Source organism: Leuciscus leuciscus (assembly GCF_965113295.1).
Source record: "Leuciscus leuciscus genome assembly, chromosome: 16".
In the NCBI taxonomy this organism is placed as follows: Eukaryota; Metazoa; Chordata; class Actinopteri; order Cypriniformes; family Leuciscidae; genus Leuciscus; species Leuciscus leuciscus.
The window spans coordinates 23,842,531-23,973,615 of NC_138740.1; the positions used below are offsets into that span (position 1 = coordinate 23,842,531).

The following is a 131,085-nucleotide window of genomic DNA, read 5'->3' on the forward strand; positions in this document are numbered from 1 at the left end:
TCTTGAAAAAGAGCGTGCAGCTCTTTTAGAGAGGAAAAAGCTCAGCAGAGTGCTGAAGCACCCAGGGAGAAACACACTCACTGTCGGCAGATCACTGCACAAAACAGCAGCAGGCAATGCGATCTCGCTGGAACGCACCATCACACAAACACACTGAAGAGCCGCTCATCTCGTAGAATGAAGATGATTCAGAATGGCTTGTAGGAGTGAAGAGAACTCATATCTGCATGTTGCCGGCGTACTTCCTTATATACCCCCGGTGGGGGGCGGACCTACGCTATGCAAATTCCGCAGACCCATGGCATTTCATTGCCATTGGCTCGTTTTATATACTCGAAGGTGATAGGCTTTCTAAGTGAAACCCCATTCGTCGTCATCCGACGCAACTCGGAGTGACCATGAAAGGGAACAGTTAGTTCATGCGCTCATGACATCAAGGCTAGATTATTGTAATGCTCTAATGGGTGGTTGCCCTGTACGCATAATAAACAAACTACAGCTGGTCCAAAATACAGCAGCTAGAGTTCTTAGCAGAACCAGGAAGTATGACTATTAGTCCCGTTCTGTCAACACTGCATTGGCTCCCTATTAAACATCATAAACATTTTTAAATATTGCTGATTACTTACAAAGCACTAAATGGTTTAGCTCCGCAGTACTTGAGCAAGCTCTTAACGCAATATAGTCCTTCACGTCTATTGCGATCTCAAAATTCTGGCCAGTGGACAATACCTAGAATATCAAAATCGACTGCTGGTGGTAGATAACACCTGATGTACTCGTTACATCATAAGAAGAATGGCGTCTACGCTAATATTAGTCTCTCTGTTTATTCCGAGGTTTACCGTAGTCTGCCAGATCCAGGCCGTATCCAGATCTGCTGAAGGACCTGCGCCTGGACACGATGACAACGCAGCCATGAAGTGTCAACTAGTCTCTTACTTGTGAAGGCCTACTTCCCTTCCCTTTACCTCTGTACAGATAAAACGTTATCAAAATGATTCCAGTTCACATGGATACGCAGAAGCAACTAAAGATACTGTATTGTGAGGGCCAGACAGGTAATTTGGTGAGGTCAGTTGGTAAAGAAAGACTACGCACCTGCGCACATATATATTTAAATGTGCATACCTTTAGACTGAGCACGTAATATGCATGTGCAAGCTGTCACCGTTTTCACAGATTCACGTTTTTGAGGTTTGCACAGAGATGATAATGTTTTCAAAATTGTTCAAAACTTGCACCTTGGAACCTATTTCAAAGTTTGCATTCTCGAGCCACCAGGCGCTGTTGTCGTGCTAATGAAACAGCCAGAACACATTAAAAGTTTTCGGTTTTCGGTTAAAACACTGTCGTGTAGCACCCCTAAGATAATAACTATTGATCTTTGCAATGGAAGTGAATCAATCAAAACTAACGTTAGTGTGACAATAACTTTATTCTAGAGCTGCTGTAAACCCAAAATAATCTCTGTTACTTTAATTTCCTGTTATCACTGTAAAACTGCTTTGAAACAATCTACATTGTTAAAAGCCCTAAATAAATGAAGGTGATTTGACTTCACTTGACTTGACATGTCAACTGCGCTTCATTGCTTTATCATGGACAGAACATCCATCATTTAAAGGGTTAGTTCACCCAAAAATGAAAATTCTGTCAGTAATTACTCACCCTCATGTTGTTCCAATCATGTAAGACTTTCGTTCATCTTCGGATCACAAATTAAGATATTTTTGATTAAATCTGAGAGCTATCTCACTCCTCCATAGGCTTCCAGAGGGACCGAAACTCGCCGGCCCAGAAAGTCAGTGAAGAAAATGTTGAAATAGTCCAAGTGACTACAGTGGCTCTACATTAAGTTTATCATGCGACGACAATACTTTTTGTGCGAAAAAACAACAAAAATAACGACTTTATTCAACTATTAGTGTTCTTCAATGTGGGCCTCTGACGAGAGTTCACGGGAGCGCCACGACGCATGCGCGAGAACTGAGATTACGGCGTTCTTCTTCTACTACTACTTGTTACTGGCTGCTCACTCCTTAGGAGTATTATCGCCATCTACTGTACAAGATGACGTCCCGACATTGCCGGGAGCGCAAAACGGTCTGTTTACAAGCAGATGAAGACGCGCGCTGTATGTAAAACTGTATTCGTAAATATGTCAGCAGATTTCGATGTAGATGAAGATTTGATTTTTTTTTTAACCAACCATACTTATTTGAACCAGAATACACAGACATTGAACTACAAGAGATGGAAGATGCTGCAACACAACCGCAGTCTGCTTCTGAAAGACAGAGAGCATTGGACAGCTGATGGTGTAAATGTAATCAGTGCCAAGCGATGCCTAAATATTTTGGTAACCGACCCAATTCATACTTTTTTTTACCCTTTTGGACTAAAAAAGTCCCCTTTGGTTTTTCAGTTGATAAAAAAACGACTTGCCGGTTGTAAACTTGCGAAAGAATATAGGCTATATATAGACCGACCAACCGACCCCTTTTTTTTTTTTTTTTTTGCTGTTACGGCAAACCAAAATATCTCAGATTTAATCAAAAATATCTTAATTTGTGATCCGAAGATGAACGAAAGTCTTACATGATTGGAACAACATGAGGGTGAGTAATTACTGACAGAATTTTCATTTTTGGGTGAACTAACCCTTTAAGATGAACAACAAAATCTGATCTCAGGCTTCACATTTTCCACATTGGAAAATCTCATGAGCAAGACTGCTAAATGAAACTAGGATCCACTTGATCTTCATCATCACATTCTTAGCACAGCAGAAGTCTTCTCTTGCAAATGTTTTAACACTTTTTAATTAGTTTCACACATTTTTCACACCCTATGTCAAAACAGTTACCACAGATCTCATTGAAAGACCCTATTGGATTCACTGTGTTGAAAAAAATAAAAACTCTATTCACATCTCTAATGCACCTGTGTGAAACTCGTTTGCACAACTCTTCAATCAGCAATCAGTCCTCATCCATCCATAAAAGATGCCATCTCTGTGTTGCTATTTGCAAGCATGGATCAAAGAAGCCAAAGGGGGCTGCATGCGTGGTGAAGTTTCAAATGAAATTTGAGCAACAATTATTGACCATGTCATCAATCATGGCTTCTCCTTTAGAGAGGCTGGACAAAGGGTCTCATTCTGAATCGGAGCACTGTGGCATCTATTGTCAGGCTTTTCGGAATGAGAACAGGTAAGTGACAGTGTTACTGTCTACCACTGTATTTCAGCTTTACTGTTGCCCTGTTAACAGAACAAACTGTCTACAGTAATGCAGATGTTTCATCAATCCCATTTATGTGACTGTCATAATGTCAATTTTAACATGCTTTTTGCTTTTACTTTAAAGAATCCACACACTGGTGGCAGAGGAAAGATCTTTAGTGTTGAAGAGGAGTCTGCCATTGTACATATGGTTGTGGCAAACAATGATATCAGACTGCGTGAAATCCAGGCAGCAGTAATTGCAGATCAGGGAGCATTAAGAAATATAAACCGTGAGAGTTTGGCAACTATTGATAGTCATTTAACGAAACCATGTCAGAATGAAGCAGCTGTACAGAGTTCCATTCCAAAGAAACTCTGACATATTGCAATAACTTGTTTTACTATACAGTTACATGCGACTGGAATAATTTGCTCTATGAATGTGTTCTTTTTCTTATTGAATAAATGGAGCTTGAGCCTGAAGGGGCACATCACAAATTAATTTACTGTAAGTGGATGAAGCTGGCTTCAACCTCTGTAAGTGAGGAAAAGCGGGAGGAACATCATTGGGCAGAGGGCCACTGTTCCAGTGCCAGGTCAGAGGGGGGCCAATATCACCATGTGTTCTGCCATCTCTAATGATGGTGTCCTTTGCCACATACCAACTATTGGCCCATACAATACAGAACAGAGGTATTTCCTTTGGTGCATTGTAAGGCAAAACAATCAGTGCAATGTTGATGAGAACCTGTGGCATAATTGTCAGGAAGGAATGGGCTATATGTGAAGTTCTGAGTATTCATTTATTTTTATTTATTTTTAATTCTTTTTTTTATTGATATTTCCACCCATAAGTTTCCTTTAATTACTTTTTTCAGTATCCTGCATTTGAGTTTGAAAATGATTATATTTCATATTGATAGTTGTATTTAGTTGTCCATTGTGTAATGATTGATTGAAGGAATAAATTAATTTAACGAGGTTTTGGTCTTTGTTCATTCTCCATTCATGACTCCAGTGTCCGTCCCCGTCCAGAGTCCAGAGATATCTCCGTCCCCGTCTAGAGTCTAGAGGTGTCTCCGTCCAAAGGTGTCTCTGTCCTTGTCCAGAAGTGTCTCCGTCCCCGTCCAGATTCCAGAGGTGTCTCTGTCCCCATCCCCATCCAGAATCAAGAGCTGTCACCGTTCCCATCCGGAGTCCAGACGTGTATCCGTCCCCATCTAGAGTCCGGAGCTGTCTCCATCCCCGTCCAGAGATGTCTCCGTCAGAGGTGTCTCTGTCCCATCCAGAATCAAGAGATGTCTCCGTCCCCATCTGGAGTCTAGAGGTGTCTCCGTCACAGGTGTCTCCGTCCTTGTCCAGAGTCCAGAGGTGTCTCCATCCCTGTCCCCATCCAGAATCAAGAGGTGTCACCGTCCCCATCCGGAGTCCAGAGGTGTCTCCGTCCTCGTCCAGAGGTGTCTCTGTCCCATCCACGCCCAGAGATGTCTCCGTCCCCGTCCAGAGATGTCTCTGTCAGAGGTGTCTCCATCCCCATCCAGAGTTGTTCTCCATCCCCGTCCAGAGTCGTCTCCATCCCCGTCCAGACGTCAGAGGTGTCTCCGTCCCCGTCCAGTGGTGTCTCGGTCCCCGTCCAGTGGTGTCTCCTTCCCTGTCCAGAGGTGTCTCCGTCCTCGTCCAGAGTCGTCTCCATCCCCGTCCAGAAGTCAGAGGTGTCTCCATCCTCATCCAGAAGTATCTCCGTCCCCATCCAGAGGTGTCTCCGTCCCTGTCCCCATCCATTACATTTACATTTATTTATTTAGCAGACGCTTTTATCCAAAGCGACTTACACATGAGAACAAAAGAAACAGTTAAACTAACAGTAGGACAATAATATGCAAGTGCTATGACCCTTCTCAGTTTAATCTAACACAGTACATGTAATATTTTTTTATTAATTTTTTATATATTTTATCAATAGAATAGAAGAGAATGTGTTAGTATTACTGGATCAAGTGCTGCCGAAAAAGATGCGTCTTCAGCTTTTTCTTGAAATGGCTACGGACTCAGCAGCTCTGGTTGAGTTAGGCAGATCATTCCACCAGCAGGGAACAGTCATGGAAAAGATCTGAGAAAGACATTTTGTGCCTCTTTGAGATGGCACCACAAGACGACGTTCGCTTGCAGAGCGCAAGTTTCTGGATGGCACATAAGTCTGAAGTAATGAGTTTAGGTAAAAGGGAGCAGAGTCAGTGGTTGTTCTGTAGGCAAACGTCGTGACTTGAATTCGATGTGAGTGGCAACTGGCAACCAGTGCAATTTTGTGAGAAGAGGAGCGACGTGTGCTCTCTTTGGCTTGTTAAAGACCACTCTGGCTGCAGCATTCTGAATCAGTTGCAGAGGTTTGACCATGCAAGTTGGAAGACCAGCCAGGAGAGCATTACAATAGTCCAGTCTGGATAGAACAAGCGCTTGGACAAGGAGTTGTGTAGCATGCTCTGATAAGATGGGCCTGATCCTCCTAATGTTGTACAAGGCAAATCTGCAGAACCGGGCAGTTCTAGCTATATGGTCCTTGAAGTTCAGTTGATCATCAATTACAACTCCAAAGTTCCTGGCTGACCTTGATGGAGTTATGGATGACGAGCCTAGCTGAATGGTGAAGTTGTGATGGGTTGGCTGGGACCACAAGTAGCTCTGTCTTTGCAAGGTTTAGTTGAAGGTGGTGGTCCTTCATCCAGCCAGAAATGTCTTTCAGGCAGGCTGAGATGCGAGCAGCTACCGTCAGATCATCAGGCTGGAATGAGAGGTAGAGTTGTGTGTCATCAGCGTAGCAGTGATAGGAAAAGCCATGTTTCTGGATCACAGCTCCTAGTGATGTCATGTAGATGGAGAAGAGAAGTGGTCCAAGCACTGAGCCCTGAGGAACTCCAGTAGCTAGATGTTGGGTCTTAGACACCACACCCCTCCACGACACCCTAAAGGACCTACCTGAGAGGTAAGAACCATTGGAGTGCGGTTCCCGAGATGCCCTTCATCTTTAGGATTGACAGGAGGATCTGGTGGTTAACTGTATCAAGGGCAGCAGACAGATCCAGCAGGATGACAACTGAAGATTTGGAAGCTGCTCTTTTCAGTCTCAGAGCTTCAATTACTGAGAGCAGGGCAGTCTCAGTTGAATGTCCGCTTTTGAAACCAGACTGATTGTTGTCCAAGAGGTTGTTCTGTGTAAGGAAGGAAGAGATCTGGTTGAAAACAACTCGTTCAAGTGTTTTCTCAACGAATGGTGAAGGGATACCGGTCTGTAATTTTCCAGATGTGCTGGATTTAGAGTGGGTTTACCTGAGCCTGATTAAATGCTGTGGGAAAGGTACCAGTGTGAAGAGATGTGTTTATGATGTGCGTGAGTGTGGGTACAACTGAGGAAGAAATGGCTTGAAGTAGGTTAGTGGGAAAAGGATCAAGCAGACAGGTAGTAGGGCGATTGGAAAGGAGGAGTTTGAAGACTTCTGCCTCTGAAAGCAGAGAGAAGGAGGGTAGAATGTGTGTGTTAATTTGTCCCCATACAAAAATCATGGTGATTTGATGTGACCACAAGTAATTGATCAACAATGACAGCAATGTTCTAGCTTGAAAATATGACATCAAAAATGGCATGCATTCTCTTTGAACACAATTAGTCCTAACACCAATCAATTGCTCATTTCTTGTTGAGAATCATGTAATTGAGGCGTTAAGGATCACTGATGTGCCTATAAATAACTTTTGTGCTTCGGAAAAAAATAACCTTTTAGTGAGCAGTTCTTAAAAGAACCATTTTTGCTTTAGTGTGAAGAACATTTAAAAAATCTATAAGAACCTTTTGTGCAATGGAAAGGTTTATTTTTAAGAGTGTAGTGTATTATTCAGCTGTTTAAGAGGGAATTTCACTTTTGTCTCTTTATCATTCTAAAGCAAGTTTGTAAAGCATTTCTAAAGCATTCTAAGTCCAAATTTGTATATATATCCATGGAAAAATCATCTACTGGTCTTTACTTTTTTTAACACGTTTTTGCTCCTAAAACCTAAAGTGAAATGAGATCTCATTTAAATCCAGTTTCTCAGTTCTTTGTTAATATACTGTATGTGTTACAATCAGAGCCGATCAGCCCTATACGCACACTACGCAAAGTGCGTAGGGCCCCGCAAATTACTCAAGGCCCCGCCTCACCCTCGTGTCAAAGCGCGTCAATCAATGTTTACAATATCGATGAGAAAATGAAGCGGAACTATCCTTCTGGTCACGAAAAGAGAGAGAAAAAAACACCATAAGAGTTCATTGCAGGAACAGTTATCAGGCAGACTTGTGACTCTCCTCTCAAAGTTTGATGTCAGCAAAGAACAGTAGGCTAAAGTTAAGTTGATGTGAGTTGATTTATTATGTTTAATAAACGACAAAGGACAACGGTGTTTGTTTATAAACTGCAGCTCGGAAAAGATAACCGCGTCGCGCGTTAACATGCGATCATATCATATGCACGTGCATGAAATGAAACGCGCACTTTCCAGCAGAAACATCTGTTGTGAGTCGGGACCAGTACAATATGGGCGTGATGGCACTCCTCATTATAGTTTTAAAACAAGACGATGATTATCTAGTCGCTCAGTCAAGGTTTAGTTACAACTCTGCTCTAATGCAATATGGAAAGCAATGTATTGACATTGACTATTGATAGGCTCCATTGAATTTAAAATGTTGATTGGCTGGAGATTCTGGTCAATATGGATGCACATCCCTCAGTAAATAATAACCATCAAGAATCAAGAGTATCAAGAATTACTTTTATCATTTAAAACACAGTGACATGCTATGGCGCCATTTTAGCTTTTATTCATTCACAGGATAATTATGCATTTTTGATATCAATAATTAAATTTGTACTATTTAAAATGTGAATTCTTGATATTAAGAATGAACTTTTTACTTGTAACAATGTCTTCTGATATCAGGAATTACATTTTCACTACAACTAGTTAAAGGAGGGATTGTAGTGGGAACACCGGGTGTCAGGTGTGACTGTGTGGCAATGGCAAATGGTTCATGGCTCACGGGTCAGGTATGAGGGCCCCTAAACAGAATTTTGCTTAGGGCCCCAGGGAGGTCAGGATCGGCTCTGGTTACAATTACAATCCTGTTGTACATTGAATATAAAATCCATTTTACTACTTAAATAATCAACCCCCTTAAATATGAACTATAGCCTAAAATGTACACATTCTTTACCCCAAAAACACCTTTATAACAGAAACTCTTTTAAATACCAACATAATAGAAGATTAAGGGGCCATTCACACATAACACATTTCTTCCACTGCACTACTTTTACATTGTTTTTCAATGTAAACACACGATAGACGAACGTGTTTAACCGTTGTACTCGTGTCTTGCGTCTTTTGCAGCATCATGCATGATGCAGTTCTCAAGTTAAAACAAGTTCAACTTTTAAAAAAAGCATCTCCAGACCTTGTGTTTTTGTTCGCTCTAATGACCTGCATCTCGCATTTTTAAAAGATGTTTTATTAGCAAAGTTTGTAAGGAACACGTTCAAATGTAGCCAACGTAGCCAACTCACCTATGTTCCTCAACAGTTTTCAGCATCCCTCCACCACCCCGACTTCTCACTTTTTGCTTGTTCCTATCACAGCCAGGGATACGGGGGGTGTACTCTGGGTTCGGGTACTGTACTGTCCAGCACATCAAATACTCTTTTACTTTTAATCTGATTATTATTACTCGTGAATTGAAAAAAACATGTTCTGTGTGATTGGCCCAAACTAGTCTCCCCTTTTACTCGTTTAACACTTTATTTCAATATTTACTCTCCCTATCCAGCCCTGTGCAAATCACGATGGGAAGTGGGAATCCTGTTTTCTATATTTCATCGAGTTACTTCATTGAAACATGCTCTTAACAAAGAGTTAAGCCAAATAGTAACTTTTTCAAGTCTGTTTAACATGAATCTTTAACTCTTTTTTCCTTTATTGGCCAGACATTTGAGATGCATAGTATTCAAAATTTGGAGTGGGCCAATGGAGCGGGCTGCCTGCTTGGTGGCACGAAGAGCAAATCTGTGGTCATTTGCAGTAGGGAGACCACCTCAGGGGATAAACCCTCAGCCTGGTCTAGTCAGGTCTATGAGCAGGTCTGACTGGTAGGCTTGCAGACTGCTTTAGTGTGCAGAGCCCCACCAGACTGACCGGCCGCTGCATACTCTTTGCCTACAAGCCTATAGATGTTGTAAAACGTGAGCCTTCAGCGATGAGGATGTCCCCGGGGAGAGATAGCTTGCTAAATTCCCTTCTACCCGAGGTATCCTCCCATAATACTGCTCACACAGCCTCTCGACTGTCGAATAACTCAAAGTTGAAAGAACCATGCAAGCAGAGTATGATATCGCTCATCTAAGTGACCATCTGCGATCTCACGTTTCGGGAAGGGCCAGTTCAGACTTAGTCGGGCCTTGGCACGATTTATAAGTTCTAATAACTCATCGTATGCAGGGCTTTGATGAGTGGAGCAGGAGATCTTTTTGATATATTTGATCAGAACCAGAGGCGAGTGATTGTGAAGAAAGCCAGTCAGGAATGGAGCTTTCTAACTGAGCACTTGTCACTGTGCACGCATCCAACCACCTCAAGGACTGAATGTGTATGCACCGCTCCCAGACAGATAACACACAGCTCATGTCCATTACTTTTTTGAAATGCAGGTATTTTTCTTTTCTTTCACAAAGCACACACACAAGCAGCTTCCTGAGGACATCTGTGCAGATGCCCTTTTTACATGCTCAGGTGCACAGTCATTGCACAGCGTTGACAAATGATTGGCGTGACTACACATGTGCCTCAGACATAGGGTTCCACAAGGGCGCGCCCCAATAGTGTCAGCAACTGACGCAACATACTCAATGTCCCTTAATACTCCCTTAAAAAAGAACCAGATATTTTAAGAAAAGTAATGTACCTTGTATAATCAGTTTGCTCTGTCTGCTTGGCTCAATCTGCACAACTCAATCATCAGACAAACATAGACAAACCACCATCTTTTTCAGCCATACTGGTTTAAGGTCAGGGATATACTTTCACAAACATAACAAGTGGTTTGTCTCACAGCATTAGACACTGTTTACCAAGTATTAAACTGGCCTGAGAGGAGAATAAAGAGATCCAGAGGTCATTAACTATCATGAGTTTTATAATTGTCCCCCTTGGGCCATAATTTCTCTGACTAGTCCCAGATGTGAGAGCCATGTACAATCCACAGTCCTACTGATGACAGTCAGGCCACAATCTCTGACCATCCTCATTATAAGTTTTAGAAAATGTTGCTAATATTTAGCTAATTTTGTATTTAAGGGAGACATATGGTATTTTGCTTCACTTTTCCTTCACATTTCCTCTCAGAAAGTGAATTTTCTTCTCTAATTTCCTCTCAGAGACCAACACTGCAGAATCTGGCGTTAACCCTTTAATGCATGAATTATGATAACCTCAGTCAGGATTTTTTTCCTATGTGTTTTTATTGCTCTTAGGGCATGAAAAACAAGAATTGATTATTTATTTATTTTTTTTACACATTTTTCAAAGAGATCTTCAGATGTCCACTTGAGTGGACAGCATGCGGTTATGGTTTAAACTGAAGATATACTATATTAAATATAAGACAATAATCAAACAGATAAAGTATGTGAATTTAACAAACTAATCAATACAATTATATTAAATCATGTGAAAACTATAAAATATATACAAAAAATATAAATGCAAAATATTGCAAAGGCTTCATACAACTTCAAACAAGTTGCACTTCGCGTATCTTTGATATCAGAACATGAGGACGTGATTCCATCAGAATTTTCTACAGCCTGTCAAGGTACAACTGTGGAAACCACTCAGATGCTCCCTCCAGTGCACCAGAGTATGGAGATTTACCCTTATTAGCTGATAATTCTGATTATGTTCAAGATGGACATGCACATTTCTATCATAGCCCTCCTCTGAGAAAACCTAGCGATACGTTTTTTCAATCTCATCTGAAATGATCAGTGTTGGGGGTAACGCATTACAAGTAACATGCATTACCTAATCAGATTACTTTTTTGATGTTACAAGTAAAGTAATGTGTTACAAGTAACATGCATTACCTAATCAGATTACTTTTTGATCTAACAAGTAATTAGCTACAAGTAATGTGCATTACCTAATCAGATTACTTTTTGATGTAACGAGTAAAGAAACGCATTACAAGTAACATGCATTACGTAATCAGATTACTTTTTGATGTCATGAGTAAAGAAACGCATTACAATAATGCACATTACATAATCAGATTACTTTTTGATGTTATAAGTAAGGAAATGCATTACAAGTAACATGCATTACGTAATCAGATTACTTTTTGATATTATGAGTAAAGAAACGCATTACAAGTAACATGCATTACGTAATCAGATTACTATTTGATGTTATGAGTAAAAAAACGCATTACAATAACATGCATTACGAAATCAGATTACTTTTTGATCTAACAAGTAAAGTAATGCATTACAAGTGTCATACATTATGTAATCACATGACTTTTTTCGATGTCAATGAAAATTACATTCTAATAATACAAATGCATGTATTTACAGTAAAAAAAGTCACTGCAGATTAAGTTTTTTAAGTTTTAAGTTTCAAAAACAATATTCACATTATAATTATGAATTGTAGCTGAAATATAGCAATTGATGCATGACGTCCACTACAGTGGACATGTGATTAATCAGAGTTTTCTCTCAATCTAAAATCAAAACTTGGAAAATTTTACTGTGATTTGACTCATTAGATATTGCTTGATGCTGCAATATTTTTTTTACCTACAAGAGTCTCCTAGGACAGAAGGAATGGGTGGATATTCCGGAGCAACTTGGCATGTCTGACTGACCCTTGGCCATTTTGGTTTGTAGGGGGAAAAAATCGAAACACAAAGGCTTGCCACTTGGTTGCAATTTATAGGATGATGCACCAGGGTCCAATGAAGAGGCTGATGTGCAACTTTGCCATAAAAACCCGTGCAAATTCAAGAAAATGCTTTTTTAATAGCTGTCCACTGTAGTGACCACTATGTGTGAAAGGGTTAACCATATGCAGGTTTTCATTAAAAAAAACTTGATTTTCAATTGGGATTTTCCTAATTTACCTGGACAACAGTATATGAAATGGAGAGTAAATGGACACTTCTGCTGCTTTACAGGTACAAAGTCTGTAATGAAACTAAAATATAAAAAAGCAACAGTTCTCATTAAATTCTAAGACCAAATTTTCTGAGCTGTTATCCACATTCATTTCATAGTTCTATTATCTTATTACAATGTCAATAGTCAAAAAAATCTACTCAAGTAACCTTTATTTATGTAATGCTTTAAAATACAGATTGTTTCAAAGCAGCTTCAATGATAAACAGGAAAATAACAATCATGCAAACTTCATCAAAATGAGACCAATTCAAATATAGCAGCTCTACAGAAGACAATAGTGTCATTATTCAGCTTAAGTCAGTTTCAATCAGTTCAATGACAGACATTGTAAAATAAGTGAATAATGAAATAAAGTTTCTCTTCAGAAAACAGTGGTGTCATCATCCAGTCTTTTTTTATATATATATATGACTGTCCTTATACTTTAGTGTCAACTATATTGTGGACTCAGCAAAACTGGAAATCACTGTACATAGGCAAAAGTACTGAACCTATCAGAACTCAACAATTTCATCACACATTTGAAGTCACAGGCCCAGGTGGTAAGAAGTGAGGTCATGAATCCAGTTGAATGAAAACTGATGCTCTTCTGGCAGAGTGGCAGACACAGTCAGGCAGAGCACATGGTAGTGGCATATGTTACGGCTCATTAGGTATAATTACAGTATAAAAAAATCATTGCTGTGATATTTTCTCACACTGTAGGCTTTTCAATAAACCTTTGTGAACAGAAGCCATTAATTCTCACAATCAACAAAGAAAGTCTACCATAATAACATCAAGCTCTTTAGTTGGGGAGTTCCTTTTGTCCTGTCAAGTTCTGGTTTAAAGTCAATCATTTAAGTAATCGTAACACAAATGTTTGGAATTTGGATAATAATTTGATAAGCAGGACTTTGAAACGTGAATATTAATAGGATAATTGTTGGCTCAGGCCTAGATGCATGTAATCTTCAATGAATATTCTTGGAATAGCTGAAAAATATAAAAAAAACATTATGAAATATTATTAAAGACATACAGCTGAAATTAGGAAACAAGGCTAAAGAGGATTCCAATAGTTATTACAGAAATGTTGAATGCGTGTAATACAGTAGAAAATGACTTAATGGGCCCAATCTTGCACCCAGCGCAATTGACTTTGTACACCGACGCATGTATCATTCCTATTTTGCACCCGCGCAAAGCGCGCTTTTCCCTCCACAGACGCACGTCGGTTAACTAAGAAATACACTTGCGCTCCCAGGGGCAGTTCAGCGCAAAGAGGAGGCGTGTTCCGGCGCAAACGTTCCCTCATGCTATTTTGCACGTTTAGAAAACAATTCCGCCACTGACCGAAAAAAACTCGTTTAAAGTCAGTGGCGCGTTGCGCATGTTATTCATATGCAATTTTAAGAGCGCATGCTTGGCCATAATCAATGTAGCGTGTGCACAACGCGCATACACTTTGATTCTCTCATCTACACAGAAGCAGCAGTTTTCATTTTTGCAAATCATACATTATTACGATAGATAGATAGATAGATAGATAGATAGATAGATAGATAGATAGATAGATAGATAGATAGATAGATGGATAGATGGATAGATAGATATTTTAATATAAAAGCATACATCTAGCTTACACATTTACCCAAATTAAACAGAAGTTAATTTGGGTGTGTTTCTCCATCTCCAACGTCACTTCTCTGTGTTTTACGGCCCTGACGAGAACGTCGGTCTCCTCGGCTGTGAACCGCTCCTGGCGCGCGCCTGGCAAATCCGCCGTTATAATAGGAATCCGCTTTAGAACAAGCGCGCCTGCTCTTAAAGGGAATGTGAGATGACACCCTGATTGGTTTATTTCACGTTACGCCCAAACCACACCTATGAATAATGAAGGTACTTCAGACCAACCCCTTTTAGATTTGCGCCGGGCGCAAGAGTCATTTATCCCACCGGGAAAATAGCAACAGCGCCCAAGACTCGCCCACAAAGTTACTTGTGCTTGACACTTGCGTTTCAGATAGTTAAAATAGGGCCCCATGGCTGATTAAAGACTTGACTTAAAGACTTAAAATGGCCAGGAACATTTGCTAAAACATCTGTGGTCATGTTTAATGCCTTTGAGAAACCGAAGACGAATTTGAAACTAGATACACATGTTAATTAGGGGTCATTATTTCTCAAAACACAAATTCCCAGGGAGGCAATTTAAAGAAACCACTGATGAGTCTGAAGTACAAGGTCAACAAACTGTCACGGGTGGTTGCAGGAAGGCAGACAGAGACGAGAATATAATTCCAAGAACGAAGGTTTAATGTAATAACACAGAACAGGTAGCAACACACTAAATATAACAGAGATTGGACAAAGACTGACTGAACTTAAATACAAACACAGATGACACTGATTAACAGAACACAGGTGATACAGATGATGATCTACTAAACACAGGTGATACAGCTGAACTAAATGACAGTAACCATAGAAATGAAGGAGTGGCGGGAAAAGAACAAAGTAAAACAGGAACCAATCAAAACACAAACTTAAAGTCCAAACAAGCACTGACACGTGACAGTACTGCCCTTCCCAGTAGGCGCGTCCTCACACCGTATGTAACGAGCCCCACGTGATGGCACTCCACTCTGCGTTGTGTTGATGGACTCAATAAAGAAGCTTCAACCCTCTTGCTGTTAGCACGGTCTTTATTTTCTGCACAAATGAGAAATGTTGTTAACATGTATTTCGTGGCTCTCTTCAGCTAATAGCTTAGCACCATTTGATGGCTCGTCGAGCCACGAGATAACCTCCTCTCGGCTCAGCAGGAAGTGAACTGAGCAAACCGTTTTATATTTCAAAACGCATTGAGTTAACTTGCTTAGTATAAAGTTAACAAAAAACAAACATGTCAAAAATAATCACAAAAGTTGTACACAACATGACATAACATACCTGCACAAATGAGAAATGTTGTTAACATGTATTCCGTGGCTCTCTTCAGCTAATAGCTTAGCACCTGTTGGCAAATGGTGTAAATAAGCCACGCTAATACTATCTTCAAAAGTCAAGTCAAGTCAAGTCAAGTCAAGTTTATTTTTATAGCGCTTTTCACAATACAGATTGTATCAAAGCAGCTTCACAGTATTAAAATAAAATAATACAACAAATTTTGTTTCAAGAGGAATTTATTGATTGATAAAATTAAATTAAATATCCCCAAAATATCCCCAACTGAGCAAGCCAAAGGCAACAGTGGCAAGGAACCGAAAAACTCCATCAAGTGACCTAATGGTGTCCTAAAACTCCATCAGGTGACCTAATGGAGAAAAAAAAACCTTGGGAGAACCCAGGCTCAGTCGGGGGCCAGTTCTCCTCTGGCATTTATGAGCTAGAGGCCGGATTGTAGTTTGAACTGTAGGATTATATGAATGCCTGGTTGAAGAGATGCGACTTTAATCTAGTTTTAAACTGGGAGAGCGAGTCTGAGCAACGAACAGTATCAGGAAGACTATTCCAGAGTTTTGGAGCCAAATGTGAAAATGCTCTCCCTCCTTTGGTGGTTCTGGATATCCTAGGTATGCCTTGAATTTAGTGATCTTAAAGAGCATGATGGATTATAGGGCGATAGAAGATCCGTTAAATAGACTGGAGCTAAGCGGTTTAGGGCTTTATAAGTCAGTAGCAATACCTTATAATTAATACGGAACTTTATAGGTAACCAATGCAGTGATGATAAAATCTGTGTTATATGATCATATTTTCTTGATCTCGTAAGAACTCTAGCGGCGACATTTTGGACTAACTGTAGCTTGTTTATTGAGGATGCAGGACAACCAGCTAATAAATCATTACAGTAATCCAGTCTCGAGGTCATGAATGACTTTGATAAAAGTCACAAATATACATTTGTATAATCCCACATTGCAAAGTATGTTTAACAAACCAAGAAACAAATTAGTAGTGATGGGCAGATCGAGGCTTCGTGAAGCAATGAAACAGTTGAACCAAATGGGCCATATTGTTTCGAGGCTTCGAATCAATCCGACACCCGTCTCAACGGTGACACCTAGTGGTCACTTGCAGGTGTTGATCTGAAACAACCTTGACGAGCCATTAAAAAATGTGTTGTTTTTTTATTATTGTATTTTTCTAATATGTGAAGCTTGTAACCTATAGGCTCCTCACTGTGCATAATGTTATTTTGGTCCTGCAAAATGAATATTAATAAAAGAAATCAAGCCACAATGTCTCACTTTTTTAGAGATTTTTATTAAAAAATATTAATTTCTCTGCTGTGGAAGGACTTAGCCTACTTCTTTTTTTACAGATAATTTCTCCAGCCTTTGAAAAAATCCTCTCACAAGGGACACTTGTTGCTGGCATGCAAAGATATTTTTTAGCTAGGACATACAAATGAGGAAAGATTACTGCTCTCTCTTTCCAGTAAGTTAGTGGATCATGAGTTCTGGGCAAATTTCAAATTCTCCTCAAATGGCGCATCATGGATGATGTATTGTTGCAGTAGGCTAGCTGCCGATCACAAAACACACATCTCACTTTATTTGGGGTTTCTAAACGGAAATGCTCCCACTTCTGGGGAGCCTCCATTTTATCTATCTATCTATCCAAATCTATCTATCTATGTATCTATCTATATGAATCTATCTATGTATCTAGATATGTATCTATAATCTATCTATATACAGTATGTATCTATCTATAATCTATGTATTTATATATGTAGGCTATATATAATCTATATATGTATCTATCTATTAATCTAGCTGTCTATATATATTTATATCTATGTATCTATTAATGTGTCACTATATACATACTCTGTCTGTCTCTAGCCTATCAGTCAATGTGTTGTGTAAATTAAATGTAAGCCTAAATAGCCTATAACTAATCAATTCGCACTATGTCACTATATCACCAAAAATCCGCTATCTCAAAATCAAACTCCTCTCACAAAAACCCACGAGGTCAATATGCGTTGATTTCACTTTTATACAGATGTGCGATTGTGTGGTCTGTTCCCGACCGTGTCAATCAAACGCTGATTCGGCGGACCACACCTGATGAAACACATATGCTGCGTCCCAATTCGCATACTATCCGTCCTAAATAGTATGCGAAACTAGATTTAGTACGTCCCAAATCGTAGTATGTTGAAATGAGTATTCCAAAGATACCCGGATGGTCTACTATTTCCGGTTAGAATTCGAAGTGCAGATCAATCAGGGGGGTAATCGAGCTCTCGATTTCCGTACCACCCCCGGCGGCCGCCATTGGCTAACAAGCCTTCACCTGCTGTTAGCATCCCATTGACTCCCATTCATTTTGTCGTCACTTTGACAGCGAATAACTTTACATCTGAGGCGTTTAAAGACTCCATTTGTCCATTATTTATTTCTAAAGAAACACGACAATGTATAAAATGCTCCATTACCTTGTATCTTACGTTATGGCCCCGTAGAAGCAGTTTTTGTAAAAACAGGCTAACGATTGCGTCATAACCACGCGACTCTCTGGAAATTACCGTAGAGACAGGAGGAGAAGCTCGCAGTCAATCGGGGGGACGTGGAGGCATAAAGTCCGATAAAGTCAAGGGAGAAGCCCATAGAGAATCGTAAAGTTTCTCCTGCTCCTAGCTCATGGACAGCTCCTACTCACGCTCTCCGTCTCTGCAAGTTTCGGAAGGGAATGATTCAGATTTCTCTTGGCACAGCTCCTAGAAGACTTACAACTGTCAGACAGGCTGCTCACGTCACATCCACGTCGTCAAGCTCAGTTTGAGTCTGCGCAGTTCGCTCGGCAATCAGGAAATGAGTGGTTCTAATTTGCTTCACTTTTCTCCGTTGAAACCTATGGGGTCGCTGTGTCCAGTTTATATACTGTCTATGAGATCAATGCACACTCTGACGGCTAATATTGCCCACAACCCATTGCGTGCGGGAGGGAGGAGCTTTGCGCCGATGGTGGTGATCAAGGGGCAACATTCTGATCTGAAAAATGAAGCCTACCCGGAAGTGCGAAAAACTGCAATACATCGAAAATCCGCTAGGGGAAGGTCCCAAAAGGGAGCAAATGTCCATAGCCCCCATGTTAAAATGTCCGTTTTCACAGCATAAAATCATGTTTTTACAGGTTGGTCCCATGGACTTTTATTGGATTTTTCGATAGGTTCCGAGTGCCTGACAACGGCGAGGGTAGTGAATTTTTTTCTAACTCGTTAGTTTAGATAGTATTTAGATATAAAATGTATGACAATAAGGGCGTGGTTAACTTTGATTGACAGCTTGATTGACAGCTGAAAGGCAGAATGACAACATAAGAAGCGCCATTTTTTAATACAGTTGACATATAATACTACTGTTTCTGTATCATGAAATGTAGTTTTAAGAGTTTTTCAGGCGAGAATGTAGTTGTTTAAAGCTCAAATCTGTGGTTTATTTATAAAGATTTATGAAAATTGTATCCAGTTGTGAGATCCAGCGATGACCGGGCGCTCGGCGTTCATGTACCCCGCCTGGAACAGCCTTTCATCGGCTAGACGTTTTGAGGTTTGCCGCGGACTCTGACGTCTCTGTAGTGGTTAAACATGAGATATAATTCGTCTTGTCTATATCTAACGGGCGATTTTGGGTCTCGTGAATCTATAATTTGTTCCCTGGGCAATCGTTTTGGCTGAGGGGAAGTTTCATAACTTTATAAGCTATATTTAACTTGTACCGTTGTATGGTTAGACTAGATCGAGCGCATGACTTTTTATGTTTGACTGAATTGTTTGCTTTATTTGTATAGCTTCTTGTAACTTTACCTTTTACTTATACTTTTATAATAGCTAATATTGATAAAACTGAAATTTAACAAAAAGAGACTGGGTTGAGTTTTGTCATTTTAAATTTTAATACAACGAAGATGATCTGTAATGTTGTTTACTGCAACATCTGTTGTTTAGTACAAATGCACATATTGCCTGGACCATATTAAAATGTTTAATATTTTTATATTATATTTAAAACGAAAAGAGGCAGGTTTGTGTTTTATATTTCGTTTTGTTATAAATAGGCAAACGTTATGTGCAGTGAATATAATCAATACGCGTTGCCTGAACCACATTTGTGTGGCTATAATGTTTAAGATTTCTTTAAATGAAAACGAAAAGAGTTAGTATGGTGTTTTATAACATATTTCGTTGCCTAAAATATACACAGAGATAACCGGAGTAGCAGAGCGAGCTGAGTGACGCGCGCTGCGTCAGAAGGTGGGCGGGGTTAGGGTTTCCCAAGATTTTCCAAGATGGCGCCGCCCATACCCCCCATAAACGGCTTCAAACCCGTTCTTCAGAAAGTCTATGGGTGACGTCACAGACGCTTTGTCCATATTTTTTACAGTCTATGGTGGTGATGTAAAGGCAGTCGGATGCAGCAGCGGAGATGCGCCCTCAGTTTTTAAGTGTAAGAATTCAAATGTTTAACCCTAATTAAAGTTATATTTTATTGTCTCGTAATATTAATGGGTTTATGTTGTGCCAAAAAAGTACCGTGTTTATCTTGTAGGGTCCGATGAAGATACTGAGAGCCTCATTGCAGGCTACAAAACAATAAATAAAAAGGCTCTGTCATTCAAGTGTCTTTTTTATGTATTTCTTTTGATGTTTCTGTCTGACTTATTTGTAGTAATACTGTGGCTGTACAAATGTTAACTTTATCAGTCCAACCAAAGAAACATGGTTACTACTCTTTTACTATAGTAAAAGCATGGTTCATTTTCATCTGGGTATTTTTAAGTATTATACATAAGTATAAGATTAAGTATAAAATACGTTAAACAAAAGTTACACTATAAACTTTAAATATTTGAACTCAGAAAATAAGTAGCTTTCGTTACACACATTTGCACATGAACGTCAGAACCAGCAGCCTCACAAACGACCTGCGTTTGGTTGATCTACGACGACGCCCTGCTTCACTCCTACATTTGGTAAAACACATTGTAAATGTATTGTGGAAAAAAAGATGGGAATAGTAAATAAAATTATATTGGATATATAAGAATGAATGAAATGTCAAATGTTTTGTTAACAGTCGCGGTATGCGTAACTAGGCAACCACGTTCTCGTTTACGTTGCATGACGTAATCGAAGTATGTCCCAGAACGTGCATACTCTTTTGCTACACACTCAAAAGTATGTACTTTTTCATTACAAAAAAAGTACATACTTTTAGGTCGTAGTATAAGTAGGCGAATTGGGACTCAGCCATAGTGAAACACTTCGAGGCTTCGTTTGGCCATAGTCACGTGACATGGGTGTTTTGAATCACGCTTCGGATCAGTGTTTCGAAACATCTGCGCTCCGGGATCTCGCAAAGCTTCGGAACGACTGTTTCGCGTCAGCCATCCCTACAAATTAGATGCAAAACATATCAAATATCAGCAATACTACCATTTGATGGCTCGTCGAGCCACGAGATAACCTCCTCTCGGCTCAGCAGGAAGTGAACTGAGCAAGCCGAGCGGAGGGCGCCACAACAAGTATGTACTCTTAAAGCAACAGTGCACTTCAACAAATGTGCAACAAATCTTGGAAATCATATACATCTCAACTCAGAAAACAAAATATTCCATACAATTATATAAAATAAACAAGATTACATTTAAATTCAACAGAAAAAGGAGGATTTTGAGTGAAAATAACAACTAAAATAACCTTGTTACACGTAGATAGACCAACTGCGGAGGGAGGGGGATGAAGAGCAGGGGCACGTTCAAGTTCAAAACGGTGCGCAACGTTTTGCTACGGTTTCCGGGTTGAACGTCATGTTTCCTGGAAACGGCGTGCGAAGGGGTTTGAGATACATTTTCTCTTGTTTGGTGGGTGTGTCAGAACTGCAGTCCAATCAGCAGCAACATGTATATAAAGCACGCGGTATTAAAGTGAACTCGCACAATGGGTTCAAGGAAAGTAATTTACAAATGTGTTCGATGCAGCTCGGTATACGCAACAACTGAGGATATTAGAAGACATGTTTGTCGTAAGTTTTATTGTAAAAATATAGGATATCAACATAATGATGTAGTTGTTTGTATTTTTAGCTTCATTGCAAGTGTATGACATTTGTTATAGAAATAAACAATGGTAATTAAGTGCTTTTCCTAAAAATGAGAAAGAAAATACAGGGTATTAAAACAGTTTGAACTACAAATAAAGTCAGTATGTGAGGCTAAATGTGTTTTAGTCTGAATTAGGTAAGATGTGTGCTTCCATTTCAGATTCAGCAATCCCTTCACTCGATTGGGATGTTCTCTTTTGTTCTGGGCGGCAAGTGCAGTAACTGTAACATCGGGCATATTTTGTAGTATTAAACACATATTTATACCGACTTCATCAGGCTCCGAAAATTCTTCACAAAGAACACAAAGAATGGCCTTCTCAGCTGCCATAGTTGCAACTCTTGCATCATCAGTACAGTGTGTTCAACGCATCACTGTTTTTGTTTAAAAAACGTTGTGCAACGTTTTGTCGGGGCTGAACGCAGCCCAGGTGAAGGGCAGACTGAAGGCAGGAGGGACTAGGGCGGAGCAGGTTGTGCAGGCGGCCAGGTCGGAGGGAGGAGCCATGGTGGAGGCAGGGCAGGCGACTCCAGGGGGCCGACTGACGGAGGCGGAGCAGGTGGAAGAGGATACCTGGATGGAGCCGGAGAGCCAATGAGCCAAGGCGAAGCAGAGGATCTGGAGGTTCAGAAACAGGCTCAGGTTCTGGAATAGATTCAGGCTCGGGAACAGACTCAGGCTCAGGAACAGATTCAGGCTGTGACGTGGCGGCGGCCATCCTGGCTGAGGGCTCAGGCAGTGTGGCTTCGCCGGCCATCGTGGCTGAGGACTCAGGCGGCGGCCATCTTTGCCGAGGGCTTGGGCAGTGAGGCGGCGGCCATCTTGGCTGAGGGCTCGACAGGCATGACGTGAAGAAGCTCTGTGTAGCCTGTGGATTTGAGGTGCTATCTTTTCCCTCTCTCTTTTCCCTCTTTCTCCGCCTCTCGCTTACTTTCACTCTTCCCCGTATTGCTATGTCACCTAATGTGGGTGGGAGAGGTTGGCAATTAAGAGCAGGCAGGTGTATAGGCACCTGGGGTCCTCATGCCGGTAGCCATTCACTGTAGCTAGCTGCTAATGTGTTGGAGTGCAGCAGTGTTCCGAGGGTGCTGTTTGTAGCACAAGGTATGTCCAAACTATCTGTTGTTGTATGACTATAATGATTACTTGGGTTCAGTGCACTAAAGGAGGTTTGATTGTTTTCTTGATGGGCTAAGGTGTTACCGAGTGATTGTCAACGGCACTACTGTTTTGTGTGTACACGCGTTTGGAATGCCTAGAGTGACAAGCGTAGAGGAGGTACACTTTTATTCTATCTGTTTTAGCGTATCCCTGCTGGTATATTGCGTTAGTTGTAATAAGGCTCCGTTGTTATGTTTGCCAGCGTTCAGTGGCCCTGGTGGATGCGTGAAGCGCGGAAGACTGTCTACTCACCCAATCGTTAGACTGCAAAAAGGTATGTTATGGCTTTGATTATAATGTGTTTTGGTAAAAAGCAAAACGTGTAACAAAGTTATGTGCTTCATGGTCTTTGCTGAAAGAAGTAATGGTAGAGGGTTTTCCCTCAGTAAATCTACCGGCTCACGTCTGGTTAGGACCTAACAGTATTTAATTTATGGGTCTTGTGTTCGCCGTGTGTGTGCGTGCGTTTAGTAGCTATATGTAAATAGACTGACTGATTATGAATCTTAGGCGCACAGAGCACTCAACTGGGTCTCTTGTTTCTTTTTTTTTGTTTGTTTGTTTCTATAGAGGCTACAGCCAATCAGATTGTCGGCTGCTGTTCTCTTGAATGTGTTTGAATGTGTATGTATGTGCAGGTGCTGCTTTTTAGACACTTTTCCGTTTTGTTTATTGATTGATTCATTTCTTTTTTTCTTTTATTTTACCACTAGCCGGCGGGCTGTAAGAGATTTGTGTTAGTGAACTGATTGTGGCCACCGGCTAGCGGTTTTTTCTTTTTGTTTGTCTTCCTCTCTTCCCTATAAATAGCCTCAGTGTGGATTGGGCCCATAGGATAGATTAGCCCACCGGGTTCTAGTCTGGTTTCCTTAGTGTTTCACCCATCTGGAACCGATGTGTGCAGTGTAATGCTGTGAAGTGTGTATCTGTTGTAATAGCTCAAAGAGCAATGTTGCTGTGGTGTGTAAGCTGAGTTTGTAGTGTTTGTTCTACTCTAAAGTGGTGTGCCTTAGCTCACGTGTGGTATCGAAACCTAGGCCTGGTTAAGCTTATATTCTGGTGGCCCACCCAACTATGGCTTATCCCTATGTTAAATGATGGATTTGTGTGTTATTTATTGACAACCTAAAGCGACTCATTTTTAACTAAGATAAAATAAAGACTGTATCTTTTTACTTTGCTAAACCAAGCCTGTGCGTGCTTCTTTATAAAATAGAGTCCCCTTGCTTTCACCAGTCTTGTCCAAGGGGTGGCGTAGTCAGCACTGCCATCGCCCCACCAGGGGGCAACATCTGTAAGGGTGGTCTCGGCGGGACGAGACTCTGGAAGGGTGTCCCGGCGGCTGCTAGTGATGGTTGTTCTCTGGATTGGGACGCGACGCTCACCAGAGGTCGATGGCCTGGTGGAAATTGGCCCCGATCCAGAAAAGCAACTTGAGGGGTTTCATCGTCATGGGGGCTAGTGACAGCTCAATGAATAAAGTTCTCCATGAAGGAGAAAAACTCTGTGCTCTCTTGGACAATGGTGACAAATGTAGCCCTGTCGTCCATATGGGCTGGTCCGATCTTCTGTCACAGGTGGTTGCAGGAAGGCAGACAGAGACAAAGATATAATTTCAAGAATGAAGGTTTAATGTAATTAAACACAAAACAGCAGAACTAGTAGCAACACACTAAATATAACAGAGATTGGACAAAGACTGACTAATAGACGGAACTTAAATACAAACACAGATGACACTGATTAATTGAACACAGGTGATACAGATGTAGCACCCCCTACCCTTAGCCTTTAATAGGGCGGAGCACCCAGGTTCTAACAATGTCTCTCAACTTTATATTAAAGGACCCATGACATGCTACTTTTTGTAGGCTTTAATATAGGCCTTAGTGGTCCGTAGTACTGTATCTGAAATCTCTTTCCAAAAATTCAGCTTCGGTGCAGAATTATAGCCACTACAAGCCAGTCCCAGAATGAGCTTCCTTCAGACAGGCCGTTTCGGTGTCTGTAGCCTTAAATGATAATGAGGAGGAGAAAGGCGGCGCAAGGTGGAGGGTGGGTGTGGCCTTGACCATCTTGCGCAACGGTACCGTGGCGTGCATGTTTACGTTGGATATAGCAATGGCACGAAGACACGCAGTCTTTCAAGCATTTCATTTTGACCCAGAATCTGATCCGGATGGAGAAGCAACGGATGAAGAAGTTGCACCTCAGCGGCTCCAGCAGGACGTTTCCGAATGGTTAGTTTAAAATATTATGTCTGGATACGGTACTTTATTCGGATGGTTTACAGTTATTATCATGTAGCTAACGCTAACCTACTGTTGCCTTTTCATGAGAGATCTGTAATGTCTGTATTTATCTTATTACAATTACATCAAGCTCTGCGATCTTGAAATGTGGATATCGCACGCGCCATATAACCAACAGGAAAACGGTTATCCAAATAACAAAGAAGTGTTCAACACTCGCGTTACAGTGTGTGTATTCTAGGGCTGGTCCGAATACCATTTTTTGAGCTTCGAAGCTTCGGTAGTAATGAACATCGAATATTCGAAGCTTCGGAGAGAGGGTGCTGAAAATATTCTTCTCTCTAATAAAGGCAGGAATCTCGATGTGTCTGTATGTCCGTTTGCATTTTGATTACTTCGAGAACCGTTCATCCAATCGACTTCACAAGGGAGTGCAGTGTCTCGTTTGGTGCAACACGCGGATGAACACGCGAGAGGTGACACGCAACACATACAGAATAAGAAACTTTTAGTAAACTACAGCGAGCGGAAGCGGCGCGGGCAGGGCTTATATGCTCCGAGAACGGACACTATACTAGTGATATAAAAGGCACACACAGGTCTGTTAAATTAAGCAATACTTTTAAGGTAATCTAATATTTTTCTGACTAAGAAATTACTGACACAGTAAAGGGTAGATTTAAATAAAGAAAAACGAAATTTAAATAAAGAAAAACGAAATTTAAATAAAGAAACGAAATTTAAATAAAGAAAAAACGAAATTTAAATAAAGAAAAACGAAATTTAAATAAAGAAAAAACGAAATTTAAATAAAGAAAAACGAATTTTAAATAAAGTAAAACGTAATTTAAATAAAGAAAAACGAAATTTAAAGAAAAAACGAAATTTAAATAAAGAAAAACGAAATTAAGTTAAATTAAAAATGAGATTAATTTAGATTGATAATAACGGGTAAAAAGGCTAATACATTTTGTTTCTATTAGCCTATTCTATTTTCCAACGGGTAAAAAGGCTAATACATTTTGTTTCTATTAGCCTATTCCATTTTCCACAATGTCAAAGCAACGGAGCTTAACCCAAAACACAAGCTCAGGCATGAACTTCGGTCCATACAAACGTACGCCGCTGTTCTGCGCTCTAGCCAGAGAACACTCCCGTTGCTGGAACATAGACGTCGGTTCTATTTCTAGAATGCACGCGTTTTCCGCATGGCTCGAGCCGCGCCTGAGCCGCGTGTCTCATGCAGGCAGTGTGCAAACTCCAACCTGTTAACATGGGAGCCGAAATAAAAACGGACATGCCACGCAGCTGAGACGCTCACGCCATGCAGCCAGTGTGTCCGGCCTTATTCAAGCGCGAATGAGAACTGTTTCGTGGGGGATCCCAGGTGTGCAAAAAAAAAAAAAAAAAAAAAAAAAAAGAATATTCGAATGTCAAATTTTCAAATCGAATACCAACCCACAGAACGAATATTCGAATATTCGATTATTCGGGTACAGCCCTAGTGTATTCACACACATAAACTGCATAGCTGCATAGCTAATGTTACAGCCACATTCTAGTGTAACAATCTAGGTAACCATAAACAGTAAAGCAACACACTTATATCATTAGTTGACTTACTTGTCCGAGGTGTGTAGCTGAGCCAAAGAGAGTGATCCAGACTTTAGTTTCAGACGTTCAGCAAGCCCAGCTCTGTATTGACCCTTTGGTGTTCATTTGTACATCCAATTATTGAGCAATTGTTATGCTTCGCTCGCTCAAAAGCCATGATATCTCTCATGGACAAACTAAAATCGCGCGCGCGCGTTCCTACTTCCTAGCGCATTTTCTCATGGGCGAGAAATATTCTCTGGGCGGGCAAAGCAGAGAAAGGGGAGGTAACATTTCCTCCTTATGACGTCATAAGGAGGAGATTCAAGATCAGCGCGTATGAGCCTCCATTTTCTCAAAGGCAGAGAAAGATTGCAAAAGCTTGATTTACACCGATTGAAATTTCTAGAAACTTGGGGACCATATACAGGCTAGGGGAACTCATATTAATGTTAAAAAACCTCAGAAAGTGAAAATTTCATGTCATGGGACCTTTAATGTCTCTCCTATTACCCTAGTTGGCTACTGTAACCCAGATTAAATATATTTATACTCTTTTAATAATATTCTTATACCGAATGGATATTAAACTGAAGAGGAAAAAACCTCAATCCACACAAAAGGTAAATTTAAAGAGATTAACAATAGGATTTATTAAAACAAAAAGGGAAAAAAATAATAAAAGAAATGAATAGTGTATTAATAAACACTGGAATGGATTATCAAAAGTCAGAAATGTATATTACTTTTGATAAATAGCCTACCTCTTAATACCCATGAAGTGCTTTCCAGTATAGAAAACGACATTTAATACCCCAAAATGAATGCAGTAGCCTACACCGTAAATATTATTAAATCACCAATAGAAATATCAGTAGACACTGTATGAAACAACCCACCCCGTTGCAGGCCTGAAACGTTGCTGGGGAGCGTTGTGGCCTTGAAAACAGTAAATGGCCTCTTCACTCGAACGAGCCAAAATAAATCAACAGATCACCTGAACTCCTGATGAACGCAGATGAACTCCGCGATGTTCCTCCTTGGAAACGGCTGATCGTCCTGTAGACTCGGCCGATGCCGATAGCCTACACGTAAAACCCGCAAAAATCGGTGGATCACTAATTCCCATATTTGTTATTTTTACACTCACACAACCAAAGTCAAAGGGGTATGACAACACAACATACAACATTCAAAAACACTGGACAGAACGTTTTAGTACATTGTGTTTCAAAGCCATAGTTAGTTTAACCCTTTCGCATCGCACGTACGATCACACCGGTGTGAACAGTCTAGGCTGGTCCCTGGAGCGTATGATCACACTGGTGTGATTAAAACGGTCAGTGCATCACGTGATCAACTGCTAAATTCAAATGTGATTTGCGTTGGCTGGCACTGAGCCAGAGACAGGCGCGCTCAGAGCTGTCATATATCACAACTTTTCAGTGTTTTCAACCACATAATGTTTATTTAAGGTTTCAGACATATAAATTCACATTAGTACTAAAAAACAATACATTTAGAGTTTGTAAAATACACACTGATGTCTATGGAAGAGGCAATAATAATCCTTTCCATTATAATTAGACACGTTTTATTCATATCAGATACACACTATGTAAGTAACTTTAAAGTTTACTCTATTCTTCTCCCAGTTCACCAGCCACTTACTTTCATGAATTTCGGGAGAAGTGGATGAATTCACGTGTTGTAAATCCAACAGATCCGATTCTCTGAACTGCGGCACAAACTAACATGGCGGCGCTCATCGCGCATGCAGCTCAACTGTACGTGATCGTTATAAAGGTGTTTAAACAACAAAACACTCTTCCACTTGCATATGACAATCGGAATATCAGATATTTCATGTCATAGCTAACAAATTTGTGAATATTTTGAATAAAAAAGGAAAAAGATCATCATTCATTCAGCGGTTGTTGCTGCAGTTTGTCACGTGACAAGCAATGACGCGTCACCATGGAAACCATAAAGTGACACGTTCTAAATAACGGTCGCCTTGAAAAACTCACGCAGGGGGGTCAGCCAGAATATTTTAAACTTGTGAAAGGGTTAATAAACAGTTTACTATTTTATCTATTAAAAATCCACCACACACGTGCCACAAACTGAGCCCAATGGACAGTGCAAGAGACAAATATCACACTGTAAGGCCATAATGACCTCCCTAAAGAGGGTTGGTTATTGTAATACTATGCAAATAATGCATGCAAACATTGATGCAATCAAAACAAAATTATTTTTCACATTAGTTCATTATAAGATCTATAGCATGCATTTAGAAAATAGGAGAATTTTCATTTCATGTTAACTATTAAAATGGGCCAGCAAGGTTACCAGAATGTTCTCTTTCATCATCTCGTTTCGAGATCCACCTATGGGAAGGGCATCCGGTACCTGACCTCTGTAGAAGCATCCAATTGCACCAAGTCTGGTTAACAGACAGAAGCGCGCAGCCAATGCCCGGTAAGGCCACACCCCCTTACCTAAGGCATATAACCCCAATGCGCGCTCGTGTACCTCAGTTGTCATTCGCTTCTCGCGATCTCTGTATTACTCAGCTCAGTGAAAATTTGCACACTGCTCACCGCGTGTCTGCAGGAGGACATATCGACTCGATCAGCCTCCGCCGGACGTGACAGTCGTGTTTTCATCTGTTGCTGCGTTGCATTCGGAGCCGCCCGCGCTCTCTATCTCCGTTTTCCTCCAATAACGGCTGCCCGCCACGGATTTCTCCAGCTTTTTGCGGATATGTCGCTGTCCAAGCCTGCCGCCTCGTCGGGGGACTCCCTATCACGGGCCTGCCCGGCCGCGTGTGGAGCCCTTATTGCCGCGAAGGACCCTCACCAGCTGTGCGTGGTTTGCTTGGGTCCGAGGCATGCTCGCGAAGCCTTGGAGAATCCTGAGAATTGCAGCCTTTGTCTAAGGCTGCCGAGGAAGCTGCTGAAGCGCCGTTTCAAGGTAGCTGTGACACAGTGCACCGAGCTCTCCCTAACTTCGGACTCGGACGGAGGACACGGTGATGACGCGCTACCGGGGGCCTCCCGGGGCGCGACTCAGTTTGTTTGGGCTGACCAGCCCAATTCCGCCTTCCCCGAAGAGGACATCTTCGAGGGCGGCCTCACTCTCGTCCACGAACCGGCCGGTTCTGGCGAGGAGGATGATGCGGCTATCCTTGGGGTCTCCGAGGACGAGGAGGCCATCCCGCCCTCCGGTGTTCCCCAGGCTAGCACGGCCCACACGGCTTTACCACAAGCCGTTCTCCTGGAAGTGTGTGAGCGAGCGGCCGCTCGTCTCAACGTTGAGTGGCCAACTCCCCAGAACGTCACCGACCAGGAGAGGGACATTTATGATGGGAAAGTGCTGGGACCCCCTCCCGGCCCGAGGAAACAACTCTTCCCCATCCTCCCGGCGTGCGCTAAGCACATGAGAACGTACTGGAGCGACCCGCTCGACTTCAGACACGGTCTCTCGGGACTCGAGGCTAAGGATATGGCGGCTCACGGTATGGGCGACCCCCCCGCTGTCGAGCCGTCCATCGCCAGACACCTCAACCCCGCTCAGGGTGGGCTACTCGCCCCGCCTAAGCCGGTCCTGCCAAACAAGATGGACCGGTTTGCTGCTTCCATTCACCAAGCCACGTATAAATCATCGGCCGTGGCTGTCAGGGCGCTGAACGTTTCTTCCCTCCTCTCCGCCTACCAGGCGGAGATTCTCGAGGAACTAGGACAGCAGCTGGTGAAAGGAAATCCTTTGGATACCCTCTGGAAGGAAATCCTCACGGTGAACGACCTCGTTCTCCGTAACGCCTGGCAGGCCGTCCAAGCTTGCGGGCGCTCCATGGCGCTTTCCGTAGTGGGAGAGCGCGCGCTGTGGCTCAATCTGTCAGGACTCCCAGACAGCGAGAAGCGGCGCATCGCAGGCGCGCCGGTGGAGCCCGGCCGGGCTCTCTTCGGTCCCGCCGTCGCACTGATGCAACAACGGTGCGACGATAAGAAGAAAGAAGATGAGGCGTTTAAGCTGTGCCTTCCCAGGAAGGCTGCCCCACGCCAGGTGCCCCCTGCGCGTGTGCCTAACCCACCTGCCATAGGTCGACAGTTTGCTCAGGGCAAGGAAAAACCCCGCAGCATCCCTCCACCACGGCAGCAAGCCCCAGCGCCGGCCAAGCGCTGGGGAAAGTCTAATCCCCCCGCGGCCGCGGCCGGGAGACAGGCTAACCCCACTTCTACCGACTCGAAACGCAAGCGGCCTGCCTGACGTTCTACCGATGGGGGCTTCGAGTCTGCCGTCGCGGGTCACAAACCCGTTGGACTCCCCCCTTTGTTCAGGACCCCCGTCGAAAAGACCCAGGGGTGCCCTCGGCTCACCGCGCCGCGAGACTGCCCAGTTCGCGGGTGCAAGTGTGTGTTTTCCCCCCACGTTCAGGGGGCACTCTGTGAGGTTACGTTCATGTGTAGTGGCACCAAAGCACCACTCGCCCTCTGTTCCCCTCACGTTTTCAATAAAGGCTTCGGCCCAAGTGCATGTCCAGCACAAAACACACACAATTAAAAAAAACACGAATCACATAAATTCGTTTCGGAGGGAAATCCCCTCTCTGCAGAGAGATCCCATCTCATTGCAGAAAGAGGAAATTCCTCCGAATCCATGCATGCCGCCCCCAGTGTGCCCACTGGATGGCGGCATTGCATCATTGACAAACCAGCTGGACGCTCAAAGCTCCGCTCCAGCCCGAGCGGGGGCGCTCGCGAGCCACGAAGCGGCTTGGCAGGCCATTTCAGCTCCCGAGTGGGTGTTGCGTACCGTAACCAAGGGTTACAGGCTGCAGTTTGCAATGAGACCTCCACATTTCAACGGTGTTCTTTCTTCTCACACAGAGGAAAACGCCGCACACATTCTGAAAGGGGAAATCTCCTCTCTCCTAAGCAAGGGAGCGATTCAGAGGGTACCACCCAATCTGATAAACCAGGGTTTTTATTCCCGGTATTTTCTTGTTCCAAAGAAATGCGGCCCACCCCGCCCCATTTTGGATCTGCGAGTGTTGAACAAGCACTTGAGGAAATACAATTTCAGAATGTTGACACAAGGCTCTCTCGCCCGTGCCATAAAGCAGAACGACTGGTTCACATCAGTCGATCTGAGAGACGCTTTCTTTCACATAAGAATCTACCCCCCACACAGGAAGTATCTTCGTTTCGCCTACCAAGGCACATGTTACGAATTTACAGTTCTGCCGTTCGGGCTCAGTTTGAGTCCCCGAACGTTTTGTTTATGTGCGGAAGCGGGTTTGACGCCCCTGAGACTATCAGGGCTGAGAATTTTGACGTACATAGACGATTGGCTCATCATAGCCGAATCGAAGGAGAGTGTGTCGCGGGACACCACCCGGGTACTCGCGCACATCACATCCCTCGGTTTCAATGTGAATATGAGAAAGAGCAATCTGACTCCCAGTCAGAATGTCATTTTCCTGGGCTTGGAATTGAGTTCGGTCTCCATGCGAGCGCGTCTCTCTCAAGAGCGCGTTCGCTCTCTGATGGACTGTCTGTCTCGTTTCAGAGAAGGGGCGAGAGTACAATACCGTACATGCCTCAGGCTGCAGGGTCTCATGGCATCATCTATCCAGGTTGTGCCATTGGGTCTACTGAGAATGAGAGCGTTCACGAAATGGGTTTTGTCACTGCATTTCAGCCCGATTCACGATCTCTGCCGCTCAGTTACGGTGACGCGCGCCTGCTCGGCGGCCCTGCGTCATTGGGAGAGCGAGGGCTTTTACGCACGGGGAACCCCCCTCGGGACGGTTACGATGCGGAAAGTTGTGACGACAGATGCATCCTTAACAGGCTGGGGAGCCACCCAGGAAGGCAGAACGGTGAACGGTCTGTGGCCGAGCAGACTACGTTCAGCGCACATAAATTATTTAGAGCTCCTGACCATCTGGAAAGCTCTAAATCATTTTCTGCCTCGCCTGCAGGGACATCACGTTCTAGTACGGTGCAACAATACCACGGCAGTGGCTTATATCAACCGTCAGGGCGGCATGCGCTCGTCGAAACTCCACGCTCTAGCGTACAAGCTTTTGGTGTGGAGCAGACGGGTGTTTCTGTCATTACGCGCGACTCATGTTCCGGGCATTCTGAACAGAGGCGCGGATCTGCTATCGAGGGGAAACCCAATCTACGGGGATTGGCGTCTTCACCCGCAGATAGTGGAGATTTTATGGGCGAGATTCGGACAGGCAGCCGTAGATCTATTCGCCTCGCGCGAAAACCACCATTGTCCTATGTTCTTCTCGCTAAAGGACGTGGACGCGCCCCTCGGGGCGGACGCACTGGCCCACCCATGGCCCAAAGTGCTGCTGTATGCTTTTCCTCCTCTGTGCCTTATAATTCCTACACTGGCCAGGGTGAGGGAGCATGGCCTGTCTCTTATTCTGATAGCACCCAGGTGGCCCAAAGCCCCGTGGCTGGCAGAGATAATCCCTCTGTTATACGCCGAGCCATGGCGCCTCCCCCCTCGCACGGACCTGTTGTCCCAAGCCAACGGGGAGATTTACCACCCCCACCCGGACAGGGTGGCTCTCTGGGCCTGGCCCGTGAGAGGACGAACCTAAATGCACTGGGGCTCCCGCCGTGTGTAATTGCCACGATCCAGAATGCCAGGGCCGCGTCCACGTGATCCCTGTATGGTTGTAAGTGGCAAGTGTTCGAGGGGTGGTGTGATGGGCGTGGTCTCACATCTTATCAGTGCTCGGTGCCCGATATTTTGTGTTTCCTGCAGGACCTCATGGAAAAGGGCAGGTCCTTTTCCACTATTAAGGTCTATCTGGCTGCGATTTCAGCCTGCCATGTGGGTTTTGAGGGCTCGTCGGTTGGGCAGCACCCTCTAATCCGCAGGTTTATGAAGGGTGCACGCCGCTCTTTACCGGTCACCAGGAGAATTGTTCCGGAGTGGGACCTCTCCATGGTGCTGGAAGCGCTGTCTCTACATCCCTTTGAGCCGCTGGGGAGTATCTCCCTTAAGCTGCTGTCCCTCAAGACAGCTTTGCTCTTGGCCTTGGCATCTGCTAAACGGGTCAGTGAGCTACACGCACTCTCGGTTCATCCCTCGTGCGCCAAATTCTCCCTAAGTGGAGATAAGGTTTCCCTTAAGCCTAACCCGGCCTTCATGCCGAAATGCTTCCCTGCGTTCACGTCAGAGGTTTTGGAGCTGTCCGCTTTTCATCCTCCACCCTTTGCTTCCCCGGAGGATCAGAGGCTCAATGCTCTGTGTCCCGTCCGTGCTCTGCGAGCATATATGACCAGGACCAGTGCTTTCCGTAAGAGCGACCAGCTCTTTGTTTCATGGGCTCCTCCGCACAGGGGGAGTCCCATTTCGAAGCAACGCCTCTCACATTGGCTTGTGGATGCGATAACTATGGCGTATGAAGCGAAGGGAGTGCAGCCCCCAGAGGGCATCAGAGCTCATTCCACAAGAGGCGTAGCCACCTCTTGGGCTTTGTTCAGGGGAGTGTCACTGCAGGACGTCTGCTCCGCTGCCAGCTGGGCCTCTCCTCATACATTCGTGCGTTACTACCAGTTAGATGTCACTAGAACCTCGGTGGCACACTCGGTCCTAGGGGTAGGGTCCTCTTAACCCTTTCCCTCAAGCCCCGTTGGGTATCCAACAAGGAGTGAACGGGCGGGCCAGTCATGTTCATTCCAGTCACCAAACACTTGCATTCCTTCTTGGGTTAGCTTGTGCATTTGTAATGGGGGGCTATTTTCATGTATGTGTCTCATGCATGATGCATGCTCTGCTTGTCCACTGCAGTCAGCGTGGCGTTATGCTGGCAGGGTCATGTTTTTCTTTTAGGACGTGTCAGGCACCACCTCTCGGAGGTGACCGTCCTTCTCTGGTCTCAGAATTTCACTGTAGGTGTATTGGGCAATCGGGGAGCTGTCCAGGTCTCCCATAGGTGGATCTCGAAACGAGATGAAGAAAGAGAACAATAGGTTACTGTCGTAACCCCGGTTCTCTGAAACATCGAGTGGAGAGATCCACCAGCTTTGCCCCGCTTGCTGCACGAGAAGCGAATATACTTACTGAGGTACACGAGCGCGCATTGGGGTTATATGCCTTAGGTAAGGGGGTGTGGCCTTACCGGGCATTGGCTGCGCGCTTCTGTCTGTTAACCAGACTTGGTGCAATTGGATGCTTCTACAGAGGTCAGGTACCGGATGCCCTTCCCATAGGTGGATCTCTCCACTCGATGTTTCAGAGAACCGGGGTTACGACAGTAACCTATTGTTATGCATGCACCATGACATGTGAGTGGACAAACAAAAATGAATGTTGTGGTGTTTCCTAAATAATACAAAATACTCTAGGTGTAACCGATTATCTTTACATATTTTTTTTTAAAACATTGTGTTAAAATGTGAGTATCAAATGTGATACATCAGGCTTTTGAGGAATGTTTATTTGTACAATTCCTCAATCACCATTGTATAGCATATTATATGTTTTGCCCCCCCCCCCCCCCCCCAAAAAAAGGCCGTGCTTTGATCATAAAATTAAGCAATATCATCTTACTAAGATATTATTTGGAGATATAAAGTGACAAATGACATTTATATGCAAGTAGTCTCATATACTGTTATAAAGATCTCAGTGATTTACATTACAGAATTTCATCTTACTTTTTGTCATATAAATATCAGCAACTGCAAACTGGGGGGATGCCACTGGCAAAACCAACAATGCAGGTTTGAGAGGTTGCACCCTGACAAATCTCGCGAGAATCACAACTTGCTTTATGGCACGATGTCACATACATCAACAACATATGAAGCAGCCTCTATGGAAGACACTTCTAGTCGACGAAGAAAACGAAGAAAGCGCGGTAGGAAGAGTCAAAGAAAAGAAAACGACGGCTCTGCGTGAGTGGTATTTACGACAGTAACGTTAAATACAAGTACTCCACATAGTGTATCACTAGTGCATAGTGTGCCTTTAAAACAAGTCAAAAACTCAGATTTATACCTTTCCACAGCTAGGTAAAACACGACAAAATTCAGGCAGCAAGCGATGTGTCACAAATAATGTTACATTGTTTAACAGCACAAGGCTGTTTGCTCAATCACTATAGACCTTGTGTAGCCCCGCCCCATTTCAGCTCTGCGCTCATTGTGTTCTGTCTTCCGGTTTGTATTTCTACAGCATGAAGGTAAGATCTTACAGATTTATGAATGGACCGCTCGTTTTTAAATCTTCCCGGTCTACTGACATTTGTTCTGATATCCGCTTCAAACATTACAATGCTCATGTCATAATAACTTTCGTCAACTCTACAGTAAGTAAATCCACTTGCCCAGCTAATTACTCTTCGACAGCAATGCCATAGATAGGCAGACAATATAATTATAAAACATATATGGACCTTTTATATGAGAAATATCATCTTGCACGTAACATCTTAAAGCCATATATATATATATATATATATATATATATATATATATATATATATATATATATAATTTTTTATTTTTTTTACACATTTTTTATCTATGATAGGGCTTGGATAAAACGAAAAGCAGGAATCAACAATAGCAATAATTATACAGTGATTGCATGTAATTATACAGTTCAATATGTAATTTCAAACACAAAATTCTAAAGATGTCTTCGTGCTTTTCTCTGGCGCATAAGGTCTATAGCAAACAACACTGAGAACATAAAACAGAGCCTGCCCTTGTAGTTTCATTGATAGGCCTACAGGTCGCATGTAACAAGTCTCTATAGCCTATTTGTAGAAACGGCAACCTGGACGGAAACAAATTGGGATTAAGCAGAGGTGGAACAATCACAAAGGAAACTGACAACAAGTTTTTAAAACCCTGAGGCAGACTGCTAGTTCCAAACAACTCATATAGGGCATTAAAAAGTGACCACACCACATAATTCAAAAAAGCTACCAAATGTGGCAGACATGAGGTAATGAACTTCTTGTGGTTTTGGACAGAGTGTTTACAAGTGATCACTATTTTAATATATGACAAAAACACAAACCATACCAGAGCATTAACAGCAAACGTTAATATTCCATTGATCACAAACTGAGCAGTGTCCACCCTGCAGGCAAGTCTCTCCAAGACCCAGGTTTCACAGTACAGTTTATTTATCTGATTCATGCAGATCGGAAACCACTGATTACACACAAAAAAAACTAATATTTCGAAATAGGATTCAGTTTAACCGTAATTTATTACTTAATGCTCATCACATCATTCAAAAAGTTACTGATTTTGAAAACAAAACAAAAACAATAAGCAAATAAATATATGTATTGTTCTCAACGTAGGAGTTCAATATCAGTATTCACACAATCACAAAACAATACTCAAACAAAAACTGGGTAATACTGGTCACACTCTAACTGGGCGTCCACACTGGCAGATTCGAGTGTCCATATTCACGGCCAACTTTTCATATAAAGAAAAAAGAGAAAGAGCAAAAAACATATTGAATACACATATCGCGGGTGAAAAACTAAATGCAAATATATCAACGATCAACGATAATACATTCAACTTAAACAATCAAAAAGCATGGATATGCAGTAAACAAATATGCGGATGTGAATGGAATGCGTGTGTGTGTGTCTGAAACATAGACTGTAAAAAAAGATGGACGCCGCCACTTCGCTCTCTTCCATTGATGAGAACTGAAGCCGCCAGTGTCCCGAAATGGCGCTGACATATTGGAACTTGAGTCTGCGCAGTAGCGATCTCGGGACCAGACCTGCGCAGTAGTGAGCAGGAAGTAAAGCCGCAAAATCAACGCTCCGCCCTCACTCTCGCAGAATGCACTCAGGGAGAGTGCATTCTGCACACTTTTTAAAAAATGTATTGCAGTACGACAAGAGGCTTGTTAAAATAAAGTAAATACAATCTCCTCAGTCCTCTGAAGATCCCGAAAAAAATGTCCGTTGGTGCTTCAGTGACTACTTCACTCAGAGAACCTGTCAATCACAGCTGTCCATCATGACGTTACACCACCGCATCACGTAACTAACTAAAAACCAACTTATTTTTGAAACAGACACTTGAACTTACATCAGCATGATAAAAACGACAGCAAATGAAAGAAACCACCTTTGGAAAAAAGATATTTGAAGTGTATATAATTGTTTAGTTATAGATAACACGGGGAGGCGGGGCTTATGACCTATACTAGGACCAGTCACCAGGGGGCGATTGAGACGTTTTGGCTTCACTTTTCAGGGCTTGTGCAGCATGCTTGGTCTGAAAGCGTGTGAATGAGTGTCAAACACACTGACCAGTTTTGACAGACGGAATCGCAACAGGAGAGTGTGGTAGGACCTCGTCAGGCTCCCGGAGTGAAGTTAACCCCTTGTTTGTTGAGTGAACCGCTCACTTACAACAGCCGTTCTTTGAGGTGTGTCGCATTGGAATCCCCAGACTCCACGTCGCAACAGACAGTATGCGCAGGAAGCCTAAGTTCACACAACACAGGACATTGTCCACTCCACTCGGTAATCGCTAACTTCGCTCACTCTCACAGGTCAAACCAACATACCCAGGTGACGTGTCCTCTTTCCACCTGGTTAAATATACCTTGCCTTCATTTCCCTTTCCGCCGTTAATTAGCCTTAATTAGTCACTTCGCCCCTGTTAAAGTGAAAGTAAGACGTATAGCCGTGTAGTTTACTGCACTGTCACACGTTGACAAAAATAGTCAGAAAATATCCTGGGAGGGCAAAAGAGAATATAGTGATCCTGCTGGTGTTATTCAGAGCTGTGAGAGAGAACAAGGAGAAGGAGGAGACGTTGTCCATTCCACTTGACAAACTAATGCAGACCAGACAAAAATGCATAAACAAAAGCATCTTAGGAAAATTACAATCATAATCGATGCTTATTTTACACTTCTTCACATGCATTTTCTTTTTGTACACACACATTTTGGTCATACACATAACATATTTACAGTCAAATACTTCATCCAGCTAACTTCCGGTTTTGCCATGTTGTGGAGAGACGCGTGGTGTTAGTGCTCCGACTTAAATTTCAGATTTATTTCTTTTAACACTACATTTGGGGATTTTTCGCTCTTTTTGTGCTACTCTTGGTCTTGGTTAACGTTATCTGTTCCTGATGAGTAAAGGTACGCGAGCTGGTGGCAAAATGAACCCTCAAACCAAGGCGCCTAATTCTGGGCAGGAAAGCGGCAAGATGTCGGATGACGCCTCAAACCCACTAACGACTGACACACTGGTGAGCGAACTTGACAAACTAAGGAGAAACATGACTGGTGAACTCACTGCGCTGCTGAATTCGTCGTTGGAGTCCATTCACTCATCCATTGCTTCTATTGGATCTACCTTGGCGACGCAAGCGACTACCATCACTGATATGGAAACTAGTTTATCCGACCACAGCGACAGGATAACACATCTCGAACAGGAGGTCTCTAATCTTCAGTCGAAGTTGGTGTTGGCAACGGAGGAGAATGTTGCTTAAAGAGCTAACGTGTAAGATCTCGTTTCGCGGTCCAAATGGCAGAATATTCGTGTGGTTGGCCTTCCGGAGGATATTGAGGGAAAGGACGTCCGGCAGTTTATGACAGATTTATTCACCTCTTTCCTCCCCACTGGAGCTTGATAGAGCCCATCGGAGCTTAAGGCCCAAACCCCACCAAGGTCAAAATCCCCGTCCGATTATAGTGAAATTTCATCACTACATAGAGAAGGAGGCTGTGCTCAAATGGGCGAGATCGTCAAAAGAAATTATATTCAAGGGGCACAGAATCAAATTCTATGAGGACTTCTGCGTTTCGGTGGCTACTAGGAGAGCTTCGTTCAACAACATCAAAGGCCTGTTTTATAAACGCGGTGTTCATTTTGGCATGATCTACCCGGCCAGACTTCGTGTGTCATACAACAATACGGAGTACTATTTTGACTCTCCTGAGGCTGCAGAAAAATTCTACCACCAAAACTTTGCTGAGTAACTCTAAGGAGAGACCTCTCTGTCTCTCTGGGCCCTATTTTAATGATCTGAAACGCAAGTATCAAACGCGAAACGCAAGTAACTTTGTGGGCGGATATCGGGCGCTGTTGCTATTATACTGGCGAGATAAATGACTCTTGCGCCCAAAGCAAATCTAAAATGGGTTGGTCTGAAGTAGCTACATTACTCATAGGTGTGGTTTGGGCATAACGTGACATAAACCAATCAGAGCGTCATCTCGCATTCCCTTTAAAAGCAGGCGCGCTTGTTCCATTGCGGATTGCTATTATAACGGCGGATTTGCCAGGCACACGCCAGGAGCGGTTCACAGCCGAGGAGACTGATGTTCTCGTCAGGGCCGTAAAACACAGAGAAGTGACATTGTATGGGGATGTGAGAAACCCACCCAAATAAGCTTCGGTTAAACAGGCGTATAATAATTTTGGTAAATGTGTAAGCAAGATTTATGCCTATTTTTTCACATCTTCATGGACACCACAATGATTTCCCTCATGTGTAATATTTTTCCTTGTAATTATGTATGGTTTGCAAAAATGGCAACTGCTGCGTCTGTGTGTAGATGAGAGAAGCAAAGTGTATGCGCGTTGTGCACACGCTAGGCCTACATTATTGCCAAGCACGTGCCCTTAAAATAGTATCTGAACGCGCCACTGAAAACGCGCCACTGACTTTAGACTAGGTTTTTCCTGGTCAGTGGCGGAATTGTTTTCTGGAACTGCAAAATGGCACCAGGGAACGTTTGCGTCAGAACACGCCTCCTCTTTTCGCTGAACCGCCCCTGGGAGAGCAAGTTCATTCCCTAATTTACCGACATGTGTCTGTGGAGGGAAAAGTCCGCTGTGCGTCGGGTGCAAAATAGGAATGATACATGCGTCGGTGTACAAAGTCAAGGGGAGGGGGGGGGGGAGCTGAGTGTTTGACAGTCATAGATAGTCTAAATATTCACTAGACTCACCTCTTCCTTGTCAGATTTACAGCCACTAGCTTTGCTATGTGTACTCGGTTTGCACATTTGCTGAACTGCACCCAGTCTAGTCTTTATCAGGAGTGAATTGTCTTATTAGTGTGGTGAAGTACTCCTTTAAGCCTCAGTCCGCCCCATTTTTAGTTAGCGGCCTTATTTGGACTATATAAAGGGCATCCCCAGAGTGGTAGGATATTGCGTCATCTTTGCATTCATCTCGGTGTCCTGGTTGCCGGTGCTCGATTGCTCTGTGTGTGAGGTATGTGTTTGTTTGCCATAGTTATGGTTTGGCATCTAGATTGTGTGTTTACTGACTTTTCTGCGCAGCTGGTGTCTGTTTGGAGGTCTGGATTGTACTGCTGGAGGGTTTTCTCTGCACATTGCTGCTATAGTTTCAGGGTAGAGAAGAGAACCGATCGCACGTACAACCCGGCATGCTGTGAGTAACTGCCACTCTACCGCTCGGTGCGTGAGGTAGGTGTTTGTTTGCCATAGTGATGGTTTGGCGTCTAGATTGCGTGTTTACTGACTTTTCTACCCAGCTGGTGTTTGTTTGGAGGTACTGCTCGAGGGTTTTTTTTCCTCTACATCGCTGCTGTAGTTCCAGTTTATAAAAGAGTCGATCGCACGTATAACACAGCGTGCTGTGAGTGACTGCTGCTCTCCTGCGCGGTAGGTCTATTGTATTGTGTGGATGCGGGCACGGGACTGTATTTACTTTGTAAATGTATGATGCGTGAATTCCTCTGTATAGTGAATGGGATGAGGGAAGGGTCTGCCGGATATTTGAACAGAAGTCCTGCTGATCGGTATGTAAACCCACTCATGTCTTTATGTCCCCTTTAAAGTAAAAGTGTGGTTTTAATCCTGTTTCTTGTGTATTTTAGGCCATTAAAGTGGGCGTTTGATCGCAACGTGGTTTGGCCTCGACGCTGCTGTTTTGCTTCTAGTAGTTTTGTTTGCAGTTGTCTCGTTTTCATTTTGGTTTCCTTTGTTTGTTTCTATTTTGTTTTGTGGATAGCTGTTTTTGGACAACTGTTCTTGCGGGCAGCTGTGTGGTATACAGCTGGGCTGCGTACGGCTGCTTGTTTTTTTTGGTTTGTTTTCTTTTTTTTATTGTAATATTTGGTTTATGGTTTGATTTGGATATAATTGATTTATTTTGTTTTTGTGTTCTTAGCCTTTATTGTCGGTAAGCAACGGTACATTGGTTCTGTGCGTTTATTGGGCGTTAATTGCCCATTGCGGGCAATATTAACAATTAATGCTGCTTTCTTATAGGCTGTATTTATATTCTTTTGTTAATTAGTTTTCTCTTCTTTTTACAGGAGCAGGGGTGATCCAAAAGCGGGCAGGCTAGCCATCCTGTGCATGATGAACAGAAGTTCTCCTTTGAGTGTAAGTTTTGGGCACGGTGTATTCTTTGCAGGCTGATTCGAGGCCTACTGCTCAGCCTGCCCAGCTAATGGTGCACCCCAGCTCCGTCACGAGAGTTGACATATCTGTTTATTGATTGAACTGTGTTGCTCATATACAAAGTAGTGGCCTGGCCGTCCAGCCCCATTGTTTGACTGATTCTAATACCCTGTTTTAAATTATTTATGCCCATTAAATAAAGAATTGTATATATTTTCGTACATATTCACGTCTCAGTGTCTTGTGATTGTGGGAGGGAGAAACGAACTGGTGTGCCCTTTTTCTTAGGGGTATTTCCCCAGCTGGGTTAATGCTGGGGTGGCGTAGTCGTGATTCATTATAGTTCAGTATTTGAGAGCGTGCCCGTAACCATCTAAAGCTCCCCCATCGCCACATTAGTGTTAAATTCTTTATGTTTGTTGGAGTCAACTCCACTACATAATCGGTTGTGATAAAGTTTTTCTGGCCACTCGCCATGTCTAAGCGGACGAGTATCAGAAGGGATTTTCTTTTGCAATTTTTGAACATATTTGTGTTTTTGTTCTCTATGTTCTGGGTATTATTCGGGGGTTCTGTTTGATGGAGGATTATTTTGTCTTACTTGGTTTTTAACTTTGTTTCTCACACATGTTAACCTGATTGAGCTTAAAAAAGCATTGTTTTTGTTTTGGGTTTTTTCCTCCAATTTAGATCATTATGTTCTACTTCCCAGACAGCAACATAGTGTCGGCCCAGGTCCAGCCCACATCTGGTACACGTGGATTCCACACGGCCCAAACGTGGGCCATATCTGGATCGACACTACGTTGCAGTCTGGGTTGGCAATAAGCCCTCTGTTAATTCTAAGGGGGGAGGGGTTGGACACAATATTAGAATCATTACATGGAATGTACGTGGGTTGGGTGGCCAAATTAAACATTCCAGAGTTTTTTCTCATCTAAAAACACTGTCCTCTGATATTATGTTTCTCCAGGAGACACATTTGTGTACAGGTGATCACATCAGACTGCGTAAACAATGGGTTGGTCAAGTATTTCACTCTAGTTTTAATAGCAAATCCAGGGGTACTGCAATTCTGATACATAAAAGTGTCATGTTTCTAGCAGAGCAAGTACTTTCAGATCCTGAAGGACGCTTTGTAATTGTCAGTGGTATTTTTTTTCAGTCTCCAGAAGTGTTAGTAAATGTATATGCCCCAAATTGGGACAACCCTACTTTTATGTCTATGCTTTTCTCAAAAATCCCAAATCTTGACACTCATCACCTTATTTTTGGAGGGGACCTTAACTGTGTTGTCGATAATAATCTTGATAAATCTGTGACTAAATCATCTTCCCTTTCTGCTATGTCCAGTGGCCAGTTGCATAAACTGTTAAGACTAGTCTTACAAGTTAGTCATCCAATTGTATTCTTTAAAACTGTTAATAACTTTTTAAAGTCAGTAACAAAAACGTAGATTGGTCTAATTTGACACCGAACAGTAAGACTGATTACCCCTAACTAACTTCTAGTTGATCATACTAATTCTTAAGACACAGTCTTAACATAATGGCTATGTTTATGCAACTGACCCCAGGTCTCTAATTTCACTGACAAATCAAACAAGCTGTGTAGATCCCTGGTGCTTTTTTCATCCCTCTGATAAGGTATTTTCTTTTTTCTATAGTGTGCACCATGTTTACTTCCAGATTGATTATTTCTTCCTTGATAAAGCCCTACTACTTTCTTCGGTTATTTCTTCAGATTACTCTGCCATTGTTATTTCTGATCATGCCCCCGCATATGTTAGATATCTCCTTTTTGCCCGCTTTTAAGAGCCTAACAAAACAGAAACCGTGTCTGCTTCTCTTCTGTGGGAGACATTTAAAGCTTTTATTCGTGGTAGAATCATTTCCTTTAGTGCTCACTTAGCCAAGACTAGAAAATCTCAGCAACAACAGCTTATCCGTTCAATTTTAGAGGTGGATAGCCAGTATTCCAGCGATCCCAAACCCGATCTTAAGTTGAAACGTTTGAAGTTACAAACTGAATTTGATTTGCTTTCAACAAATAAAGCAGAATATTTGCTTAAAAGAACTAGAGGCACCTATTATGAACAGGCCGTCTTCTTGCTTCCCAGCTTAAACATCAGTCTGCATCCCGCTATATCGCGCAGATTTATGATAACCATTCTGATAAGCTCATTACTGACCCTCAAAAAATTAACTCTGTCTTTTCCTTCTTTTACTCCAGGCTTTATACTTCTCAACCTCCTTCTAATGCTTCCTTAATGGAGTCTTTCCTACATCATTTAAAAATACCCACTATTAATACATTATCAGAGGAGACATTAGATGTACCTCTCAGGTTAGATGAAATCACCACTTGCATTGGTCTCATGCAGTGTAACAAGGCTCCGGGGCCTGATGGCTTCCCCTTAGACTTTTATAAGAAATTTTCAGCGCAGTTAGCCCCCTTATTGTTTGATATGTATAAGGAGCCATTTGAGCAGGGTTTTCTCCCAGCCTCATTAAATCAAGCATCTATCTCCCTTTTATAAAAAAATAAATAAAGACCCAACTTTATGTAGTAGCTATAGACCTATTATTTTATTGAATACTGACATAAAATTTCTAAAAGCACCCTGCTTTTTCATTTTTCTCCAGCAGGGTTTCAATATTTAGGGGTAAACATTTCACACTCTTTCAGTTCTCTCCCTAAAAATAACTTCACGAATTTGGTTGGTCAAATTAAACTTGACTTAAACCGATGGGACAGCCTGCCCCTTTCTCTTGTAGGGAGAGTGGAGAGCATTAAAATGAATGTTTTGCTTCGTCTTTTATTTCTCTTCCAGACTCTCCCTCTTTTTCTACCTAAATCTTTTTTTAAATGTCTAGATAAAATCATCTACTCATTTATCTGGGCTGGTAAGATTCCTAAAGTGAATAAAACTATTCTTCAACTAAACAAACGAGATGGAGGTCTAGCTCTGACAATGACAAGGCAGAGCAGGCAGCACTGTGCAGCAGCGAGTTATTCAGACCAATCAGGATAAATGCCCAACTTCAATAGTAATTTATTCCTATGCTGAGTCGTCAGCCTCTCTCCCTCATCCTGCACCGTGTGAACACAGGCAGGTTAGAGAGTTATGGTTATCGAGGCGCTTAAAAAAAAAAAAAAAAAATTCAGATTCTGTATTCAGATTTCAGAATGAGCGAATTGCAGAATTCAGATTGCAGTAGGCCTATATGTTGAGGTGTCTTGTTGTCTGTCCATTGATCTGTTCACTAATGAAGACGAACATAACTTACTCACACTTTTTATAAACAGGGAAAATTCCCAACTTTAATTAAATAATCATTTAAATGTAGGACTTTTGAGATTAAAGAATGCATAGGGAGACTCGTTTGGTAATGTTATCTCATTCAAATCAGATGATTTCCTAGTAATTCAATATAATGTGTGGTAATACCAATATGGCAGTGCAGAGTTATATCTAAAGGTTTCTCTTTGAAAGCAATGAAGTATCCTGCACATCAGAAATGTACGCTAGCTACCCTGCGTGTTAAAAAGTGACGCCAAGCAGTCCTGACCAAATGTCCATATGTGACAAATTGGGAGTGAGAATGTGTTGCACAATCAGACAGAAAATGTACAGTGTCTTAATAAGGGAATGTATCTAAAACATAAGGAGTAAACACACATTTGCCAATTAATTTTTGACATGATTCTTTTAACAAAAACTACCCAAGAAATCCATTATCATGTTATTGCAAACAGACCACTTATGGGACCCATCTCCAGTGCATATGATCATCTATGATCACATGATTTACCTTAACACTAACATGAAAGTCATAAAGGAATGCACACTGGGTTGAAAATGTAACTCAATACATTCAACAATTTTTTGCATTATGTAGCATCAACAGTGTTATTTGCCAAGTGTGAAAATCTGTGAAATACAGCTGAAACACAGCAAAACTTCTACCTTACACACATAACACAAATGAGGTTTGACTTTTTGGTGCTTGTGAAACATTTAGCCTACTCTTGCTGCAAGACATGAAATAAAAACTCTTTTTCGCACTGCTCTAATATTTAACCCATAGATTACTGGATTAAAAACATGTGGGACTATAACTAATTCTAAAGCCAAAAAATTACGCAGACTCTCTGGAATGTCATTTGAACCATATCTGTTATACATGAAATCAAAAAGGAAAGCAAAAGTGAAATTTATCAGTGATAATATATGTGGCAGACACGTTTGCCAGAATTTCCTTCTGTTTTCTAAAGATGCTTTACATGCAGAGATCAGTTTAATATAGGACACTATGATAATAACTGCACAGCTAAGCAATATGACGGCGACAATATATCCATAGACATTATTCACAAAAGATGATACACAAGACAGTTTTACAACTGACCAGTTATCACAATATAATTTATCAATGTGATTTTTACAAAATGGCCTCAAGTTTGCTAACAGGACTGCTATAACTGAGACACAGATGGGAACAATCCATGAAAACAGAATTAATTTCACACAGGTGAATTTAGTTAATTTGGAATGATAGTCTAAAGGTTTGCATATGGCTACATATCTATCATAAGACATCACTGTTAATATTGTAAACTCACACAGTAAAGAGCTGTAAATAACAAAGGATTGCAGAGCACACATGTGAGAGGAGATCACATATGAATCCAATATTAAATCAGACATAATTTTAGGGTAGAATCCCGAGGCTCCATAAACCCCATTTAAACACAGATGAGACAAGAACATGTACATTGGTTCATGTAGAGATTTCTCCTTTATAATTACTATGACAAGACAAATATTAATTGACAAGATAAGCAGATAGAGGGAAAGAAAACAAGTGAAGTATAAGTGCCTATATGATTTGGAGTCTCTGGGCACCATGAGAGTCAGTATCACAGCATAAGACATGTTATCCATCAAGTTATGGGGGGTCTCAAATCACAGTCACAGTCACAGTCAATGAATAACATAGTTCAAAAGAAGGCAAATAAACAGACCCATCCATATATGAAGAGCTGGGTGTTCAGAACTGGAACAGACAAGGTGTTGCTTGGCTTTATATAAAGTGATTTGTCATTTGGGAAATCTGTAAAATAAGTTCTGAAACGTCTGGAGATTAATTATTCACTCCTCAGCATTGCAATCAATCTGAATTACTGAAATGAACAAATAAATGATTAAATGAGTTTATTCTATAAGTCTCTCTTTTTGCTAAAAAGGTAAGCTGCAATAATAACTAAGTGGTGTACGTAATAATATTTAGCATTCATGTCAGTACATTTTTCTAATTCTCTATGCTTCTTCTAGCTTCAAAAACAACATGACAGCACAATGTAACAAATTCAGGGAGGACTATGCTAAAATTCTAGTAATAGTAGGCTTACTATAGTATAGTATTATATATGGTGGTCAGTTTGCAGCAGTGACAGAAATCATCTTTTCTAATAAGATTAAATTGATTTGTACCTTTTATGGGCATTCTTTCCTTTAAAAATATATAATTGTTTAACCTAATTAAGTGCATGCTTTATATTTTTTTGGGTCAAATTCTTACATTAAATCAAATTCCAAACTGGAATAATAAGACACAAATAGGGCTGTTAACAATCAAATGAAATCAGTATCAACAAAATTGATCTTTGTAATGTAGAGGAAACACAGAAGCTGCATCTGAAGTGGCATTTAAATGCATTTGCAGCTCAGAGGGACATGAATGCATTTAACATGCAGTTACAAATGCATAAATAATATTTTGATGTTTTAAACATAAAACGTTGAATATTGACATTAGGAATTATTTTATAAAATGAAAAGATACTTTAATTGTGAAATTGAAACAGCCAGTAGGTGGCAGCAACTCACTGTTAATAGCTGCGTCAAAGCCCGTCTACGGAAAGTCTGTTCACTCCAACGCCCTATTAGGTCCTATTGGTTGTAGTTCCAATCAGAGTTCCACTGGGGGCGATGAGTTCCATGAGTGCAAAAGGAATGGGAGTCAATAGACCCTTTTACAGCCCACATGATCAAATAGTTGCGTGTGCATTTTGGCAACGGAAGTGGTGTTTTTCCCCACTGGCTCTAACGTGTTAGCAACTCCGAAAGTTTATCAAAACGGTTTCCCAGCATCAAAATGTCTGGTTGTTGCATTTACGGTTGCACTAATCGATATTCCACCAAGGGGCTTAAGTTTTATATTATTCCGACAGGATCACGGCCGTTTCAGAGGAGTGGCTGCAGGCGATTAAACGTGTTGATTGGAGCGAGGACATAATAAAAAATGCTTGCGTCTGTTGTTTAATCCGCTCGCGTAGCTTGACACGCTGCTGATTCTCGCCATACTTCCGTTGCCAATATGCGCGCGCATACGTCATTGTGTACAAACAGTAAAAGGGTCTATGGGGCTAGACGGCTAAATTTGTCTCTTTCACCCGATTGCCGTTGAGAAATCTCAGATTTGATTGTAGGTTTTGCAAGTTCAACATGGGTTATAGGTCGAAAGTTGAATGAACGAGTACTTATGTCCTTTCGATTTCTTACAGGTTGAGTTGTTGTTGCCCATAACACGCTAGCATTCTGCTAATGAACGCTGATTGGTCAGTGAAGGACTGATTACGACCAGAGATACCGCTTGATGGCATCGTGGCATCCGAAGCGGGACCAGAAACAAACAAAACAAAAACTCATCTAGCACGTGTATTTACCTGTGTCAGCTGTGTTGTCAATGCCTCGAGAGAAAAGAAAGTGCAGAGCGCGAAAGCACCAAAGTGACTGGAGGATTGCCGTGAAGCAGTATCTCTGGTCGTACGATGAGTATGACGTCATTGACATTTTGAAAGACTTTTTAAAGCAAATAAGTGACTCTAAAAAATCTAACACCAAGCATGTGTAATTTCTTTGCATCCCCTTTCGAAAACAACATTCAAATTACTAGACAAAAAATCATATCCTGAGAAAATATCCTGGATTTTGAGGGGTATAGTGTCATAGACCTCCATTCATTCTGCACTCGTCCTGTGAGCGCCCTCGTGTGGAACAAGAGTGGAACTGCAACCGGAAGTTTGAGTGGCACTTCTCCCCTCATTAGACTTTCTCTGACTGCGTTTTGTCGGGCCAAAAGGGGTCAAAGGGGCTAGTGCGTGCCACGGGGTGCTCATCATTTCTTATTTGTGCATCCTCGTTTCCTTTCCTCGCGTCTCAGCTCCTCCCCCTGTAGGATGCGAGGGAAGGCTGCAAGGAAAGAAAATGAGGACGGAGTAATCGAATGTAACGTTTTTTATACATTGAAATACTTGATCACTCGAGCGTCACTTCACCGCGTCATCAGCAGCGCTCAAAGGATCTGCCCTTATGTTGTTGAAGTTTGTTTATTAAAGAAATTAATAATAAATAATAATAAAGCAAGATACCCTGTTGAAATATGTGAGATGTGTGGTTTATATAAACTGCAAAGGTAAAGTATAAATTAAAATGATTGTGACCAATGTGAAGGGGGAGGAGAATTTATACGTGTGTCACGTTTTAGTCGATAAAACTCTTCCGCATAGGATACACCTGTGTATCCTCGCTCCTGACTCCTCGGGATGCCTCCTCACTACTCAACTCCTTGCGGTACAGTTAGAGAATTGAGATGTCCTTCAAGATGGCTGAGCTCGATCGGTTTCCGGGTCATAGGACGGAGGAGCGAGGAGACGAGGAGGGATATTGAGAAGCACCAGAGAATGTCTAATAGGAAGAGAATTGGCACTCTCTGGTTACTTCCGGTTTCTGGACTGGCTGCAGTAACACGCCTCTGTCCATGCAGGGGCGCTCGCAGGCGAGTGCTGAATCTATGGCGCTATACCCATGAAAATCCACTTTTCTCAGGATATCATTTTTTGTCTAGTAAATTTGAATGTTGTATTCGAAAGCAGATGCAAAGAAATTACACATTGCTGGGTGTTAGATTTTTTAGAGTCACTTATTTGCTTTAAAAAGTCTTTTAAAGTGTCAATGACATCATACACATCGTACGACCAGAGAAACTGCTTTACGGCATTCCTTCAGTCACTTTGGTGCTTTCGCGCTCTGCACTTTCTTTTCTCTCGAGGCATTGACAACACAGCTGACACAGGTAAATACACGTGCTAGAAGAGTTTTTGTTTTGTTTGTTTCTGGTCCCGCTTCGGATGCCACGATGCCATCAAGCGGTATCTCTGGTCGTAATCAGTCCTTCACTGACCAATCAGCGTTCATTAGCAGAATGCTAGCGTGTTATGGACAACAACAACTCAACCTGTAAGAAATCGAAAGGACATAAGTACTCGTTCATTCAACTTTCGACCTATAACCCATGTTGAACTTGCAAAACAAATCTGAGATTTCTCAACAGCAATCGGGTGAAAGAGACTAATTTAGCCGTCTAGCCCCATAGACTCCCATTCATTTTGCACTCATGGGCGATCGCCCCCAGTGGAACTCTGGTGGAACTACAACCAAAATTCGGTACAATAGGACTTAATAGGGAGTGCGCAGGCTCTCCGTAGACGGGCTCTGGAAGCACCCAGGGCCAGTCCCGTTTCCACTGTCACTTCCGGGGCTTCCTCTGGGCCAACGGCCAGGGTTTTCTGGCCCGCCGTATACCTTGATCCAAAGTGGGCCAGCTCGGGCTAGAGGAGTGGTTACAAACAGAGGCGGAGTTTACCTGAGTCTGAGACGGCAGCGCTGGATGATTCCATTTACCAGCTAACATGCATTAAAGACTTTTCAAATCATTTACCCTTAAAACTCACTTTCATGAATGCCTTCTTTTTGTGATCCGATGTGGATTCTGATCACTATAAGGTAGAAATATTTATACGCGATGCAAAAGACTATGCACGCTAATCGCTAACCATTACCATAGTAAACATGGTAAATATGAACGCTTGAAGAAATCTGACAAATCATAAAGGCTATCACAATCATGTTTTTATTTTATCTGTCAGTAGCCTACGTCTCGTCTCTTTATACTGGACTATCATAAAATAAAGCAACTTTTTTTTAGGGAGCTTCCTCTGTTTCTCTGACTGAAAATATAACTGTAGCCTACTGGGAGAGAGTGCTAAAGCTCATCAGGTCGTATTTTTGGTGGCATTATAGAAATGATCATTCTTTCTAAATGTGATGTAAATATGTCCTGTAACTACCAAATAAAAAGAAACAGACACGACTGAATAAGTAAGTCTGTCCCCTTTCTTTTTTGAAATAGACAACGGTAAGCCACTTTATTTCTGTGTGACTAATGTGCAATTTTGACACAAATTAATTCATTATGATCAATGTATCACATGTTGTAAACCTGTGGTAAAACATCGATTCTTGGGTTTTAAATATTCAAGTAGCTAAACAACAAAAATGCCAACAAAAGATCACTTTTATCATGTTTGTTTTGCGATCACGCTGTTTTCAGTGATTTCTTTTTGATTTGTTTTCTGATAAAACTTCCATTTGTTGGTGAAATGATGGGTTTGTGTGACGTTGTTCCAGAGGCGTGTTACGGGCGTGTTTTAGTGAAGCGCTGTGGAGCTTCTGGCCCGACAGTGGAAACGCAGTGTGTTTTGGGCTCGGTGCTACAGTCCCGGGGCTTATAGCCCGGCACGGCCTGTTTAAAGCCCTGGCTCGCACTGGCCCGACAGTGGAAACGCGGCTAATGAATGAGTCTTTTGGGCCCTATTTTAACGATCTAATCGTTTGGTCTAAAGCACAAGGCGCTAGGGCTGCTCGATTATGGAAAAAATCATAATCACGATTATTTTGGTCAGTATTGAAATCACGATTATGTAACACGATTATTTCACATGACTTTGGGAACGTGTTGCATTTATTAAAAAGACACGGTAACACTTTACAATAATGTTAATTCGTTAACATTAGTTAATGTATTAACTAACATGAACTAACAATGAGAAATACATTTGTTACAGTATTTATTAATCTTTTTTAATGTTAGTTAATAAAAATACAGCTGTTCATTGTTTGTTTATGTTAAGTTTACAGTGCATTAACTAATGTTAACAAATACAACCTTTCATTTTAATAACGTTAGTAAGTGGTGAAATTAATATTAACTAAGATTAGTAAATGCTGTAGAAGTATTGTTCATTATTGTTAACTAATGCTAATTAACGAACCTTATTGTAAAGTGTTACCAAAGACACCTTTCAACAATTCTTAAAAAATCGAAATTTGAACATTGATTGTACTTTTTGAACTATAATAAATAATATAGTATTTTAATATATTCCCGCAGGTCTACCACTTACCACTTATAGCGCATCATTCAGAACACAAGACAAAATAAGAGCGTTCTTTCAAAACAGAACATGGCAAAATAATCGTTTTTTACTCCATCCATCCATCCATCTTCTTCCGCTTATCCGGGGCCGGGTCGCGGGGGCAGCAGTCTAAGCAGGGATGCCCAGACTTCCCTCTCCCTAGACACTTCCTCCAGCTCTTCCGGGGGGACCCCGAGGCGTTCCCAGGCCAGCCGGGAGACATAGTCCCTCCAGCGTGTCCTAGGTCTTCCCCGGGGTCTCTTCCCGGTGGGACATGCCCGGAACACCTTCCCGGGAAGGCGTCCAGGAGGCATCCGGAAAAGATGCCCGAGCCACCTCAGCTGGCCCCTCTCGATGTGGAGGAGCAGCGGCTCTACTCTGAGCTCCTCCCGAGTGACTGAGCTTTTGACTGAGTGAATGCGTTTTTTACTCGATTATACTATTTTGGTGATCGTTGGGAGCAAAAATCGAAATCGAAATCGAAATTCAATTAATTGCACAGCCCTACAAGGCGCAAGTGCAGTTTTGCTAGTTTAACGAAGAGAAAAATGGTCAGCACTCCCGGCGCATGGTCTAAAAGGTTGTCTCTATTCTATTCTCTTAATGAGTAATGGGTGTGTTTTGGGCATAATGTGCAATACACCAATCAGAGTCCCATCTCCCATTCCCTTTAAATGCCAGTTGCGTTCGCGCCCTGGCGGATTCGCTACATGATAGAATTTGATAGTGGAAAGACCGAATGATCTCCAGAGCAATAAAATTGTAAGTCCCACCCCAGCTCGTGAACAGAACCAATCAGAGTTGAGGCGGCAGCAGCTGCCTGAAGTTAACCTGAAGTTAACGATGAATTTAGTGGAAGAGCAGGAGACTGGCTGACTGAAAAATGTTGGGGAAAAGAAAACATAAATCATGGTACCAGAAAAGCCACAAAAAGAAGGAGAGGGAGGCCAGGAGAGTTTTTCTATCCCAGTCGATCAAGACGTTCTTAAAGGCAGGTTGTATTGTTATTTCGCTGGGAATAAGAAAACTACCGTCTACAGCCTGACGGGTAGGCCTACTGTCACTTCGCACCACCGCAATCGACCGAATAACGTCTTTTTACACTATTGTTTTAAATAGAGTTTAAAAATGTACACAAGTCACGACCCACTGCATTATGCACCTGACCTGCCGGCTGATGATGTATTTATTACATCAAGAAAATACGAATACAACACACTGCACTTGGATGAATACATTTATTAGCTTTAGGCTATTTAATATTACCAGTTCCATATTATCTTTGTCAAAAAATTAGACAATAAATTATTTTATTTTTTACATTTGTCAATTTCTAAATGTTTACTTTTTAATTTATGAATTATAATAGACTGATGGGGGTTGCATTATTTTGCTGTTACTTTTTTTAAAATTGGTTTGATTATTATTTAACAATTTCTTGCTTTTTGTTGGTTTTTATTAGTTTTAATTTTGATATAAACATTTAACTTTTAAAATAAAGGTTTTACAACAACATCACCATCTTCTGTTATGTGGGCCTCCATGCTCATCTATTGTACAGTATACGATATTGGTGGAGGGTGGTGGGGGCCCACAACAATATTTTACAGGGGGTCCCAAATCCTCTAGCTATGGCCCTGTGTACGCACGTTGTGGACCCGGCTATAGGCGCACATTACTAACGTGCTCTTTAAATAACAAAAAATATATTTTTTGCGCACAGATGGGCGCAAATACATTTGCTATTTAAACAACGTGCAGGATGTGAAAATGATTACTGTGTCAGGCTGAAACTAGCAAAAAGAAACGGCACTCTTTGTGAGATATTGTTTAACTATATTAAATTATATAAATATAAAAGACATACAGAGGTATTTTTTCCCATTATCTTGAATATTGAGGGCATTATAAATGCATTATAATAAACTAAATCATGCAGTGAAAGCATGCACTAGTGCAAGCTCACTAGTCTAACCTACTAGACTACATGATGTAGATGGGTGCGCTCTCTAGATGTGTTTTTGTAAAGTGAGGGACATACACAATTGTGTCAGATTGCACATCGTTAAAACAACAATCACGATAATATCACAGACAATATATATCGCACACCCCTACATCATGTATTTACTTCCTGAACTTTCTGCCTGCCTTTTGATGGCCAAGGATGCTATCTCTGTACTCTAAGCTCTGTTATGGCCACGGAGGCCATCCATGAACTCACTGTGCTCCATGCCATGGAGGTCATGTTTTTTCCTCTGCCAGGGCCTTCCAATCCACCAACTCCACCTTGGTGCTCTCCAGCTCCACTAAGGAGGTGGTCATCACCACCACCTGCTCCACCATGGTGGTCTACTGCTCCATCTACTCTGCCTTGGTGGTCTCTAGCTCCGCCATCGCCACCTGATCCACCATGGCCTCGTCCAGTGCTTCACGGCCCACACTCCAGACCCGCCACTGCTCCACAGACCAGGCACGCCATTGCTCCAAGGTCCATGGTCTCGCCCACTGCTACATGGCCTAGGCTCGCCACTGCTCCACAGTCCAGGTTGAAAGATTATGTGTATTTTCAGTTAACTTAAGTCAGATGCATTTACATTGTTACTGTGCCTCAAGATGCAATCAACTGAAAACAGTGTCTGTAAAGGTGTGAACCAAATGGCCCATACAGACATATGGCCCATAGAAAATGATGGGTGTGAAACAACATTGCTCAGGGTAGATTGCAGCATAGATCAATCTCCTGTGGGAGGTCCTAACAGTTTTCCTTTGTTTGTAGCCCTTTTGTCTTCATGTATAAAGTTCAGTCACACAGACAGAACTTTGGGTTAAGATTGTTAAAGGGCGACATGATTTCATCGCTGCTGAAGGACTGCTACACTACAAACCTTCAATAAATTCTTCTCCCCACAAGAACTCTGGTCAAGCTTACTTATTTTATGTATTGGAGAAATCTAATACATTGGCGAGCCACCCAAACTACTGCTCGGTCAAATACAGCAAAATCTAACAAGGTCCACCGCCATGCTTGATCCAGGGCCACTTCTACGTCACTTCTCTCATCACACCTCTCTCTTGGGTGAACTTGACCTTTAACCCGAAAATTGGGTGTCGTTCTGTTCAGTCATTTTTTTTTTTCCCTCATTCAATATCTTGTTTCAGTCCAAAAAAATATTATTATAGCAAAATTGGTTGTGAATTTTGCCTTAAATTGTTTGAATAGTGCAATGTGGTTCAGCTGAATGAAATAAAGATAAATAAATATAATTTTCTTTGCAATGTATTGCCAGAGACAGGACTGACTTGTGAAAAGTAATAGCAATATCTATTTGATTTACCTGTTTATAGAATACCAAATTTATAGAGGAAACCTTGCACAAATATACAATAATGATGTTAAGATATAAAATTGCATCTACAGAAAACTCTTAAGAGACCATTATGATCAAGGGTAGGCCTACTTGTTAAGAAAATCTCTTTTTAGTCATATTTTTGGTCTTGAATCAAATACATCATATACATATTTCACACTTCATTAGTAATATGCTAAACAAAATATTAATTTGGTCACAATTAATTTATAAAAAAAACAAAGTGTCATGACAACTGTTTAAGCATTCAGAAAAGTACAGAATTATCTAATTATGTTTTACATCTTCTTGGTGCACGTGAAACATTTACTCTTGATACAACACATGAAGTAAAAACTCTTTGGCGCACTGCTCTTATATTTAACCCATAGATTAGTGGGTTAAAAACAGGTGGCACTATAATTAATTCTAAAGCCAAAAAATAACGCAGACTCTCTGGAATATCATTTGAACCATATCTGCTATACATTATATCAAATAACACAGCAAAAGTGAAATTTATCAGTAATAAGATGTGTGGCAGACACGTTTGCCAGAATTTCCTTCTGTTTTCTAAAGATGTTTTACATGCAGAGATCAGTTTAACATAGGACACTATTATGATAACTACAAAGCTAACAAATATGACAGCAACAATATATCCATAGACATTATTTACAAAAGATGATGCACAAGAAAGTTTTACAACTGACCAGTTGTCACAATATAATTTATCTACATGATAAGCACAAAATGGCTTCAAATTTGCTAACAGAGTGGCAGTGAACACAGAAATAGTGGGTACTATCCATGAAAACAGGATTAATTTCACACAGGTGAATTTAGTTAATTTGGAATGATAGTCTAAAGGTTTGCATATGGCTACATATCTATCATAAGACATCACTGTTAATATTGTAAACTCACACAGTAAAGAGCTGTAAATAACAAAGATCTGAAGGGCACACATGTGAGAGGAGATCACATATGAATCCAATATTAAATCAGACAGAAATTTAGGGTAGAATCCTGTGGCTCCATAAACCCCATTTACACACAGATGAGACAAGAAAATGTACATCGGTTCATGAAGTGCTTTCTCCATGATAATGACCATAACAAGACGAATATTAATTAACAATATAAGCACATATAAGGCAAGAAAGCAAATAAAATACACATGTCTATATGATTTTGATTCTTTGGGCACCATGAGGGTCAGTATCACAGGATAAGACATGTTATCAATCATGGTATGAATGATCCCTTAAATCACATGAAGCAAAATGGAAATGCAATACAACTTATGAAGTTAAGATAAACTTTTAAAACAGTTTACATCTCATTAGTCTTCTGCATCCACTGCTGGCTGAAGGAAAGACAGAGAGTCTCTCACTAATAAACAGAATGTTGGGAGGATTGGTTGTTTTTATTAGTATTTTATCATTTGGGAATTCTGTAAGAGATGTACTGAAATCTCTTGGGTTTAATTGTTAGCTCATGGGGGGGGGAAAAACTGCATAAAACACTTTTGATTTGTTATAAGTGAACGCACAAATAAGCCTTCACCTTTTTCATTAATAAAAAAATAAAAAAATTGTTGTATGTAACATAATGTAGCATGACACATCTTTATGGTAATGTGGTACTAAATAGATTAACAACATACGTACATATTCAAAGTATTTAAGTTATTTTCAGCTACAGGTATTAGGGTTTTTGTGTACATTCTTTGCACCAGTTTGCATTGTTGTGTGTAGCTATGGGTCCTAGAACAAAGTTGAAAATATACTTCAGTTGTCCATTTGCTGATATGCCGCGTGCCCACTTGGAACCTGATTTCCAAGGGCAATGTGTTCTGGGATCAACAACTTTGTTGATCCTGGAACAACATTCCAATCAACCAATCAGATTTGAGGGACAAGTTTACAGTTTATGTCAAGTTTAGGCTTACAACCAGAATTAGGTGCTTCTACATCAGTGTTATTCACCTATCATTTCACTCTGATTTTAGGGATGACTTATGGGTAGTCAAGGTTTAGGGGTAGGGATATGGTTAGGATAAAATGTTCAGGCAGGAAGGTTGTTCCATGCAGGCTCAACACAATGGGCCCTATCATACAGCCAGCGCAATGCAGCGCCAGGTGCGATGCAAGTGTTTTTCGCTAAGCTGCGTCTCAATTCGCCTACTTATACTACGCCCAATAAGTATGTACTCTTTTTGTGAAGAAAAAGTAGATACTTTTGAGTGTGTAGAAAAAGAGTACACAATGGGAGTTGGAAGATTGAAAATGTAAACGACCTTTTTTAGCTCAATCAGTTTTACGGAGCAGCGAAGAAAACTGAAGAAAGCTAGGATGAACATTGCTTCTAGTGTGCGGGCGGTGTTGGTGGAATGGTATGCGAGACTGAGAGTTGAAATACATTTGGTGAGTATGTCGATTGTAATAGGTTGTCTGGTATCTGGGCGGGTGGGATGAGTTATTTGAATTCCTTTAATGAGAAGGGAAGTTTGAAAGTTATTTATGGCGGGGGCAAGCTTACCGTAGGCTAATTTATGGAAAAATGTAATGCCTTTATATGGATAAAATAGCTTTTTATGGATCCGGCTTGGAGACCTTTTACTCTGTTAAGGTGAGACGTGAAGGACGTAACGGATAAAAGAGAGAAATCGGGAAACGGCAGGTTGTGAGAGAGGTTAAATGTTTTAAAAGATTTCCATGCTGTATAATATGTTTGGAGGGTTCTAGGTGAAACTGCTTGGAGGATGGAATTGATAGAAGTTCCTCGAGTTTTTTCACGTAGTGTAATAGCGTAGCGCTTCTGTGTTCGTTGTACATCACACGCATGACACACATGACCAGCGTCGGCCAATAGTGAGCCTACGTGGTGACGTGCAACACAGACGCACTGCGCTAAAACACTACGTGAAAAAACTCGCGGCCCAGAGAGAAGGAAATAAATAGTGGAATAAAGTCGTTATTTTAGTTGTTTTTTTTGCGCACAAAAAGTATTCTCGTCGCTTTATAAACTTAAGATTGAGCCACTGTAGTCACTTGGACTATATTAACGATGTCTTTAATACATTTTCTGGGCCAGCAAGTTATAGTGTCTTATAAGCCTATGGAGGAGTGAGACAGCTCTCAGATTTAATAAAATATATCTTAATTTGTGTTCCGAAGATGAACGAAGGTCTTACGGGGTTGGAACAACATGAGTAATTACTGACAGAATTTTCATTTTTGGGTGAACTAACCCTTTAAGGATCACTGTAAGTTTTGTGCTTCGGAAAAAAATAACCTTTTAGTGAACAGTTCTCAAAATAACCATTTTTGTTTTAGTGTGAAGAACATTTAAAAAATCTAAAGAACCTTTTTTCACTATAAAGAACTTTTGTGCAATGGAAAGCTTTTATTTTAAGAGTGTAGTGTATTATTCAGCTGTTTAAGAGGCAATTTCACTTTTGTCTCTTTATCATTCTAAAGCAAGTTCTTGTCTTCTAATATTTGTCTATATATTCATGGAAAAATCACCTACTGGTCTTTACTTTTTTTAACACGTTTTTGCTCCTAAAACCTAAAGTAAAATGAAATCTCATGTAAATCCAGTTCCTCAGTTTTCAAGTTAAAACAAGTTTTAAAAAGCATCTCCTTGTGTTTTTTTGTGTTTTTGCATCTTGCATTTTTAAATGTTTTATTAACAAAGTGTGTAAGGAACACGTTCAAATGAGGCCTATACGTAGCCGACTCACCTATGTTCCTCAACAGTTTTCAGCATCCCTCCACCACCCCGACTTCTCACTTTTTGCTTGTTCCTATCACAGCCAGGGATATGGGGGAGTACTCTGGGTTCGAGCCAAAGTACTGTCCAGCACATCAAATACTCTTTTACTCTATCTGATTATTATTACTTGTGAATTGCAAAAAAACATGTTCTGTGTGATTGGCCCAAACTAGTCTCCCCATTTACTCGTCTAACACTTTATTTCAATATTTACTCTCCCTATCCAGCCCTGTGCAAATCATGATGGGAAGTGTGAATCCTGTTTTCTATATTTCATCGAGTTACTTCATTGAAACATGCTCTTTCAACATGAAAACAGAGGTAAGCCAAATAGTAACCGTTTCAAGTCCGTTTAGCATGAATCTTTAACCATCTTTTTGCCAGACATTTGAGATGCATAGTATTCAAAATTCAGAGTGGGCCAATGGAGCGGGCTGCCTGCTTGGTGGCACGAAGAGCAAATCTGTGGTCATTTGCAGTTCGGAGACCACCTCAGGGGATAAACCCTCAGCCTGGTCTAGGTCTATGAGCAGGTCTGACTGGTAGGCTTGCAGACTGCTTTAGTGTGCAGAGCCCCACCAGACTGACCGGCCGCTGCATACTCTTTGCCCACAAGCCTATAGATGTTGTATAACGTGAGCATTCAGCGATGAGGATGTCCCCGGGGAGAGATAGTTTGCTAAATTCCCTTCTACCCGAGGTATCCTCCTATAATACTGCTCACACAGCCTCTCCACTGTCGAATAACTCAAAGTTGAAAGAACCATGCAAGCAGAGTATGATATCGCTCATCTAAGTGACCATCTGCGATCTCATGTTTCGGGAAGGACCAGTTCAGACTTAGTCGGGCCTTGGCACGATTTATAAGTTCTAGTAACTCATCGTATGCAGGGCTTTGATGAGTGGAGCAGGATATCTTGTTGATATATTTTATCAGAACCAGAGGCGAGTGATTGTGAAGAAAGCCAGTTGGGAATGGAGCTTTCTAACTGAGCACTTGATGGCTTCCTGAGGACATCTGTGCAGATGCCCTTTTTACATGCTCAGGTGCACAGTCATCGCACTGCGTTGGCAAATGATTGGCGTGACTACACATGTGCCTCAGACATAGGGTTCCACAAGGGCGCGCCCCAATAGTGTCAGCAACTGACGCAACATTGAGTTCCCTTAAAAAAGAACCAGATATTTTAAGAAAAGTAATGTACCTTGTATAATCAGTTTGCTCTGTCTGCTTGGCTCAATCTGCACAACTCAATCATCAGACAAACATAGACAAACCACCATCTTTTTCAGCCATAGTTCAAGGCCAGAGATACTTTCACAAACATTACTAGTGGTTTGTCTCACAGCATTAGACACTGTTTACCAAGTATTAAACTGGCCTGAGAGGAGAATAAAGAGATCCAGAGGTCATTAACTATCATGAGTTTGATAATTGTCCCCCTTGGGCCATAATTTCTCTGACTAGTCCCAAATGTGAGAGCCATGGACAAACCACAGTCCTAGTGATGACAGTCAGGCCACAATCTCTGACCATCCTCATTATAAGTTTTAGAAAATGTTGTTAATATTTTGCTAATTTTGTATTTAAGGGAGACATATGGTATTTTCCTTCACTTTTCCTTCACATTTCCTCTCAGAAAGCGAATTTTCTTCTCTAATTTCCTCTCAGAGACCAACACTGCAGAATCTGGCATTAACCATATGCAAGTTTTCATTAAAAAAACTTGATTTTCAATTGGGATTTTCCTAATTTACCTGGATAACTGTATATGAAACACTTCTGCTGCTTTACAGGTACAAAGTCTGTAATGAAACTAAAATATAAAAAAGCAACAGTTCTCATTACATTCTAAGACCAAATTTTCTGAGCTGTTATCCACATTCATTTCATAGTTCTATTATCTTATTACAATGTCAATAGTCAAAAAAATCTACCCAAGTAACCTTTATGTAATGCTTTAAAATACAGATTGTTTCAAAGCAGCTTCCCAGTGATAAACAGGAAAATAACAATCATGCAAACTTCATCAAAATGAGACAAATTCAAATAAAGCAGCTCTACAGAAGACAATAGAGTCATTATTCAGCTTAAGTCAGTTTCAATCAATCCAATGACAGACATTGTAAAATAAGTGAATAATAAAATTAAGTTGAATGAGCTATATAAAGCAGCTCTTCAGAAAACAGTGGTGTCATCATCCAGTCTTTATATATATATATATGACTGTCCTTATACTTTAGTGTCAACTATATTGTGGACTCAGCAAAACTGGAAATCACTGTACATAGGCAAAAGTACTGAACCTATCAGAACTCAACAATTTCATCACACATTTGAAGTCACAGGCCCTGGTGGTAAGAAGTGAGGTCATGAATCTTCTGGCAGAGTGGCAGACACAGTCAGGCAGAGCATATGGTAGCGGCAAATGTTACGGCTCATTAGGTATAATTACAGTATAAAAAAATAATTGCTGTGATATTTTCTCACACTGTAGGCTTTTCAATAAACCTTTGTGAACAGAAGAAGCCATTAATTCTCACAATCAACAAAGAGCTTAAAAAAAAGGTCTACCATAATAACATCAAGCTCTTTAGTTGGGGAGTTCCTTTTGTCCTGTCAAGTTCTGGTTTAAAGTCAATCATTTAAGTAATCTTAACACAAATGTTTGGCATTTGGTTAATAATTTGATAAGCAGGACTTTGAAACGTGAATATTAAAAATAGGATAATTGTTGGCTCAGGCCTAGATCCATGTAATCTTCAATGAATATTCTTGGAATAGCTGAAAAATATTATTAAAAAAAACATTGTGAAATATTATTAAAGACATACAGCTGAAATTATAAAACAAGGCTAAGAGGATTCCAATAGTTGTTATTACAGAAATGTTGAATGTGTGTAATACAGTAGAAAATTACTTAATGGCTGATTAAAGACTTCTTAAAATGGCCAGCAACAGTTTCTCACAAACATCTGTGGTCATGTTTAATGCCTTTGAGAAACTGAAGACAAATTTGAAACTAGATAAACATGTTAATTAGGGGTCATTATTTCTCAAAACACAAATTCCCTGGGAGGCAATTTAAAGAAACCACTGATGAGTCTGAAGTACAAGGTCAACAAACTGAGCCCAATGGACAGTGCAAAAGACAGATATCACACTGTAAGGCCATAATGACCTCCCTAAAGAGGGTTGTTTATTGTAATACTATGCAAATAATGCATGCAAACACTGATGCAATCAAAACAACATTATTTTTTACATTAGTTCATAATAAGATCTATTGCATGCATTTAGAAAAAAAGGAGAATTTTAATTTCATGTTAACTTTAAAATGGGCCTGCAAGGTTACCAGAATGTTATGCATGCACCATGACATTTGAGTGGACATACAAATATGAATGTGGTGTTTCCCAAATAATACACAATACTCAAGGTGTACCAGATTATCTTTACATTTTTTTTTATTTTATTTTTATTTTTTTTTATTATTATTGTGTTAAAATGTATCAAATGCAAATCAGGCTTTTGAGGAATATTTACTTGTACAATTCCTCAATCACCATTGTATAGCATATTATATTTTGCCCCCAAAAATAAAAAATACAGTGCTTTGTTCATAAAATTAAGCAATATCATCTTACTAGGATATTATTTGGAAATATACCGTAAAGTGACAAATTACATTTATATGCAAGTAGTCTGATATACTGTTATAAAGATCTCATTGATTTAGCCTACATTACAGAATTTCATCTTACTTTTTATCATATAAATATCAGCAACTGCACCAAGTTGCATATTTTTGATCAGTTTGGGCCTCTTAATAAAATGTAAGTGTTTTTTTCCTCGTTGAGTATGAGTTCCATACACTCTAAAAAGTTTAACTATGATTTACTCAATTATTTTGGTGAAACATTTTTACACTTTTGAAACATCAAAAATTTAGTTAATTTTAAAGCTGTGAAATCAATGAAATATACTGTATGAATTGAGTAAATGCAAGTAAAACAATTAAAGCCACACTAAGTAGAAATTGTGTTTTTGTCAAACAGCGACCCCTAGAGTCGCTGTGGAATACTTGCACTGTCGTAAATATATTAGCCTATATTATAACGTTTTTACATGATTTTTACAAGTAAATAGTCTATAGTCTAGGCCTACTGTATAATTTAATTTGTGTTGTTTTTATTGGAATGTAAACATTACAAAATGCCAGATAACATCAATTAAGTTAAATGTACGTCGCATTATTTCATAACATTGGCCGTTATGATGTCATTAGACATGATTATTGCAATTTATCATAATAGTTTGCAAATTGTGCTCGTTTACACTATACAACCTCTACGTTAGGCTTATTTATGTCCTGATAATTATGTGAGATATTGAAAGCTGTTCTCATGATAATCGCAGGAATCAACGTCAACAGCGTTGTCTGATATCCGTCAGGACTACGTGATAAATACACCTCACAACACCTGAGTTCAGCTGGCAAACTAATTCGTGAGGCATAGCTATCTGATTTATCAAAACGATTCCATTTACACCTGGTCACATAAATGTATTTTTGCGAAACGGATTTAAATTCGATCTTCAATTCTCGCGCTATATGCAGATTTAATGGAGTGCACGTCACCGCAATAAGAGAGAGCAGTAACTTAAGCCTGAGATAATTTCGTTTCTTTACTTTTAATGATGAAGATAGCGACTTACTTTCACTTTGATTTGCGATAGTTTGCACGTTGGCTTGATGCAGTTGCTCATCTGCGGTGATGCGTGTTCCAGCGCGTCGTCATATCTGGATGTAACATATAGCCTATACAACGCTCTCACACGTTTTTTTGTGGGGTTTTTTTTAGCATTTTTGGGAGGAGTACAATTTACATATGTGGTTTCAACAACCATATGCATTTACACTTGTCCAGTTTCGTCTGGAATGCGTCTCATCTCCTCCTGAAGTGGTTGGAGGGATCGGATTCAAATCCGTCTCAAATGCGTTTCGGAGGGCATTTAAACCTGGACTTTTCACGATCGGATAGCTATCCGACCTGAGAAAATGCATGAAGTGGCCAGGTGTAAACAACCCCCATGACAAAAACATACGCACGAAGGCCGAAAACAAACGCTGGTTGGCCTCTCACGTCCAAATTTGACGAAGTGGTGGGGGAAGTGACGTATGCCGTAAAGCAGTCGAATTTTGTAGTTCTTTTTGTGCTCTTGTTACTACCCGAACACCGAAGTTACATAGTGCCAGTAAAAGCGATACAGTCCCTGTCAGGCTATGGCAGATGTGTCATTCAACCTATTGTAAGTCGATGTACCATCACAAGGGTCTTGGAAATATATTATGAAGGTTGAAAAGTTACATAGTGTCGCTTTAAGTAAATCTTAGTAACTGCATCTGGTACATTAACAAATAAAATTGAGTAGAAATAATAATAAAAATAATAAAAACCAATATATTTATGAGTAATATTAACTGTTTTTATTCATGAGTAATATTAACTTTTTTTTAATTTCCTCTAAACCTTTGTAAAATAGTATTCTATACAACCACCGGTATGACATTGGCCTTTATTGTCGATGAGTACAGCAATACTAGCCTGACTACGTCAGACTTCCTACTTCCGCTAATTTCATTTCGCTCCTGTAGTCAGTCTGAGATAGCAGCCTATCTTTCAGTTTTCCACCGGCCTGAAAAAAGCCGGGCCAATCAACGAACAGAGGGCGGGCTGAGAGCCGTGACGTAGACGCTGATTGTACCGTGGATGCGTAGATTTACTTAACATAATCTCCAAAAGTCATTCACAGCCATGTTCACTCCGGTATTTCGCTCGATGGTTTAGTTTTTGCATCATACATGCGTTTACAGTGGAAGTTAGATGCGGCTGAGCATGCGCATAACACACGCCATAACCAAACGTTATGTGATTGGCTTACGGGTAACCAATGATTTTAAACTTCAGACAAGCGCCCCCCCCGCGAGAGAGAAAACACTTCTCTATTATGCCCTTCCAGACTCTGTATACGAAGCAAAGTGAAGTAGCAGAGTCTGGTATTACCAGGCTACAGCAATACAGCATGTTACACTGTTTTAACATGTATACAATATTGCCTACACTTAAACTCATTTAACAAACATTTATATATAAGTAAAAATGAAAAATTTAAACATTCAGGTAGCCTTATTCAAGTGTAATCAACCAGTCTATTATCCAATTTCCACTGGATCAGCGCTGGTTCTCGTGCCGGTGTGGTGAACAAATGAGTCCTACTGAAGAGATGAGTCCGAGCTTAGGACCCCATTACCCCGAGCTTGCGCTGATTACATTTACATTTACATTTAGTCATTTAGCAGACGCTTTTGTCCAAAGTAACTTACAAATTGGGACTAAATTAAGCAAGTCATCGTGAAGAGGCAAAAAGCAACGCAAGAAGTGCTCAAAATACGAAGTTCAGGCATTATTCAGAGTAGCATAAGCCCGATAAGCGAGAATTTACAGGATTTTTTTTTTTTTTACAGGGATTATTACGATAAAAAATAATGACATAATTATAATTGCTGTGAATACGGTAAGGCAGTATCAGGGCAGTATAAGCTCAGGTAAAGCTCAGCTAGCACGATCATTGGATAACGTTAGCTGTATGCTATGCTACTATCTAAGCTAACTAAAAAACACAGTAAAGGCCCGTACACACCGGGACGAATTTCGCGCGCGATATTCGCCGACGTTTAACGCCTCGTGACTAAACAAAGGGCGCCAATGTGAGTGTGCACACCGACGCGAAAAACGGCACGCGTAAAAGCGTAATTTTTTTTAACCGCCTCGGGTTCGTTTTTTTGGTTTGACGCGCCACGTCAAAAACTATCCGACCAATGAGATTGCCGCTTTTGCTCACGTGTCTGGAGCTTATGAAGTTACAGTAAAACACAACTTGGGGGCGCTCAAACACAAAACGGTCTTGCCGAGCACACGTACGTAACAGCGAAGAAGATATACGCCAAGTAGCGTCTACACTGCCCATAGACAGACACTGCCGGGAAGAAATGACGAGGAAGATGCAAGGCAAGATGAATGTAGAGCTGTTGGTGTCGGAATAAAGAACTATATGACAAACGCAACAGCGACTACAAAAATCTTGTTAAAAGAGAACTGTTATGGAGTGGTATTGCAGAGTATAGACTGTTATGGAGTGGTATTGCTGAGTATATACTGTTATGGAGTGGTATTGTATTTCTGTTTTACATTAAGCGCCATCTAATGTCAGGGAATGAATTTGCATGTTCACTCGGCTCATCGTCAGCGAAAAACGCTCGCGAATAACGCGCGCCGATATTCGTTCCGGTGTGTACGGGCCTTAACAACGAGAAATGTTGAATTTCACAATCTATAGCTTCGGTTACATACTAGTATATGAAACGTATAAGTTAAAATACATTAATGACTCATTATAACGTAGTACAAACGTCTTCTATAATAAAGTGATTTTGTATGATTTGTAACCAGGTTACACTAAACCGATTACCCATAAAACGTGCTTTGAACCAATCGGATTGCTTGGGTCCTAAGCTCGGACTCATCTCTTCAGTAGGACTCATTTGTTCACCACACCGGAGACGGACTCGCTCTGCGGGTGAACTTCGAACTTCTGACCGTCATCCTGCGTTTCACTCATAGCTGAAAGATACTGCGAGCGACTGACTCCATATCCTGCCAATAAACAAACAGTGCACAGTTCTGAGGACATTTTATCATCCAAATTAATTATATTCATTATCATTAGGAATAAAGTCGGGTGTTTTATGCAAGGCGTTTCAATCACGCGAAAAGACAGGCGCTACTCGTTTAGGTGTCACATTACGCCTCTGTATGTTGTTTTGCATTAAATAAAACGATTTAAAGCACAGTAATAATTTTATAGATAAAATAAAACATACACAAACCTGAATTTCACAGAGGAAATGCACCAGTTCTTCGACGCTGAGAAGATTGAACTGTTCTGGACTGGAGAGAATTTAAACAGTCCGCTCTCACTCAACCGTTGAGTTGTCGTCACATCAGAGGGTGGGGAGGGGTGCATTGTTTTAATTGAGTAAACTTACTAAATTTCTTAAGAGTGTGTTAAATATATTAATAATATTGATTTGAATTAATTATTTTTTTTGTTTCTTGAAACAGATTAGTTTAATTCTCCATTCTCAAATATTTTGATAGAAATTTCACAAATATATTAAGTGTATTATAAAGTAAATAATTGGTTCCCTTTCAGTCGAGAACGTCAGACGTAGTCGACGTCGACTGAATGGGATCACGCTAGGGAGCCTATCTTCTTCGAGCATGCTTGAACGAGCCAATGCGCGCAATGGCGACGTGAATTTGCATCACGCGGTCCGCCCCGCGAGGCGGGTATAAATACGGAAGCAGATGCAAACACCATCTGTCTTTCGCTTCGGAGCCGATCGTTCTCTATGACGAAATCTCTGAAGAGTGTTGTTTTCTACAACAAGCGAGTGTGTCGGTGCTTCTTCAGGAAGTCTCTCCCTGGCTGGTGTTCTACAGCGCGAGCAGCGGTGGTCGCAAACTCTTTAAGCACTCAACTGCTGTTCTAACAGCATCACATTTCTGTTTGTGTTTGTTTGTCTGACGGCCAGTTGAGGGCGAGAAGAGTGATTGCTTCACTGGTACAGGCTGCACCATCCCTGTAAGTGTTGCAGCGATCATTCCCCTGGGTGCTCCGGCACTGGTAAAAGGTTTCTCACTTCCTGAGAGAGCACGGGTGCGTTTGCGTCTTTTTCAAGATGTCATTCCGCCCATGCGTTTCTGGATGTGGTCGTGCTGTGTCACGTGTTTGGGTGTTCAGCACGCTGATTCAGCTTTTGTGGATGGTTCATGTTACCATTGCGGGAATATGACCGTCTCGGTGTTAAGATCGCGACTCGCCGTTGTTCGCGAAGGGTGCCGTGTGGGATGGGTGCCGTGTGGGATGGGTGATCGGAGATCAGTGATGGAGTTTCCGCCTGGTAACCATTCCCTGTGGGCTCCTCACTCCTCCATCACACCGATGCAAGTGGAGCCCCTTGTTGAGAGTACTAGTCTCTCTGTAATGGACCGACTAGATGTCTCACTCGCGGCTCCCCCAGAGGACAGGATGCCGACCGCAGCATTGGAGGGTGAGCTGACCTTTGGAGATGACGACTCGGCTGTGTTATCCCCTTAACAGTGTAACGGGGAGTGTAACGTTGCCCGAGCCAGATCCTCAGTTGTCAGCTATGCTGAAACGGGCCGCCGAGGCTGTCGGGCTCGAGTGGAATCCTCCACCGTGTCCTGCTCAGTCTCAGTTGGATGAATGGTATCTCGGGGAGGGCCACGCTGGTTCTCAGCCCGCCACCCCAGTGCCCTTCTTTCCCAAAGTGTATGGAGAGCTTACTATATCATGGATGGCACCTTTTACTGCCGGAAGCGACCTAGAGAGTTCTTCCCCCCTCACTACCCTTGATGGAGGAGCGGTGAAGGGTTACGAGGCTATTCCCCTGGTCGAGCGGTCTGTCGCGTGTGTGCACCTTGCTTTGAGACGCCTTAAAACATTGCTGCTCAGCAAGCATGTACTGGTCCGTACGGACAACACTGTGGCAAGTCAAGGTGGTCTACACTCCCGTCGCATGTCGCAACTCGCCCGTCACCTCCTCCTATGGAGTCAGAAGCATCTGAGGTCGCTTCGTGCCACTCATATCTCCGGCCTGCTCAATCGTGCCACAGATGTGCTCTCACGACAGCTTGTGCTCAGAGGAGAGTGGAGACTCCATCCCCAAACAGTCCAGCTGATCTGGGACCACTTCGGGGCCGCAAAGATAGATCTGTTTGCCTCTCCGGACTCGTCCCATTACCAGTTGTTCTATTCCCTGACTGAGGGGACCCTCAGCATTGACGCGCTGGCACACAGCTGGCCTCGGGGCCTCCGCAAGTATCCGTTTCCGCCAGTGAGCCTTCTTACACAGACACTGTGGAAAGTCAGGGAGGAAGAGGAGCAGGTCTTGCTAGTCGCCCCTTATTGGCCCGACCGGTCCTGGTTCCCCAAACTCATACTCCTCTCGACAGCCCCTCCCTGGCCCATCCCTCTGAGGGAGGACCTCCTCTCTCAGAGATGGGGCACCTTATGGCACCCGCGTCCAGACCTCTGGAATCTCCATGTCTGGTCCCTGGACGGGACGCAGAGGTTCTAGGTGATCTACCACAGTCAGTCGTAGACACCATCACTTCTGCGAGAGCGACCTCTACGAGGCACACTTACGCCTTAAAGTGGAACCTATTCGTTGAATGGTGTTCTTCTCATTGAGAAGACCCACGAAATTGCTCGATCCGCGCCGTGCTTTCTTTCCTGCAAGATGGGAGATCTGTTGGAAAGCATGACCTGATCGTCAGGTTCCTGAGGGGTGCGAGGAGATTAAATCCCCCTCGTCCCCCCTCTATACCCTCTTGGGACTTGTCTCTGGTGTTAACTTCACTGCAGAGACCTCCCTTTGAGCCACTGCGGGCAGCTGAGTTAAAAGTTCTGTCTTTGAAAACAGTTCTCCTGCTCGCTTTGACCTCCATCAAGAGGGTAGGGGACCTGCATGCATTTTTGGTTGACGAATCGTGCCTGGAGTTCGGGCCGGCTAACTCTCATGTCGTACTGAGACCCTGGCCTGGATATGTGCCCAAGGTTCCTACCACCCCTTTTCGGGACCAGGTGGTGAACCTGCAAGTGCTGCCCCCGGAGGAGGCAGACCCAGTCCTGGCTTTTCTCTGTCCAGTCCGTTCCCAACGGATATATGTTGACACAACGCAAAGCATCAGGACCTCAGATCAGCTCTTCATCTGTTATGGAGGCCAGCAGAAGGGAAAGGCTGTCTCAAAGCAGAGGTTGGCCCACTGGATAGTGGATGCCATCATCTTGGCGTATGAGTCCCAATGTGTACCTTGTCCCCCGGGTTTGCGAGCTCACTCCACTCGGAGCGTAGCCGCTTCCTGGGCATTGGCGCAAGGTGCCTCACTTACAGATGTTTGTAGAGCTGCGGGCTGGGCGACACCTAACACGTTCGCTAGATTCTATAGCCTATATGTCGAGCCGGTTGCTTCCCGTGTGCTCTCTTCACATAGAAGCCAGCTAACACTGTAGCCCCACTCGATGTGTAGGCTTGCTGCGCCATTCCCCTCCTATGGACTGGATACATGCGCCATTTTGCTCCAGTTGTGTTTCCTTTCGGCAGAACCTGTTGAGCTCCTCCATACCCCTGCGGCTCGGATGTGGCGGAGCGTCCGATGCTAGGCCTACCACTCGTATGCATTGGTGGAACTTGTGTTAGGCTGGGTCCATATGTTGTGATCCCTACGGCGATCCTATATGTGTATTTCCACGGTACGACTACCTCCAGTGTGCCTGTGTCTTTCCCTTGATAGAGTTTCTGCCGTCACTGTTTTGGTTGATCCTCCCCCCTGTTATAGGCTGGAGTCATCCCAGTGACATCCCATATGTTGTGCTGCCCGACACTTCGCCCAGCCCATATGTGTATCTCTCACGTTTCCCCCCTTCAGGCTGGATGTGGCTTCCGTAGCGTCCCTTCCTTCCATCGAGGGCACGCTTTCCCAGAGTTATCCAAGTCTACTGAGCGGGTCTTGCGGAACAACAGTGACTTTCCTGGCCTAAGCCCTGTCCTATTACTGCCTCAAGATGCGGGGGGTTCAGCTGGCTTTTGTCTAGGCACTGGAAGGTGGCAGCTCTAGTGGCTCTTTCCAGGGTTAAGACCCCATTCAGTCGACGTCGACTACATCTGACGTTCTCGACTGAAAGGGAACGTCCTGGTTGCATATGCAACCCACTGTTCCCTGAAGGAGGGAACGGAGGACGTAGTCCCTTTGCCACTATAGTTGGACCACCACTGACTCCGAGTTACGCTCGGCTCCTCAGCGAAAAACAGAACGTTCCTTCAGGGAACGGTGGGTTGCATACGCAACCAGGACATTATAATTGGCTGAATAAATTTGAGATAAAATTAACTGTTGGATTTTTTGTCAATTATTTTGGTATGTTTAACTCAAACAATCAAGTAAACGATATTCAGAGATTTTATTAAGTTAATAAAGTTAAATATTACTGTAATATTTACTAAGCCACAGAATAACTTTTTTATCCTCTCTATATATATATATATAGAGAGAGAGAGAGAGAGAGAGAGATACAGTAACAAAATGTACAGTACAGCGAGACTGTTTCGAAAGCATATGAAGCTTAATTTACGGTAGTTTAGACATGGAGTGAATGCAGCTTTAATCTACAGTTATGCGGAGCTTGATATTGAGCCAATAAGAATTCACAATGGGCGGGACATGCTGAAGAAGAGACCAGCAATGTACATGTTAAAACTAGTCAAAAACTACGATTTATACCATTCCACAACTAGGTACAACACGACAAAATTCAGGCAGCAAGCGATGTGTCACAAATAATGTTACATTGCTCAACAGCTCAAGGCTGTTTGCTCAATCGCTATAGAACTTGTGTAGCCCCGCCCCTTTTCAGCTCTGCGCTCATTGTGTTCTGTCTTCCGGTTTGTATTTCTACAGCATGAAGGTTAGATCTTACGGATTTATGAATGAACTCATTTTTAAATCTTCCCGGTCTACTGACATTTGTTCTGACATCCGCTTCAAACATTACAATGCTCATGTCATAATAACTTTCGTCAAATCCTCTTCCTTACTCTTCGACAGCAATGCCATAGAAATATACAGTTCAATATGTAATATCAAACACAAAATTGTAAAGATGTCTGCGTGCTTTTCTCTGGTGCATAACGTCTATAGCAAACAACACAGAGAACATAAAACAGAGTAACCCTTGTAGTTTCATTGATAGGCCTACAGGTCGCATGTAACAAGTCTCTACAGCCTATTTGTAAGGGCAACCTGGACGGAAACAACTTTCTAATTAACATTTTATACAAGGTATTAATTATGTAATTTGTATTTATTATTCTAACATATTGTTGTTTTGTCTATGGTGCTTTCCTTGATGAGATAATCAAGTAGGCTATATTTTTATTTTCATGCCATTGTTTAGAAGTTATACCAACAAACTCTAATCTGTATAAACACATAATATTTTTACCATTGACTTGTACGCTTAGTATTATTTCAAACATCCATAAAAGATTAGGCTATTTACATAATCATAATGAAAAGACCATGTGATCTGAATACACTTGGCAATTTTCCGGTTACACGTACAGTAGCCTAAATATAAACAGAAAAGGAGAGGAGGAGAGTCAATTCTTTATATTTGTGTCATGGCTCATCATTCACCTATTATCCAGCTGACCTGAAAAACATTTGTGATATTTGTTTTTAAATGAATTATGAATATTTTTTTCTGTCTCTGATATTTACAGTAGCCATACAAGGAGAGCATGTCCAACTGCTTATAACTTGTTTCCTTTAGCCTATACAACACTACTTGGCAATAATGTAATGTACCTTTTTTTTTTCTTTTCTTTTTTTACTACAGTGTGCTGAACAATTTAAAGAAGATGAAAAACTCATCGATTGTGTCTTCAGTCATACTGGAGGTCCTTTACAGAATGGAGGATCTTAAATACCTTTACTTCATGGTCTTTTTTATGTTGTACATGTTTGTACTCTTTGCTAACACCACTCTGATTTTTATCATAATTACTGATAAAGCGCTTCACAAACCTATGTACGTCTTTCTATGTAACTTGGCTGTAAATGGCATCTATGGTGGCACGGCTTTGCTTCCGGCCTTGATGGGTACTTTAATGTCTCCTTCTCATGAGGTATCTTTGGCATGTTGTCAGGCTCAAACCTATTTCCTGCACACATATGCTATCATAGAATTCACCATTCTTTCAGTGATGTGCTATGATCGCTATGTGGCCATATGCTATCCGCTACAGTATCACAGTATTATGACAATCACTAGGGTGTATAAACTAATTGCTTTCTCATGGGGTTATCCTTTAGTGGCATTTGCTTTGTTTTTTATTCTGACTCTGCGCTTGACAATCTGTAGAAACATAATTGGGCGAGTGTACTGTTCCAACTATTCTCTTGTCAAACTGTCCTGTGATGACACAAATGTTGTGAATGCTATTGCATTGTTTTCTGTTGTTGTATATACTTTTCCTCAGCTTGCAATGACCCTCTACTCATATGGACAAATTCTGAAAATATGCTTTACTTCCACTAAAAAGTCTAAAATAAAAGCACTGAAGACCTGCATTCCACATTTATTTGCAATATTGAACTATAGTGTGGGCTGTTTTTGTGAAATTGTACAAAGTCGCTTTGACACAAGTTATCTTCCCTTTGAAACACAAACAGTTATGTCACTTTATTTCTTGATATTTCCTCCTATTCTGAATCCAGTCATTTATGGGCTGAGTGTTCAGGCTCTAAGAGACAATATGTTTAGACTTTTTAGCTCTAGGAATAAGTTATTGCCTTTGGCTGTGAAATAGGATCTTTGTTATTTTCTAGATGAGAAATGTGCATGTTTTCAAATATTTCATCATGTCAATAAACAGCTGACATTCCCAACATTTCTGAGCATCTGAGTCATGTTTAAGTCACATGCAAGACGATGTGTTGCCCTCTGAAATGCAGTTAATTAGTGTATGTGACAAAAAAAACGTGTAATGAACGTGATTGTCACCATTCAAGCAAACAAGCAATACTTAAATGTTCTGTTACTCTTTTTACTGAGAAATGTGGAAGTTCATGGGTAAGGGTTGATATTTCAACAACATATTAAAAATGGAGCAACACACATTATAGGTCTTATCTCGTGCACAAATTTCAAAATAATTATTTTTCAAATGTAACCATAGCCTACTGAAATATATTTGATTTCTAATTTCTAAGGCCTAAAATCAATTTCTAATTTAAAATCAACATTATCAAAATCTGTTGTACACAATACATGCCTTATGTTGCCTGATTGATTATTTATACTTTTTAAGTATACAAGGCTTTTCAGTATAATTCAAAAAATGTGCACCTTCAGGTTGTGGTAAACAGTTTGGGCCTTTGAATAACACTTTTAAAGGTGTTTTTTCAAGCTTAATATTCTAGTATATACTATATGAGCCATAAAATCCTGAAATATCAAATATGATACTCAACAAAAAACACATGCACAAACTTTTTCATTATTTTTGTATGTTTTTTCCTAAAGACTCAATAAACTGTTCCATAAAAAAAAAAAAAAAATCTGACTAGTATTTCATGTGTCAGGCTTTACAGGGTTAAAATAACAACTGTTGATTACTGATTGATGAACGGTTTATCATTGCATTATACTGTTACTTATTACTTGTTACAGCCTAGTTTTATGGCATTTCTTGATAGACTTAAAGGTGATGGAATCAGAAAATCCATATTAAATGTGGAAATATCTGGTTTGTTTATTTATTTGTTTAATGTCCCCCTGCATTTAAATCACATAACATGCAGATAAGCAACAAAGACAGACAATAGAAATAGAACAAAATGCAAATGGACGTCCTTTTCAATGCTTTACCACAGTACTTTAATTAAGTTAATTACGAATTAAATGCTTTTACAGCACCTGCTGCCCTGAGATTCCACATGCAAAATAATTTGCTTTATTTAAACAGCAGATGGCAGCAAATGAACAAAAATCTAATTATAACTTGTGAACCCAACTGTTACAGATATAATCTGCTGCAAACAAAATTAAACATTTCAGAACTAGTGAACCCAACTGGTAGGCTATAATATAATAACCATCTGTTTTACTTCAAAATAAAATATATATGCAGCAAAGCATGCTGCAAAATATCATTAAAAAAAAACATACTAATTTTTTTTTTTTTTAATGAATGAAAACATGCCAGGGTCTAAGCCAATCTCAACCAACAGTCAACCAACCAACAACCCACTAAAATCAGTCTATATATGTTTCTTAGATTTTAGCATTGCAATGCAAACTGATTATTGAAATCATGGAAAGTCCCACTGTTAATCACTTCAGACTATGGTCAACAAAAGGTCTTGTTTGCAATAACATATATAGCTACAGTGCATAGTTTTGTGAAGTTTTGAACTAAAAGTCTCATTTAAAAATCATTTAGACTCTTTCTTGCAAAGCTGCCTTTTTGATTTTGAATTTAATTAAATGTCAAGTCAAGTCACCTTTATTTATATAGCGCTTTTTACAATACAGATTGTATCAAAGCAGCTTCACAGTGATAACATGAAAATAATACAACAAAGTTTGTTTCTAGAAGAAAATTGCGTCATTGTCCACCTTAAGTAAGGCAGATCAATAATATTGTTGAATATTAAATGTCCCCAACTAAGCAAGCCAAAAGCCAAGGCAAACAGTGGCAAGGAACCAAAACTCCATCAAGGTGACAGAATGGAGAAAAAAACCTTTGGAGAAACCAGGCTCAGTCAGGGGCCAGTTCTCCTCTGGCCAACGAGCGAACAGTGTCGTCAGAAGTCAGATTGGATCAGAACATTCAGAATATTATCAAGTTCCATCTGGCTGGAAGTCGGAGTCATCACGCCGGTATGGAGACGACTTTGTTGAGGATCAGTGCCGATGGCTGTCGTGTTGATGAGGCCTTCATAGGGTTGATGAGGCTAGCACTTCAAGGATGCGCCGTGGATGGGTCCAGGCGCAGGTCCACCATCTGATCTGGATACGGCCCGGATCCAGCTGACTTCAGTAAACCTCGGAATAAACAGAAAGACTAACATTAGGGTAGATACGATGCTATTCTTCTTATGATGTAACGAGTACATCAGGTGTTATAGGAAGTGTCTCCGGTTCCGTTTTTTTCAGAATTAAGTAGTAGGAAATTACTAGTCATCCAAATTTTTATTTCAGCAATGGATTCCGTAAATTTTGTGAATTGGTGCGTTTCGTCAGGGCACGTAGAAATATAGAGCCGAGTATCATCAGCATAACAGTGAAAACTAATTCCATGCTTCCTAATGATATCTCCAGTGTTGGGGAGGTTACTTTGGAAATGTAATAGATTACAGATTACAAATTACCCTATTTAAAATGTAATAAGTAGTGTACCTTTTCAATTACTTTATAAAAGTAAAGTAACTAATTACATCTGATTACTTTTTGATTACTTTTAAGTTTCTAATGGATATTTTCAACCAAATCATTTTCAAGCATTTATACCAAGCAGGTGTGACCGATAACTTTGTGAGTCATAACGTATGCTACAATGGCAAAAAAAAAAAACTAAGTTATATTAGATTTGACATTACCAACCTCATTCAAGGAAAAAAAAATGCAAGCTATGTATTTTTTTTTTTTTTTTTTTGTGAAAGGGTTCATAAAAACAAGTGTGTCTGGTAAAGGCAGCTAGCAGGCTAGCTAATTTGTTATGAATGTTTTTAATATTGGTCTCGAATACACAAAGGGGACGATGAACGCGAGGGTGCGTTTTGGTGATTTTTTTTCACATAGCACCTACAGTAAATCGACTTAAACTACTCCGTCCGTCACTTTTTATCATACAGAAACGAGTAATATATCATTCGAAGTGAAAGGGTCAGTTTTTATTTCTGTACACTCACAATAAAATAAAGAAAGGCTAGGTTACATACCTGCAGATGCTTCCTCAGGTTCGACATTGAAGCTTTTGATGTCGAAAGTATTTTAACAGCTAGCAAACAAATTTTGCACTGACCTGTTATATTTGGGCCCCTCTCGGATTTCAGGGTGAAATTATTTTTAAATTTCCAGCAATGAAGTGCATTTTTATCATTCGCCATGGTGGCAGCTTTCAGACTGGTTGTAGTAGCCTAGCGGCAAAGAGGATTAACGTAATTGGTAGACGTGGTGCGCCGCAAATTCAAACCGATGAACCAATCAAAAGCATCAAAATAGCACCGCTTTAATAAATGGCTTTAGCAGAAGGCATCGTGCATATCAAAAACAGGCAAAGCAACAGATTAATATTATTCAACATATCCCAGATTTTTAAAGAACATTTTTAGATGTAACCCCATTTGTAATCTTTAACATTTTCATAAGTAACTGTAATTTAATTAAATTGTTTTGTCAGTAACTGTAACGAATTACTGTTACATTTATTTTGTAATTAAATTATGTAACGCCGTTACATGTAACTATAGTTACTCCCCAACACTGGATATCTCACAAGGGCAGCATGTACAGAGTGAACAGCAACGGTCCTAGTACTAAGCCTTGTACTAGGCTCCTGTGAATCAAATGGAATGTGAATCGAATGTGAATCAAATCAAATGTAAATTGAATGGGGATTAAATGTGAATTGAATTGAATATGTATTGAATGTGAAGTGAATGATTATCGAATCGAATGTGAATTGAATGTGAATCAAGTCGAATGTGAATGTATTTGAACCAAATTGAATGTGAATTGAATGTGAATGTGAATCGAATGTGAATTGAATGTGAATTTAATCAAATGTAAATTGAATGGGGATTGAATGTGAATCGAATTTAAATCTAATCGAATGTGAATTTCAGTGAATGTGAATCAAATGTGAATTGATTTGAAAGTGAATGTGAAACGAATCGAATGTGAATCAAATTGAATGTGAATCAAATCGAATGTGAATCGAATGTGAATTGAATTGAAAGTGAATCAAATCAAATGTGAATTGAATGTGAACCGAATCGAATGTGAATTGAATTGAAAGTGAATCAAATCAAATGTGAATTGAATGTGAACCGAATCGAATGTGAATTGAATGTGAATCAAGTCGAATGTGAATTGAATGTGAATCAAATCGAATACAAATTTAATGAAATATCAATTGAATGTGAATTGAATCAAATGCTAATTTAATGTGAATTGAATCGAATCTGAATTAAATGTGAATCAAATAGAATGTGAATTCAATGTGAATCAAATCGAATGTGCATTCAATGTGAATCAAATCAAATGTTAATCGAATGTGAATCGAATGTGAACCGAATTGAATGTGAATTGAATGTGAATCAAGTCGAATGTGAATTGAATGTGAATCAAATCAAATAAGAATTGAATGAAATATTAATTGAATGTGAATTGAATCGAATGCTAATTTGATGTGAATTGAATAGAATGCTAATTTGATGTGAATTGAATCGAATCTGAATTAAATGTGAATCAAATTCAATGTGAATTCAATGTGAATCGAATATGAACTGATTTACATTTAATTCACAGCTGATTTAATTCACAATTAACATTCCCTTCAGTCGACATTTGATTTGATTCACATTTAATTCACAGCTGATTTAATTCACAATTAACATTCCCTTCAGTCGACATTCGATTTGATTCACATTCAATTCGCATTCTATTCGATTCACATTCAATTGGATTCACATTTGATTTGATTCACATTCAATTCACATTTAATTCACATTCAATTTACATCCGACTCACATTCGATTCACATTCAATTCGATCAGTTTCACATTCACTTTCAATTCATATGCGATTCACACTCAATTCACATCTAATCAAATGTGAATTGAATATGAATCGAATTGAATATGAATTGAGTGTGAATTGAATCAGATGATAATTAAATGTTAATCGAATCACATGTGAATTGAAAGTAAATGTGAATCAAATCGAATGTTAATTGAATGTGAATCGAATGTGAATGTGAATTGAATGTAAATCGAATATGAACCAAATCGAATGTTAATTGAATGTATATAGAATCGAAAGATAATTGAATGTGTATCAAATCAAATGTGAATCAAATGTAAATCGAAGATAAATTTAATTTAATCTAATTTAATTGAATTAAATGTGATTTGAATGTGAATAGAATTGAATGTGAATTGAATGTGAATTAAATGTGAATCGAATGTGATTCGAGTCGACTGAAAATTGAATGTGAATTGAATGTGAATTAAATGTGAATCGAATGTGATTCAAGTCGACTGAAAATTGAATGTGAATTTAATTTTAATTTAATCAAATATGAATCAAATGTGAACTAAATTGAATCAAATGTCAATTGAATGTTAATTGATGGTGAATCAAATTGATGGTGAATCGAATGTGATTCAAATCAAATGTGAATCGAATGTGAATTGCATAATGTGAATTGAATGTGAATCGAATGTGATTCAAATCGAATGTGAACAATTCAATACAGAATATGAACAAATCTGAGAGGAAAAAATAGGGCAGTCTATGGCTTCTTCTTTGAATATGTGATCAAAATGTGCCAAGGTATCTTATGAATGACAATAGGAGATGAAGGGCCATCCTCTTTTGTAATGCTTGTTCTGTCAAAGGCCATATTGTGGCCAGGAGACCCAGCTGTAGGATAAGCACACATTACCACACTCAAACATGTGCATTATTATTTCAAGCTAGGAAGGGATGCATGATTTGTGGGGACCAAGTTAGTATTGGGAATTTTGTAAAAGGTGCATGGTGAAACACTACCATATGCACTGTCAAAAGGGGTTGACAGTGAGTGAGACTTCCTGAATAAAGTGATTGGGCTTTCTGTACGAATGGGCTTACCACCATCTGAAAACAAAAGAGCAAGTAAGACTCACAGGCTGTCTTATAACTCTAATGTGATTTTTTTTTTTATTAAAAAAAAATATATTTATTAGGGTAATAATAGGAAAGTCTGAACAAATTTGTACCTGAAAGTCATTCACCACAAAAAGTCTGCACTAATGTTTCTATATTTAAATGAATATTTGCATTTAACTACATGTCTAAGTAAACACATCATACCCTCTCCTCTGTACATCTGACTTGTTTCACTGTAATGGTCCAAGGACCTCTGTGGGACTTTGTCAGACACTTCCTCGATCGTCTGTGAGCGTGTGTGCATTCCTTTGCCTGGATTGACCTCTCCTACAACACCAGCCACTGACACCAGTGGAACAGCTTGACTTTCCTACATGATGTGACAGCAATACTTTTCAACATATGAACTGTAATAGTGTAAAATATTGAACATTTATTGAAAAATTATGTGGTTAGGCCCAGATTGTTGTGAAGAGCAAGAAAGGTAACTCTCTGGAGTCTTCGTGTCATATAACAGCTATTTCTAACAGCTGATTTGACTGGAGTTTCTTGTATTTTTTAGAAAATGACTTGAGTAGGCTGCTGATAGGCTGCTGATAATTCCGTTTTGCCATCACAGGAATAAATTACTGTAACGTAGTTCGTTGTTATGGGAAGAAGGAGGTGGGAACCGGCAAACATTTAAAGACTTAAATAAATAAATAAATAAACACAAAATGAAAGTAAAGTGATGGTAGCGTTCTCAGACAAGGATTAGATGTTTTTTATTGTTATTAAAAATGTCTCGTCCTTGTCTGAGAACGCTACGATATTATAGGCTATTATAGTTGTCAGAAGACCGATTAAAGATATGTAACTTTTTTTGTAAAAAATTCTACCAAATTTATATAATGAGCAAGTACATACGTCTGCAAGATGTCTGTTAAATATCACATCATCTGGAAAGCATCTGCTGTTTACTAACATCTGATAGACATCTTTAAGATGCCAGTTTTACATAAATTCTAAATCATAAACATCTTAAAGACATTTTCTAAATGTCTATTTGACATCTGACTGAAACGTTCCTATAGACGTATTGCAGATGAGCAAACACTCTAAAAAAATACGTCTTCCAGATGTAAACACGCACATCTAATAGTTGTCTCTGTGATGTACGTGTGATATCACATCAGGTGTTTATTAGAGGCTGTTGTCGGCCACAGCCCACGCCATATACACCGCACCTTATAAGAAGAACCACACCTGAACCAGCGAGGCACTCTCTGTATCTCCTCCCTCTGTGGTTCCCCTCACAACTCCCCAGGTGGTGGAGCATTTTTCCATATTCAACTTGAACATCCAAATCACACAAAATGAATAAAGTACAATATTAACTTTAAATGCATCCTTATTTGTAACAGAACAGCATTTGAACACGTTACACTATTTTATAACATTCAATATCATATATAATATTTTTTTATAACATAATGCATTTAAGTTACGCGTGGGCAATACAAAAGCTATCAATCAATGTTATCAATGAAAGCAAAAGTAAGCATGACTTGCACTTTTCTTTTGCTGACAGTTTTAGAGGAGGAGCAACGTGCGCTTCGCAAAGTGCGGAACGTTTCAGAAACTAGCATTTCAGCATTAAACACCAGAGTGCAGATTCTTTATTTCCGTGACTTAATTTCTTCGCTTAACGGCAGACAACAGAAACCCACAATGTCCAAAAAAGTGGCTGTAGTTACAGGGGCAAATAAGGGCATCGGACTGGCAATTGTTAAAGGGCTGTGCAAAGCAGGTTTCAAAGGAGATATTCTCCTCACTGCACGGAATGAGAAACTGGGACAAGAGGCTATTGCTGGACTGCAAGCGGAGGGGTGCAAAAACGTAATCTTCCATCAACTTGATATTTGTGACCAAGGAAGCTCTCTAAAACTCAAGAAGTTTCTGGAGGAGAAGTACGGCGGCCTGGATGTTCTTGTCAACAACGCGGGAATGGCCTTCAAAAGTTAGTTTTGAATGTTCTGTTTTTCAACGCAGACCTGCGTAAATCTTTAAGCCTTAAATGCTCTGTCAAAAAATAAATAAATAAATAAATAAATCAAAACATTCTGTATATTATATTATATTATATTATATTATATTATATTATATTATATTATATTATGAGTGTTGGGTAAGTTTACCCATAAGTAAATTATTACCTAGCTACTAATTACATCCTCAGCAGTGTAATTAGATTAACGTTACTGTACTAAGTAGGCTACTCTCTCTAAAAAAGTATTGCATTAGGCTACTTATTACTAATTACTTTCTAAATCCCATATCAACACAATTCCACACTGACCAATACAAGGATAGGCATGAAACTGCTCTTTTAATTCTTTCATCATAAATAAAATTGCATACAATTTTCTTGAACTGACCAAATTATTTAAAGGGAGAAGGTTACATTAAAAACATACATTTAAACATCAGACATTAAATTTATCTGTTAAATCCACTATTGTTTTATATAGAATTGTTCTAAACAGTATTGAAATTGCATCAGAAGTAACTAATTAAATTACAGAAAAATTAAGAGTAATCCCTTACTTTACCTATAAGGGAAAAGTAAGTAATTTCTTGCAATGCATTACACACAACACTGATTATATTTTAGGCCTATTAATTATCGGTCCATACAGCATTCTGTGTTAAAATCTTCACACCATTCTGTTAATTTGGGGCACGTTCACACAGAAATCGTTTTGGGTTTTTTTGTTTGGGTTTTTTGCATTCCACAGTGCCGCTAAATATTTTTTATTTGAACATGCATTTCAAAATGTAAAAAAAAATGCGTCTCTAGACCCTTATATTTTTTTTCATTCGACGGTTTATTTTTTACATTTTTTTTGCAAAAACACATTCTGCATCCATTTACATCCATTCGAAACTCTCTTCTTTTATCTAGATTCCGCAACAGAGCCATTTGGAGAACAGGCTGAAGTGACCATGCGCACCAACTTCTGGGGAACACTGTGGGTGTGTCATGCTCTTCTGCCGATACTTCGACCCAATGCTCGAGTGGTCAATGTGTCCAGCTTTGTTAGCAAGAAATCCCTTGACCAGTGCAATCCTGAACTACAGGCAAAGTGTGTGAATACATTTTTATAATAAGTGATAAGGTAAAGTAAACAGCAAATCAAGTATTTTTTGTTTTATGTTTACCTTTGGACAGATTCAGAAATAAAGATTTGTCAGAGGAGGAGTTGTGCCTGCTGATGGGAGAGTTTGTTCATGCTGCACAGACAGGGGATCATACGGCTCAGGGCTGGCCAAACACTGCCTATGGTACCACCAAGGTAACAAACATCCTTATTTGTCCTTGGCTGCATCCGAAATCGAAAAAAAATGCTGCCTCCCTATAGGCAGCATACGGAGGTGGAAAGGTAACAAGGCATGTCCGAATCCAGTGATCATGTTATGATCCTGTACTGCGATACCTTCATCTGATTGATTTCCTTTCCTTTCCTGCCTATGATATCCCACAATCCTGCACATTCCATTCCATGACAGTTGAGCTAAAAAATTAAAAATAGTATCTGAAAATTGCAGTTGGTGGTCAGTTTGTGTATAAATGTATGTTTTTGACCAACTTTTTCCACCTTTGGTGGCATTTAGCGAGAAATTAGTATTGTAGAATATATATATATTCACTTAGTTAACACCAAAGCTCCCTTTATTTTGTTGTAGATCATTAAACCGTTATGCTGCCTTAGAATTCTGTCCAAAATCAGTTTTGTGTGGTCCCTTCATGCGCAAACGCAGCCTGCAAAGTCATTTGCTGATAGGGCAGTGCCAGCAAAGCTTTCGGATGCAGCCCCTAACATACCAAGAGCCTGATTTGCTAGGTTGTGTATTTAAGCAATAAGCAGTCCCAGACAAAAATCTGTCAGAAAAGGAATTGTTTTTGTTTTCTGACTCTTTTTTAGATTGGTGCGACTGTGCTATCAAAGATCCAGGCTCGAGTTTTCAGCGAGACAAGGCCAGGTGATGGTATCCTCCTGAATGCTTGCTGTCCAGGAATGGTGCGGACTGACATGGCTGGACAAAATGCTTCCAAGAGTCCAGAGGAAGGAGCAGAAACTCCTGTGTATCTGGCCATGCTGCCTGAAGGAGCCAAAGAGCCGCATGGGCAGCTAGTGTGGGACAAGACTGTACAGGAATGGTAGAGTGAAGAAAACAGGCGTCATCAGTTCATTCCATCTAAAAAAAAAAATTCATGATTACATCTGACTTTTCCAAAATATACTGACATGTTGACATTATGAGATGCATACTGTAAAATTTTACTTCTACTATGAAATTACATTTTAGAAAGCTCTAACATGTACTTGGCACAGTTTTTTGAAAATAAATTGCATGGTTTATGAGTTCTCCATATCAGATGTTCAGTATCTTTTCAGTTTCTTGGGTCATTTTTTTTATCTCACTTACATAAATAGAAGATAAACAGATTTTGGCCTCAAATCCTTCTTCCACAGAACAGATTTTACTATCTGCACAAACTGAAATCTCGATACATTCCTATTTTATGAAGCTAAATGAATATTTAGTTTGCCAAAATATTTGTCAACTTGTGATCTTGAATTGTAACGATTAATATTGTGTTACGTCCAGAGCCGTAAGGTTCTGTTTGTGTGTGCTCAGCTGTGCTGCTTTCTTTTTTTTCTCTATCCCTGTCTCTGTTAATAGGAGAAATGGTTCCACCTGGTACAGATAATCAGTGGCCTGCTGTGATTGGATGCTGGGAGTATTTAAACTGCAAACACCATCAGAGCTGTGTTGGTGGTGGCTTGACTGTGCAGCAGCAGCAATAATGAGGTCCCATCTTCAACCCCAGACCTGAGACTTTGTTGAAGCCAGTAGTGAACAGTGTATCTCTACCTCATATTGTGTGTACTACTTAGTGAAGTAGTTTTCTCTTTTTAGTCTTTTTCTGTTGCACTTCCTGATTGAGACTTTAAAGGCAGAAGTGAGTGTTACCTTTAATGGTTAATCATTGATTGACTTAATGTATCATTTTCTTTTGGTTTATTTGAAGCTCGTTACTTAATCATTTATTTCTTTATTTTCTGGGGTTAGTAGGGAGGTGGGTGCCATTTATTTTGAATCATTCTTTTTTCTCCTGTTTATGCTAGCAAGGGAGTTAGCTTATTTTGCTGTACTTTTGTTTTCTTTTCTTTTAGTTTAGGTAGTTTGATTAATGAGGAGTAAGATTGATTATGTTTGTTGTTTTGGCTATACCCCCTTCTGAATTTGATACCTCTCTTTTTCTTTTGCCTAATTTGTAAATAAAACTACCTTCTTGAATGAGATCACTATGTGGTTATTGTGAAACAACTCTGGGTCTGGAGACGGGGTGGCTTCATGCTGTTGCACATTCATTTCACCACCATCCATTTTTACTGTTTCATTCCTCCCCTAGACCAATCAGGAAAACGTAACAGTAAATGGGGGCTCGTCCCTTTGTTGACTTGTAGTATCGCAAACTTGTCTACTTTGTGTGTGACAACTCTTTGAGGTAAGTGTTCATTCTTTTTGCATTGTTCACATTTGTTTGCCTGGCTGATTCACTTTTGATGAGGGAGGAGTCGTCTGTGTAGGATATGGAATTTGATCTAGTTTCATTCACATTATATCCTTCTTGGGAAGTATATGATCGTTGCCGAAAGAAGGATTTAATTGAAATAGCAGATTTCTTTCATATTAATATTCCAAAAGAAGCGAGTAAACAGGTAATCAAGGAGGAGTTATTTGGAGAGCTAGTTAAAACTGGCGTTCTAGTACCACCAGATGAGGAGGGTATCGTTGGGGTAGAGTCCGATGCTGTGGTGGGGTCTGCGGTTTCTGATTCTAATCCTAATATGGAGCCCAAAGATGCTTGTTCTGAGCCATTACTAGCCATTAAATTAAAGGAGATTGAATTGAAGCTAAAACAGGAAGACTGTGAGGCAGAGCGTATTAAGTTGCGTATGGTAGAAGTGAAAGGAGATCGTGATATCGAACTGCGTAGGTTAGAGATAGAAGCTTTAAAGCTGCGTAGGCCCATTCCATTGCCTCAATCCAGATTACCTTCTGTGTCATTAGTGAAAATGCCAGAAGTGGATTCTGTTCAAAACTCAAGGTGTAACTCCTCTGATTCTCCGTTTGACTCCCCTCCTGATTTTGATGTAGGTAAATTCATTCGTTTGGTACCATCGTTCAGAGAAACTGAAGTAGACTCGTATTTTACAGCATTTGAGCGTATAGCTGCCAAGCTGAGATGGCCTAAAGACATGTGGGTGCTACTTTTGCAAAGTAATTTTGTAGGTAAGGCACAAGAGGTCTCGGCTGCATTGCCAATCGAGCAAGCTCTCGATTACGATGTAGTTAAGACGGCGGTTTTGAGAGCATATGAATTAGTGCCTGAGGCGTATCGTCAGAAATTCCGATCGCATGTGAAATCAGCCAGACAGACATATGTTGAATTTGCCAGAGAGAAGAAAACACTATTTGATAAGTGGTGTCTTTCCAGTGGGATCACAACCTTTGAGCAGCTTCAGGAGTTGATCCTGCTGGAAGACTTTAAAACGAGTGCACCAGAAAACGTTGTTGTATATCTTAACGAACAAAAAGTGCAGGTTCTAGCTGACGCTGCTATTGCAGCCGATGAATTTGTGTTAACGCATCGAAATGTGTTTTCAGGAACCCGATCGTACAAAAGCCAGCCTTCCATGGGGGGAAGCTCTGAAGTTTTCCGATCACCTCGTCGTAATACTAACACCGGTCAAGACTATAGTTCACAACGTAAATTGAGTCCTAAACGTGCAGGTGATGGGCGAGCATGTTTTTTTTGCCTTGACCCCAATCACTTAATTTCGGAATGTAAGGCGTGGAAGCAAAAAAATTCTGCTTCCAAGTCCAAAAGTGTGGCGCTTGTGCAATCGTTTCCAAACACATATGATGTGAATGCTACCACTTATCAGCCATTTATTTGTACTGGTACTGTCTCTCTTTCATCTGAGTCAGAGGAAAGACAGTTAAGGATTCTAAGGGATACTGGGGCTGCACAGTCTTTTATTTTAGAAGATAGGCTTCCTTTTTCTGCTGAGTCTTATACGGGTACTGATGTGCTAGTTCGTGGTTTTGGAATGGTTTGTGTCAATGTTCCTCTTCATCAAGTCTATTTGAAATCGGAACTTGTTACTGGTTTAGTGACGCTGGGGGTATGTTCACAGTTACCTGTAGATGGGGTTGATTTCATTCTAGGAAATGATCTTGCCGGTGGCAAAGTCTTTCCTCGTCCTATTGTTACTCATGAACCTATTACTACTGAAGTATCTGAACTTGCGACTCAGTATCGATCTGTATTCCCTGCCTGTGCTGTAACACGAGCTCAGTCACTGAAATTTGGTGATGTTTCAGATCTTTCAGATACTGTGTTTTCTCAACCTGAGGATATAGAGAGGGTGACAAAAGTTACATCTAAGGTTGAGTTAGAAAACATTGAATCCCCTGAGTTACCAAAAATCACATTGAAAATAGGTAAGGTGGAGTTAGCTGCTGCACAGATTACAGATCCTTCCCTGGCTACTTGTAGAGATGCTGTAGTAGATTGCAGTCAAATACCTAAAGCTAGAATTGCGTACTTTTGGGAAGATGGAATTCTGATGCGTAAGTGGAAACCTCTGCATTGTGATGCAAAGTGGCAAGAGGTTCGCCAGATTGTGTTACCAACTGATTATCGACACCATGTACTAGAGCTAGCTCATGAGAATGTTCTAGCAGGACATTTAGGAGTAACGAAAACATTCCATCGAATCACTAAATACTTTTTTTGGCCTGGGTTGAAGTCTGCAGTTTCTACATTTGTCCGTTCATGTCATGTATGCCAGTTAGTGGGGAAACCAAATCAGACCATTCCAGTAGCTCCTCTAAAACCGATTCCTGTTCTTCATGAACCATTTGAAAGGCTGCTTGTAGATTGTGTAGGTCCCTTACCTAAGTCTAAATCTGGGCATCAGTATATTTTAACCATCATGTGCACCGCGACTCGCTATCCAGAAGCAATTCCTCTCCGCACGATAAAAGCTAAATCTGTGGTTAAAGAGAGAATTCGCTTCTGTTCTCTCTTTGGTTTGCCTAAGATTATTCAATCTGATCAGGGTTCGAATTTCACATCAAAAGTTTTTTCACAGATGCTGAGTGAATTGGGAGTTAAACATCAATTAGCGAGTGCATACCATCCAGAGTCTCAGGGTGCATTGGAGAGATTTCACCAGACTCTTAAAGCTATGCTCCGAAGATTTTGCACAGAGACTGGTAGAGATTGGGTGGAAGGTCTACCTTTAATGATGTTTGCAATAAGAGAAAGTGTTCAGGAATCACTCGGATTCAGTCCTGCAGAATTGGTGTTTGGCCATACCGTGAGAGGCCCACTAAGGTTACTGAGTGAACAGTTGCTTGCACAGACTTCTGCACCTGTCTCTGTACTGGAGTATGTGACTTCTTTCAAGGAACGTCTTCACCAAGCTTGTCAGTTAGCTCGGACTCATCTGGTGGAGTCTCAAGAGAAGATGAAAACTCGTTTTGACCACAAAAGTGTGAGGCGTGAGTTTCAGCCAGGTGAATCCGTTCTGGCCCTACTTCCTGTGTCTGGAACAGCCTTGCAAGCTAAGTTCTCTGGTCCTTACATCATTGAGAGAAAACTTAGTGATACCAACTATGTTGTTTGCACTCCTGAGCGGCGACGTAAGAGCAGAGTGTGTCATGTAAACATGTTGAAAACATACACCATAAGAAATGCAAATCCAGATGTTCCCGTTAAACCTGTGTCTGCAGCAGTTCTGTTACCTATTGATTGTTTGGAGGAGGATGGATTGATAGCCAAAGATGCTCAAACTTTGTGTGCCCGCTTGCAGAATTCAGTTATTCTGAGTGATCTGCAATCCTATCTCTCCTACTTAGCAGAAAAACAGAGTAAAGCAGTTAGTAACTTAATTGTTACCTATTCTGACCTTTTCTCTGATGTTCCTTCCCAGACTACCTTACTGTGTCACGACATTGATGTAGGAGATAGCCAGCCCATTAAACAACATCCATATAGAATAAATCCAAAGAAACGAGTCGTCATGAAATCTGAGGTAACATATTTGTTAGAGAATGGTTTGGCAACTCGCAGTCAAAGTCCATGGAGTTCACCATGCATTCTAGTGCCGAAGCCTGACTCTACATTCAGATTCTGCACTGACTATCGTAAAGTTAATGCTGTGACCAGACCAGACTTTTTTCCTCTTCCAAGAATGGAAGATTGTGTTGACAAAGTTGGTGCTGCTCATTATGTTACTAAATTAGATCTACTAAAAGGGTACTGGCAGGTCCCGCTGACTTCTCGTGCCTCTGAAATATCTGCATTTGTCACACCTGATTCTTTTCTACAATACTCGGTCATGGCTTTCGGGATGCGAAATGCACCGGCTACGTTCCAGCGGCTCATGAACAGAGTTTTGTCAGAAGTGACCAATGTTGAGGTATATTTGGATGATGTTGTGATATACTCTGACACTTGGGAGGAACACCTTGAAAAGTTAAATGTGGTTTTTGGACGGTTGAGGAGAGCATCTCTGACTCTGAATTTGGCTAAATGCGAATTTGCCAAAGCAACCGTTACTTATCTTGGTAAATGTGTTGGCCAAGGACAAGTAAGACCTATAGAAGCCAAGATAGCTGCCATTGTTGAGTTTCCCAAGCCCACTAATAAACGTGAGTTGCGCCGTTTTTTAGGAATGAGTGGCTACTATCGAAGCTTTTGCAAGAATTTTGCTGCTATTGTTTCTCCTCTCACTGATCTTTTGAGTGCATCCAGGAAGTTTGTGTGGACTTCAGAGTGCATGGATGCATTCAATGCTGCCAAAGATCTCCTCTGTACTGCACCTGTTCTCTCTGCTCCTAATTTCTCACGGCCTTTCAAACTACAGGTGGATGCCAGCGCTGCAGGAGCCGGAGCAGTCCTGATTCAGGAGGATGGAGCAGGAATTGACCATCCTGTATCTTTTTTCTCAAAGAAATTCACTAACTGTCAGCGAAATTACAGTGTAATTGAGAAGGAAGCGCTAGCTTTGTTACTAGCCCTTCAAAATTTTGAAGTTTATCTGGGTGGAAGTGATGGCCCTATTTTGGTTTATACAGACCATAATCCATAGGTGTTCTTAACTCGCATGTCTAACACTAATCAACGTTTAATGCGGTGGTCTTTAATTGTGCAGGAATACCATCTTGACATCCGGCACAAGAAAGGAAGTGACAACATCATTGCCGATGCCCTGTCCAGAGTTCATTCTTTAGACAGTTAATGTTTTGATGATTGGTGAATTAGTATGTTGACTTATAACCAGTGGGCGGTTATAGTCTTTGGTGGCGGGGGTGTTACGTCCAGAGCCGTAAGGTTCTGTTTGTGTGTGCTCAGCTGTGCTGCTTTCTTTTTTTTCTCTATCCCTGTCTCTGTTAATAGGAGAAATGGTTCCACCTGGTACAGATAATCAGTGGCCTGCTGTGATTGGATGCTGGGAGTATTTAAACTGCAAACACCATCAGAGCTGTGTTGGTGGTGGCTTGACTGTGCAGCAGCAGCAATAATGAGGTCCCATCTTCAACCCCAGACCTGAGACTTTGTTGAAGCCAGTAGTGAACAGTGTATCTCTACCTCATATTGTGTGTACTACTTAGTGAAGTAGTTTTCTCTTTTTAGTCTTTTTCTGTTGCACTTCCTGATTGAGACTTTAAAGGCAGAAGTGAGTGTTACCTTTAATGGTTAATCATTGATTGACTTAATGTATCATTTTCTTTTGGTTTATTTGAAGCTCGTTACTTAATCATTTATTTCTTTATTTTCTGGGGTTAGTAGGGAGGTGGGTGCCATTTATTTTGAATCATTCTTTTTTCTCCTGTTTATGCTAGCAAGGGAGTTAGCTTATTTTGCTGTACTTTTGTTTTCTTTTCTTTTAGTTTAGGTAGTTTGATTAATGAGGAGTAAGATTGATTATGTTTGTTGTTTTGGCTATACCCCCTTCTGAATTTGATACCTCTCTTTTTCTTTTGCCTAATTTGTAAATAAAACTACCTTCTTGAATGAGATCACTATGTGGTTATTGTGAAACAACTCTGGGTCTGGAGACGGGGTGGCTTCATGCTGTTGCACATTCATTTCACCACCATCCATTTTTACTGTTTCATTCCTCCCCTAGACCAATCAGGAAAACGTAACAATTGCAACGGACCTGCGCCGTGGATTGGTCCAGGCGCAGGTCCACCATCTGATCTGGATACGCCCCGGATCCAGCTGACTTCAGTAAACCTCGGAATAAACAGAAAGACTAACATTAGGGTAGATGCAATGCTATTCTTCTTATGATGTAACGAGTACATCAGGTGTTATAGGAAGTGTCCCCGGTTCCGTTTTTTTTCAGAAATAAGTAGTAGGAAATTACTAGTCATCCAAATTTTTATATCAGCAATGGATTCCGCAAATTTTGTGAATTGGTACGTTTCGTCGGGACACGTAGAAATATAGAGCCGAGTATCATCAGCATAACAGTGAAAACTAATTCCATGCTTCCTAATTATATCTCACAAGGGTAGCATGTACAGAGTGAACAGTAACGGTCCTAGTACTAAGCCTTGTACTAGGCTCCTGTGAATCATATGGAATGTGAATCAAATCAAATGTAAATTGAATGGGGATTAAATGTGAATTGAATTGAATATGTATTGAATGTGAAGTGAATGATTATTGAATCGAATGTGAATTGAATGTGAATCAAGTCGAATGTGAATGTATTTGAACCAAATTGAATGTGAATTGAATGTGAATGTGAATCGAATGTGAATTGAATGTGAATTTAATCAAATGTGAATCGAATGTGAATCAAACTGAATGTGAATCGAATGTGAATCAAATCAAATGTAAATTGAATGGGGATTGAATGTGAATCGAATTTAAATCTAATCGAATGTGAATTTTAGTGAATGTGAATCAAATGTGAATTGATTTGAAAGTGAATGTGAAACGAATCGAATGTGAATCAAATCGAATGTGAATCAAATTGAATGTGAATCAAATCGAATGTGAATTGAATGTGAATTGAATTGAAAGTGAATCAAATCAAATGTGAATTGAATGTGAACCGAATCGAATGTGAATTGAATGTGAATCAAGTCGAATGTGAATTGAATGTGAATCAAATCGAATAAAAATTTAATGAAATATCAATTGAATGTGAATTGAATCAAATGCTAATTTAATGTGAATTGAATCGAATCTGAATTAAATGTGAATCAAATCAAATGTGAACCGAATCGAATGTGAATCAAATCGAATGTGAATTCAATGTGAATCAAATCGAATGTGAATTCAATGTGAATCGAATATGAACCGATTTACATTTAATTCACAGCTGATTTAATTCACAACAATTAACATTCCCTTCGGTCGACATTCAATTTAATTCACATTCAATTCACATTTGATTTGATTCACATTTGATTTGATTCACATTCAATTCACATTCAATTTTCATTCGATTCACATTCAATGTGATGTGAATCACATTCAACTCGATCCGTTTCACATTCACTTTCAATTCACATGCGATTCACACTCAATTCACATCTAATTGAATGTGAATTGAATCTAAATTGAATGTGAATTGAATCAGATGATAATTAAATGTTAATCGAATCACATGTGAATTGAAAGTGAATGTGAAACGATTCAAATGTTAATTGAATGTGAACTGAATTAAATGTGAATTGAATGTGAATCAAGTCGAATGTGAACTGATTGTGAATCAAATAAGAATTGAATGAAATATTAATTGAATGTGAATTGAATCGAATGCTAATTTGATGTGAATTGAATCGAATCTGAATTAAATGTGAATCAAATCGAATGTGAACCGAATCGAATGTGAATCGAATGTGAATTCAATGTGAATCGAATATGAACTGATTTACATTTAATTCACAGCTGATTTAATTCACAATTAACATTCCCTTCAGTCGACATTCGATTTGATTCACATTCAATTCGCATTCTATTCGATTCACATTCAATTGGATTCACATTTGATTTGATTCACATTCAATTCACATTCAATTTACATCCGATTCACATTCGATTCGATCAGTTTCACATTCACTTTCAATTCATATGCGATTCACACTCAATTCACATCTAATCAAATGTGAATTGAATATGAATCGAATTGAATATGAATTGAGTGTGAATTGAATCAGATGATAATTAAATGTTAATCAAATCACATGTGAATTGAAAGTAAATGTGAATCAAATCGAATGTTAATTGAATGTGAATCGAATGTGAATGTGAATTGAATGTAAATCGAATATGAACCAAATCGAATGTTAATTGAATGTATATAGAATCGAATGATAATTGAATGTATATCAAATCAAATGTGAATCAAATGTAAATCGAAGATAAATTTAATTTAATCTAATTTAATTGAATTAAATGTGATTTGAATGTGAATCGAATTGAATGTGAATTAAATGTGAATCGAATGTGATTCGAGTTGACTGAAAATTGAATGTGAATTTAATTTGAATTTAATCAAATATGAATCAGATGTGAACTAAATTGAATCAAATGTCAATTGAATGTTAATTGATGGTGAATCAAATTGATGGTGAAGCGAATGTGATTCAAATCAAATGTGAATCGAATGTGAATTGCATAATGTGAATTGAATGTGAATCGAATGTGATTCAAATCGAATGTGAACAATTCAATACAGAATATGAACAAATCTGAGAGGAAAAAATAGGACAGTCTATGGCTTCTTCTTTGAATATGTGATCAAAATGTGCCAAGGTATCTTATGAATGACAATAGGAGATGAAGGGCCATCCTCTTTTGTAATGCTTGTTCTGTCAAAGGCCATATTGTGGCCAGGAGACCCAGCTGTAGGATAAGCACACATTACCACACTCAAACATGTGCATTATTATTTCAAGCTAGGAAGGGATGCATGATTTGTGGGGACCAAGTTAGTATTGGGAATTTTGTAAAAGGTGCATGGTGAAACACTACCATATGCACTGTCAAAAGGGGTTGACAGTGAGTGAGACTTCCTGAATAAAGTGATTGGGCTTTCTGTACGAATGGGCTTACCACCATCTGAAAACAAAAGAGCAAGTAAGACTCACAGGCTGTCTTATAACTCTAATGTGATTTTTTTTTATTAAAAAAAAATATATTTATTAGGGTAATAATAGGAAAGTCTGAACAAATTTGTACCTGAAAGTCATTCACCACAAAAAGTCTGCACTAATATTTCTATATTTAAATGAATATTTGCATTTAACTACATGTCTAAGTAAACACATCATACCCTCTCCTCTGTACATCTGACTTGTTTCACTGTAATGGTCCAAGGACCTCTGTGGGACTTTGTCAGACACTTCCTTGAACGTCTGTGAGTGTGTGTGCATTCCTTTGCCTGGATTGACCTCTCCTACAACACCAGCCACTGACACCAGTGGAACAGCTTGACTTTCCTACATGATGTGACAGCAATACTATTCAACGTATGAACTGTAATAGTGTAAAATATTGAACATTTATTGAAAAATTATGTGGTCAGGCCCAGATTGTTGTGAAGAGCAAGAAAGGTAACTCTCTGGAGTCTTCGTGTCATAAACAGCTATTTCTAACAGCTGATTTGACTGGAGTTTCTTGTATTTTTTAGAAAATGACTTGAGTAGGCTAATGGCTGCTGATAATTCCGTTTTGCCATCACAGGAATAAATTACTGTAACGTAGTTCGTTGTTATGGGAAGAAGGAGGTGGGAACCGGCAAACATTTAAAGACTTTTATAAATAAATAAACTGTCACAGTGTCTGGTTCATGTTCCCTGGTGTCCACTAGAGGTCCACTTCCCCCACGGTGTCTGTAACATTAGGAACTGCATTCCCCACAATCCTTGTCTGCTCTCATCACTGTTCATTGCACCCAGCTGTTCCCCATCATGATCGTTAGTTTCTGTGTTTAAATACCCTGCCTGTTTAGTGTCTGTCACGGAGTCCTTGTTATATGTCACCACACTTGATGTCTGTGTTTACCCAGTTCTTGTTTGTGTCTTGTACCTCGGATTGCCTTGTTTGATTTTTGACCTTTGCCTGGACTGTTGTGAGTATGGATTAACCTAATAAATTACTGCACTTGGATCTGTCTTCCCCTGTGTGTGTATCGTGACATAAACACAAAATGAAAGTAAAGTGATGGTAGCGTTCTCAGACAAGGATTAGATGTTTTTTATTGTTATTAAAAATGTCTCGTCCTTGTATGAGAACACTACGATATTATAGGCTATTATAGTTGTCAGAAGACCGATTAAAGATATGTAACTTTTTTTTTTAATAAATTGTACTTATATAATGAGCAAATTTATATAATGAGCAAGTACATACGTCTGCAAGATGTCTGTTAAATATCACATCATCTGGAAAGCATCTGCTGTTTACTAACATCTGACAGACATCTTTAAGATGCCAGTTTTACATAAATTCTAAATCATAAACATCTTAAAGACATTTTCTAAATGTCTATTTGACATCTGACTGAAACGTTCCTATAGACGTATTGCAGATGAGCAAACACTCTAAAAAAAATACGTCTTCCAGATGTAAACACGCACATCTAATAGTTGTCTCTGTGATGTACGTGTGATATCACATCAGGTGTTTATTAGAGGCTGTTGTCGGCCACAGCCCACGCCATACACCGCACCTTAGAAGAACCACACCTGAACGGCACTCTCTTTATCTCCTCCCTCTGTGGTTCCCCTCACAACTCCCCAGGTGGTGGAGCATTTTTCCATATTCAACTTGAACATCCAAATCACACAAAATGAATAAAGTACAATATTAACTTTAAATGCATCCTTATTTGTAACAGAACAGCATTTGAACACGTTACACTATTTTATAACAGTCAATATCATATATAATTTTTTTTTTTTTTATAACATAATGCATTTAAGTTACCCGTGGGCAATAAAAAAGCTATCAATCAATGTTATCAATGAAAGCAAAAGTAAGCATGACTTGCACTTTTCTTTTGCTGACAGTTTTAGAGGAGGAGCAACGTGCGCTTCGCAAAGTGCGGAACGTTTCAGAAACTAGCATTTCAGCATTAAACACCAGAGTGCAGATTCTTTATTTCCGTGACTTAATTTCTTCGCTTAACGGCAGACAACAGAAACCCACAATGTCCAAAAAAGTGGCTGTAGTTACAGGGGCAAATAAGGGCATCGGACTGGCAATTGTTAAAGGGCTGTGCAAAGCAGGTTTCAAAGGAGATATTCTCCTCACTGCACGGAATGAGAAACTGGGACAAGAGGCTATTGCTGGACTGCAAGCGGAGGGGTGCAAAAACGTAATCTTCCATCAACTTGATATTTGTGACCAAGGAAGCTCTCTAAAACTCAAGAAGTTTCTGGAGGAGAAGTACGGCGGCCTGGATGTTCTTGTCAACAACGCGGGAATTGCCTTCAAAAGTTAGTTTTGAATGTTCTGTTTTTCAACGCAGACCTGCGTAAATCTTTAAGCCTTAAATGCTCTGTCAAAAAAAAAAAAAAAAAAAAAACATTCAATTAAAACATTCTGTAGCCTATATTATATTATATTATGAGTGTTGGGTAAGTTACTCTAAAAAAGTATTACCTAGCTACTAATTACATCCTCAGCAGTGTAATTAGATTAACGTTACTGTACTAAGTAGGCTACTCTCTCTAAAAAAGTATTGCATTTGGCTACTTATTACTAATTACTTTCTAAATCCCATATCAACACAATTCCACACTGACCAATACAAGGATAGGCATGAAACTGCTCTTTTAATTCTTTCATCATAAATAAAATTGCATACAATTTTCTTGAACTGACCAAATTATTTAAAGGGAGAAGGTTACATTAAAAACATACATTTAAACATCAGACATTACATTTATTTTGAAATTGCAGCAGAAGTAACTAATTAAATTACAGAAAAATTAAGAGTAATCCCTTACTTTACCTATAATGGAAAAGTAAGTAATTTCTAGCAATGCATTACACACAACACTGATTATATTTTAGGCCTATTAATTAGGCTATATTATGATCGGTCCATACAGCATTCTGTGTTAAAATCTTCACACCATTCTGTTAATTTGGGGCACGTTCACACAGAAATCGTTTTGGGTTTTTTTGTTTGGGTTTTTTGCATTCCACAGTCCCGCTAAATATTTTTTATTTGAACGTGCATTTCAAAATTTAAAAAAAATGCGTCTCTAGACCCTTACATTTTTTTTTCATTCTACGGTTTATTTTTTACATTTTTTTTGCAAAAACACATTCTGCATCCATTTACATCCATTCGAAACTCTCTTCTTTTATCTAGATTCCGCAACAGAGCCATTTGGAGAACAGGCTGAAGTGACCATGCGCACCAACTTCTGGGGAACACTGTGGGTGTGTCATGCTCTTCTGCCGATACTTCGACCCAATGCTCGAGTGGTCAATGTGTCCAGCTTTGTTAGCAAGAAATCCCTTGACCAGTGCAATCCTGAACTACAGGCAAAGTGTGTGAATACATTTTTATAATAAGTGATAAGGTAAAGTAAACAGCAAATCAAGTATTTTTTGTTTTATGTTTACCTTTGGACAGATTCAGAAATAAAGATTTGTCAGAGGAGGAGTTGTGCCTGCTGATGGGAGAGTTTGTTCATGCTGCACAGACAGGGGATCATACGGCTCAGGGCTGGCCAAACACTGCCTATGGTACCACCAAGGTAACAAACATCCTTATTTGTCCTTGGCTGCATCCGAAATCGAAAAAAAATGCTGCCTCCCTATAGGCAGCATACGGAGGTGGAAAGGTAACAAGGCATGTCCGAATCCAGTGATCATGTTATGATCCTGTACTGCGATACCTTCATCTGATTGATTTCCTTTCCTGCCTATGATATCCCACAATCCTGCACATTCCATGACAGTTGAGCTAAAAAATAAAAAATAGTATCTGAAAATTGCAGTTGGTGGTCAGTTTGTGTATAAATGTATGTTTTTGACCAACTTTTTCCACCTTTGGTGGCATTTAGCGAGAAATTAGTACTGTAGAATATATATATATTCACTTAGTTAACACCAAAGCTCCCTTTATTTTGTTGTAGATCATTAAACCGTTATGCTGCCTTAGAATTCTGTCCAAAATCAGTTTTGTGTGGTCCCTTCATGCGCAAACGCAGCCTGCAAAGTCATTTGCTGATAGGGCAGTGCCAGCAAAGCTTTCGGATGCAGCCCCTAACATACCAAGAGCCTGATTTGCTAGGTTGTGTATTTAAGCAATAAGCAGTCCCAGACAAAAATCTGTCAGAAAAGGAATTGTTTTTGTTTTCTGACTCTTTTTTAGATTGGTGCGACTGTGCTATCAAAGATCCAGGCTCGAGTTCTCAGTGAGACGAGGCCAGGTGATGGTATCCTCCTGAATGCTTGCTGTCCAGGATGGGTGCGGACTGACATGGCTGGACAAAATGCTACCAAGAGTCCAGAGGAAGGAGCAGAAACTCCTGTGTATCTGGCCATGCTGCCTGAAGGAGCCAAAGAGCCGCATGGGCAGCTAGTGTGGGACAAGACTGTACAGGAATGGTAGAGTGAAGAAAACAGGCGTCATCAGTTCATTCCATCTAAAAAAAAATGTCATGATTACATCTGACTTTTCCAAAATATACTGACATGTTGACATTATGAGATGCATACTGTAAAATTTTACTTCTACTAGTGTACATGAAATTACATTTTAGAAAGCTCTAACATGTACTTGGCACAGTTTTTTGAAAGTAAATTGCATGGTTTATGAGTTCTCCATATCAGATGTTCAGTATCTTTTCAGTTTCTTGGGTCATTTTGTTTATCTCACTAAGATAAATAGAAGATAAACAGATTTTGGAAGATAAACAGATAAACTCAAATCCTTCTTCCACAGAACAGATTTTACTATCTGCACAAACTGAAATCTCGATACATTCCTATTTTATGAAGCTAAATGAATATTTAGTTTGCCAAAATATTTGTCAACTTGTGATCTTGAATTGTAAGTAACGATTAAAATGATTGGCTGTCTTGACTGCATTCACATTCTTCATGCACAAAGGTTATTTCTGCTGACGTCATGTGCTTGTTTTAGGATACTTGAAGCATTTGTTGGTGAAATATTAACTGTTTTATACAAGATTGACTTGTGTGCCCTGCAATTCTTACACAATTATACCAGCATTATCAAGCTTTTATTGGCTCAGACTCTGCTTTTGAGAAAACAAAGCCATCGTAAAACAATCTAACTTATAACCGGGTAATATTTGGCAGTATCTTAACCTTATTGGCCAACAGAAAGCAGTTTTCATTGCAGAGGATTAATTATATCTCTGCCAGCTAAAAGAGTTAGTTAGTGGATTAAAAGTGATAATCACTGTAATCAACTTCCCACCCTCAGTTTCAATAAACAGGAAACCATCTTGTTTGGATCATGATCACAATATTACAACACTGAAGTCAAGCAAAAGCAAGAATATCTTATTTCATTCACTACTTTTAGTTTTAAATAAATAGATAAATGTTTCCTTATGTATTTACTTTGTCACACCCTGTAAGATATAGCAGGCTAGACAAGCACTTTTAAAACAGTTCTGAATCGTAGGGACCAACGACCATGTGTAACCAGTAGAGAGCGCCAAAGATTTACATAGTGTAAATGAATTAACATGAGGACTGGAAAAGCCTGCAACACAATTCCTTGCCAGTCGAATAATTATACTGAAAACTCAGATTGCCAAAATACCTTTCATCAACAAAAATTCAATCACTTTAGATGGCTTTTCCAAAATATATCACTATTAATTTGTCAAAAGTGCAAGTAACACAAATGTATCTTCACCCCAGTTGTGTCACTAGATGGCAGCATAGGACACAAATGTAAAAAAAATCCTCATATTCGACTCATTCATTGCCTCTCTCCTGTTGCATTCACAAGGTTGTATATAAAACTTTAACCAGATTTAGTGTTTTGTTCTGCTCTCATATTTAAAATATTTAAAAACAATATAAAACATTTTTCTCATATTTTAATGATTTAATCAACCTTGCATGGTCATTAAAACAAAAATTCCCTCCGCACATCACTTTTGGCCACTACTGTACAGTTAATTATTTTCTCACCTAACAAACAAGATAATTCATTGTAGTTAACTAACTGTTATTCTATTATATTTTCAGTAAGATCATTAAATAAAATGCTGTGTACAAACATACCAGCGAATTATACAACATTCAAACATACCACTTTTAATTCACTTCCTTTACAAAATCGAACAACAAAAGCCTTGCCAGCTCTGAAGCCACAACAAAATAGCTGGCAGGAAATTGCCTTTCCTGAACACCTGTAACAAATGTGGAGACGGGGAAAAACAGCTCAACATACATTAAAAAACATTGAAGGGTGATCACAATTATACAGCTCTGGCTAAAAAAAAACTAAAAAAAAACGTAATTGTACTATGTTTTAGCAACATTGCTTAGTTTTGGATGAATTAATTACAAAACAAAAACAACTTTTAAAATAATGAAAAAATAATTTGCAAGCACATATTAAAAAACAAAGATGTTTTTTTCCAATGCCAACAGCATAAGTAAGCATAAATTGAGTCCAGGCATCAGAAAAACTATTTAAAGCAATGCTTATTGTTGACCTGGAAGAACAGAATCTTCTGAAAACAGAGCTGAGAGAAATATAATTTTCCAATTTATTCAGTCTATACAGTAAACACATGTCCAACAGTTTTCATTTTGAAAATTTTATTCAGATGTTTCTGCAAAAAAAGAGAGGTGTTTTAATGTTAAATAAAACTATTTAAAACCTACACCTGAACTGTGGTGAAAATGTTCAGTCAAAATATGATTTACCAGCTAAATAATATTAAACATTTTGGGCATCTTTATATCAAACAACGAATATGTCCACTTCAATGACAACATGTACAGCATGTAAAATGTTATTCACAAATCACAACATAAATGTACAGTACAGTACAAAACAAGCAATACTACAATATCTAAGTGTGATACAGTGGAGACAAGTAAAACAAAAAGGACAAGTGAAGAATAAAATCGTTCCCCTCAGAAATACTGGACCTCAAGATCAGGACCAAACGGAAATGACACTTTCAGCAACACTTGCAGGCCTTCACAATCATATTTGACAGCTGTTCTACCTGAGAAAAGTTACATTGAGCATTAATTAGATTAAGTTTCTGTTGAGCACTGATGAAAGTGATAAAAATCCATTCTGACCTTATGTAGTCGCCCCACATAGTAAAGGATGGTCAGTGGCTCTAGAACCTGAGGAACGCAGCAGGGTTGAGCAGATGCACCAGGATTATGATGCCTATACAGTGCAAGAACCTGTAGGCAAACAAAATCGGACCATATCAGACATCATTTCTAAACGGTCCAGTTATGGAACATCTGTTAGTCCTGATTGGTACCTGTGAGTACTTGTTTTCTGAAGTCCAGACGTAAGAGCAAGAGCCAGTGCAATAGTTGGCATTGTAACCAGAAGGTTCATGTATCCACTTCCAGCCCAGGTCTTTGCGGAAGTCAATGTACAGGCTCCTCACACAGCAGCCCTCAGACTTTCTGCATTAAGCATAAAGGTGACACACTGTGAGGCTTTTGATATAATACATAAACATTATATATAAAAGGAATGTCAGTTTTCTTTCATGCTGAATTATAAAAGGCTCACTCGGTACAAACTGCATCAGTTTGCCGTTTTCTGCGAGATTTTGATGTGCTGTGGCCGTCAGCAGGAAGAGACATTACCAAAATGTGGGGCACTGGCTCTGGTAAGGGGGCTTTGTCACCTCTTGGTGATAAAGCTAAACCTGCATACACAAATAGCAATATTAGCTTTTTTTCCTTTCAACCTCAAGACATACAGGATTTGAATTTTAACTCACAAACCTGTTATTTTGAATTGAAAATCCTCAGTTGTACATTTACAGGCCACCTTCAACTGAAATCCTTGCTCCGCCTCTATGAATCACATTTTAGAGAAGGTTTAATTTGTCATGGATACATTTTATTTCATGTAATAAACACTTCTTTACAAACCACAGTGTCCGTGTTTTCAGTAATATAAAAATAAACATTGTCAACATCAAACTTAAATAGAAAAAATCTATCAAAATAAAATGTAACTGCAAAAAGAACTACACCAGAAAGGGTAACAGGTTTAGAATGTGACAGGTTTGCAAATTTTAGTTTGTAGCAGTGTTAATTTCAGGTTATTTATGTACTAATTGAATATATATTAATATTTTGAATTAGCTTTTATTTTTATGATCAGATTACAAATCACGTGGTAACAAGTTAGCGTCCAAAATGTGGGACAGCTTACTTCTTATAGTTATTAAATTGAGTTAGTTAAATTAAAAAGTTTTTTTTTTTTTACAACATTTTTAAACTATTTTAGTGGGGGATTATTTTATTTTTTTTGACTGCCAAGATTGATACAGTCGAGAAGATCTTTTGATGTGTTTTGCTAAATGAGCTACTTTTCATGCAATGTTATTTTTATGATTTTATTAGAAAATAGTTTCTGCCAAACATGGGATTTATAACTCTAAAATACAGCAAAGTGTACTGTAGCTTGTGGCAGGGAGGACTGATTCTTACCCGTTTTCTGCAGCCAGTCCTTTAAAGTCGACGTCACATCAAACGACACCCACTTGCCATTCATTTGATTGGAAATGAAGCGTGAATTCAGGTAGCGAGCCTTTTCCATAGTGTCCTGGTACAGCTCCAATCTCTGCTCTGAATTAGGCATGTTAGTCTCCTTGATGCGCAAACGGAGCTCCACCTGGGAAACCATTGGGTTCGAACCCAATTTGTGCTTTATATCTGTGATGTTGAACCATATCAACTTATCTGGGTTCTCCTTCACTGGTGATTAGACAGACAGCAAAACTGATTGGAAATATGTCTAGAAATAAGTATGTATGTTTCATATTTTACAAGGCATTGAATGGAATGCCAAAAGAAAAGTAGAGAACAAAGGATGTGTTTTATGAGAATGACAACAGGGCTCCATATGTACCAATAAAATAGCCATCCTGCACAACTGATATGTTGGTACTTTATAAAAGTAATCAGTTTACAAAATGCAATCAAAAGGTAATACTTCAATGATGACTCAAATTAATCATAATCATCTGAATAAACTAATACAAATACAATAGATTGAATAATAGATCAAGGGATTTTGGAGCAAGTGATACTTTTTTTTATAAAAATCTAAAAATAAAAAAACATATTACTGACCACAAATAAATAAATATATATAATGGCGGTGAAAAGCATGGGAAACTATTATCATTGTCTTTGCAACCAACACTAAAACATCCCCAAACCAGTGTTGTCATATAATAGTCCAAATATGGATTTAAGAGACAATAATAGATCAAGGGATGATTGGATCTGAGTGATACTGTAGTTTACCAAGACACATTAAATCCAGGATCTGAGTCACTTCATTAGCATTCTCTTAGCAGCCTTCCTTCCTGTTTGTGGTCAGATAATTTGCACACACCCTCAGCTCTCTGAGGAAATCGGCAGGCACATGGCATCTTAGGCTCTAACACTAAGAAAGGCAATGTAATAATAATTCAATAATAAACAGGCTAGACAATAGGGAAAGGACAGACCCACTCACTTGGCTTCATTTTGAACTTGTGAACCTCTTTAGCATAGTATCCCTCCTCATTAGGATCTTCTATAGGCTGGTGTACAGGATCTGCCGCCTGCTCCTGGTTTAGCTCTACAGTGCTGTTATACACTGAGATCAGTTCTGCTGGGATGTTTTCTAACTCCTTTTCATCGTCTACTTCTGGTTCCTTAGGCAGTCGTAGCTTGCTGAGTATCTGTCCTCTAATGGCTTCAATGCGCTTTCTCTTTATCAGTTCCAGGTCTAAAGGATTGCATGTTGACAATGCTTTGCTATAGTGCACAAATCCCAACAGGCACTGGAATGCTAGAAATAAGCTCTCCGCTCTCATGGTCAGCGTTGCTGGAATTTATCTTCAGTCTTTGAGTGTGGCAATGGATGGGTTACAGGATGGTTAAAGGGTCTCGAGCACTTCTAGATATAATGGTGTCGTCACTTTAGCATTGCTACAACATAAGCTGGTGCTGTCTTCTTCACTTCAAACCCAATGGCCTGAATCAGAAACCAAACATTACTGAAATGTGGATGCTGGCACAACACACAATGGATCTAAAAAAAAAAAAAAAAAAAAAAAACTCACCAACTAAGTCAGAGGTCCTATGAACGTACACAATAGATGTCCTCACAAGCCACCATGCTTAATTTACAGTACATAGCTTCCACTCGATAACCTCAACGGTTTCTTGTGTCCCGCTCAACAGAAAAAAACAAATACACGTATTTGAGCTTCAAAGTAATATCAGATATTTTCGCGTGCCATCCTCTTGTTCTGAACAGTTTGCTCTCAACTCAAGGAATGACAAAAGAGGAAAAGGAAGCAGCACAGTTTAACCAAATGACACAACACTTCCTTTTTAGCACAGTAGTTTCCCCTGAAGATTTACCCCGCACTGTGGACAATATGTGAGGCAAAGTGTTTAGTTCAACTCATGATGGCATTCACATGCCTGGAGTTAGCTGGCTATTGCCATCCACCCAACAAAGAATTAAACATTTAGATTGAAACAAGATGTTATGAATTCTTTCCTTAATTAAACAAGAATTCAGGATAGAATCCTTAATAACCTACTTATACTACATTAAAGCCTTCTTAGGCCAGTTCACACCAAGAACGAGAACTATAAAATACCTATAACAATAACTATAAGCATCTGCACCATGGCACGATAACTTTCTGTTTATTAAGTGTGCAGTGCAGTTATGACGTCTTCCAATTTATATGCTCAAGCTTTTAAAAGTCAGGTGGATTCTGATTCATAGTAATTTTTTTCTTTTTTATTCATCAGATGAAAAAAAATCTGAAAGTGATTCCAAAAATATCATTCCTCTATGTCATTATCAATATAGCTGTGGTCTGGACTTCCCTATTCTCATAGACTTAGAATGATTATCACTTTATACTATATACTTTAAGACCCGTTCACACCAAGAACGATAATTATAAAGATAATAACCATATTAGCATCCACACCAATGCATTAAAACTTTGTTTATAATTGCATGTTGCGTCTGCCGCGCTAAATGCTGAAGTTCCTACAAATCGGGTGGGGGATTCTGATAGATGGTCACTGTTTTTATCGTTCAACAGCTGGGAAAAATTTTTTTCTTAAAGTGACTCCATTCCAGCGATATTGTTCCTCTGTGTCATTATTGTTATAGTTGTAGTGTGAACTTTCATATTTTCATAGAATTAGAATGATTATTATTTTTTTATTCACATTTGTGAGAACAGGATATAATAGTCGGGTTGGACATCACACAAAAAAGCAAATCACAGTCAGCCATTTATTACGTGAGTAAAAGTGTTAAATACTAATGGGGGTAACCAGGATAAAGTGAGTAGAGTTTACCTGGTCAGGTGATCTCAAAATGGCGGCCCACAGTGCGACCCTCTCCATTGCAAAATCGAAGAACAAATGGGTATGATGTCATTTTTTAACACAATTTGGCCAAACAAAGGTGCTTGCCAGTGCAAACGTTCTGGAAAACTTCACGCTGAACTGCGATTGGTCCATGACAATTACGCAAAAGGTAGCTGTACTCTGGGGCTCTACCTCCTTTCATGTGGAAATTCCGGTGTTGTGCTAAACTTTGATGGCAGTTATCATGACCTTTAGGCTTTCTCATGTGTGAGTATACATGATTTTAAATACATTTTTCAAAAGTATCCTTTCATTTATTTGTATGTAAATAATTTTTAAATAAATTATAGTTCCGTAAATAAGTAAGAAACAAATGAGTGCACTTTTAAATAGGTTAGCTGGGTATGTTAAGGGAACCGTTAAATCGCACAACACAGAAAGTATGCTAGCACAGCAGTTTATCTGTTGAAATATCTTCCACAGCTTGTGTTTACAGAATGCCGACGCAATTCCCAAAGAGGGTATCCTACTTTCAAACTTGAGAACTCTTCGAAGAAAGCAGATTTTAACAGCGAATTAGCAGAGCCACCAAAATGACGACAACTGCACACTCCTCAACATAAAAAAACAACCCTCCCCCAGCTCTCTTTTTGTCTAAATAAAGAAACAGATTTTAGAGAGGAACTGATGAACTTCAGTATAAGCAGGACATGAAAATACTTCTAACAGCCAATGTTTCCATTTCTGAAACAGGATGGTGTCAACCGTTTTTTTCTTTTTCTTTTTTTAATTAACTGTTTCCATGCCCATTCAGAGAACAAAGTTGTGTTTTTGAAAACCTTGAGTTGTCCTCAATTTTATATGAAACATACAGTACACAAAAATGAGCTGTGATCTAACTTGCTCTTTTGTCTTTTTTTAGTCTCACTAAAACAGTTAGAAACTCCACACAGGAAATGAGCAAAATGTGACAGAGTTGTATCTCACTATCTACAAAACACAGAGCCTGCTACAAAAAGCCTGTTACATAAAGATAAAAAAACAAGAACTATGTACTCATAGAACTGAACGTCACTTTTTTTCTTTGAAAGGTCTTTCCCATCAAGCATTGATGAACGATTTAAAAATGTTTGATTCAGATTTGATTCACCTTTGAAAACTGCCCAATTTAATTGCATCAAAACAAAACACAATTCTATAAAACATACAAAGTGTACAAAAAATGTAGAAAAATTAAATAAAAAAAGTATTGTTTAAGGTCCAAAGCACAAAAACACATTACGTCTGTAGACGTAAATCCATCCTTGCCATTTCACTCAACTCATTGTATTACATACTTAACTATTCACCTTTACATTCACACATAACATTATGTTAAAAACTCCTGTCCAATATAACAAAATATTTTACCTTCTTTTCACTCCTCATATCTCTGATCTGAAATGTGTGTCAGTCCACAGTCCATTCTCAGCTCTCCACACCATATCTGTCAAAGTGGCGTAGAATAACGCACAGCTCTAGTTCAACTGTGCCCATGCCAACCGTGTGGAGTCTGTATCGGTCTGCGCCACTGTAAATGAGATCTGGCGAGCGCAGTTGTGGTCCTCCTCCGACAAACATCTCGGCAAGTTGATCCTGCCAGGATCCTAGCGGTCGCCATGTGGCGCACTGCAGGCGATGCTGTCCTGGGCTTGATGGTACGTGGATGTAACCATAACCATACAGCTGGCATCGCCCAAAAGAGTCCTGATGCCACACTTGGAGGTGAAGCTTTGGCCATCCTAGAAGTAGAAAACACATCCTATATATTAAATCATGTTTAAAGCTACACTGTGTAATTTTTTTAGTTGATTCTTAGCAAAAAACACTTAGTTCTTTCAAAAATATATGTGCTCATTAATGTATATTTACTTCTTTCAAGTAATAAAGTATTCTCGTAAGTTTATAATCTGCCATTGAAAGTACATACGGGTGAGGGGTTCGAATGCCGGTCGCCATGTTGCCCCTCCATCTTGAAACTACATTAGCCAAAGAGGGACATACCTGTAAATTCAAGCTTCGCCTTTTGCGCTTTACACTCAGTGACACAGACGAATGCGAGGGGGAGATTACTCGCGACTGCCAGCAGATTTGAAAGATTGCTGATGGAGGATCACGCCTATTTTCGAGGACATGTAGCAGAGTCGCCAAAGAAGCGAAAGAGAAAATTAAAACGTCAACGCGACAGGCAAATCAGCAACACCAAAGTCAATATTGGAGTAACTTTTCCCAGATGGAAAAAGCTCATGCGGAGCAAAGATTTTAAAACGGACGCCGAGGTTGCCTGCTTTCTTCTCGGCAGGTAATCCAGCTCTAGTGTAAATTGTGTAAATTCGAAGTTTTATAGTTGCTTGTCTAACCATAGCATGGTTGTGCATAACGCCAGAACGACCTCTAGTATAACTTGCGTTACTTTTCCTCACGTCAATGGTGAAAAAGTATTGTTTACCTTGTAACATAAATCTGTGCTGTGACGGATCACAGGTGATAGTTTTAAAGGCGCAATTGGACGAAGTCGAAATGGAAGCCATGTTAATCGTGGAATAATACAGCCACCGTAGGAGTTAAAACGCCCTCGAAATTGAAAGGAACAGAAACTAATATTCACTGGGTAGTCATATACAATTTCACCGCTAGATGGGGGAAAATATCACACAGTGTATCTTTAAGTGGCACTAAAACATAATACAAATTAAAGGTCGTACAAGATACAGTACAAGAGCGGCCTCTAGAGGTGGAATAACTGACGCCTCATGCTGTTTGTTTTGACACGAGAGACAGACGTGAGCAGGACACATCAGATGCGGATTTAAAACATTGACAATGAAACGGTGTAGGGTGTACACAGTAAACTACAGCACATGCTTTCATATCATTATAAAGTAATTAATTTGTTGACTAGATGCTGCATTAGTGGAGAACAGCAGTATGTTTGCCATTGAGATTTCAGGGGACACTAGTAGTACATTACATTTTTTATGCTAGTGACGTGAAAAGGCAAATTGATATGTTCAGGCAGCCGACAGAAACATAAACAAATCAGAAACGCCGAACTTCAACGCCACTTTGTTTATTCTTGAAGTGAATTTTTGCATGTTTGGAAATTAAACTATTTAGGACCGCAGCTTGAATTGAACGAGACGTATCCGGTGTGCGATATCTGTGAGTTGTCCTAGCCGCTACGCTTCTCGTCCGGTGTGCAACCTCCATATTTTGACATTTTGATTAGATAATCACCAAGTGTTCTAAAATAGAAGCAAATAAAGTGTGAGTGTATACATACATATACATTAGGCTTGCTACGATAGTCAGTGTTACCGGTCTTCAGAAGCAACACCGGCTACATCACTTGCCCACCGGTTTTGTTTTTCTGGTTAATAAAGTTTAGTATTATTTTAGTTTTCATTCAGTAAATCCATTTTAAAAACTATCAGTTGATTAATTGGTTATCGGCCAGTGCAGTCCAACCTAGTTATTGGTATTGGTAAAATCTACTATCTACTATAAGTCAACCTCTAATACAAATACCTTGTAGGCCCTTAGTAGTGTAGTGCAAATCAATGGGATGGCTCCAATATGCCATGTCCCCTGTTTGAGGCATGTCCACTTGAGTTTGACCTTCCTTCAGACCAGCAAGAAGCCTCCATGCTCCTCCTGAATCGCACAAAGTGAAAACGTTTTTTTTAGTTTATATTATTATTAGCTTATATATCATATAGGCTAAAGTTTGGCACATCAAATAAGCATTAAAACAATCTTTACACCTTTTAAAAAATGTAAGGAAAACACAATAATTGTCTATAAGATAAGTGTTTTTTGGTACAGCTAGTGTAAACTTAAGTTTTTTACACAGTATAAAACAGTAAAAAGTAAAACAAAAAAGACACCTGTGTGTACACCCCATTTGCAGAAGAGGCTGTTCTGTGGGAAACCCGTGGCCCCAATGATCTGCCCAATTATATGCAATTCTGCCATAAGAGTCCTGAAATTACATCATACAGTATGTTGGTTATCACATGCATCTCTTCAAATGGTCATATAACCACTTTCATACACTGCATTAGCATATTCCACTATAATATTTGTTTTTAGATTAGAATATATTTTCTGTTTAATTGTTCTTTTTTGCTCCAACATATATTCACTATTTCTGTTTACATATTTGAGCTTATTTTATACTGTATCGTTGTTGTTTGCATTGATAAACTTTGCTTTATAAACAAAACATCTATAATAATCTCGGCTATAAATACACTTTTAGAACGTTACAGGTTGTTTAGGTGCACCAAAACAGGTATATATACAAGTTTTTTGTTTTTAGTTAAGTCTTGCTACAGATATCTATCCATCTTGTAACTAGGGTAAATTAAAACTAGCTGAACAGCTAACGTTAGCTAACTAGCGACCTGACAATCTACGCTCCTTTTCCAGTTTCACAACGCCATAAACAAAGCAGAATAGTTATAATTAGCACGCGTACCACGATTTACACAATCACCCCAATCATTCATTGATCAGCAAAGCTGGTAAGATTGTAAAGCGAACATTAATATTAATCCAGTATGCGTTTGTTCACTGTTTACAGCGCCTTCAGGCTTGATTTGATTTCCTTAGCAACCCACTTCCTCGTGTTCTGTGTTTTGATTTGACAAGGTTAGTTACTGCCATCTTGCGGCGTGCATGAGCTTGCGTTACATTGCAAGCAAAGAGGAGGAGAGACTATTGCACTTAAATGACAGATGTGTTATTCTCATTCAACAACACCAGTATGTCCTAATAGATTGTATGTAGCCTACTACAACGCTTATCTTTCAAAAACTGAAACATCGCACCTTCACAAAAAATATTTCATAAGGCTATTTTATCCTCTATAGCCGGTGTATTGGTTTGTTTGTTTTTTGTTGCTATATTTATGTCACATTAAAACAGTATTGAATTTTTACCATGCCTCCATCTGTTGCTTTTGCTATACTTTTCAAACTGCCTTTACTTTTCGAATGTTATTATGATAATCTAAACAAATGGTAAAATAATACATATTTTTTGAAAGCATAAACCATTTTATTAATTGTCTGAAAATGGCTTTCAATTTTTTACACAACTAATCAAAAACTGTGTGAAATATTATTCAATGGTGTGTGTAATAGGATACATAAAATATATATGAAAATGAGTGCGAATTACCCCACCATAATTGGGGGGTACTGCTCCTTCACCATGGTCCACTATCAATCCCCACCGTGATCGTGCAACAAACATACAAGGTCTAAACATGAGACAAACTGATAATCAGTAGGCTACAGAATATCTCATTGTTATTATATATCTAAAAGAGAACTGTTTTGATCAACTCACAAAAGTTAGAAGTTAAGTGCACTGAAATACCATTCTAATTACTAGTAAAAGTAATACCTTTACAAGAAGCCTATTGCCTATTTCATGAAATATTGATTTGGTTTATTTTTAGATTTCATAAGACCTGGAGGTAAGACCCAACCCTCTCATATAGGCCTACTGTATAAACAGAAACCAATTTTCCATTATAGTCTATGGTAGTCAGTGTCAAATCAACACAATTACTTGGAGATATGTGAAACCTGAGCAATCTTTAATGTGATTAAGGAGCATACTATGAAAAAACATACTACCACAGAAGAACTCTATCTGCTTCTAATGGTACGGTCTACAATAGGGGTGTCTGAAATCGCTTTACATTAAAATGTTCCTACAGTGAAAATAGGAGTTGACTTGTATTGTAACTGTAATTATATTTTTTCACAATATCATAAAAATTATCTGATAAATTATTTCTGTCCCTTTGGGGGGTACTGGGTCTTCATTGGGGGGTATAGTACCCCCCAGTACCCCCTGTAATTCGAATGAAATCTCCACGGAAGTTCTATTATATTACAGCCAATGCTCGATTTGTCTAAATTAAAATAGGCCTAAACTTCTGTATACTTAAGAAGTAATGCACTCTATATGCATGTAGCTATATTCATATCCTATGTTCTTTGTTTATTTATTTTAGTATAATAGTTTTTTATCGTGAAGAAGACTGGATGATTTGAGTCTTTTAACCATGATAGATCATATTTATGTTTTTGGAAACTTTGTAATTAGCTCTTTACATTTTTATATTCTTAGACAAATGGAGAGTGTGTTTCATCAGCATGTCTGTCACTACATGACAACTTCTTAGAATATCCCCTTAAGATTATGTGTTTATTTTATACTTTAATGTTTACATAGCACACTCGATAATAAGGGCACACATCTAGAGGACAGCATGTGCCAAACATAAGGTTTTCTTCTCCCTGTGGCCCAACGTAACCACCTCAGGTAGACATCAACACCACATTTCATACCCCCAGAGACCTATTTGTACAAACACACAGACATATACTAAATATTTAATGTGCTTAATAGCCTAATGGAAACGCAAGGGACTGTTTGCAAGTAGATTCTGATGTAACCCTCAAGATTGACATGATGTGATTGAGGGTTCAGATAAACACATATCTGTGCATATCCTATTTTAATGCACATAATCAAATAAATAAATAAGATACTTTTTTTTCTTTTACACAGCAGGTGAGAATCCACACTTTGCTTCTACTTCTACTACTACTAATTATAATAGTATAATATATTAATTAGAGATCATTTTTTATATGAAAGTAAAGAAGTAGCACAAAATTATATTATTTTACCTGTATATTGTCTTTTAACTGTACATACAAAATATTTGGCCAAGCCAAACAATTTTATGTAATATTAATACAGTAGCCTACTTTAGTCCTCTGAAGTTATTTTCACTAGATGGTGAATGAAGGTGCGTTCACGCCAGTTTCTAAAATCGTTGTCTCCGTTTCTGAGAAAATTAATTTTATTAAATTTTTGCTGTAAGTTTTTGCTATAGAACGCTCTATGCGGAAGTAAAGACGCTGGCTGAGATCCTACCGGAAATACGTTAGCAGCGTTCGTGCATAGAGCCTATTATATTTACACTAAGTGCAATTTGAAATAGATTGCATTTACACTATGTGAAAACAGCAGCATTTTCTTATAGCGATATGCTCTTTACACTAAGTGAAATAGTGATATACACAATTAATAGCGTTAGACCTATTTCCTTTGCTATAAGTGTAAATAGTATTGGAGGATATTTATATTTATAAATAGTGACAGATGCTATTTACGACTCAGTGTTTTTTATTTACGACTACACCTAACCCTGATAAAAACTTTATTATTAAACACACGTAAGACACTTTATTTCCATATATTTTCGAATATTTGATTAGTTTTTATTGAAAATAAATGCCTTCCCAATCTGATATGTGATGGGAAAAGGGAGTAGATCGAGTTTGGTAAAAGGCGGATTCGAACTCGGGTCGATTTGCATTAAAACTTTCGTGCCACGTGGCTTACACCAACATTATCGCTACTGTCGACAATTTATCATCTTCCTTAATTTTGTCTGGCCAGACGTCAGTGGGCGGAGTTAGTGTAAATAGCCTCTGCAAACAAGGCGGGCTATTTGCACGTTATACACACTCCGCCAGTTTCAATGGCTCGTTCTTAAGTACAACTAAAGCATATACACACATGCACTCTTTAAAAACTGTGCTTTTAATCTACTGACAAACTTAAAGACGTAAATGAAATTTGTACTGTATGTATTAGAAATGAAAGAGATAGATTGTACTGAATGTCAGCTTGCTTATTTTGCTCATGATAAGTAGCCTATTTAATGTAATACATTAAAACTTTATTCACATTTAATACAAACAAGAAACTAATGCTTCTACCACAGGTCGAGAGCTGTCGTTAACCACACAACTTTGCGATGCTGTTTGCGAATGTTCATTAGAATTATGGTTTCGGGAAACACAGACTCGTTGAACTATGGTGATAATAACAATGGAACTTGTGACCATAGTTGGCTAAAATTGCTTTGAAACTCACCCCTGATCTGCCATTCACCACTATAAACTTAGATGACTGCATGGACAATATCTAATCGCTGAATCCCATGATTGACCAAGTATCCCAGAGAGCTGTGTAATAACGAATAATGATTTAAACACTCCATTAAAACTCTTTAAACTCCATTAATACACAAATTGAAGGAGATATACTTTATTAACTGACAATCAGCCTTTCCCAACTGTGAGATCAGAGAAATCTTTTGCCTAGCCTAACTGTGTTTTTAAAAATAGTTAGTACAGAGTCTGAGGTAAATGCACAGACTGTCTTATATCTTCAAGAATTAAAGACATATTTCCACACAAACGCACAAGGAAACATAAACCACTGGGATTTGCTAGACTTGATGCTGTTAGCCAGGCACTTATTGTTGAAATGTTGTTGTTGTTTTTCACAGTAATTTTGATACACAAACCAGCCACTGGGATTCCATACGTAGTTCATGACATATGCTTTGCATTGATATTTAAAGTGTGATGGTCTCTGATCATTCTCTGTACCTTCAACAACATAGGTGACACAAGCCTGGAGATTTGCAGTTACAGTACAAAGACTTTACAGATCACAGTATTATTCAGTGTTTTATAACAGCATTTGTGGTATTTTGTATGCTCCTGAATATGTCTAACTTGAATGATTCTAAATCTAACATCACTCTGACTATATCACTGGTGGATCGAGATTTGAAAACATTTTTGTCTGTGTCCTCATGTGTTATTTTCCTGTATGTCAATGGAGTCATGATCTTCACTTTGAGAAAAAAGGCTGTTTTTCAGGAGACATCTCGCTACATTCTGTTTGGTCACATGCTTTGGGTGGATACGCTCAATCTTCTAATGAGTGTAGTGTTGTTTGTGTGTGCTGTTTGTAGGCTTTTTGTTATGAAAATTGCCTGCCTCATCCTTCTCGTTGCTGCAACAGCTCTCTATCAGGTCTCTACATTAAATCTGGCTTTGATGTCACTGGAGAGGTATGTGGCCATCTGCATCCCTCTCAGACATGCAGAAATCACCACCTACGGAAGAACTAACATGGCCATTGGTGTTATTTGGATGTTAAGCTGGATTCAATCCCTGTCTGAGATTATTATCTTTTATTCCAATGATACAAACATAGCAATGGATTTGTTCTGCTCAAGAACTACTCTCTTTAGACTGCAGATATATAAGAAACTTGATATAGCTTTTACATGTATATTTTTTGTCGTAGTGACTTTTGTTATTATATTCACTTATGCCTCTATAGCTGCTGTGGCTAAAACAGCCTCTTGTGATAAAATGTCTGCCAAAAAAGCCAACAAGACTGTTCTGTTGCATCTAATACAGCTGGGTCTCTGTGCTGCATCTATTTTAATTGGAGTTATCCAAGAAGTCATTTATATTTATACTAACTATATAACTTCAATGAATGTGATGTATTTTTGCTTCGTAGTGTTTATGATTTTTCCAAGATGTCTAAGTCCTCTAATATATGGCATGAGAGACCAGGCCTTTAGATATTTATTTAAATACTACTTTACATTTGGTCTCAAAAGGAAAAACAGTTGTAATACAGAGATACATTTAGCAGGAGGAGGCTGAAAAGTCATTGTAAAAACCTATTGAAATATTATCTACCAGGCTTTAATAGATAATGTTATTTCATTATTAAGATACAAAAGGAAATTTCTCTTAAATTGCATAATATGAACTTGTTTCTTTATACAATGAGATTTTGGAGATTACCTCACAAAAACAGCTGACCTTTGGCAAAACATGCAACCATGTATTTAACAAACATTTTTTGGCAGATATGAGACCACAGATATGAGAAGGTGTTTTGCAAGGGTTGTTTTATTTGTCCATGTTTTGCACTCTTTCCAGCCATATGACATAAACATAATTACAGTTACCATAAAGGTTAATTTTCTTTAGTCATATACTGTTTTATGGAACATGTGTGACATCAAAATGTACTTGAAAATGAAACAATGAGAAAAATTAAATTCAGTGTAAATTACTGACTGCTTAATTTATTTGTTGCTAACATGATTATGTAGATTATGTAGATACATATAACATATGTCTCTCATTTGATCATAACAAAATTAATGTAAACTGTCATTACTTTATTTTTTGAGTCAGTACTGCGGCTCCCTATACACAGTATGCGTGATTGCGAATTGGAAAGTGAAAGTAAAAAGCGAGCATGTGTTCAAAAGCGAATTCAAATACCCTGCATATGCATATTGATAGTGGCTCCCTGATGCCACATGAAGCCAGAACTTTCCCTATCCGATTTTTTTTCCCTCGTTCTAAAATAAATTCCGTAAACACGGCGTCGTCTCGAGAATTATCTGTGTGCACACACGAAACCACTGAAACCGACTCAAAACGATGTAGTATACATTCCAGACCAGAATGTGGCGCTGTAATTCTGCCACAGAGATACAATAAAAACAGAGAAGAAGACTTGGAGCATGAGCTTAAACCCATAGACAGTATATAAACTGGACACAGCGACCCCATAGGTTTCAACGGAGAATTAGTCAATTAGAAGCTCTCACTTCCTGATGGCTGAGCGTACTGCGCAGACTCAAACTGAGCTTGACGACGTAGATGTGACGTGAGCAACCCGTCTGTCTTCTAGTAGCTGTGCCAAGAGAAATCTGAATCATTCCCTTCCAAAACTTGCAGAGACGGAGAGTGTGAGTAGGAGGTGTCCATGAGATAGGAGCAGGAGCAACTTTTGCTAAGTATTCTGATTAATTACTTTGTCATTTTGCCTCCACGTCCCCCCGATTGCCCGCGAGCTTCTCCTCCTGTCCATATGGTAATAGCTCTACTGTGTAACAGAGAGTCGCATGGTTATGACGCAATCAAATCAAGTCTTTAAACGCCTCGGATGTAAAGTTATTCGCTGTCAAAGTGACGCCAAAATGAATGGGAGTCAATGGAATGCTAACAACAGGTGGGGGTCCGCTAATCAATGGCGGCGCCCGGGAAAGCTTCAATGTTTTCCGAAACTTCTTCTTCTTCTTCTTCTTCTTCTTCTTCTTCTTTTTTTTTTTTTTTTACCAAGAACTGTATTGAACAACCATAAGTGGCCTGGTACAAAATATGAAATGTCTTAATCAGACAACAGACATCTGACTAGGGTCGACACGTGGGGTGATGACATCATCGTTTCACAAAATATACGGATTTGCTGTACACAGTTTCAGGCTCCCAAAACGCCAGATCCGTATGGACGAAACACCAATATGATACAAAAAAATTACGTATACAGCTAAACGCGTCTCCATGTGGACAAGGCCTCAATTTAATTCTATTTTTATTCTGTGTTGTCTTTGTGTTTCAAAGCTCTCACGGTTCCTTCACTATGGATTCGAAAAACAGTAGGTGAAAAGTATCCGGATGACCTACTTCCTCCGAGATTCTGAAGTGCAGATTAGATGGACACTATCCTATGAGGACACAGGAGAGGATTTGTGAATGGCAGTGAATTGATGTGATCTCATATGAGTGACATGGTTGTCCCGCCCTCATGCCAAAAACACATCATCAGAGAAGAGATGACATGCATTGCAAGAGGGAGGGGAAATTATTTCGAAAATGTAAATGAAAAATAATTTATAATACTGTAACCATAAAAAAAACAAGCATAATCTTTTTTGATTTCATGGTGACTTTAAGGTTGTTTTGCCCAAAGCCATCAAACTGACATCATCAGAGAAGGAACACCATTCCAGAAGGAAAGCAAATTTCAGATTTTAATTAAAGATATGAAAACAAACAAATATTGGATTAATTTGCATGGATTAATTGTTCACTAAAAGATTATTAATGTGCATTAACAATGGAAATCTTGTCCTTTTTGATTACATGCAGACTTTAAAAGTTTAATTAGCAGTAATTTACAGAGCTTAAAGTTCACCCTCAAATGAAAATTATCACATGATTTACTCACCCTCAAGACATCCTAGGTGTATATGACTAACTTCTTTCAGACGAACATAATCGGAGATATATTAAAAAATATCCTGGCTCTTCAGCTTTATAATGGGAGTGAATGGGGGGTGAGATTTTGAAGTCCAAAAAAATTTACCCATCCATCATAAAAGTAATCCGTATATCTCCAGGGGTTTAATAAAGGCATTCTGAAGCGAAGCGATGCGTTTGTGTAAGAAAAATATCCATTTTTAAAACTTTATTACAATAACTAACTTCCAACCAGGGCCGTATTATCCATAGACGGGACTGGGCGCAATAGGGGGGCACTCAGGGCCGGATTATCCAATGGGTTTTATGGGGCCCAAGCGAGTAAAAAAAAAAAAAAGATATCCTTGTCTTTTTACATTTCCAATAACGGAGCGTATATTTGCACTAAGTGCCTGTATTTTTGGCAAAAAGACGCCCGCCACTAAATATATACAGTGGTAGGGCGTGAGTTGCTTGAAAGTAGCCTTTTGCCGAACTTGCTCTTCATCTTTTCCCAACACATATGAGATGTAAAATTTGTAGCCTAACATAAAGGTCTCTAGCATTATATTTTGCCAACGAACTAAAATCGAAACCGTGATATGGCTTTGTGCCTTTATAAAACAGCACAAGACTTTAATTAAGTAGCCTATATAGCCATTCTATTTGTGCTGCGTGATTTAAAGAAAAGTGCGTACTTTGCTCACGTGATCAGCATGGTGATCTGGTGTTTTCTCCAAAATAAAAGCTCAAGGGTTTATTTCTTGCAAGTGAAGAAATTAGGACAAAAGTATTGTAATTTTCCTATACTATAGTGTAATGTAAAATATACTTTTGAAATATTCATTTTCATACAGTATAGGCTATATGCATTTTACTTCATAGGAATAATTATGTAAATCATTATTATATTATTATAATAATTGTTTGGCATCCTAAAACACCAGTGATAATGTAATTTAGACTGATACTCTATATCATGACTAAAAAGATGTTTGAGCCCTATTTAATGTCCAGGTAAGTCAATGCTTTTACTTTGTTCAATGTTTAGTTCATGGGTTGAAGTCGGTTGAAGCGCTTAATTTTGAGCTCTCAAAGTGAACCAGATTGATGCATTTAACCTTAAAATGTACAAAACTTTCTTGCAGGGGACCATGCCCCCGAACCCCCTTAGAGGGACAGACGTCCAACCAACATAGTTTTACATAATCCTATGGGAAAGAACAACCCGATCTCACGGGAAAACGTACAAATTCTACGAGGTGGCTTATTCGTACGAATTCATACGACCTGACTCGTACGAATTAGTAAGATTTTTGCAAAATCGTACATATTTTACGAATTTGCCAATTCGTATGAATTCATACGAATGACCTACCCCTGACCCCGCCCCTAAACCTACCCATCACGTGGGTTTAGACAAATCGTACAAATTCGTACGAGTGGGGTCGTACGAATTAGTACGAATTAGCCAACTTTTTATCATTCGTACGAATTCGTACGAATTGGTCGTGAGATAGCGTTGGAAAGAATGATAATTTATGAACTTTAGTCCAGCATAGTACAACAAAGTTCCCTTTAAGTCAGTAAAACTGTTAATGTCAAATTAAAATGTCATTGGACAAACTACATTTGGCCTGCCTAAGAGGGGGCCTACAAGACATTGTGCCCAGGGGCCTCTGAATTCTTAATCCGCCCCTGTTTCCACCAAACCTCCTAGGGAGGTTTTGCCAAATTACAAGGTAAAGTAAACAAAGACCTCCTCCCACCCCCCACATACACGAAACAACCACTGGGATTCAACACGTACGTAACATATTAATGAATTTAACAATATTTAAAGTGCGACGCTCTGATCTTTCTCTCTCTGTGCCATCAACAGCACACAAGCCTGGAGATTTGATCGCAATCCAAGGACATTGTAGATTGCAGTATTAGTCAGTGTGCTATACCAGCATCTGAGGTTAACATCTTCATGTTTTATTTTTTCTGAATATGTCTGCTTTTAATGGTTCTACATCTAACCTCACTCAGAGTCCATTCCTGGTAGATCAAGATGCACCGGTGAAAACATTCCTGTGTGTGACCACATGTGTTATTTTCCTTTATGTCAATGGAGTCATGATCTTCACCTTGAGGAAAAAGACTGTTTTTCAGGAGACATCTCGCTACATTTTGTTTGGTCACATGCTTTGGGTCGATACGCTCAATCTCTTTATGAGTGTAGTGTTATTTGTGTGTGCTGTAAGCAGGATTTTTATTTTGAAAAATGTCTGTATCATTCTTCTTGCGGCTGCACAATCCCTCTATCAGATTGCCGTCCTAAATCTGGCTTTGATGTCACTGGAGAGGTATGTGGCCATCTGCATCCCTCTCAGACATGCAGAAATCACCAGTTACAAAAGAACTAACATGGCCATTGGTGTTATTTGGATGATGGGTTTGATTCAGTGCTTGTCTGAGATTATTATCTTTTATTCCATTGATACAACAAACACAGTGATGAATTTGTTCTGCTCAAGAACTACTCTCTTTAGACTGCAGATATATAAGAAACTTGAAATAGCTTTTACATGTGTATTTTTTGTCGTAGTGACTTTTGTTATTATATTCACTTATGCTTCTATAGCTGCTGTGGCTAAAACAGCCTCCTGTGATAAAATGTCTGCCAAAAAAGCCAACAAGACTGTTCTGTTGCATCTAATACAGCTGGGTCTCTGTGCTGCATCAATCTTAGTTGGAGTTATCCAAGAAGTAATTTATGTTTATACTAACTATATGACATCATTACATGTAATGTATTTTTGCTTTGTAGTGTTTATGATTTTCCCCAAATGTCTAAGTTCTCTTATATATGGCATGAGAGACCAGGCCTTTAGCTCTTTATTTAAATACTACTTCATATTTGGTCTCAAAAAGCAAAATAGATGTAATACAGCGATAGGAGGAGGAAAAATAGATACTAACTGATGGGGGGGAAAAACCTATGTAAATGTTATCTAAAAGGCTTTAGTTGATCATATTCTTTCATTATTAAGATACAAAAATAGATTTCTCTTAAAGTTTAAAATATGAGTTTGTGTATGATGATGAGATATTTGAGATCAACCACACAAAAATAACTGACTGAAAAGCATGTATTTACCGATCACATTAATCCACACTTGTCACAACGTTTGTGCAGCAACCACAAATATGGGATGTAAAATGTTTTTTGTCCATTTAATCTTATGACAACTGCTTTTATCACACTGTCAATATTTTGCAATAGTTAAAATATGAGACTTTAAGCCTCTAATCCTTCTGGAAATCTATAAAAACAGACTAATATGTGCAACAGCTAAAGCATTTTATGTAGCATTATGTCAGATAATTTGTTCATAAACAAAAACTCATATGATGTGTTTGGGTAATCTTTTACAGCTTTTCCTTTTATTGTATAAATTCTAGAGTTGATTATTGCTCAGTGGTCTGTAGCAGTACAGTTTTTGAATTCATATTTTGTGGTTTTCTCTTGTCCAAGCGTCTAATAATAGAGTTATTCCATACTGTTTGACATGACTGCTCTGTCCTTTCCAATACATCTGTGCAATATATCAGTTAAATTGATCAATTCATCCTTTTAAATGGCCCTATGATTGTTTTTATTAAAATTATTTGTAGAGGTGGACATACTGTATTGTGATTTCATCAAGACTCTGCATATATGCACACATGCTGATAAATGTATTAAAAATCATATATATTTAACCTTGTTGAATGTAAGAATTTATAACATTCTCTGATAATGCTCAGCTGAGATGCAATTTGTTGATGTTGTTTACCAATGTACAGGAACTTGTATATCAGCATAGCAGACATCTTTGTTCTATTATTGAGGTCTGTTTTTCGAATCCATGCTCTGGGTTTGTTTGGCTATGTCTGTTTTGCTTAGAAGCTTCTGTTGAGTAAAGTCTGACGTGAGTTTGTATATTCATCTCGTTTCGTCTTGTGTTTCTATAATTCATCACATAGCAGATATTACACAATACATCTTCTGAATTTCTATTGTATATCGTTCCTTGACTACAAAATATGTGTAGCCCTGAAGGGTAGGCCTCGACAGTTTTCGTTAATACACTTAACTCACATACATCATGTTTCTGCCACGGAATTAATAAATTAACAGTAATTGTGACCTTTTTATCTCACAATACTGCTTTGGCTTGATCTCTTTATGAGTTCACTGCTGTCTGTATCTGCTGTAGGATTAATATTATGAAAAATGCTCTCTCTAACAGGTTGCCTTTCTAAATCTGGCTTTGATGTCACTGGAGAGGTATGTGGCCATCTGCATGATGCATCCCTCTCAGATAGATGGATGGATAATAATTATAATTTTTTATTTAATGCCATGTCGGCATCTAAGGCTATTTTCATGGCAAAAATTCCATTACAAAAATACAAATATCATATAAATACCATAAAACCAAGCAAACAAACACAACAAGTCATATTATACAAAAACATTTTAATTAACATATGATAAAAAATCCAAAACCTTTTCAGGCATAATCTTAAATAAGTCCTTAAGTGAAATAACTTCATAAAAGAGCATTCTACTTGTATTATACCCAGGACAGTCCAATAAAATATGTTTAACAGAGAGGGGAATCTTACAAACCATGCATAAAGTTGGGTATTCACCTTTAAGCAAAAAAGCATGAGTCAAACTTGTATGACCTATACGACATCTGGTGAATACCACTTGATCAGATCTAGTTTTAAGAGTGATTAAAAGTCTGTTTGAAATTTCCAGATGAATTTCATATAGCTTATTATTCTTGCATGTGCTCCACTCCTCTTGCCACTTATATATATATACTGATTAATAAAAGGTCTAATATCTTAGGGAGGAATTTGACATTCACTAACTTCCTGATTAAGAGCTTCTTTAGCAGCTGCATCAGCTCGCTCATTTCCTGAAAGTCCAACATGGCCTGGAACCCAGCAGAAGATAATACTGAAGAACTGATTCTGTAGATAATCCACTTTGGTTAAGATGCAGTCCACTAAAGGATGAACCATTTTTAAAGTGTCCATTGCTTGAAGGCAAGATTTAGAGTCTGTAAAAATTATAGAATATGCATAAATAAGAATACGTACAAATATGTACGTCGGTAGAGTTGTTCATACGTAAATAATTCACGTTTTTGTGCTGTTAATACGTAAATATTTTACGTTTTAGAGCTGTAAATACGTCCGTATTATACGTTTCTGTTTGTATAAAACGTAAGTAAATGTACGTATGGTAGAATTACACTTTACGTAAAAATACACACGTATTCTCATGAGATCACGTTGGTTCTGTTGCATCTAATTCAGCTGGGTCTCTGTGCTGCATCCATTTTAATCTGTACAATTTATTTGTATATTGATTATATGACTTTGTTACACATAATGTATTTTTTGTTTTTTAGTGTTTATGATTTTACCAAGATGTCTAAGTTCTCTCATATATGGTCTGAGGGATCTGGCCTTTAGCTCTATATTTAAGTATTACATCACATTTGGTCTTAAAAGGCAAAACAGAGATTTAGTAGTGGGTGGCAAACAATTAGAATGTGCTGACTTGAAATCTGTAATCTTTTACTTTCATTACTGAGATAATAAAACGATTATTCTCTATAACTAAAAATATGACTTGAGATGGTTAATGGAGTTTATGCACACTTAAATAACTGTGCTGTCTTGTTTTTCTGGGTAAAGACATACAACTTAATTGGTTATAGATAATATATCCAGAATCTAACATCTTAAAATTAAATTCTGTTTAAACATACTGAAAAACAAAAAATCAAATATGTTTATTGCCAGATGTGTGTTATTAGTGCTAGGAATCAATGTTTATTTCTCTCTACAGAGTGTGAGCACATATATTGATAAGTGTATTGAAACGATTATTGTTTTCATTTCATCAATGTTTTAATAAAAAAATTAAATACAATAAAATAAAGAGTCAGTACTAACCATGAACAAGAAAAGAAAACTGATTAATCTGTCAATCCACTTGCTGCTATGTGAGATAATGAACACTTAATCAGTCAGTAAATAAACTGTGACCGAGTGCTGCAAGTGGAATGAAACTAGCAGAGATTATAGAAAGCTGGTTGCCAGAGGCAGCAGTCAATTTAGCTGTCATAAAAATATTTAACCTTATAATGCACGCAGTCAGAGACCGCAGAAAATAAATTAAGATATTTGACTTTAATACCTCCCCCATTTAAAAAAAAAAAACTAATTTAAAAGGTTTATTAAATGTTATCATTCCCTCTTGTCTGTGCAAACACACCTGTTCATTTTAGGAGAGTGTATTTGACTGTTCAAGTCAAACATCAGGAAGATCAGGCCTTTCCTAACTGAGCATGCAACACAACTTCTCGTCCAGGCCCTTGTCATATCGAGGCTTGATCACTGCAATGCTCTTCTGGCTGGACTTCCATCATGTGCAACTAAACCTCTACAAATGATTCAGAATGCTGCAGCTCATCTTGTCTTCAACGAGCCCAAAAGGGCCCACGTCACTCGACTCAGTCCTCTGTTCATCTCTGTGCGCTGGCTACCACTTGCTGCTCGTATCAAGTTCAAGGCATTGACACTTACTTACAGATCTATCACAGGCTCAGCTCCCTCCTACTTTCACTCGCTCCTACGAGTCTTCATCCCTACCAGAAGCCTACGATCAGTCAACGAGCGACGACTCATGGTACCATCAGAGAGCCACGAAATCACTTTCCAGAACATTCTCATTCACGGTTCCATGCTGGTAGAATGATCTCCCCACCCTCATCCGGAATGCAGAATCCCTGACAACATTCAACAAGACAACTGAAAACTCATCTCTTCCGTGAGCACTTAATCTCATAAAAATAATAATAATAATTCTTTCCTTTTCCCTTAATCCTCCCTTATCTGGCTTTGTATTTTGAGCACTTCTTGCGTTGTTTTTGCCTCTTCACGATGACTCGCTTAATTTGTTCCTAAAAGCGTCTGCTAAATGACTAAATGTAAATGTAAATGTTCACTCAAGTGTAAAGATGTGAGTGCTATGTGAAAACACAACAGAGTGATTTAGTGTTTCATGGAAAAGAATCAGAATCAGAATCAGAATCAGAATCAGAATCAGAATCAGAAAGAGCTTTATTGCCAAGTGTGCTTGCACCCACAAGGAATTTTTCTTGGTACTGAAGCTTCCAGTGCACATATACAAATACAAATACAACAAGAAACATAGTAATACAAATTCTAAGAATAAAATATATAAAAAAAAAAATAAAAAAAAAATTGTATAAAAAGTTAAAAAAAGGGGTCACAGTTGGGTTTAGTCTGAATAAACATTTACAGATTATGAACATATTTACAGTATTTTGAGAAGTATGAATAATATAAATATAAATATCACCTGAGTTAGAGAATATTACACTAGACAGTGGGAGTCTAGTGCATGTTACAGATTATGAACATATTTACAGTATTTTGAGTAGTATGAATAATATAAATATAAATATCACCTGAGTTAAGAGAATATTGCACTAGACAGTGGGAGTATTGCACTTGCAGGCATATGCCTTGGGGGGCATGTTAAGTGTTCAGAAGGGAAATGGCCTGTGGAAAGAAACTGTTCCTGTGCCTGGATGTTCTTGTGGCCAGTGATCTGTGTCGCCGTCCTGACGGTAACAGTTCAAACAGGGGGTGTCCAGGGTGAGTGGAGTCTGTGATGATTTTACCTGCTCTCTTCCTCACTCTGGAAGAGTACAGGTCCTGGAGGGTTGGCAGGGGGGCACCAATAATCCTCTCTGCTGTCCGGACTGTCCGTTGTAGTCTCCTGATGTCCGATTTGGTAGCTGAACCAAACCAGACAGTGATGGAAGTGCTTAAAACAGACTCAATGACAGCTGAGTAGAACTGGATCAGCAGCTCCTGTGGCAGATTGAACTTCTTCAGCTGGCGAAGGAAGTACAGTCTCTGCTGGGCCTTTTTCACAATGGAGTCAATGTGATTTGCCCACTTCAGGTCCTGAGAGATGGTAGAGCCCAGGAACCTGAATGACTCCACTGCTTCCACAGTGCTGTTCATGATGGTGAGAGGGGGGAGTGCTGGGGATTTTCTCCTGAAATCCACAATCATCTCCACTGTTTTGAGCGTGTTCAGCTCAAGGTTGTTATAGCTGCACCAGACAGCCAGCTGTTCAACCCCCAGTCTGTAAGCAGACTCGTCACCATTTTGGATGAGACCGATGACGGTGGTGTCGTCTGCAAATTTCAGGAGCTTGACAGAGGGGTCTTTAGAAGTGCAGTCATTAGTGTACAGGGAGAAGAGCAGTGGGGAGAGAACGCACCCTTGGGGGGCGCCAGTGCTGATGGTGAGGGTCCTGGATGTGAGTTTCCCCAGTCTCACTCGCTGCTGCCGGTCTGTCAGGAAGCTGGAGATCCACTGACAGATTGAGGATGGCATGGAGAGCTGAGTCAGTTTGGCTGTGAGAAGATCAGGGATGATGGTATTGAAGGCCGAACTGAAGTCCACAAATAAGATCCGTGCATAAGTCCCAGGTCTGTCAAGATGTTGCAGGATATAGTGCAGTCCCATGTTGACTGCATCATCCACAGACCTGTTTGCTCTGTAAGCAAACTGAAAGGGATCCAGAAGGGGTCCAGTGATGTCCTTCAGATAGGCCAACACCAGTCTTTCAAACGACTTCATGACCACAGACGTGAGAGCGACAGGTCTGTAGTCATTAAGTCCAGTGATTTTAGGTTTTTTGGGAACCGGAATGATAGTGGAGCGTTTGAAGCAGCAGGGAACTTCACACTGCTCCAATGATCTGTTGAAGATCTGCGTGAAGACTGGGGCCAGTTGGTCAGCGCAGGCTTTTAGACAAGCAGATGAGATGCCGTCTGGGCCTGAAGCTTTCCTAGTCTTCTGTTTTTTGAAGACTCGGCTCACGTCCTCCACACAGACCTTAAGCTCAGGTTGGATGGCAGAAGGGGGGAGGAGAGGGGTTGCAGGAGGTGATGGTGGATGTGTGAAGTGCACATCAGAGCGGGTGTGAGGTGTGAGTCTGGGCTTCTCAAACCTGCAATAGAATGCATTGAGAGTGTCAGCCAGTTGTTGATTCTCCACAGATCGGGGGGATGGTGATTTGTAGTTGGTGATGTTCCTCAGGCCTCTCCAGACTGATGCCGGGTCGTTGGCTGAAAACTGGTTTTTCAGCTTTTCAGAGTAGCTTCTTTTAGCAACTCTGATCTCCTTTGTCAGTCTGTTTCTGGCCTGGTTATACAAGATTTTATCCCCACTTCTGTAAGCATCCTCTTTGGCATGACGAAGCTGTTTGAGTTTCCCAGTAAACCATGGTTTATCATTAGTGAATGATAAGAATGTCCTGGTAGGAATGCATGTATCCTCACAGAAACTGATATATGATGTTACAGTATCTGTGAGCTCATCCAGATCGGTGGCTGCAGCTTCAAAAACAGTCCAATCAGTGCAATCGAAGCAGGCCTGTAGATCCTGCTCTGCTTCGTTGGTCCATCTTTTTACAGTCCTTATTACAGGTTTAGCTGATTTTGGGCCAAAAGGCCTCCATAATGTAAGTCACAAGTGAACAGGGGTTGGGTAACCCAGGCCACTGTGAGAAAAGTTATGATACAGGTGAATCCTTCAAGTCTGCTGGCCCAAAAGATCCCTTGACATATACATCGGGCCCATTGACTCAGGTGTCACGTACAACTACATCTGGGCCTTTAGGAATAATGGAATGCATGTATATTAGTTTAGTTTATATTTCAGGTTTTATTTGTGAACCTTATTTAATGTGCATATATTTCTGTAATACGCTATCTACGCTACGAAAGCAATTCGATCGAATGCGTTTTTGACTACCTCTGGGAGTGGTCTAAAGTGGACAAGCTCAAAATGTTTCAGACCACTTTTACACCTAGTGTCATTCGCTTGTGATCCGATTGACCAAAACGCATCTTAATACCAGGTGTAAACAGGGCCTTACTGCTATGCCTATGTAATGACCTCAAATAATTATTTAATTTGTTTCATGTCTTTGTTTATTGTAGATAATTTGCACTAATATAATGTAAAGGGGATTACATTTACATTTACATTTACATTTAGTCATTTAGCAGACGCCTTTCTCCAAAGCGACTTACAAATTAGGACAAAATTCAGCGAGTCATCATAAAGAGGCAAAAACAACAACAACACAAGAAGTGCTCAAAGTACGAAGTTCAGGTATTATTCAGAGTAGCATAAGCCTGATAAGTGATGTTACAAAGGGAAAGGAAAACTTTTTTTTTTTTTTTCTATAAGGTTAAGTGCTCACGGAAGAGATTGGTTTTCAGCTGTCTTTTGAATGTTGTCAGGGATTCTGCATTCCGGATGAGGGTGGGGAGAGCGTTCCACCAGCATGGAACTGTGAATGAGAATGTTCTGGAAAGTGATTTTGTGGCTTTCTGTGATGGGACCACGAGACGTCGCTCGTTGACCGATCGTAGGTGTCTGGTAGGGATGTAGACTCGTAGGAGTGAGTGAAAGTAGGAGGGAGCTGAGCCCGTGATAGTTCTGTAAGCAAGCGTCAGTGCCTTGAACTTGATGCGAGCAGCGAGAGGTAGCCAGTGCAGAGAGATGAACAGAGGAGTGACGTGGGCCCTCTTGGGCTCGTTGAAGACAAGACGAGCTGCAGCATTCTGGATCATCTGTAGGGTTTTGGTTGCACATGCTGGAAGTCCAGCCAGAAGAGCATTGCAGTAGTCAAGCCTAGAGATGACCAGGGCCTGGACGATGAGTTGTGTTGCATGCTCAGTTAGGAAAGGCCTGATTTTCCTGATGTTGTGCAGTGCAAACCTGCATGATCGAGCTGTCTTTGAAATGTGATCTGTGAAGGTCAGCTGGTCATCAAACGTTACTCCAAGATTTCTGACCGATCTTGATGGGGTGATTAATGATGACTCTAGCTGGATGGTGAAGTCGTGCTGTAGAGACGGATTGGCAGGGAGGACGAGAAGCTCAGTTTTTGCCAGGTTGAGCTGCAGGTGATGTTCCTTCATCCATGTGGAGATGTCCGCCAGACAGCTTGAGACCCGTGCAGCTACTGTGGGATCATCTGGTTGAAAGGAGAGGAAGAGCTGCGTGTCATCAGCATAGCAGTGGTAGGAAAAACCATGTGCCTGTATGATGTGTCCCAGTGATGTGGTGTAGATGGAGAAGAGGAGGGGACCAAGAACTGAACCCTGGGGAACCCCTGTGGTCAGCTGATGTGCTCTGGATACCTCACCTCTCCATGGGATAAATATAGAAAGCAAATATGCATACTGTTGGGGGCGCTGTGAGAAGAAAAGACTAGTGAGTAAAAAGGGAGAGAATAAGGGCAGTTAACGCATGTTGTTGTTCATGTTAAAACGTTCAGCCTCAAAATCTGTCACAGAAAACAAGAGAGAAAAACAACCGAGGCGAATAAATCTACAGAAAAGAAAAGGTTGTCATTGTTATTGTCCAAGGGGGACAACACCTACTACATATTCACAGCTTAGTGAGGCAGGCATTCCTTCAGCATTGCATAGTGAGTATTGAGTTCCCCAAAGCACCAAGATGCAAGTGTTGAAGTTCCTCTTCGAAAGGCAACATTTCAGATTGCGTATGCAACCCTGTTCTCTGAGAAGGGGAACAAGATGCTGCATGTTGTTGCCATGCCTCAGGCTTGCCTGTGTGTCTCCTTAAAACAAAAGAGTTGATGACATGTAACTCAGGCACCCTTTTAAAAAGTCATGGGTGCTCTGCGTGTGACTTCATGTTTACTCATGCCTCAGACACCGGTCATGCTGATGCCGTTCCTCATAGCATCAAACCAAGACGCTATAGCGTCCTGTTCCCCTTCTCAGGGAACTGGCTTGCATTTGCAACCTGAGACGCTTTATTTAACAAGGACACATTAAAGCTGCAGTCCGCAGTTTTTCCTCTTTGTCGCCATCTCTGTTCGAAATCTGCAATTGCAGTTATTCGCGGAATTATCAACTTTACGTGCGTTGTGCCTCGGCTTGGCACGGTGCAGATGAATCCAATGTTTTGAGGAGAATGTGGCTGTCAGTCACCGCGCCGGTGTGGATACTGTCATTCGCAATCACAGATTCTACTTTTTGGAAGTATGACCAACACAAGAATTTTCAACGGAAAATGTCGCCTGAACAAGTAAGTATCATCCAATTTTGTTCTGGCCAAAAGCATTGCATTGTTAATGTTAACAACATCAGCATTGCGTGACTACATTTAATGCCCTTCCGATATTTATCCTTGTTTTCGCATGAGCCGGTTGCAGTCTCTTTTTTTCTCCGAAGTCCGAAGTCTTTTGCGTTTTACAACGGGTGAATCTCCTGATGATTGTCATTTGAACCTTTCTAGATCCACCATCGAATTGATAAGTTTAATTATATCAAGTGCTGCGATAAAAGGCTATAAATCTCCACCACTCTCACACGCAATATAGCCTACTAGCCGAGACATCTTCTTTATGTGTACAGATTTGACATAATGCAAAGACATGCTCGAATTTCCCGCGGAAATCCACCAGTACCACTGGAATTAAAAACATTATTACAAGCTTACCATTTTGAATCGAGCTAAGGCAAGCAGATAATGTTGAACACTGGCTGGTTATGTACTTATGGTTATGTAATTTTTAACTCAAAACAGATACGGACTGCAGCTTTAAATTGACTTTCATGAATTGTTTTAATTCATCAAAGAATTCTGAAAGAAATGTATCACTGTTTCCATAAAAAAATAAAAAAATTACAATAAATGTTTAGTCTTCTTTTAATGTCAATTCACATTTCATTTCATTAGTGCTGGGTAAAGAATATTGATTTCTTTGTAGCATGCCTCCCATCTAAAGTTTTGTGCTTTTTTACTTCTGATCAGAGATGGACAGTAACAAAGTACATTTACTTGAGTACTGTACTTAAAGGTATAGCGGAGGATCTTTCCAAATTTTAGATAAGACCCGCCCTCTCCACTTTTTGAAAAGTTTGATTGATTCACCAGAATGATTGACAATTAGGAGGACCAATAGTTTAGACTACCCACCAGGAAGTAAAACATCCTCTGCTATACCTTTAAGTACACTTTTTGAGTATCTGTACTTAAAGGTGCAGTGTGTGATTTTTAGCGGCATCTAGTGGTGAGATTTGCGAATTGCAACCGGTTAATAACTCGAGGCCTTTCCTTCAAATTGCAAACTCGAATGAGAAGCTAC

The 131,085-nt window shown here is 39.6% G+C and overlaps 8 protein-coding genes and 2 long non-coding RNA genes across 11 annotated transcripts; 6 read left to right on the forward strand and 4 right to left on the reverse strand.

Moving 5' to 3' along the window:
• Positions 1-22,774: 22,774 nt before the first annotated feature.
• On the forward strand, positions 22,775-24,035 carry LOC309478399. The gene is made up of 3 exons (XR_014198968.1): positions 22,775-22,869; positions 22,955-23,026; positions 23,323-24,035. It is a non-coding gene; the product is annotated as an uncharacterized lncRNA (long non-coding RNA).
• A 22,018-nt stretch (positions 24,036-46,053) lies between these two features.
• LOC309477539 (olfactory receptor 52D1-like) lies at positions 46,054-46,980 on the reverse strand (the record flags this gene model as incomplete). Its single annotated transcript, XM_082140817.1, has 1 exon — positions 46,054-46,980. The coding sequence occupies one exon, from the start codon at positions 46,978-46,980 to the stop codon at positions 46,054-46,056; it is 927 nt and encodes a 308-aa protein (XP_081996943.1).
• Positions 46,981-55,997: 9,017 nt separating this feature from the next.
• LOC309478444 (olfactory receptor 10J5-like) lies at positions 55,998-56,957 on the reverse strand (the record flags this gene model as incomplete). Its single annotated transcript, XM_082142039.1, has 1 exon — positions 55,998-56,957. One exon carries the CDS (start codon positions 56,955-56,957, stop codon positions 55,998-56,000), a length of 960 nt encoding a protein of 319 aa, XP_081998165.1.
• A 16,102-nt stretch (positions 56,958-73,059) lies between these two features.
• Positions 73,060-74,010, forward strand: LOC309478445 (olfactory receptor 52Z1P-like; the record flags this gene model as incomplete). Its single annotated transcript, XM_082142040.1, has 1 exon — positions 73,060-74,010. One exon carries the CDS (start codon positions 73,060-73,062, stop codon positions 74,008-74,010), a length of 951 nt encoding a protein of 316 aa, XP_081998166.1.
• A 5,421-nt stretch (positions 74,011-79,431) lies between these two features.
• On the reverse strand, positions 79,432-81,549 carry LOC309477657. Its single transcript, XR_014198681.1, has 3 exons — positions 81,308-81,549; positions 80,286-80,451; positions 79,432-80,069 (listed from the first exon to the last, which is right to left on the reverse strand). It is a non-coding gene; the product is annotated as an uncharacterized lncRNA (long non-coding RNA).
• Positions 81,550-81,657: 108 nt separating this feature from the next.
• LOC309477656 (carbonyl reductase [NADPH] 1-like) lies at positions 81,658-84,502 on the forward strand. Its single transcript, XM_082140970.1, has 4 exons — positions 81,658-82,080; positions 83,026-83,206; positions 83,293-83,416; positions 84,047-84,502. The coding sequence occupies exons 1-4, from the start codon at positions 81,792-81,794 to the stop codon at positions 84,284-84,286; spliced, it is 834 nt and encodes a 277-aa protein (XP_081997096.1). The 5' UTR covers positions 81,658-81,791; the 3' UTR covers positions 84,287-84,502.
• An 11,746-nt stretch (positions 84,503-96,248) lies between these two features.
• Positions 96,249-99,288, forward strand: LOC309477148 (carbonyl reductase [NADPH] 1-like). The gene is made up of 4 exons (XM_082140296.1): positions 96,249-96,674; positions 97,559-97,739; positions 97,826-97,949; positions 98,570-99,288. Exons 1-4 carry the CDS (start codon positions 96,386-96,388, stop codon positions 98,807-98,809), a joined length of 834 nt encoding a protein of 277 aa, XP_081996422.1. The 5' UTR covers positions 96,249-96,385; the 3' UTR covers positions 98,810-99,288.
• Positions 99,289-100,481: 1,193 nt separating this feature from the next.
• On the reverse strand, positions 100,482-110,980 carry tgfb1b (transforming growth factor, beta 1b). 2 transcript variants are annotated; one of them, XM_082140295.1, is made up of 8 exons: positions 104,517-107,270; positions 103,925-104,428; positions 102,889-103,155; positions 102,175-102,246; positions 101,957-102,095; positions 101,697-101,847; positions 101,503-101,613; positions 100,482-101,423 (listed from the first exon to the last, which is right to left on the reverse strand). In XM_082140295.1, the coding sequence occupies exons 2-8, from the start codon at positions 104,265-104,267 to the stop codon at positions 101,376-101,378; spliced, it is 1,131 nt and encodes a 376-aa protein (XP_081996421.1). In that variant the 5' UTR covers positions 104,268-104,428; positions 104,517-107,270; the 3' UTR covers positions 100,482-101,375. The 2 variants fall into 2 exon arrangements, 1 of the variants encoding a protein (XP_081996421.1); XR_014198545.1 differs by lacking the exons at positions 100,482-101,423; positions 101,503-101,613; positions 101,697-101,847; ... (1 more) ...; positions 102,175-102,246; positions 102,889-103,155 and adding exons at positions 109,366-109,491; positions 109,725-109,819; positions 110,318-110,980 and having other exon boundaries at positions 104,285-104,428; positions 104,517-107,579.
• A 2,088-nt stretch (positions 110,981-113,068) lies between these two features.
• LOC309478471 (odorant receptor 131-2-like) lies at positions 113,069-116,822 on the forward strand. Its single transcript, XM_082142057.1, has one exon. The coding sequence runs from the start codon at positions 114,438-114,440 to the stop codon at positions 115,407-115,409; it is 972 nt and encodes a 323-aa protein (XP_081998183.1). The 5' UTR covers positions 113,069-114,437; the 3' UTR covers positions 115,410-116,822.
• Positions 116,823-119,318: 2,496 nt separating this feature from the next.
• LOC309478571 (odorant receptor 131-2-like) lies at positions 119,319-120,807 on the forward strand. The gene has a single exon (XM_082142185.1). The coding sequence runs from the start codon at positions 119,784-119,786 to the stop codon at positions 120,756-120,758; it is 975 nt and encodes a 324-aa protein (XP_081998311.1). The 5' UTR covers positions 119,319-119,783; the 3' UTR covers positions 120,759-120,807.
• The last annotated feature ends 10,278 nt before the right edge of the window (positions 120,808-131,085 follow it).

What these genes read in the sequence shown, in the direction of transcription:
- LOC309478471 (XM_082142057.1), top strand. Translation starts at nt 114,438, where the DNA reads ATGCTCCTGAATATGTCTAACTTGAATGATTCTAAATCTAACATCACT.
- tgfb1b (XM_082140295.1), bottom strand. Translation starts at nt 104,267, where the DNA reads ATGAGAGCGGAGAGCTTATTTCTAGCATTCCAGTGCCTGTTGGGATTT. An exon ending in ACTGATGCAGTTTGTACCGA is followed by an intron (nt 101,848 to 101,956) that starts GTGAGCCTTTTA and finishes TGCTTAATGCAG; the next exon opens with AAAGTCTGAGGGCTGCTGTG. An exon ending in CAGAAAACAAGTACTCACAG is followed by an intron (nt 101,614 to 101,696) that starts GTACCAATCAGG and finishes GTTTGCCTACAG; the next exon opens with GTTCTTGCACTGTATAGGCA.
- LOC309477148 (XM_082140296.1), top strand. Translation starts at nt 96,386, where the DNA reads ATGTCCAAAAAAGTGGCTGTAGTTACAGGGGCAAATAAGGGCATCGGA. An exon ending in CGCGGGAATTGCCTTCAAAA is followed by an intron (nt 96,675 to 97,558) that starts GTTAGTTTTGAA and finishes TCTTTTATCTAG; the next exon opens with ATTCCGCAACAGAGCCATTT. An exon ending in CTGCCTATGGTACCACCAAG is followed by an intron (nt 97,950 to 98,569) that starts GTAACAAACATC and finishes ACTCTTTTTTAG; the next exon opens with ATTGGTGCGACTGTGCTATC.
- LOC309477656 (XM_082140970.1), top strand. Translation starts at nt 81,792, where the DNA reads ATGTCCAAAAAAGTGGCTGTAGTTACAGGGGCAAATAAGGGCATCGGA. An exon ending in AATCCTGAACTACAGGCAAA is followed by an intron (nt 83,207 to 83,292) that starts GTGTGTGAATAC and finishes ACCTTTGGACAG; the next exon opens with ATTCAGAAATAAAGATTTGT. An exon ending in CTGCCTATGGTACCACCAAG is followed by an intron (nt 83,417 to 84,046) that starts GTAACAAACATC and finishes ACTCTTTTTTAG; the next exon opens with ATTGGTGCGACTGTGCTATC.
- LOC309478571 (XM_082142185.1), top strand. Translation starts at nt 119,784, where the DNA reads ATGTCTGCTTTTAATGGTTCTACATCTAACCTCACTCAGAGTCCATTC.